This window comes from Cimex lectularius, unplaced genomic scaffold (genome assembly GCF_000648675.2).
Source record: "Cimex lectularius strain Harlan isolate CLEC.00 unplaced genomic scaffold, Clec_2.1 scaffold42, whole genome shotgun sequence".
NCBI lineage: Eukaryota > Metazoa > Arthropoda > Insecta > Hemiptera > Cimicidae > Cimex > Cimex lectularius.
The window spans coordinates 974,140-1,117,662 of NW_019392754.1; the positions used below are offsets into that span (position 1 = coordinate 974,140).

General features: G+C 34.7%; 11 protein-coding genes and 1 non-coding gene across 15 annotated transcripts; 6 read left to right on the plus strand and 6 right to left on the minus strand.

Moving 5' to 3' along the window:
• Positions 1 to 4,762: 4,762 nt before the first annotated feature.
• Positions 4,763 to 7,353, minus strand: LOC106673554 (tRNA-dihydrouridine(20a/20b) synthase [NAD(P)+]-like). Its single transcript, XM_014405705.2, has 6 exons — positions 7,085 to 7,353; positions 6,903 to 7,024; positions 6,762 to 6,837; positions 5,481 to 5,660; positions 5,204 to 5,412; positions 4,763 to 5,148 (listed from the first exon to the last, which is right to left on the minus strand). Exons 1-6 carry the CDS (start codon positions 7,171 to 7,173, stop codon positions 4,763 to 4,765), a joined length of 1,062 nt encoding a protein of 353 aa, XP_014261191.1. The 5' UTR covers positions 7,174 to 7,353.
• Positions 7,354 to 10,463: 3,110 nt separating this feature from the next.
• Trnan-guu lies at positions 10,464 to 10,537 on the plus strand. Its single transcript has one exon. It is a non-coding gene; the product is annotated as a tRNA-Asn (tRNA).
• A 2,713-nt stretch (positions 10,538 to 13,250) lies between these two features.
• On the plus strand, positions 13,251 to 19,346 carry LOC106673896 (high mobility group protein I-like). Its single transcript, XM_014406272.2, has 4 exons — positions 13,251 to 13,359; positions 15,652 to 15,715; positions 15,944 to 16,081; positions 18,747 to 19,346. The coding sequence occupies exons 2-4, from the start codon at positions 15,656 to 15,658 to the stop codon at positions 18,858 to 18,860; spliced, it is 312 nt and encodes a 103-aa protein (XP_014261758.1). The 5' UTR covers positions 13,251 to 13,359; positions 15,652 to 15,655; the 3' UTR covers positions 18,861 to 19,346.
• Positions 18,116 to 22,278, minus strand: LOC106673893 (uncharacterized protein C3orf18 homolog). The gene is made up of 4 exons (XM_014406271.2): positions 21,950 to 22,278; positions 21,718 to 21,890; positions 21,519 to 21,662; positions 18,116 to 18,346 (listed from the first exon to the last, which is right to left on the minus strand). Exons 2-4 carry the CDS (start codon positions 21,850 to 21,852, stop codon positions 18,254 to 18,256), a joined length of 372 nt encoding a protein of 123 aa, XP_014261757.1. The 5' UTR covers positions 21,853 to 21,890; positions 21,950 to 22,278; the 3' UTR covers positions 18,116 to 18,253.
• Positions 22,279 to 25,895: 3,617 nt separating this feature from the next.
• Positions 25,896 to 27,597, minus strand: LOC106673959. Its single transcript, XM_014406366.2, has 4 exons — positions 27,167 to 27,597; positions 27,010 to 27,107; positions 26,241 to 26,404; positions 25,896 to 26,182 (listed from the first exon to the last, which is right to left on the minus strand). Exons 1-4 carry the CDS (start codon positions 27,249 to 27,251, stop codon positions 25,999 to 26,001), a joined length of 531 nt encoding a protein of 176 aa, XP_014261852.1. The 5' UTR covers positions 27,252 to 27,597; the 3' UTR covers positions 25,896 to 25,998.
• Positions 27,598 to 32,690: 5,093 nt separating this feature from the next.
• Positions 32,691 to 38,563, minus strand: LOC106673856 (FYVE, RhoGEF and PH domain-containing protein 4-like). Its single transcript, XM_014406203.2, has 9 exons — positions 38,236 to 38,563; positions 38,038 to 38,168; positions 34,797 to 35,018; positions 34,553 to 34,739; positions 34,331 to 34,494; positions 34,007 to 34,276; positions 33,529 to 33,645; positions 33,369 to 33,446; positions 32,691 to 33,299 (listed from the first exon to the last, which is right to left on the minus strand). The coding sequence occupies exons 1-9, from the start codon at positions 38,324 to 38,326 to the stop codon at positions 33,144 to 33,146; spliced, it is 1,416 nt and encodes a 471-aa protein (XP_014261689.1). The 5' UTR covers positions 38,327 to 38,563; the 3' UTR covers positions 32,691 to 33,143.
• A 116-nt stretch (positions 38,564 to 38,679) lies between these two features.
• Positions 38,680 to 51,175, plus strand: LOC106673855 (glutamic acid-rich protein-like). Of its 2 annotated transcripts, none has more exons than XM_014406201.2 (12): positions 38,680 to 38,835; positions 38,973 to 39,002; positions 42,188 to 42,396; positions 42,463 to 42,626; positions 45,882 to 46,225; positions 49,231 to 49,303; positions 49,366 to 49,620; positions 49,685 to 50,041; positions 50,114 to 50,215; positions 50,275 to 50,395; positions 50,464 to 50,774; positions 50,832 to 51,175. In XM_014406201.2, exons 2-12 carry the CDS (start codon positions 38,986 to 38,988, stop codon positions 51,135 to 51,137), a joined length of 2,259 nt encoding a protein of 752 aa, XP_014261687.1. In that variant the 5' UTR covers positions 38,680 to 38,835; positions 38,973 to 38,985; the 3' UTR covers positions 51,138 to 51,175. The 2 variants fall into 2 exon arrangements, with proteins under 2 accessions (XP_014261687.1, XP_014261688.1); XM_014406202.2 differs by having other exon boundaries at positions 50,835 to 51,175.
• Positions 51,176 to 53,425: 2,250 nt separating this feature from the next.
• Positions 53,426 to 57,712, minus strand: LOC106673877 (proteasome subunit alpha type-4). Its single transcript, XM_014406249.1, has 6 exons — positions 57,551 to 57,712; positions 54,551 to 54,593; positions 54,315 to 54,477; positions 53,950 to 54,247; positions 53,752 to 53,875; positions 53,426 to 53,684 (listed from the first exon to the last, which is right to left on the minus strand). Exons 1-6 carry the CDS (start codon positions 57,551 to 57,553, stop codon positions 53,539 to 53,541), a joined length of 777 nt encoding a protein of 258 aa, XP_014261735.1. The 5' UTR covers positions 57,554 to 57,712; the 3' UTR covers positions 53,426 to 53,538.
• Positions 57,713 to 57,871: 159 nt separating this feature from the next.
• On the plus strand, positions 57,872 to 65,806 carry LOC106673876 (AFG3-like protein 2). The gene is made up of 14 exons (XM_014406247.2): positions 57,872 to 58,152; positions 59,055 to 59,341; positions 61,129 to 61,290; positions 61,359 to 61,452; positions 61,503 to 61,668; positions 61,730 to 61,862; positions 61,928 to 62,046; positions 63,954 to 64,075; positions 64,135 to 64,288; positions 64,342 to 64,569; positions 64,632 to 64,858; positions 64,913 to 65,113; positions 65,172 to 65,366; positions 65,422 to 65,806. The coding sequence occupies exons 1-14, from the start codon at positions 58,066 to 58,068 to the stop codon at positions 65,656 to 65,658; spliced, it is 2,412 nt and encodes an 803-aa protein (XP_014261733.1). The 5' UTR covers positions 57,872 to 58,065; the 3' UTR covers positions 65,659 to 65,806.
• Positions 65,807 to 69,007: 3,201 nt separating this feature from the next.
• LOC106673564 lies at positions 69,008 to 88,604 on the plus strand. Its single transcript, XM_024227284.1, has 25 exons — positions 69,008 to 69,030; positions 70,382 to 70,503; positions 70,569 to 70,755; positions 70,818 to 71,041; positions 71,098 to 71,300; positions 74,596 to 74,746; positions 74,804 to 74,905; positions 74,962 to 75,126; positions 75,178 to 75,306; positions 75,363 to 75,554; positions 75,628 to 75,760; positions 76,461 to 76,690; positions 76,746 to 76,973; positions 78,965 to 78,983; positions 84,005 to 84,126; positions 84,191 to 84,386; positions 84,442 to 84,674; positions 84,744 to 84,946; positions 86,759 to 86,906; positions 86,964 to 87,230; positions 87,291 to 87,419; positions 87,478 to 87,663; positions 87,724 to 87,859; positions 87,929 to 88,164; positions 88,229 to 88,604. The coding sequence occupies exons 2-25, from the start codon at positions 70,390 to 70,392 to the stop codon at positions 88,493 to 88,495; spliced, it is 4,200 nt and encodes a 1,399-aa protein (XP_024083052.1). The 5' UTR covers positions 69,008 to 69,030; positions 70,382 to 70,389; the 3' UTR covers positions 88,496 to 88,604.
• Positions 88,605 to 94,963: 6,359 nt separating this feature from the next.
• On the minus strand, positions 94,964 to 111,018 carry LOC106673901 (AFG3-like protein 2). Of its 3 annotated transcripts, XM_014406286.1 has the most exons (15): positions 110,859 to 111,018; positions 110,697 to 110,799; positions 110,213 to 110,527; positions 109,779 to 109,916; positions 109,627 to 109,720; positions 106,528 to 106,693; positions 106,341 to 106,473; positions 106,165 to 106,283; positions 103,241 to 103,362; positions 99,134 to 99,287; positions 98,775 to 99,002; positions 98,482 to 98,708; positions 98,150 to 98,350; positions 95,393 to 95,587; positions 94,964 to 95,330 (listed from the first exon to the last, which is right to left on the minus strand). In XM_014406286.1, the coding sequence occupies exons 3-15, from the start codon at positions 110,491 to 110,493 to the stop codon at positions 95,016 to 95,018; spliced, it is 2,373 nt and encodes a 790-aa protein (XP_014261772.1). In that variant the 5' UTR covers positions 110,494 to 110,527; positions 110,697 to 110,799; positions 110,859 to 111,018; the 3' UTR covers positions 94,964 to 95,015. The 3 variants fall into 3 exon arrangements, with proteins under 3 accessions (XP_014261772.1, XP_014261771.1, XP_014261770.1); XM_014406285.2 differs by having other exon boundaries at positions 110,697 to 110,978; XM_014406284.1 differs by having other exon boundaries at positions 110,213 to 110,496; positions 110,697 to 110,977.
• A 22,816-nt stretch (positions 111,019 to 133,834) lies between these two features.
• Positions 133,835 to 135,265, plus strand: LOC106673569 (cAMP-dependent protein kinase type II regulatory subunit-like). Its single transcript, XM_014405720.2, has one exon. It carries the CDS (start codon positions 134,068 to 134,070, stop codon positions 135,208 to 135,210), a length of 1,143 nt encoding a protein of 380 aa, XP_014261206.1. The 5' UTR covers positions 133,835 to 134,067; the 3' UTR covers positions 135,211 to 135,265.
• The last annotated feature ends 8,258 nt before the right edge of the window (positions 135,266 to 143,523 follow it).

A 143,523-nucleotide genomic window follows, 5' to 3' on the forward strand; every position in this document is an offset into this window, starting at 1 on the left:
AAAAAAAGTTTCAAACTTTAGCCCCCCTTATTAGTCAATAATTTGTGCCAAGTTAACAATTTCAAGTTACGCTTGTATGATAATAATATTTACCATTGTTTCAAGTTATTAACTTGACAATATACTCTGTTTGTCAAAAAGTTCTAATTGCAAAATTCAAATTTGATTATAATAATTTTTAAAACTTAAAGCGCATTTTTATATTAATTATAACCATTTTGGTGCTAGATGCATCGTGGTTAGCCTTGTTGAAATGATAAATTTCTTTTTAAAAAAATTAAATTTCAGAAAAAAATATTAATTTTGTTTGAAAAATTATTAAAATTATGTTGAAGCCAAGTTACTAAATTGTGGATGTTTCATATCAAGTTAATTATCTTTAATCCAAGTTTTTTCTTCAAATAAAATGAACTATTTTTGTATATCAGTTTTTTGTTGGTTAAAAAAACTATTAATTTGTTAAAAAACAAAATAGTTGAATTTCAACTTGGCCCTAGCTTCAATGATTGAAAAATATTTATCGTATTATTACAAACTGTGTTAGGCATATTTTCTGAATGGTTTTATCCCATATGGTCAAAAAGTACCAAAGAAAAATAAAGACAAAATATAGCATATAAATATATTTTAAAATGGAAAGTATAGACATAGAAAATGTGATAATTCATTATTTTAACTAGAGGTAGAAAATTTAAAATAGTATTTGTTATTAACCAAATCGATTTCAATGTTTTTGGCTTCAATGCCAAATAATTGATGCTGTTAGAATACATTTTTACCAATACAACAAAACTAATGTTAACAATTATTACTTAATACTTTTTTATTTATAGTTTAATTTCATTATAGTCTTACCATTATTCTTTACCATTAGAATACCATTATTCTTTAATGGTATTCTTTTATTTATTAATTTGAGAATTTTTTTTCTTTCTACAAATATTGTACACGTTGATCTCAGCAATGTAAAAAAAGGTTTACCAAGTTAATTGTAGTTTATGACCTAGTCTATTGAAAAATGTTTAGTCTAGTCATCGTTTTCCCAAAAATATTGCAATTGTAAGTCTGAATATACTGGGAAGTATAGAATATTTTCATACCAGTCTTATATTATACAATGTGCTTTAGATTAACCTGTGGTTAGTGTTGAATATTTAAAATGTTATTCAAAAAAAGTTTGTGAAATAAATTTTATTTTATTTTAAATTGAAGTGTGTATTTTATTTTATTTTTTGAGGGGGGGTTTATAATAGAAGAAATATTTTTGTTTTCATTACAGAACAGTTTAAATCTATAAATTTAAAAAAAAATTAAAATATATAAATTGTTTAAAGATGTTTGTAATATAAACAGTATTATACACTACTGTAAATAATTTGTTACATATTTTTATATTGATTAATATTTATATATGCATATATGTTTTTATTTATTTTGTCAAATTTGTCAAAAAGAAAATTTTACTTTGATTTTATATAAAGGCTGTACAAGTTGTTTCTGTATTTTTTTTATTTTTTTTTATTTTTTTTATCAACTATCTCATCCTTAAATCCTACTGGCCAACAATTATTTAAGAGTATGGGTCATAAACTCACATTCCTTTGTACAAGATGGACGCGGGAGTCTCTCAGGGTAGCATCCTCAGTCTGCTACTTACTCATTTTATAATATTACTTTCCATCCTTCTTATGTTGATGACACAACCATTCCATCCTCTAACACCGACCTCGTCTTAGCTCACCAAACCTATTACACACCTATATTCCACTGAACAACGATTAAAAAAATGGTGAATCAAATTAAACACCACAAAGCCCCAAAACATAACCTTCACCCTCCATCGCATTTCTCTACTCCACCCCCTTCTCTCATACTTAAACACTTCACTACCTAGAGCTGTAACTAGACAAATGACTCACCTGGAATCCCCATACACGACTTACGAACTGACAACTGATGATACGGATTACTTAAAAGACTACTATACAAAAGTCTCTCCCTTGACAACAAAATACTTATACACAACTCAATACTGAAACAGATATGGCATAGAACTATGAGGTTTAACCAAACCTTCCAATCTCCCCAGAAACTGGATTACCTAAATGAATCCTTATATATGTTCCCAACCGCAGCATCCAAAACAACTTAAATGTTCCCTTTTTTTTCATGTGTCGTTTCTGAGTCTTCTTATGCCTCAACTAAACGACTGTTGCCTTCCGATTCACCTAATAGGAGATTCGTTATCTTGTTTGTTGTTACCCTCCCATACGTGATAAACTAAAAATACATAGATATAATATTTATACACATTTTCATAATTCACGTTCATACTAATTTACTAACCTACACTACAACTAAATTGGAGGTTGGAAGATTATTGCGATCGTGCGGCCTCCTTTCTTTCACACTAATAAATACATTCAAACGGTATTTATAAATTCCACTCATACACTAAACAATCCTAATCTAAATTGCTTGCCAGGCCTGTGGAGTACTCGATATTCCTCGACAGCCACGTCTTTTCACGCATTACCTCTCATGCTAATAAATACATTCATTCTGGACAAGCCACTACACTTCGGAAGTATAGTACCAACGAAATGCCAATGACCCGTCCCTCACATCATACTACAAATATATAACGTACCTATACTAATTTGGTGGGACTGTGAGTACTTGATATTCCGTCACAGCCACACCCATGCATACTTCAACATTCATGCAAATAAGTACATTCATACAAATAGGGGGGATATACCACGTGTGGTGGGTTATGTATAGCCATACGCATTGATTAATTTTAGGTAATCAATGACCTTCCGTTATCACTGTTGTGCTTAAGTACTTTTGTTATGTCATTGGGAAGGCCACACCGTGCTCTGTGCGGTGCTAGTTGTTCGCATTCTTCTAAAATATGTCTTACTGGTACAATTGCACCACACATGGGGCATTTCCTCGGTCTCTTGCCGATGAGATGTCCATGTGTTAGGCGGGTATGGCCTATCCTTAATCGTGTAAGTACAATTCTTTCTTTCTGTCTGAAAATTTCAGGGACTCAAGGTTTGACTGTCGGTTTTAACACCTTTAGTTTTTCATCACTTTCATTGTTAACCTCCATTTGGAGATTAAGAAGAAGGTTTAAATGAAGATGAAGGATCCAGATGTCTACATCGTCAGGAAAAGAGAAATATTGTTAGGAAGAACAGGAATGTAAAACGTATATTGAGAATAAGAAGGGCTTTAGGATGCTGCCCAGGGACACCTGTTTAATGTGAATATAAGAAGAAAACACAGATATCTACGAGATGTGGCCTTGTTAGGAATTGGACATTAAAATTTGAAAGGAAGTAGCCATTGAGCTTCCACAGCAAACCAGAGTGCCTGATTGAACAGTTGAGTCATACCGAGGATGACATTGGAGATTTATTTCTGCTCAAGAGATGGATGATATATCCACAATGCAAGTTGAAATGAAATTTTTTCCAAATATCCTCCGTTTATTTTTTATTGTATTGAAATGTTAATTTATAAATAAAAAATCAATACAAACAAAATATGATTTGTACTGTCATGTATATCAATATTAGCCATTCTTTTTGTAATTGAGTTCTTAGATCTTATTTCCCAATAAGTGACCCTATCCCGGTTCAGCCAATCATAAGTATAACTGTAGGTTCAAATACTACACGCAAACAACTTTTATACAATTAAATTCACTAATTTCATGGTCCGCTTGACCAATTAATATATTACAAATTAATTAAGGTTTTTTGGTTGAGATAAAAAAGTCAATGGCACGAGCGAAGAGAAAATTTAAAAAAAACGTGGGGTTGAGATGGGAAGTTAGCGTCCGACTGGATCAAGGTCACGATAGCTCAAGTGATAGAGCAGCGGCATATCTAGCCGAAGATCGTGGGTTCGAATCCTGCTCGTGCCATTGACTTTTTTATCTCAACCATAAAACCTTAATTAATTGTTTTATACAATTGCGAATTTCCAAAATTACATTCATATGCCATATGGGCGACTCATACTGACAGCTCGAAGAATTCAATTGGTGTGGTAGCTGCCTTTATAATCGACTCCAGAAGGTGTTTACTCTTCCTGCGCTAAGCACATAAACTTATCATTTGAACAGATTATTTGGCTTTTGGTCTTTTAGAATCAATTTTCCCTTAATCCAGTAAATCCTTCTACCTCTAACGGAAATTAGAGCAAAGAATGCCTCAGTCATATTCATGTGGTTGCCAGGATTGTGACATTCATCGAAATCTTGACGACAAGGAGGCTTAATTACCCTTCACTGAAGACATTCAGAATGCTCAGCTTCCCCACTGGGAAAACACGATGTGAAGTTAGTAAAGGAAAATAAGAGAAATTAAACAATGGCTTTCTGTTGTTAGAATATCACATAAAGAAGAAACAAGCCTGAGAATAGGGCAATGTAGACTTACGCCAAGGTTGCGTTCAAACCCCAGACAGTGGTTGCTGGCAGACAACACATCATCTGGTATGATTTTTTTTTCCAAGTTTAAATACTTAAATTGCTCGAGAGTGTATGTGATGTCTGATGGTATTCCCTGTGACGGTCATCGGTTTTTTTTTTTTTTTTTCCATTATAACCATTCCATTATATTATTTTGCTTAACTTAAAAAAAATGTACAATTTATTTAAAAAAATAAATCTCTCAAATATTTATAAGTTTTTTATTAGACATAAATAAACACAAAAATGCAATTTTTTTGTAAAAAAAAAAAATTATGTACAAAACCAAGAATCACAGAGTTCAAAATTTTCAATACTTTCGACTTTACTTTTAAAATATTTTCCACAGCTTTCACTCTCTTTATAAATCAGTTTGGCTATGGAGAAGTCATTTTTAATATTACAGTCCATTTTTATGTTCAAGTGTTCAACCAGGCAGTTAGTGACCTCTGGGATTGTGGTGAACTTATTGAAACTTCTCCTTATCTCTTTGGGTAGTACTTTCTCTAGCATAAACACGAGGTGGTGGTGGAAGTTTTGAAACTGCAAATCCGAATGCAAAGCTATGTCCACCCAGTCTTGTACACACGAAATAGGCGTTACAGATTCGCCGGAAAATAAGGACGGATTCTGGAGGATCCCTTGGGCAGCCATTACACCTGTAAATTAAATTAAATTATAATGACAAAAATATGTCAAAAGCGAAGAACTCACCGTTACAATTTGTCTCGATTTTCATTTTACTAACGTCTTCCATATTTTTGATACCACCGTTTCCGATAACTGGTACATGCACGCTATCGACGATATCTTTTATCGCACTTGTATTGACGGTCTCGCCTCTTTGTTTAACAGTCCGTCCATGAACTGTAAGAAAAGATACACCTGCCGCTTCAAAATCTCTACACATCTCAACACTTTTCCTGTAAAGATCAATTGAAAATAAAGCATAATTGCATTAATCCAAAATTCCGCAAGAACTCTTTCATACCTAATGTCATCCATTATCCTAATTTTCACAGAGACAGAAAATGGTTTAGATATTTTGTTCCTAATGCCCATGATCATTTCTTTTATCAATTGAGGCTTTGAAAGAAGGTGTGCACCGTATCCATCACTCATAGCCCATCTCTGAGGACATCCACAGTTGAGGTCAACACCATCTGCAAACCTTTGTTACAAGGAAGAAGTAAATTTTTTAGTATAACTCAAATTTTATTTTTCAAACAAGCTTAATAAGAAATTATGGATCCGGAACTTTCTGCCCAAGTTATAACTTAATTAGTATTAGATAAGAGATGATCTTTCCTTAAGCCATGCCAGTAGTAAACCTAAATCCTTGGACTTTTTTTTAAATCTGAGAATGACTGCCCAAGGATGAAAGCCATTAAAAACAGTAGCATGATCATTTCTGATCATATTTCTATGCTTATCCTCACTGTTTTTGCCTGACACTTTTATGGCCCAAGTATTGTTCCATTTATGCAACTATTATTTTAAAGATAAACCATCTTTTTCCATTCTTGACGGCCTAATCTGGTGGTTTAACTTCTGCCAAAAAATAGTCCTCTTGGGGTTCACAATCGCAGAGGTCATATCAACCCTCGGGGTGCCAGTGTTTAGTGCACATTCAGAGCCACTGGATTTGAACCCAGGACTTTTACCTAACAGTGATGAATCGCTGTATCAACATCTAAACCGTTGCAGCAACCGACAGTTTGGAAAGTAGCTTTATTCGCTTTCTTTAATATTTTCTCTTATTATTTCTTTAAAAATAAGATCAAGACCTTGATCCTGTGTTTTTTAACCCTTCTTGGCACAGAAGTTAAGTCAAAAATCTTTTGACCTGTTTTGTGTTGTCAGACATGTTTGATAGTTGTCCATCATTTTTACCAGTCTTGTTCATTGTTGAGTATCGAATTGACCAAGAAAATAGAATTAGGTCGATCGGGTCCTGGACAATTGAATAAAGCAATAGCCACTTTTGACGAGCTTTTGGAGATCTCCGAAAGCTTGGCAAAAGTGCCTATTGTTTTATTCAGTTGACCAGCACCCGATCTACTATGTAACAGCCTTGATCATATCTCTTCCTTATACTGAAGATGGCGAATAGAATTGTTCTGAATATAAAGGATAGGTAGGCCAAATTCATTGAAAATGACCATATGTCATCACCCCATATACCGCAAAAAGTAAATTTAACCAGATTTGTTGCTTGCAATTTTTTGTCCTATAATAAAGGGTACTTGTATTTTATAAAGAACCAACTTACGGGCAGACAAGCTCTGCTGCTGACACAAAGTCATCGACATTCTTCGCAGCAAACTGTACCACGAGAGGAGTGTCATCTACCTTGAAAAGAAATCGCTCAAATTAAAAGAAACCAACTTAAACCTTATTCAAACGGGTTTACCGTCGTTCGTCGTAAATTCATTTTGTCTCGCTTTGTCCGACTGTACGAAGGAATCCGCGATGATCATGGGCGTGAAGCAGAGGTCACAACCGTACTTCCTCACCAAGGCCCTGAATTCCAGCCTGCAATTTTTCAACAAGGGACGTGTAAAAAGGTAAAACACAAAGTCGAAACGGACTTACTTGCTGTATCTGACCATCGGGGCGCAAACATTGACGAGGGGCTTTTCTCTAAAGAGATCCACCACGTCAATACCCCGGCGTTCCAACATACCAGCTTCCTTCTCAGGACATACCACGGTTGACGGTCTACAGGGACAATTGACCAATTGGTGTTGGTCGAGCTTACGTGAACCACTGGGAAGTGGGAATTGTCTGGTCTGGTGCAGCGATTACGACATTGAACATAGTTTTTTCGATACCTTTTTCCGATACTACATGGCATCGATTGGTCCTAGCTTATCCATTGCATAACGCATTCAACATGTACCGCTAGCAATGAACAAGTATTTTTAAATATCCAATCATAATCAGTGATGGACAGTTAATGAACTGTGTAAAAAAAAGAACCTAGCTTAATTTCGATAGATAGGTGAAGGTCATCTCTTCGACTAAGTAGTGCCAGTTTTTTTGACACGTGAGTTCGTGCAACACCAATTGGTCAATTGTGCACGGCGAGCTGAGAGGGAAGTCAGTATGCTGGAGCTGGAACGCATGAGTATAGAGTCTACTAGTCAATGTGAGAGACTATATTGCAATTCTACATCACAAACTTTTAGCAGTTCAAACTGCTTCGTACATAGTTTCAAAATTGCATATAGTAATTCAAGCCTAGTCTAGTTTATGACATTTTTGTCAGCCCAACGTGTGTTCAAACACTCCAGCAGATGAACAGATTTTTGTCAAAGCTTGGACTCTTCTTCAGTTTCATTCGTTGTTCTCTACTGATATTTTAATACGGTCTACTAAGTCTAATACTTTCAACCTGTACCTTTGATAAGTTGCTTGAAGATACATGAACATCTCTGGCCATCGCTTCACCAAGAGTCTACCTGTGGCACCGTTTTGGCATTACCATCATAATCATCAAGCTGCAACTTAACGATTCATTCTAAGCAGGAAGGCCAGTAGCTCTTGGCTTTTGTTCAATATGGGTTTGATCACTCCAACAGACGAACAGATTCTTCTCAAAGTCCTTCTACAGCTTCATTCGTTGTTCTCAACTGAATTGTAGTACGGTCCAAAACTGTGCATAATCTTTTACTTTCCGCCTGTGCTGTTTTTGATGGGTAGCTTGTCGTTAATCCGTGTTCGAACAACCTCTTTTCTAATGATCCGAAGATACATGAACATCATTTGCCAAGATACCTGTGGCATATTAAACCATCAGGAGGAATACGGTGTTCGAGATCGTTTTGGCATTATCATCATAGTCATCAAGGTGCATCATAACGATTCATTCTAAGTCACAACGTCAGCAGCTTCTTCCTAATAGTACAGCTTAGTGGCTTTGTTTCAACGTGATGAACAGATTCTTCTCAAAGCCCTTCTTCAGCTTCATTCGTCGTTCTCAACGGACATTTTAGTACGGCCCAAAAGTGAGCACAATCTTTTACTTTCAACCGGTACTAGTAGTTTTTCATAAGTTGCTTGCAGATACATGAACATCTTTGGCCATCGATTTACCAAGAGTCTACTTGTGGCATAATAAATCATCAGGAAGAATGCGCTGTTCGACATTGTTTTGGCAATAATCAGTGTCGTCAATCAGTGTTCGAACAACCTTTGTTCGTATGATCCAAAAGAAACATGAACATTATTTGCCAAGAGTGTACCTGTGGCATATTAAACCATCAGCAAGAATACGCTATTCAACAACGTTTTGGCATTATCATCATAATCATCAAGCTGCATAATAACGATTCTAAGTAGCAACGTCAGTAGCTCTTGGCTTTTGTTCAACGTAGATTTGATCACTCCAGTAGACGAACAGATACTTCTCAAAGCTTGTACCCATCTTCAGCTTCATTCGTTGTTCTCAATTGACATTTTAGTATAGTCCAAAACTGAGCACAATCTTTTACTTTCAACTTGTGCTGTGCTTGATGGGTAGCTTGCGTTAATCAGTGTTTAAACAACCTCTTTTCATGAACATTATTTGCCAAGAGTTTACCTATAGCATAGTTTCGGGGTATAGTATACTGCGCCCTTTAAGAGCTATGTATACCTATACGATGTACCTGCATTAAACCATCAGGAAAAATACGCTATTCAACATCGTTTTGGCATTATCATCATAATCATCAAGCTACAACATAATGATTTATACTCATTCGCAACGTCAGTAGCTTCTTCCTGATAGTACAGCCGATGGATTTTGTTCAACCTGGGTTTAATCACTTCAGCAGATGAACAGGTTCTTTTCAAAGCTTGTACCCTTCATCAGCTTCATTCGTTGTTCTCAACTGACATTTTAGTACGGTCCAAAATTGAACATAATCTTACTTTCAACCTGTGCTGTTTTTGATGGATAGCTTGCGTTAATCAGTGTTCGAACAATCTCTTTGCGTATGATCCAATACAATGAATATCATTTGCCAAGAGTGTAACTCTGGCATATTAAACCATCAAGAAGAATACGCTGTTCGACATCGTTTTGGCATTATCATCATAATCATCAAGCTGCATCGTTACAACTGATTCTAAGTAGCAACGTCAGTAGCTCTTGTTTTTGTTCAACGAGGATTCGATCACTCCAGCAGATGCCCAGAGTTTTTCCAAAGCTTGGGCCCTTCTTCATTCATTCGTTGATCTCAAATCATATTAAATAACCTAGGAATGTGGTGCACCAGAAACTCTAAGATCCTGAAGCAATGAAGCACTAAGTTTAAATGTATAGTTTGTTATCATCTTGGACAGTCTGTCCTCGCTGATTTTGTCAGTCATACGCTTTTTCGCATTCCGTCTTCTTCAGTGTTGAGTTTGGGTGATTTCTTGTTAATAACTTAACCTGACTAGCTATGTTAAATTGCGAAATTCTCACATGTGGTTTATGGGGTGATAAAACTATAGCTTGACAGATATCTTGGTCTGCCTATCTGATAAATTTTATATATACCTATATTATAGGTTCATCACTGCGCAGACCACAGGAGGAAATATCACAATTAAACATAAATATACCTTAACCTAGACGTATTCAATCTCCAAAACTACACTGAATAAATGTTTAATGTTAAAAAAAAAAACTTCTGTACAGCTCTATCAAGTTTGAATCTTTTTAAATACGTTGTGTCCATAATTGTTTATTTAAGGGGATTTTAAGTCCCAGAATAATGTTATTTTTTAGTTTTAAACATGATGCCCAAACAGTCATCATATGCCCCAGATTTTTGGTTTAAACTGCGATAATTGGGTTGATAAAAAAAAACTCATTAATGATACAGATTGACATCAAACCGGGGTCACAAATTGATGACATTATTTAATTATGAAATAAAAATAAAATAATGAAAAATCTCCTGGTAACCAGACATACTCATTTTTGGCGATCGTGCTCGTCGCCTCCGTGGCGCAATCGGCTAGCGCGTTCGGCTGTTAACCGAAAGGTTGGTGGTTCGAGCCCACCCGGGGGCGAATATTTTTTTTAACATAACCAAATTTTTTTTGGCCTGTTTTGGTTTTATTTTATACATTATATTCTACTTTTCTTTCTACACGTTTGTTGAGCTTTCAGGCCTATTTTTTTTCTCAAGAACAAAACGACCTTGCGACGTATCATTTTATTTATTTAAAACAAAAACAGTTCAGGTTTATACTTTTTATTTTGACATTTTGTAAGTAATATTACGTAATAATAAATTTAAAAACCCTCCAGTTATTATTGATTTAATTATTATTATTACTCTCTAAGAGGGATTTTAGAGACGGGTCACTACCTCGACCTTATCAAATAGGAAAAATGGGTTGCCATTTTCTTCAAAGTCCCTTTGACCAAAATTTAATGACATTTTGTAAACGTTTTTAAATTTTTTTACGTACGATTTTGTCAATTTGAATTTTAGAAATAATATAATACTACTTTGCATAAAAATAATTGACATTAGCTTCCATTTTCCTTTTCTTTGCATCTCTAGGCCAGGTTCCCACATAAATTCTTTAATTTCCTCATTTCAATTATATCCCCGATACTCCTTTTCTTCATCCTTGTCAACTCGATTATCCTTTTGGTCCATATTTTTCCACCCCTCAATGCCCTGAATTTTGGTCCAAGACAGACTAAGAAAAAAAGCTCTTCGTCTTAAGGCCGATTCACACACATCAGTGACGTGACAGTTTCGTGACCGGCATTTTGTTCCACCGGCGTATTTGAAAATATTCTTCTTGGAAAGTGAATGGATTTGTTCACACTCGCCCTATATCGTATTTTCTTAATGAATTAAGAAGTTTAAGTTTGAAGCCTTAGGTTAGCAAAATTTTGTTACATCATCCACTAATTCTTTGTAGCAAATTCTCCTTCTGTCCCTCTCTTGATCCATGCTTGATGGACTCACTTCCGTTTTCCCGCTTGTCGTTGCTCTTTTTCATCCAAAATCAGTGCGATAATCAAAAGTTCATCATCTGAAAGCATTGCCATTTTGGCCACTCAAGTCCACTGCAAAGGCACGGATGAAACACTGACCAGTGCGAGGGCCATCACGACACTGTCACGTCACTGATGAAGGCCTTAGTATCTTTCCCAAATATTCCCCATCATTAAATTTATTAATATTAATTTGCAAAGTGACTGACAAAAAGTTAAAACATTGCCAAATGTCCTTCCTTCTGGATAGCACTCTGGTAAATGGAATGAATGTTCTTAAACGGAATTGACTCCTTTCCAGTGCTTCCTAGTGAAATCTCCATGTAGCACGAGTCGCACCTCATAATTTTATGTCAAATTTCATACAAAATTATATAAATATAAATGATATTCTAAAAAAAGCCTATGACGAAATCTGCGATTTACACAATTTAGATATGTTTGGATTATCCTTCATTGTGTTTACTAGATACTTATCATTGTGAATTGTAAATAGATAATAATTATTAATATTATATTCCATCTTTTTACGCCACAAATGGACATCCCTGTTAATGACATTTTCTTCTGTAAACTCATCCGAAACCCCCTTTCACCCTCTCGGATAATTCAAATAAGACGCCTATTCATGGCGCAATAATTTTTACAAAAATATCAGTATTGTTGATAATTTTTCAAAAATATTATTATTTGTCAATTAATTAAGGTTTTTAGTTGAAATGAAAAAAAGTTAATGGCACGAGAGGGATTCGAACCCACTTCGGCCTTGGGGTTGAGATGGGGAGTTGATGTCCGAGTGGTTCGAGGTCACGATAGCTCAGGTGGTAGAGCAGCGGCGTATCTAGCCGAAGGTCGTGGGTTCGAATCCCTCTCGTGCCATTAACTTTTTTTCATCTCAACTAAAAACCTTAATTAATTGTAAAGTATTAATTGGTCAAGCGGACCACGAAATTAGTGAATTTAATGAATTATTATTTGTATATTTTGCCCAATATACTTAAAACTGCCCGATAGGAAAAAATAAAATTCTTCTTCCGGTAGTTTCTGCAATTGTGTTTTGAAGAATTTTTCGCTTATCTGTGTCTTGGAAACAATCCCATTGAACCGAGGACTAATTCTTAATCTGTTGTCTTTTGGATCTACGTTTTTGGAAATTTGGTATGCCGCAAAAGGGTTCAGGGTTCTCACTACTGGGAGAAAAAAACATATATGCACATATATTTTTTACTCTTCTTTTCGGTTGTTGACTTTTCATATTTCTTGAGTTTCTTTTCAGGAACTAGACAACCATCAAAAAAATAAAATGAGTTTGATGGTCGTTTAGTTCCTGAAAAGAAACCGAAGAAATATAGATACTGGATATATCTACAGTCTATAAATAAATTATTTAAAAAAATATATATATTAAGAAGTGTCCGAAAAAATATTGGTTTGTTAATAAAAATCGATTTTTTTTTAAATTTGTAAGTGCCTTCTAAAATCCCTAACTAGTCCTAAATATCGCATGTAATCGTCTTATTCGACGAGAGTGTATTTTTTCCCGTGGTGCACAGGAAATAAAATTGAGTGAGTCTTTGAGAATTAAATTGGTGTGAACAGCGAAGGGTGAAGGGCAGCGAAGGGTTGTCGGGTGAAGGGTTGGTGAAGCGAAGCTGAACGCGTTGGGCCTTGTGGGTTCGAGTTTCGACGTTGAGGTTGAGGTCCGGCCCGGATTGGAGAGGGATTGAATTGAAAAGATTGCGCCTGCGCGCCCTCCTCGACCGCTTCACCGCCGCCAGTCCGCCACTACCACTTCATTCCGCTCCTTGCCGCCAAACGACTCGTCGCCGTTCATCCGACCCAGAGACGTCACCTCTACAACCCGCCCGATTTTATTGTGAGTAGACGGAATTTTTCCAAGATCTCTTGATTTTCCCCGGCCCCGAGGCGGGCCTGGAGGATTTTTCTCCGTTTTTTCCTCCCGCCGCCGGGGCCGGCAACGACTGGAAGTAAATATCTAAATGGGGGATATGGCGTCAGGCGAAGGACGCCGCTCCGGTCTACACCTCGACGCGACTCGGCCCGACCCTTTTTCAATTTATTTACGGACAGTACAAACTCGGAAACGGCGTGGAAAATTTTATAAAATTACGATAAATTTATTAAAGTAGGGGCGCCCTTTTTTGAACCACGCAGGACGCGTACTTCTATCGGATTTTCAACATTCTTCCAGCCGGATTAATTGGAGTTATATTTTATTTATTATTTTGAAAATGGCGGGACTGGGGGTTCAACGTGCGATTTTCATCTCTTACACGAAGAGTTTTCCTTTCGCCGAGTATTATTTTCTTTAAAAAAAAGTCCATACTTAATCCTCTAAAAAAACACGAATCGGAAAATCCATGGTTCAAGCCAAAGCGCAGAGCTTTCGGACCTTCGCGCCTTAACGGCTATTGGGACAGCTTCCCTGTCATCTTTCCCCATTCGCTTTTTACTATTTATTTTCATTTTTTAAAATTATTTTTAAACACTCAAGGCCAAAAAAAATATAGAACTATAAAAATTGCTTCCGAACAAGCATCAGTATAATTAATAAAATCCAATGTTGAGACAAATCCAACCCGATCCATCTTAGATCGTTTACATTCTCGGATGAAAATTTAATTAACGCGTAATTAATTTAACCTAAACAACTGGACAGATTCGAGTTGTCCTGATCAAATCTGATCAATTGACTGCTGATTTTTGAAAAAATTCAGCGATAATAGACGGACCCGGTAAAGTGATCGGTTCGACGCGAGCCCATCCGCCGGAACCATCAAATACTTCGCGCTTTGCCAAGATTTAAGTTCGCGGCGTAAGCCCCAGCCTAAGTATTTTGGACGAACTCAAAGATCGCGCTGGACCACGCCGTTGTTTGCTTCCGTAGATTGGCCAGCATTAAATGACAACATGGCCCCCTGATGGCGGGAATTACTTATAAAAAAATTCCATTTTGGGATTGCTTGTTTTTATTTTTTTTATTTATTTTTTTTATTTTTTTTTTTACTTCTGTTCTTTCTACCCGTTTTTTCTAATTGATACTGAAAACTTTCCACAATTGACTGCTTGTTTAATAAACAAGCAGTTTTAGACGGACCCCGTAAAATGATCGGTTCTACGTAAGCCCATCCACCGACACACACATACACAATCAGGTACTTGGCGCATTATCAGCTTAACTTTAAGTTCGGCGTAAGTCTGCCTAAGTTCTATGCACGAATATTAAGTTTATATATATTGATTATCTAAATCGCGTTGTTTCGCTTCCGTAAATTGGCCGGCTCAAAACTACAATTCGGCCGTTTTATGGCGGGAATTTAAAAACTTTACATTTAGAGATTAGTTAAGGTTTTTTATTACCATTTTTTTTCTATTTTTCTCTAATTGACACTGATTACTTTTCACAGTTGACTGATTGTTTAATAGCGGTATTAGACGGACCCAATAAAGTGATCGGTTCTACGTGAGCCTATCCACTCGTGTCAAATCGACTTCGCGGTCTGTCAAGTTTTCCATAAGTCCCGACCTAAGACTAACGTCTCTAAATCATGGACTACCCGGATCATCGTTAACTGCTTCCGGCTTCCGTAGATTGGTCATTTTTAAACTACAACCCTGAAGCCCGGTATCATTTTATTTACATTTTATCAAAAACAATTTTCGATTTAGGGAAATTTTTTTTACAACCTTTCTTTTTGTCCATGTCTCCATATTTTTTTTCTTATTCAGAAATCTAGATCATATTTAAGTATAAAATATACTGTAAAAATTATTTTTATTTGTAGTCGCGTTTCCGATCAATTCCGTCCAAAATGATCTGACACTACGAACCTGTTCACCTACCCGCAGACCCCACGAGATCTCAACTATTTGGATTTAGTTAAATATTTTATTGAACTTTTCCAACCATAAAGTGTTTTTTAATGGCCAAAAAGTTCTAAGGAGGGGGTAACAGCCGAGTCCGCGAAAAAAATTAATTAGTTGGAAAAGTTCAATTTTTAGCCTGTAAGATTCATTCTTTTCAATCATTTTGGATCCAAACCATGTTTGTTGTTTAGGCAAACATTTCAAAACAAACGGAACATAGTGGAAAATAATTTTATAAGTAATAAAACACTTTATTTATTTATTTATTTTTTTTTTAAAGGAAAATGTCTGACGACGGAACAGCAGTGGAAAAGAAAAGGGGCAGGAAATCCGCCGCAAGCGAGGTGATAAAAATAATACTGGCTATATTTTCACGATAATTTATAGGAATTTTGTAAATTTTAAAAACTTCAGTGGTTTTTTTTAATATAAATACAATAATAGCTGAGTCAATAATTGACGTAGTATTTACTCATGTCGTACAACATTCCTTTGGCTGTTTTTTTCCTTAGCTAAATCTTTTGAAAATAAATAATAAAACTGTTTTGACTATTTTTATTTTTTATTGGCAGGAGTCTCCTAAAGAAGCGAAGAAGCGCGGCAGGCAGCCGGTCGACAAGAAGGACAAGTCCGACGGCGAAGCACCAGCGAAGAGGGGCCGAGGAAGGCCGAAAGGCTCCGTAAAGAAAGGCGGCAAAGCGAAAGCAAAGGTAAAAAAAAAGTTGTGTATCGGCGGGAAACGCAGACCCGCCCACTTCTCTGTTTCATTTTCCCGCCAAACGCTCCCTCCAGCCGTTTAACCCTCTCCTACCGAGACTTTTTCTTCTTTTTTTTATTTTTTATGACCTAATCGAATTTGTATTAACGCCTTGGAAGAAAAACCCAAGCTGAATATTTTTTTCTCCACTTGTCTTTTTTTGTGGACACACTGGTTTTAAACTAACGCGGCCTAGGAGATAAATGCCCCGGCTAAAAATAACCGGCGGAGTAATACATATACTTACATCAACTCAAATCGAATCTCATCATTAGAGGCCGGATTTTTGTGTAGTAAACTTGCGATAAAAACCACAAAATGTGGGGGGGGGAGTAAAAAACTCAAAATATGAAAATATCCGAAGGGAAAAAATATCAAAATCGTGTATTAAAAAAACTTGCAGTAAAAAACCTTCAAATCTGCAAAATTCTATAGCAAAAAAAACTTGGAGTAAGAAATCTCAAAATCTGCAAAATCGTGTATTAAAAAAACTTGCACTAAAAAATTTAAAATGCCCAACATCGTGACAAAAAAACTTGGTCTAAATTCAAATTGGTAAAATTGTGTAGTAAAAACAATCAAAATGTACAAAATCCTAAAGCAAAAAAAAGTCATGTGAGTAAAACATCTCAAAATGTACAAAATCGTATAGTAAAAAAACTCAACAAGTGCAAAATTCTATTAAAAAAAAAAAAAAAAAAAAAAAAAACGGAGTAAAACTTAAAATCTGAAAAATCGTGCAGTAAAAAAACCCTTCAAAATCTGAAAAATCCTATAGAAAAAAAACTTGTAGTAAAAAATCTCCATATCTGCAAAATAATGTATTTTTGCTTAAAAAAACTTGAAATAAAAAAATTCAAAACGTGCAAAAGCGTGACAGAAAAAACTTGTAGTCAAAACTCAAATTGGTAAAATTGTGTAGTAAAAACACTCAAAATCCTATAGGAAAAAAAGGAAATAAATTCAAAACGCACAATCGTGTATTAAAAAAAGCTCAAAACGTGCAAAATTCTATATAAAAAAAATTGTAGTAAAAAAAATCTCAAAATATTCAAAATCATGTGCAAAAATAATCAACTCAAATTGATAATAAAATTCTGTAGTGAAAAAACTCAAAATGTGCAAAATCCTATTGCAAAAAAAAATTAAAAATGTGCAAAATCATGTAGTAAAAAATCTCAAAATTTGTAAAATCCCGTAGGGGGAAAACACGGAGTAAAACAATTTTAAAATGTTTAGTAAAAAAACAAAAAGCTTCAAGTGAAAAGAAAAAAAACTTCCTGTAAAAACCTTGAAATGTGCAAAATCATTTAGTAAAAACTTCAAAATGTGCAAAATTAAAAAAACAACTAAAACTTGCAATAATCCTATTGTTGTCCTATGGCTGTTCGGATTATTGAATTGTTGGGATACCTACAGCTTTTTATTCATACGACAATTATGTATTGCGTATTTTATTGATACATAAAAATTATAATTATGTACATACATAATAAGCATCTTTTTGAAGAGATTAATCAATCACCCTACCTTTTTCATTTGTACGGGCATTTTATGATTTTAACATAATTAACAACACTACCTTAATTTACTTAAAATGAGCCATAAAAAAGGACTTTTAAAATATTATTATAAATTAGGACTTCATGCTTGAAAATGAACAAATCAATCTGGTTCAATTCCCAATGTTAAACCATTTTTCGTTGTCATTTGTTTTAACAGAATACAGTCAACTTTCTCTCTCAAACCGTGAGCCAAAAAAAATTTCTATAAAAAATATTATTCCATATTACTAGGGCCAAGGTAAATTTGCCTCTCAGTGAGGGTGTGCAGTGGGGTCCAACCAATCTACTGCTGTCTATTGTTCCCCTCTTTGAAAGGCATTTTAAGTCCATGTAGTTTCTGGAGTGAACAATTTGGCAAAAAATTATTCTCTTTTCAAAACACAAGTTTTTCAATTTCACAAGAGTTAGGAGTTTTTATTATTTATTAAATAAAATTACAGACATCACAAGAGGTGTAGATATATCAATGCTTTCCTCGAATTGGAAACGAAGAAAAACTACTATTAACATAAAGTACACCCAGAGATAGACCAAAATCTTTTATTGCTAAGTAGGTAACTTTATGAATTCCTTCTTATTAGCACTTTGTCTGCGGTTGATGATGCGTCGTCTTCTTGCCTGGTACCTTTGTCGACTTGGCAGTTTGTACCAACCTTTGAATTAAATTGGCCCGGTTATCTCAAGCCTACAGTTAAATGTGTTTCCAAACACGCCTCAGTCACACAAGAAAACGAAATGTTTGTAGAAAGTCTCACATTATCTACTTATCTACTATCAAAGTATCTACTTCATATTTTGTTAAAATAATGATTTTAAATGTATGATAACAGACTTTCATGTTTCGTAAGGAAATGTTTAATGTGACTTTCTAAAATAAATCAATAAAAAAAATCTTTTAGCCTATTAATTTATCAATTTATTTTAATGGAGGAGCCAACTGTGGCATTTACTTTTAAAAACTCCATAGTTTTTCTCATTGAATATATCAATTTAAAGATGACAAATTGTTCGTTTTTATATTAAAATGTAAAAACTGTAATTTATTTTATATAGCCTAAAACTACCGGGGGTACTGGAAGAGGCCGAGGTCGCCCAAAGAAGGACGAAAAGAAAGCCGACTCCGCGGATGATGATGAAGAGGAAGAAGACGAAGGAGACGACAACTAAAATTCTAATCAACCACCTGAGGAGGAGTACAATGTTTTGTGTACTAATTTTAAAGTGTTAAATCAGCATAGGTTTTTACTGTTAGTGTCACATGACTGCCTAATTTTATTGTATCATTTTTTATTTTGTAATTAGAATTAGGATATATATTTATTTTATAAACCTAGTTTCAAGGTGTAAGTATACAAGTGCAGTAATTTTTATCTGGAACTGGACAAATTAAGTGGAATTTGTTCGATCGCTGTTTTAAATTGGACAGCGAGGTGCAATTTACCTCTGGTTTTAATAAATACCACATCATTTATTTAAATTTCAAATTTACAAATGGACTTACCGCTCTGCTATTAAGAGACATTTTTGTAATGTAATTGTTTCATGAAAAAACAATCGAACTGAGCCTGTTGTTCAGGCAAAGGGAGGGCCAAAATTTTTTGTAAATGTTCTAAATATATCTGAATGGAATATAGTAAAGGAAAAAAAACACATTTCAAGTTTTTATTAAACCTATTTTTGAAAAATTACATGAAATATAACTGCCAAGATGTGAAATTTTGAAACATTTGTATAAACAAAAAATATTTATATTCAGGGAAAAATTGACAATAGGATAATTTATAACGAACAAGTCAATTTTCTTTTTTTTTTATTGATTAATAAATAGTAGACCATATCACATTTTCAGAATGTAGCAACACTTGAATAATAAAATTAAATTAAATACAGAATTTTTTTAAAAATATCATTCCCCTCTAAAAATGGCAGAATTTGTTTTTTTAATAAAATAATAATAATTAGAATAATAAAACAATAATAAATATAAATACACAAATAATATACTTGTAAGGTGGAAGGAAGAGATTTAGTTTTGAACAGTTTATGAAAAAAGATGCATTGGACATCACGTTTTAGATCTTTGTACATTTTATGCTGCTCGGATGCTCCATTGAAATTATGTATGGGCTGAAGTAATATTGTCTTTTTCCATTTATGTTCATTTTAAATGTATTTTGAGCCACGGCGTACTTAGTACATTAAAAAATTGAATGTTTTGTAAAAATGCATTTTAAAATAAATGGAAGAAGGCTGATAACTTCAGTAAACCCTACATAACATTTCATGTTTAGCTGAGATTTCTTTCCTATTTAATTTATGAACTGAACGTTCTGATATATTAACAAAAAAAAATTGTCGTATGTGAAAAAATGAGTGTAATTTAGAGAATGTAAATTTGAATTGAATCAAGATTTTTTTAAATACCTCCAAGGCACTTTTAAAATAGATAAATACAAAAATTGTTTCACATATTACAAATACAATATGCAATGACTAGTTTGTGTTATACTTTGAGGAATTGGCCTTTTTTTATCCTAGCAAATTATTTCTAGGTAACAAATCTACTTTTTAATCAAAAATAAAGCTAAAAAAGACCGAATTAACAACACAAATGATTATCACAGGTTGTCAGAGAAGGCCACAATCAAACAATTGTCACAAACTACTCTATGATAAATATATTACAGCTAGCTACATTTGATTGATGGTGGTTAAATACTTAACATTTGACCGGACGATCCAGATAATTTAAATATATTGAATTGTAGTCCTGAAATCAAACAAATTCGATAACGATTATATCAACTCGTACTTACAAGTATTTAAAAACCATCACCCATGTAACTACATGTTTTAGTCGTGAGGAAAACCAGAAAAAAAATTCTTACAAAAACTAGTTCAGACTATTTTCAGTCTCTAGTTATTTAGGAATTTGTGATCCACTATGATATGATAGAATCTAATTCTTGCAGGTACACGGACTTTCAAACTACGTTAAAAAGCTTGTAAGCTGTGCTTTTATTATTTCAAAAATATTCGTGCTGCAATCTTTGGTTTTAAATCCGATAAGATTTTATTCGATTGTGGACGATGGAAGAATACAAGAATAAGAAAAAAAAGAAGACTAATAACAAAATTATTGAAAGATATGATTGATATTGAATAATTTACACTAAATGTTAACAAGTTGATAATTTACTAGATTTTACTAAATTTGTACAAATTTTTATTTCAACGTCCCTGTAATTATTACTCAGGATTCGTGACTATTTAAGTTTACTAATTTTGACTTTATGCGTGCACCGAGTTTATTATAAGCTGTTAAATTTTATCAATCTAAGTTCATAAATTGTGTCAATTGAACATTACACAAATTATCCGTTTCACTAGAAAAAAAAGTCATTTTGCATGAAGTATTTGTAATGCAAAACTTCAAATAACCAATGCAACCAATTACAAATAATTATATGATTGGTATGTGTGAAAGTCAATTTTTGGGACCTTTTTTTACACGATCTAATGATTTTTTTTCTTCTAAAAACTAATTTATTTACAATAATAAACAGAAATTGTATAAAGTGATTATAAGTAGAAATTAACGCAAAGTAGTAAAAATGACAAACACCACCCACTCACTGCATGCATAAAATAGATAGTGTATATTTTATTTTTGTCAATTTTGAGTTCAAGAAAGTGAATGGTATCACAGTAGATAATACTATCAAATATTCAAATGTCGTGTCGAGTCATTCGGTAGGAAGGGTAAAATAATCCGTCAGTATTTAATGTAAGTAGTAAACACTTGGAAAAAAAATCTGTTTATACCCTTCGAGACTGTCCCTCCTTGTCGTCAGCATCGAGAAGCTCCGTCTCCCAGTCTTCCTCCTCGCCAGGCGCAAAGTTGTAAAACGGCATCAAGTTATGTCGGAGCCTGTCGATCTTCTTCTTCCTCCGCATAAGAACGATCACCTGGACAGATTTTACCCTGTACTTCCGTCATTTCCAACATACCGGGCCTACTTACTACGACTGTCAGGATCATGATGGAAAAGAGAGAGTAAAAAGTCACAAGCAAATAATTAAAACCGTCGCTCGTTTCTTCGTCATCATCATGGATGAACAACGGGTCTTCTGTCGTGCTCCTGTTATTATTAGACATGATTATTCAAAAATCCTCTGTTCTTCACTCGCCAAGCTCTGAAAATACACTGTTTCATTAGAAATTTACTCTTATTTGACAGGATAAACTGGGTTACCTAAACAAAACAGCTTCCATATCACTATGTCACTATGATCAGAGATGTGGGCACTGTTTGAAATATGACAATTGAGCGATAAATGATATGTACACAGGCCGATTTCTCCGATAACTTCAGAGTATGTTTGTACTTTCGAAGATTGCCACAATCAAACAAAAACTTCAAGCTTTCAACTGCGAGGTTTTGGTTTAGTTAGGTCATTGGACAACTCCGCGCTACAGTCTCAGGCATGCAGCACAACAATCAGCATGCAGCAGTTCTCAGCATCTCAATTTTTGATTTTGTGTTCTCCTCCGAGACCAGAAAACCCTTAATATCCAACAATAATCTACAATTATTGTTAATAATTAAAGACAAATTGTTTACAAATTTGAAAAATATAATATTGTGCAATAATACCCAAACACAGATGCCTAAATTTTGTCAATATTGAACAATAAATTATATTGTGAGATTGCCTCTCACAAACTCACCACTGAAGATAAAAGAATTTGAAATATGTCTAATACACAAATAGTGACGATAAGGCAGACCAAAATGATCAGAATCAACTAAACTACAAATAAAATATTTATTTATAAATGATTCATATTCATAACTACAATATACATTGCATCACCAGCCCTCTCATTCTTTGCTGTTCTTTTCTATTCATTCTCAGATTTTCTTCCTATTCCAATTGTCAAACAAGAAGATCAATATTCAAAATTAAATACAATAAATGCAGGTGTGCCACAAGGTAGCATATTAGGTCCACTGCTTTACTTGTTATACACCAGTGATTTTCCGAAAATAGATGAAGTAAAAATTGCAACGTTTGCAGATGACACAGCGGTAATATCACTAGGACCGACTATCACCCATTCAACCAAAATCCTCCAAAATGCATGTAATAAGATAAACAAAGGACAAAAAAAAGGAAAATCAAGCTAAATCAGTATAAATCAGTTCATCTAACCTTTACAAACATAAAAGTGGACCATGTTCCGTCGCTCACAGTCGATGGAAATCCCATACAGCGATACAGCTAAATATCTGGGAATGACCTTAGATGCCAAGCTGAGATGGAAAGAGCACGTGAAGAAAAAAGCGGTTTAGTGCCATTCTTGCGTGTCGTGTCAAGAGTGCCAGTGAGATTTTGCTATTTTGTGTTTATATACGTTGGATTTGAAGGGGTGGGGAAGGATGTCGGTATAGACAAGACATTTTTGTATAAGGCTCCTTCAAAATCCAACGTATATAAACACAAAACAGCAAAATGTCACTGGCACTCTTGACACGACACACAAAAATGGCACAATTACACAGAAGAAAAACACTTTGAGTGAGTAGAAATACTTTGATTGAATATATAAAAAATATGTTTTGCATTGTATAAATTCACTTTTCCACATCCAAAATGTAATTGTTATATGTAAACAAGTAAACAATGTTTGTAAATCCCAGGCCCTGAAGATGATCTCAATAAAGATCGAAACGTTGGCACGATAAAGAAAATGTTTTTCTGAAACCTACATCACACCAGTCCGCATCTCACGATTTCTAAATAAATATCGATTAACGGTCACTAATCACCACACATAATAATAAACATAATAAAATACTTTATACTAGTCTGGTTGGGATACATAATGCCCCAGAGTAGTCAATATAAAAGGAAAAGAAGTGCCCCCATTCACACTAATAAATTGCAGACTTTATTAGCCCTGCCCCAGATTACTCGATATTAATCGGAGTGATTGAGGAAGTAGCCCCTTTTTCACGGAAATAAATTATATTTTCAGACTTCATTCGTGCTACCTCAGAGCATATCATATTCCTCAGGGTAGTATGGGAAGAATTACATTCATGCTAATAAATTACATTCCCACTGCACCAAAGTATTCGATATTCCTTGGCGTGATAGGTAAAGAAGCCCCTACCTTCACACTGATAAATTACATTCCCACATCAGACTTCATTCATACATTCACACAGCCTCAGAATACTCGATATTGCTTGTGGTTATATAGGAGAAAGCCGTTGCATTCATGCTAACAAAATTACATTCATCCGACACACTTCATTCATACTGCCTTAGAGTACTTGATATTTTTCAGTGTAATAGGGAAAGAAGCCCCTGCAACCATGCTAATAAATTACACTCACATACCAGACTTCATTCACACATTCACACTGCCATAGAGTACTCGACATTCCTCAGGGTGGAAGGGGAGGAAACACTAGCTTTCGTGTTAATAAATTATACTCACACATCCAACTTCATTCACACATTCACACTCTCCAAAATAATAAATATTCATTAGTGTAATAGGGGAAAAAGCACCTGCGTTTACACTAATAAATTACATTCACACGTTTTCACATTAGACTTCATTCATACATTCACGCTGCCCCAGAGTATTTGATATTCCTTGGGGTTATTGGGAAGAAGACCCTCATCCAAGAAAATAAATTACATTCACACACTAGACTTCATTCACACTGCTCCAGAGTATTTGATATTTCTTGGGCTAATTGGGGATAAGCCCCTACATTCATGCTAATAAATTACACTTACATATCAAACTTCATTCACACATTTAAGCTGCTCCAGAGCACTCGATATTTCTCTGGGTAACTAAAGAAGAGTCCTTCCATTCACGCTAATAAATTACATTCATGCACCATACTTCATTAACACGTTGAATCTGCCCCAGAGTACTCGATTTTCCTCGAAGTAATAGTGGAAGAAGCTCATGCATTCACAATAAAAAAATTCATTCACTCTGTCCCAGAGTACTTTTATTATTTTTTACAAAATTACATTTAATCCGTACTGATAAAAATACAAACTGTTTTTCACTTAAGTTAATACAGTGACACAACTAATATCTCATTCGCCTGAGCACTTTGTATTTTACAGGCATCATTCTCACTAATAAATACATTCTTTCCAACGTACAAACATAAACATACGAAGATCTGAATATAGTTGAAAATTAATTTTGCTTTTTATCTAAGGTCTTGGCTGAGATGGAAAACCTAATGTCACGAATGAGATTCGAACCCACAATCTTCGGCTCTCTACTCAGACACTTACTCCACTTTTACTATATTTTCATTTCAACTCAGACAAGACCTTAGATCAAAAGTATAATTAATTTAAATAAATATGATCAATTATGGCTCCTAAATGAACATATGGATTAATAGTTTAAAATATTTATCGCTTTGAGCCATTGGATCATCAATATGTGCCAGAATGTCAAAGTTCTTTTTTTGCTCTCTTAATTCCCTGCAATCTGTTATTATTTTATTAGCAGATTTTACCCTGTTATGTGCTCTGCAGTGACAATTTCCTTGTGGTCCACTCCTGTTAGGAACTGCTCTGTGTGATCTCGGTATGACCTGTGCGCAACTTGGTGTGTATGACCTTTGCCTTTCTAGACCCAGATTCTCTGAGCCGAGGTCTTTTTGAACTTTAAATATTCAATGTATTTATTTCAATCCGGTGATTTCTCCATGCATTGTTTTATTGCATTGTAACTGCTCTTTTTATATTTTCTGGATATACAGCATGGGTTGGGTCGAGTGGTCTAGTAGCTAATTTTGCCATCATATACTATTTCATTTTTTTTTCTAGTTTCATTCATTTGATTTAAAAGTCCTATAACATTGTGTTATTTTCTTGATTTTTAGGTTATGGCTTACAGGAAAACTTTAATGTCTGAAAAGTCACCACTTCATCTTCGTCTACTGGATTAGCAGATCTTACCCTAATGTACATAATTTTTAGCCATTAACTTTAGTCTGAAACAGCCAGTTAGTATGTTGTTTAATAAGCTGCATAATAATTATTTTGATTTCTTACTTTTGTGCCATGTTTTTTTGTAGCTTTAGCATAATCAAATTTATTACCATTAAGCAAATTTTATGGATTTTGGAGCAAAAAGAAAAAAAAGACCCATTATGATACTTTAATTTAAAAAAGTGAAATATTATAATTCATTTTCTAAAATCTATAAAAATATGAGTTTTGTATGGTTGATAATATGGATAAATTTTTAGAATATAAGATTTGTATCGCTGTGCAGGGCTAAGTCGGACATGAGATTAGCAATGACATTTGTCATTATGGCATGACCGATTAGGCTGAAAATTGAAATCATATAGCTTTCCAGTGTTAATACAATCTCATCTATATAACCATTCTCATCATTATCTTTTTTGTTGGAACATTGTAAATTCCTGGAAAGAGAACAAGTGATACAGATGTGTACAAAAAATGGGAGAAAAAGAAGCTTACTGTTCATTGACTGTGACAGCATTCATCTCGAGTGACTTCACCACACCGGCTACAGCGTCGAGGTTAAAGCTAAATGAAAACGTATTTGAGCGATCGCTGATGTTCCCCTTTACAGAGAGGAGTGGGCCAATATTGAGTAAAGCATAAGCGAGTTCTTTGGTAGCCTGGAAACATAGTTAATGCCTCTTTTTAACATGGATATGTTTTTCGCTAGATACACAAGTTTTTTTTGCTTTACTGGATTTGGTTAGGTTAAGTTAGGACTAGGTTACATATCCATAATTCAAAGTTTTTCCTTGAAGCGGAAAAAATATGAGAATTTATTATAAATCTATATATAAAAAAATCCTCCTCTTCAATCTGATTCAACCAGAAGATATTATTGAAAATGTGACGAAAAACTTTTTACAATATAATAACTAATAAATTGAACTGTTTAATTGAACATGCACATGAAAAATATAACTAAAACATTGTATTAATTCAATATGTAATATAATTATTTAATTATTTATAGAATATTTTTTTGTTCACAAATAACCCAATTCATTAAGGGTTTAATCTTGAAAATTCCCCTCCTCATTAAACTTGGCTATTTTCAACTATTACATTGCACTTTTTCAATATATGTCAAATGTTTTATTAAAACATGAAATAATAATAACTGATAATTATTTTAAATTATGAATCTACTACTGGGTTTTGTAATAATTGTAAATTTTTAATTTTTAAGTTCAACATGTATGGAAAATAAAGTAAAAAACCATACGTTTACAGAATCAGCGATGTTTGGGTCAATAATCGCATCAACTTTGTTTATGAGGTTTCCAATAAGAAGCTCCGAATGATCATCCAGATCAATTTCAGCTACAATAAAAATAAAATTATATACAAGGGAAAAATTATATAAGAGAATTTTTTTAAACCTTGGATGATGACGGCTGAAGCAAAGCGAGGAATCAGGATCGCATACAGAGCCGACAGTCCGAGAAGGCATTCTGCCAGATGCATTTAAGCAAGTGGTGAAACCGCTGTAAGCAACTAATCTAAATTGCCAAATTAAGCTTATCTGATTAAATCCACAAGGCACCCAAGTTTTGCTAACAATAGGGTTTGTAAATTTTCCTAGACAGGTAGTTGATAAAGAGACCTAGATAAAAACGCAAGCGGCCTTGAATTTTCATGAATATGGACCCGGTATAAAATTGCTTACTCAGCTAATAAAACCCCATCTTCAACTTGGATTGTTTTAATATTAAATCTTGCTCATTTTCGTCTGGTTTATTCTATCCATCACTTGGCATTTATCAATTTTAAGCAAATATAAATAACTATAGGCCTTTAACTAAATCTTCCTGAAATCTACAAGATTTGAAATAATCCCACAGTAATATTACAATTTTTGCCAAATTCAAAAATGTTAATTTATTAACAATCAAAAACATTTTTTAAATAATAAAAATAATGGAATAAAGTGATTAAATTTATTTATTGTGGTGTTTTGCAGGGTCATGAAACTATAGTTTTGTAATTTTCGATTAGCTTGGTCTACGTATTTTCATTCTTTTGAACAGACATAATTTTGCCATATTCAGTGGTTTGTCTAAGACAGAAACGTCAACCTTCACAATTATTATTTATTTAATTTAAGTAATTATTTTTTGTTTTTGCAACTGTCATATCAACTTCTTGTCTTTTTGAATAAGAGTCCATTTGTAAGTACTCTTGGCTCAAACAGTGATGAAGATAATGATGAATGTCAAAGTTGTAACATCAAGCATAAAAATATTAAATATTTTTTTTGGAATGAAGGCAGAAGCTTAGTATTTAGTAATTTTACAATCCAATACCAACTACTAAAATTGACAAAATTTTCCTGACAGAGGGGGAAGCAGACCAAGGTGGCTAGAATTTTTTTTTTAAATAATTAAAACAGGTCTTTCTTTAATTTGTCATTGATGTATAAACCCATTGGTACCATAAAATGTACACTTCATTAATGAACAAATGGTTGTGTAGGAGTTTTGATGCTTTCACGTTCTCATGTAGGCAGGGGCAAGACTGGTGCTTGACGGTAAATCTAAGCCCTTTGTCAATGGTGCATTGACCATGTTACAAAGAATTGTATTTTACAGTGTTTGTATACTTTTTGTATTATTCTTTTGGTATAACCCATAATTTGAATTCCATAGGTCCATAGGTTGACTTGACTGTTTATTAGAAAAAAATGTTATTCCTGTCATAGAAGACTACTGTTGGGTATTGGGGTGTTATAGTCATATTTAAAAATCCATGGGCTATGCTGGGATTCAAACCCAGGACCCTTAGCATGGCAAATATGAAACGGACGCCCTAACCAGTCGGCCACCATGGCCCTCCTTTGTTTAATTATTATTTATTAATATTTTATTATAAGTATTCTGTATAGGGGAAGGAGTATTCGGTTCTGACACCAACTACTCAGAGCACATGGGAAAATACACCAGTGTCTTCCAAGCTGAGGTCCATGCAATTGAAAGATGTACCAAAATCAATATGAACAAAGGGTAAAAATGTATGATTTATTGCGTTATTGTTTGGTCCTTCCCCGAGGGAGTGGATATTTTTCTTGTTTAGATAAATGAATGAATAATAAACAAAATAATATTAAAAAAGAAACAATTCTTATATTGAGAAATTAACAAAATTTGAAATTAAGGTCGTCGGTTTGGAATTGTCAATTTGAGATTTTTTTTTAAAGGAAACTGACTGATTATTATTATCTTCTTTTAAATTAAAAAACAGAAACAGTTCTTATATTGACTAAATATTACTACTACTATTATTTTTTTTAAATTAAAAAACGGAAACAATTCTTATGTTGAAATATTAACAAAACTTGAAATTAAGGTCTCAGTTTGGAATTAACAATTTTTTAAAGGAAACTGACTGGACATTATTATTTTTTTATATTAAAATACAGAAACAATTCTTACATGACTAATTATTATTATTATTATTAATAAAATAAAATAAACAAACTGCAAGACAGACTTTGTGTTGATTAAACAAACGAAAAATTGACTCTTTCTTGTAAACTATAAGATAAAATATCCTTTTCCAACGAAAAACAAATTAAAATGGAAAAACTTCCATGTTGATTCTCGCTAGATGAAAATAGGTTGATCTTTGCTGCTTTCTCGCCAGAAAAATCAAACATGTCGCCTCTAGTCCAGCGCAAACCCAACAGGCTTCTTCCAGTGGAAGTCTCCTTCCTCCTCCTTTTAGTGGTTTGTGGAAGGGCTTTGGGCGGCCCTTATAAATTGCACTGTGATAGATTCAAAGGAAACAGGGAAAACTGTCCTAGCAGGATTCTTAACAGGACACTAAATGGACATCTGAAGAAGATTGGCATAACCGAACGTGTCATGTGCAGATTCTGCAAAGTAGCAGAGGAGACACCAATATACCTACAACAAACTGTGATACTATACTTGTCTGCAGGAGGAAGTGTTTTAGGACGTACAACATAACTGTAGAAGAGATACAATCATTGAAAAACGGCCTATTAATCAAGTTCCTTGATGAACTAGGACTTACTGATGTGCTTTAAGCACAGAACGGAGGGTACAATAGCTCTTAAAGGACGCAGTATAATATGCACCCCAACTAATACAGCTATCTGTTAATATTCTAAAGTGGTCATTGTGGAAATTGTAAACTTTTCTAAATTTGTATATTTCTACCGATTTGAACCGACAGACCATGATTATAGATTTTTGGGTCTATTTATGTTTTTAACACTGATTTTGGGAAAATAGTTGATGCTCGATCTCATCGATATTACTGCTGAATCATGTTTCAATTTTTACCCAGTTTAAGAAAATCGCTAGTAACAAGTAACCTAGTATGTTCCCTTGGGGCACTCCTGGATTTATTTGTCTTAGTTCTGAATATTGATCTTGTTTGACTCTAAAATGTTGGCCAGTTTAAGTTGTTTCTAGATACTGCTTAAGGAGCATTCCTGTTCAATAATAAATCTTTCATGCCAGACCTTGTCAAAAGCCTGTGAAACATCAAGGAAGAAGCAGGGCAAATTAGTTTTTCTTCGAATGATTTTTCTATTACATCAGAATTACTCAGTGAATTTGGTTAATTGTTGTTAATCGGATTCCAAATTGGTGGTCTGGGATAATTTTTTTTTGCCAATAATGTTTTCAATTTGAAAATTTTGGGAAATTCGACTCGCGAGTACTTTGCCTTTTTCTGCTGTTTCTCGCCATGTCTTCCATAGGGAGTAGTCAATTTCTGGGGTAATGATCTTCTAGGTAATGCTGATCGAGTCTTCCATATTTTTTAGTACTATTTTAATATGCTGTTTAATATGTTAATGAGCCATATTGTTAAGGAAGTTTTCATCTGCAGAGTCTCTTGATGTGTGGAAATGACCATAAAAATAAAGGTTTTTAGTTAAGATAAAAAGTCAGTGCGGGATTCGAACCCACTATCTTCGGTTATCTCAACTAAAAACCTTAATTAATTGTAAGATATTAATTGGTCAAGCGGACACGAAACTAGTGAATTACATGAAAATAAATTTATAACTTTTTCTAAGCTTTTTAATTAATGTGTGGTGTTTTGTGTTATTCAATGATTATTCGGAGATCGTGAGATGCGGTTTGGTGTTTTTTAATTTTCTTTTTTTAATTAATCCTAACTCTTTAAACTTTAGTGCAAGTTGTACTGTTCAACTGAGGCTTTTGTATTAAAATAAAATGAATTTCAACTTAATAATGTACTGAAACAAAATCAACTTAACTTTAAAAGTTGTATTTTGATAGAAAATGAATGAAAACTGTTAAAAAAAGATGACACACTGAAAACTAAACGTAATGACACAAACTGAGATTATTTTATGAGTACAAAAATCCAAGAGCAAATAAATTGTTTACTGTATTTGTTAAGCGTCAATAAAAAAGCAAGATAAACTGTTAAAATACAGATTAGCGATTCTCAGATAAGCTTTGAGTGTTAATGTTTTCTCACAAAATTTCTATTAACAAAATAATAATATATACAAATTTTTTTTGGTTGTTTATATAATAAAATGAATTATCTTAGGGTGCTGAGCATTTTATAACATTGTAAAATCGTTTTAACTTAATGGATGTATTGGTTGTTTTTAGTGAAAAATCAAATCTTTAGCATTGAATACTATAACAATAATTGTTATTCAAGCTTAAAAAAAAAATATTTGGTCAAGGTGCGACCCAGCGAGTATAGACATTGGATGCCAAATGGGTCAAACCATTTTATAAGACTTTTTTTATTTAAATTATTCTCTATTAAAATGACATGGGCTACACTGGGATTCAAAGCCAGCACCTCTAATGCAATGAACATGCGTGGTCGTCCCAAGCTGAGGCAAGTTGGTTTTTTCCAATCAGCCATGTCTTCTGACATACTAATGTGCATGGTGATCAATCCTGTTGCCCCATTTGTCAAGATCTCCCTGGGGAACATCTACCTTTGTACCTCCCTATACCTCACAGGAACTCCCGGTACCAATCTAGCACCTTGCACGTGCTAAGGATCACAGCTTTCTGCATTTGCTGGTTATGCCAGGATGCAACCCCAGCTTTTCCAGTCCTCTGCTAAAGGTGATAAGGATAACTCATCATTGAAAGGATAATAGGGACAATCACCCCACCAGTTATTTGTCACGAATAATTTGTATTGCGGTTTGTTCTATCTACATAGATCTTATAAAACAATCTTAAATATAGTTATACTGATTTCAGCCGTACAAATGTATATACATAGTGTAATTAATATAGGCCTTGATGATGACCTTAAAATAGGTTGAAAGCTTGGCAGTAACGATTGAATTTATTTTTTCATCAAACCGTAATATTAATAGGAATTCACTAGTTTTCGTGGTTTTAGTGGATCGAGGTCATAATAGTTCAAGTGGTAGAGCAGCGGCGTATCTAGCTGAAGATCGTGGGTTCAAATCCTGCTCAGGGCACTGACTTTTTTTATCTCAACTAAAAACTTTAATTAATTGAAAGATATTAATTAGTCAAGTGGACCATGAAAATTAGTGAATTTAATAAGTAAAAATGAAGTATACCTTCACTAAAGCTCTCCGTGGTCATTTCATTTGTCGCCGAGAATCAAATAGATTACACGACATTTGAAAAATGGCAAAAAGGAGGGAAAATTCAAAAGGTGGGTTTGAGATGGGAAGTTAGTGTCTGAGTAGTGAGTTGATCGAGATCACGATAGTTCAAGTGGTAGAGCAGCGGCGTATCAAGCCGAAGATCGTGGGTTCGATGCCATTGATTTTTTTATCTCATCTGAAAACCTTAATTAACTGAAAGATATTAATAGGAATATTCGAAGGTTATTAAAAAAAAAAAAAAAAAAAAAAAAAAAAAAAAAAAAAAAAAAAAAATACTGTTTTAATAGAATCTAAATTTAATGCACATTTTAAAAAGGAAATTATAAAAAATCCTAAAAAAGTACAAATCATTACAAATTGACTTTAACAACATTGGAATATAACAACAGTAATATATTTATCATTATTAATGAAGTCTTGCTTTTCGTTACATGCTAACAGCAAAACGCCCTTGCACGAACAAATTTTTTAAATCTCGTCAAAAAATGTGTACAAGGCGGTGACAAACATTCAGATATTTATAAAAACTCAAATTTCAAGCGTTACAAGCTATGGCACACATACAACAATTAGCGATAAAATCTATAACAATAAATGCGTATCTTTGCTTTTTGATCTTTTACAATAATAAGTAAAACTATAATAAAAAAAGAAAAAAAAAAAGAAAGAAAAAGAAGCTATGTCTAGCACTGAGATCTTATGAGTTAATATGCTAATAAAATTCAGTACAAATTTTAGTCTTAATTTGTTAGCCTTCTGTCAATGTTTTCCCTTCCTGTATATATGGGCAACCAATATTTCTGTATCGACTGTCCAAAATTAGACAAGGCCTTTTTAATCGAAGACAAATAACCAGGCCTTTTAATGCCATTTTCATTCTGTACATTTTGAGTGACCTAAAAAAAAAAATTATAAGTAGATAAATTTGTCAAAATATTAAGATTTGCCATTTTAATTTTTCTCACATCAACTGAGCTCGAAGAAGTTAGTTTATTTCTCTTCCAAGGGCTGTGGAAGGGCAAACTGATATCATCGATATCCTCCTACAAAATTTCATTAAAAAAAAACATCGTTTTAATCAATTATTAAAAATAAAAAGTGAATCTCATTTAATTTTTCATTTACCTGTCTTTGTTTTCGTTTTCTAGGTGTCAGCGTATCAGTCATTATATTCAATTCTTTCTTGCGCAAGACTTGCCTGGCACTTACCCTTTTTGACAGTGTCTGCCTATCTTGCTGCTCCTGAAAATTATCGACACTACATGAGACAGAACAATTTTCATTTCAACTGTTTAAAGTTTATTTAAATAAGGTTTTTAGTTGAGATAAAAAAGTTAATGGCACGAGCTGGATTCGAACCCACGATCTTCAGTTGCTGCTGCTCTACCACTTGAGCTATCGTGACCTCGATCCACTCGGACACCAACTTCCCATCTTAACCCCACCTTTTGAATTTTACCTCCTTTTTGCCATTAACTTTTTATCTCAACTAAAAACCTTAATTAATTGTAAGATATTACTTGGTCAAGCGGACCACGAAACTAGTGAATTTATTTAAATAGTACAAAACGATATCATGTTTCAATATTTCAAATAAATTTACCTGCTGAATAGCCTGCTGGATTGAAGTGACCCAAGCTTCAGAAGCGTACGGCTCGTCAGAATAAAGTACCAAAGAAAACGTGTGACATGTGATATTGAAAACTTTGTCACTTAGAACATGCTGAACGACGCATTTTCTCAGTGGAAGCACACAAGAGCATCTCAACGAATTCGGTTCTCCTAGAGGAGCACCAGTCATTTTGCTGTACATTATAACATCGCTCATCAGGACAAAGTATCTTTTTTGTGCCTTCCTTCCTTTCTTTGAAACCTTAAAATTTTTTTAATGTATATTTAACAAAAGGGGACATTTAATCAACAGTACCTTCATAAGAATGCCTTCTTTGAGCAATTTTCTTCCTGGGTAAACTAAAGTAGGACGGCCTCCGCATAAACTCTTCTGCAGTTCAATAATGCGCTGCATGTTTTCATGTTCATAAACCAGACTGTTTATATGTTCTGTAGATGTTTCTACATTTTTAATGGCCTCTGTACAAAAGTCTTTAGTTATTATCGTTTTCTCGAACAATTTTTCTTATGTTTTTACCTATAATAACATTATATTGAGGATTTGTATTCGGTGTGTGACTTAAAAGTTCTTTCAAAAGTAGTCTGTAGCGAGGTATCCTTTGAATAGGCGCAATCAACAGTGAAGCGAGTTTCATCGAGACTTCAGGCCTTTCTTCTTGTCTTTTAATAAAAGCGTCCAGCTTTGGATTGACTTTTGGAAGTTCCTGAAAAACAAAAATCCATCATTAAAATTATAAAACTAAACACATTGTATACATTACTTGTAATGTCGCCAAACTCTGCCTATAGTCGTAAGCGTAAACTGAGTACAGTTTGAAAAATGGTGCGACTGTAATGAACGCTTGGGAAACATTTTCTCCGTGCTTTTTCAGTTCGTTCAGCAATTCACCGTTCACGTTGTACAACGATTCTAGATTGTCGAACATGTTCTTCAAAGTTTCTGGCATTTTCAGGTTCGATTCCAGCAGGGGTCTTTTAAAATACTAAAAATAAAATAAATGCATATTATTCATTCGAAAACAAGAAATTCCAATAAGTAATTTGTTGAAGATCACACGATACAAAGACAGTAAGCTGGGGTAAAGAAAAACGTTGGAATTGGAGGGGTCTACAAGGATGGAGTGGCTAACCAAACTGTTAAAAAAGTTCACACTTTTTGTAGCATCAGCTTGCCAATATCATCGGAAAACTGCCCTTCAGTAGTCAAATTTTAAATGTTTACATTTAATTAATTAGTTAAATGAAAACATTCTTAAAAAAATCTTTTATTCAGCCATTTGAAGCAGCTTATTTTTTTGTTCCTCCATAGTTGAAGAAGCTACCAAAATTGAGCAGTTTCTCCATGAAAGCTGAAGGGAGATGAACCTAGTTTTGACTAGGATGTATAGTGACCAAAATGACGAAAATTTTTTCATGGGGTCTGCAGGGTGAGCTAGTTTTGCAGCATCACTTCCACAATTTCTTAGGAAAATTGCCCTCTTAATTAAATGAAAACGTTCTTAATATTTAGCCATTTGAAGTCATTTTTTTCTGTTCCTCTTTAGCTAAAGCAGCTATTGAGCAGTTTCTCCATGGAGGCTGAAAGGAGATGAACCTAGTTTTGACTAGGATGTATAGTGACCAAAATGATTGAAAATGATGAAAATTTTTTCATGGGGTCTACAGGGTGAGCCAGTTTAGTTTGCTGTTAGGTTGGAGAGCCCCAAAAAAACTGATAAAAAATATATAAAAAAAAGGAGACAGACTGCTTAAAATGCAAACTTTTTTTCACATAGGTCTCACACTTTTTGCATCACCTCCACCAATTTCTTAGGAAAATTGCCCTCTTAATTAAATGAAAACTTTCTTAAAAAAATCTTTTATTTAGCCATTTGAAGCAATTTTTTTCTGTTCCTCTATAGCCGAAGCAGCTATTGAGCAGTTTCTCCATGGAGGCTGAAAGGAGATGAACCTAGTTTTGACCACTAGGTTATATAAAGTGACCAAAACGATCGAAAATGACAAAATTTTTTTCATGGGGTCTGCAGGGTGAGCCAGTTTGGTCTGTTAAAACTGCTTAAAGTGCCAACTTTTTTTACCTATGCCTTGCACTTTTTGCAGCATCACCTCCCCAATTTTTTTTAGAAAAACTGACCTCTTAGTTAAATGAAAACATTCTATATAAAATATTCTTTTTTAGACTTTTGAAGCAGCTTTTTATTTGCTTTTAATTTTTTGGTTCATCCATAATTGAAGCTCTACCAACAGGTAAAAACTGAGCAGTTTCTTCATGGAGGTTGTAGGATGACGAACCTAGTTTTCACCACTAGGATGTACTTGGCAACTAAAATGATTGAAAATGACCAAACTAAAAGGCAAAATCCAACTTCTTTTTTCCCACAGTTCACTTTACTGCAGCATCAGCTTACGAGCATCATGGGAAAACTGACCTGTTAGTAAAAATTTAAAAAATCCATTAAAAATTGTCTTTTTTTGCTTTCTATTTTGTATTTCTCTAGAGTTGAAGCAGCAATCAAAAGGCAAAATTGTTTTTTAACTTTTTTCATGGGGTCTGCAGGGTGAGCCATAGTCCGGGATGAAGAGCCCAACAAGTCTGATAAAAAAAGATACAAACTGCTAAAATGCAAAATTTTTTTCACCTATGCCTCACCCTTTTTGTAGCACACCTCCTCAATTTCTTAGGAAAACTGACCCTTAGTTAAATGAAAACTTTCTATTAAAAAAAATCTTTTTTCAGACTTTTGAAGCAGCTTTTTGTTCACTTTTAATTTTTCTGTTCACTCATAGTTGAACCTCTACCAAAAGGCAAAATTGAGCAGTTTCTCCATGGAGGCTGAAGAGTGATGAACCAAGTTTTGACCAAACTAAAAGGCACTGACTTCATAGGAAACCTGACCTGTTTGTAAAATAGGGAGGAAAAAAAAAGAAGAAAAAATTTAAAAATCTTTTTGCTGTCTACTATTTCTCTATTTTTGCAGAATTGAAACAGCTATCAAAAGGCAAAATCGTGACATTAATTCACGCGGTCTGTATGGTGAGACGTAGTTAGGTCGGCTAGAACAGAGCCCCCCCCCCCAAAAAAAAAGAGTCAAACTGCTTAAAATGCAAACTTTTTGTTACCTATGCCTCACACTTTTTGCTGCATCACCTCCTCAATTTCTTAGGAAAATTGACCCTTAGTTGAATGAAAACTTTCTATTAAAAAAAAATCTTTTTTTTCAGACTTTTAAAGCAGCTTTTTGTTTGCTTTTAATTTTTCTGTTCACTCATAGTTGAACCTCTACCAAAAGGCAAAATTGAGCAGTTTTTCCATGGAGGCTGAAGAGTGATGAACCTAGTTTTGACCAAACTAAAAGGCACCATCTTCATAGGAAAGTGTGTGGTGTTTAATGACCGTTAGTTAATGATTATTTGGAGATTGTGAGATGCGGTCTGGTGTGACATAGGTTTAGAAAAACATTTTCTTTATCTCAATAAAGATCTAAATGTTGGCACAATAAAGAAAATGTTTTTCTAAACTACATCACACCAGACCTCATATCACTATCTTCAAATAAAAACTTCATAGGAAACCTGACCTGCTAGAGAAATATGGGGTGGGAAAGAAGAGAAAAATCTTTTTCGCTGCCTTCAATTTCTCTATTTCTGCAGTATTGAAGCAGCTACCAAAAGGCAAAATTGTGTCTGGCAAAATAATTCACGCGGTCTGTACGGTGAGACGTAGTTTGGTTGGCTAGAATGGAGCCGAACAAAATTAATAAAAAAAACACAAACTGCTTAAATTGCAAACTTTTTTTTTATCCGTTTCACACTTTTTACAGAATCAGCTCACCATCACTACAAAATCGGCATACCAATGTGTAAAATAGGAAAAAGTGACCTGTGACATGCTAAGTTCAGTTTATTTTGATCAGGATTTAGACAATCTGACAGGCTATGTACATAGTTATTATGTATATTTTTTTAATACGAAAAACGTTATTGTTTGATGATTTTTTTTACCTTCATCGCCGTTTCCAGTTGGTTTAAGTAAGAAACTTCCGACGTGAAGATTTCCTCGACTGCTTTTGCTTTCAATCCAGCCTGCTTGTTTTCATATTCCTGCTGGATCTGCTTGTTCAGATCGTTAATCACTGAAATTTCGTATAGGGTTTGTTTTTAAATTATTTAAAATATTTTTTTGTTTTCAAACAAATCTACCTCTGGATTTTGTACGGCCAGTGAGAACGTTTCTCTGTTCGATTAAAGCCTTGAGCTCCGAGCTGAGGCTCGGTGTCGAAGGTGGGTTCATCTCGGTCTCAAAGATCACAACACCGTCCCATAATTTTCAAACCGGGCGTCCCAAAAATGGTTTCAAAGTGTAATTAACCGAAAAAATCAAAACAACCCGACGAATCCGTTATTTCCGCGGCTCCCCGCAAGGACTCAACAAAAGGGGATTAACATTAAAAAAAAAAACATTCGATCATATTTATCACGACGGGTGATTGAAGGGAAAAAAATAAGTGAACTTTTTCCACCCTTGTCGTGATTATAGGGCGGAGGGATTTGCTAAAATTCGTCACGTTGGGAAAAACTTTGCAGACGGACTTTTATTTTGTTATCAAGTTATTCGAAAATTCGAAGTCCTAGTGGTTAGTTCTCGGTTCAGCCGGCGAACGCTGAATGTGACTTCGTCCGGTGCGCGTCACGCCGCTCGACTTATTTTATACGCCTTTTCTTGACCAATTTTGGTGAATTTAACTTTGGCGTCAACGGCGTCGTTTGATTTCGTAGTGCAGGCGGTTTTCTTAAAGAAAAGTGAGTATTTTTCCGTATATTTACTCATTTTCCATCCATCGCCACCGGGCTCGCTCGTTCCGGCGTAAATTCCCCCTATAAATGGCCAATCCGGATTATATAACCAATTTTCAACAATCCAATTTTTTGTGTTTCAGATCATATTCTACTATGAGCTACTACAAAGGGTAAGATATTTTTCACTTTTCTAGATTATTGCTTAGGTTAAATTGAGTACTTCAGGGACCCTTTTCTGAAGAGACGAAATGCTGGCAAATCATGTTAGGAAGTTTTTTTTTTTACTGTATTGGTTTTGGATTTATACACTCTGAAACCCGCACATGTTCAACATATACATATAACATGTGCTGTCTGGAGCCTATTTGCGTTTTCTAGTCCTTCGACAATTCTTGGCACACTTTTGGCATTTACAGTAAATTGCGGGTAGACTCGAGAATCACCCACCCCAGGTGTTTGCAGTACGGGGTCAGACCTCGGTCTTACCCTTCCGGCCAACGAGGGATGGGAGCTGCGGTCAACAGCTAGGTCAATTCAACACTCAATGCTTGCAGTTCCAAACCCATTCATACAATTAGAGCACTTGTAAACCTCTTCTTTTTTCTTTTTTTCATCGGACAACGGACCCACAACAAATGGATATCTTTGTAGACATATAAGATTTCCTACCAGTTGGACTGTAGGTTCGACTTCTCCCTGGCTAAGTTTTGAGTTGGTAGTCAAGAAGATTACATATGTGTGTATAATGTATGGGTAAATTCTTTATTATTGGAAAGTGAAGAATGTGTGGTGATTAGTGACCGTTAGTCGATATTTATTTAGAAATCGTGACCGCATCTCACGATTTCTAAAAAAAGTGAAGGATGTTACACGTTTTATTCTCTTTTGGGAGAAGTTAGAAAAAGATGAAATAAAATTTTATGAAAAAAGGGAGGAACACATCTGATGCAACGCGATGTGATCCGATGCTACTCAATGCGTCTCGTTTTGGTAGGGTGTGCACATCTGTTCGACGTCATGCGTGTGCCACATTCTCGAATGTATCACAACCACCTCTTTCTTCATGCATTATTTTGAGCAAATCAATAGTTAAATTTTATGAGCAAAACGTGTAATAAATCATTAGTTAAATTTTAGGAGCAAAACAGTGCACTAAATCGTTAGTTAAATTTTATTTGCTAAACCGCATAATAAATCATTAGTTAAATTTTTATGAGTAAAACATGTAATAAATCATTAGTTAAATTTTATGAGCAAAACTGTATAGACCGTTAATTAAATTTTATGAACAAAACCATGTAATAAATTGTTAATTCAATTTTATGATCAAAACCGTGTATAAATCTTAAGTTAAATTTTATGAGCAAACCATGTAATAAATCGTTAATTAAATTTTATGAGCAAAACCATGTAATAAATTGTTAATTCAATTTTATGATCAAAACCGCATAATAAATCATTAGATAAATTTTATGAGCAAAACCGTGTAATAAATCATTAGTTAAATTTTATGAGCAAAACATGTAATAAATCATTAGTTAAATTTTATGAGCAAAACGGTGTAATAAATTGTTAGTTAAATTTTATGATCAAAACCACGTAATAAATCGTTAATTAAATTTTATGAGCAAAACTGTGTAATGAATCGTTAGTTAAATTTTATGAGCAAAACCACGTAATAAATCGTTGATTAAATTTTATGAGCAAAACATGTATAATAAATTGTTAATTCAATTTTGTTATCAAAACTGTATATTAAATCATTAGTTAATTATGAGCAAAACCATGTAATAAATCGTTAATTAAATTTTATGAGCAAAACATGTAATAAATTGTTAATTCAATTTTATTATCAAAACCGTATATTAAATCATTAGTTAATTATGAGCAAAACCGTGTAATAAATCATTGGTTAAATTTTATGAGAAAAATCATGTAATAAATTGTTAGTTAAATTTTATGTGCAAAACCGTGTAATAAATCATTAGTTAAATTTTAGGAACCAAACGGTGTAATTAATCGTTAGTTAAATGTTATGTGCAAACCCATGTAATAAATTATTAGTTAAATTCATTATATGAATAAATGGTATTCCAGTGTTTTGATAATTCTGTCAAACCATCATAATTAAATAATTTTTATAAAAACTCATGAATTTTTGATCCCATTTAATCGGGTTTACATTGTAATTAATATAATGACAAAAGTACATAAAGTTTGAAATAAAAATATGAGTGTCCAATTCTTTTGTCTTCAACTGTCTGCTATGAGTGGTAATCTGGAATGTGGGGAACTCGGGTAGCATAGAGCAGGCAGCGTTGCGTGGTGACGGGTAGATGTGCACAAGGGTAATACAATTGTATGAAAAAATTGGCCATTGAATTTGCGTTGGGTGGCTCCAGGTTACATCGTGTTGTGTTATGTTAGGTGTGTTCCACACTTGACTTTCGGATGCAGAAAAAAAAACCATGTAAACTTTTAGTTATGATGATATATGATCATTTAAAAAACAGGGAGGCAAGCAATTTGCAGAAGATGTGTGACACGTCCGGTAGCGTATATACACAACAATACAGTTGATCATACTATCTTAATGCCTGATTGGTGTCTGTCACACCAAGGGAGGCCCGACGAAACCCAGCAGTAAATAATTGCCTGATCGATGTACACACTACCATTACAGCTATACAACTTTGTAAGTCCAGTAAAACACATGGCCCGCTGTCTGATGAAAAAATGGACATCTACAAGCGCTCTTATGATGGTGGAGTACTTGATATCCTTCCAACACCCTTTGCTCATATTATACAGCTAACCTAATTGATGGTTGATGAGGTATTTGATATTCCGCTATCGACCTGCTCACACATTCGCGCTAATAAGTACAATCATGCTAATAAATAATTCACTCACATCCCTTTTTTACTCTATTAACTTGCCAGTCATTTATTATTTATACTATGTTTCAATTGGTCTTATTGGCGGGTTCACTTTTGCAATTCATGTCGAGAGACTGGTTGTAGAACTCCTTCAACCTGATGTTGAGCTAAAAGCTTGAAATCTGGATCTTTAAAAAAAAAAAAATACTGTGAGTAGGAACTATCTTTTTAAAAGGATTGAACACCGCACTCACTTCACCATTCATCATTTCTATCTATTAGAGAATGTTTTATCTGCACTGTCTTACTCTGAGGTGAGACTTTTCTACAGTTACTCAAGTTAATTGAACAGACAGGATATCACACATGGAAAACTAACAACTGAGCGTTTATGTGTAACTCCCTCTCTCTCTCTTTAAAAAAAAAAAAAAAAAAAAAATGTGATTGATTTGATTTTTGCTTAAATTTCTTTTCAGGTCAGGGTTTGGAGGCCGAGGTGCATCTGGTGGCGGTTACCGAGGTGGAAGTTCCAGTTACAGGGGAAACCGTGGAAATGAAGGAACCGGGTGGAGAGGAGGAAATCGTTCTTACGGCAGTCCGGGTGGGCGAGGAGGTGGTACCGGAGGGGCAAAATATTACGACTCTATGCCATCGTCGTTTGACTCAAGATCGAAATCCTATATAAGTAAATAGATTAAAATTATTGAAACGTTCATTTAACCCGATGCTTATTAATTTTATCAATCGTCAGGCCCGGGATCTGTCGATCGGTATTCTGGCAGGGCGAGGGATGACTACCGTTATTCAAATCAAACTGTCGAGAACATAGGGTACGGGGGACGTTTCTCTCGCGGCTCGCCAGAGCCTCCAAGGAAGAGGATGAGGACAGACAGCACCTCAGGTTCTTACGGATTGGTACGTACAATAAAAAAATAACATTTTCAATGTTTCAAGTATTTATCAAATTGAGATTTAACTGGCGATATTCAGCATTGAAAGTTGTTATTCGGTTTATAGTCACTTTTATGATTAAAGTAGATGTCTTAGAGGTTTTTAGATTCAAAAAATCCAAAATTACAAGCTGAAGTTTTCATTTTATCCTCAGTTGTAGAATACAGTCGAACTTCCCAAAATGGACACTGCTAATCACCAGACTTCCCTTGTGACCGGACAATTTTATTTTTCCCAGCATTATTTATTTACTTTACTAAGAATGCTTCTAATAAACGGACATGTTTAAAGATTTTTCAGTTAAAAAGTTTCTTGTAAGTGGACAGATAAATGAAAAATAACTTAAGATTTCACAAATGTCCTGCACAACTCTCTTGAATGCGTAAGTTTAACAAAAAAGTCAAAGAAGATCAAAGTCATACAAGACCGTGAGAAAGAGAAAATTAGTGTCATGTACAAACACACATCGTTTAAGTACAATATTTTTTATTTTCACTTAGGACTACCGCACAGTACTGATTGAACTACCAGTTGATTAGCTGACTATTTAGTCTGATTGGGTTGACTGAACTGTTACGCGGCCCATAGACGATCAATATTATTGCACAATATTTTGGGTTGTGCAATTTAATTGATCATGTGTAGACAATATTGAAAGTTTGTGCAATACATTGCATGATTGATGAAAAGTTGAAAATATATTGTACAACCTGGAAAATATTGCATCGTCTGTTGGCATTATTGTGCAATATCAGTCAGTTTGTGAAGTGTCAACAAGTGCTCAAAATATTGCACAAACTTCAATATCGCCTTCAAACTATTCAAGTTCATTGCACAAACAAAATTTTGTACAATATTATTGAACGTTAAGGGGCAACTGTCAAATTATTGTGCAATCTATATTGTACAATAATATTGACTGTCTATGGGCCGCTTTAGGTTGGCTACTTGTGTGCACACCATCCAAAAAGCAAAATAAATTAATTCCTGTCATAAAGGAGGGTATGGCTAAAGTCCAACCACCCATTGGGTTTTGTGGGCGATGGGGATAAAACCACCACAATACTTTTTTCAAACTATTCTCAATTAACTCTTCCTTACGGGATTAAACCCTTCCCCTTCTAAGGACGTTCTAGAATGTTGTACCTCTGATAAAACCCCCTTCGTTGAAAGCTTGTAGGGTGTGGGGGGTATTTTTGGAATTGAATTGGTATCATAGCCCTTTATATAATGGGGAATATTTTTTGATTTGACCTTTTGGACATTTTTTTACGATTTTTTTAAAATAAAATTTTTTTTTGTATCTAGGGGAGGGTATTTACAAGTCAAGTAATGTAATAAATGTGTTAATAAAAAGTCATGGGCTGTACCGTGATTTGAACCCAGGAATATTATCGTGTCAAATAAGTGTCCCCTAACCACTCAACCACGTCCTGAGGAAGAACACAAATTCTTAATGCTCATTGCAGGTTAAAGCCACAGTAGACGTATACTTCTATTGTTGAATCTATTCACCATAAATTCCATTGTTTCGTACAGTTTAAAGTAATTATAAGTGTTGGATGACACCTCAACTTCATCTTTTCTATTTGAGCCAAAGTGTTATACAGCCAGTACTATACAATGTTTGGCGTTTTAACGATGGCCCCATCTAATAAATGGACAAAATCCCATTCCTGCTTGGTGTCTGCTTATAGAAGTTCGACTGTATAAGAAAAATCAATCCTGAATTATTTTTTAGTAGACTGAAAAAACTACTGTGCGTAATTTTATTAAACATTGTTCAACAAAAGTGATATTTAATGTATTAATGCAATTTTTTCTTCTTCAAATAATCTAAATCTTGGTTTTTTTAATTTGAATTAGTGAATAGTGAGGATAAACAAATATCTTATATACTTTTCACTTTACTTGATGGGGAAAAAAACAGTTAATTGAAAATAATTGGCCTTGTTTTTGACAAAAAATTGGCAGAGTATTTTAAGATGGTCAGCTAGATTATATTTTTTCGTCTAAAGTCAATTTCCTTTTTGTGTACACGGTCAGCAGTAATGTTTTTCTTTTTTTCTCAGCATTTGACACAGCAAGGTTTAGAACTTTTTAGTTTATATTTACTGAACTTTTGTATTAAGGACTACATGACTGAATTGAGAAATTTAAGTGTTCTTCTTTTTTTAAAATAAATTTTGAACATATTTGTTCGCTGAGATTTAATCATTGGAAATATATATAAAAAAAAGGCGTTATCTTTTAAAGCTGATTTAAAATGCTTTTGAAAATTATTGTAAGAATTAATTTACACGGATGGTAAGATTGGATTTACAACATGATGGAAATTTTTACCACCGTAATATAATTGGAGAAGAGCATAAAAAAAAATGACTTTGGATTAAAATACAAACAAAAACATACTTTGTGCACTTTGCATTCTTACGAAAAAGAATTTAAGAATGAATTTATAATAGTAGATAAAAGTTGGCTTTACCCGACAAGCGAAAGGAACATTTTTGAACTCATGGGTGAAAGATGTTTCAGTATTGTACTCAGAACTGTTGGAAAAAAAATTCATTTTGAAAATTGAGGAATATCGATGGTAAAAAGGGGCCTTGAGGTTGTGTCATATTGGCGTCGGAGGTGAGAAACTGACGAATTGATGAAATGAAAGAGGGAATGTATAGACAACGAGGTAATCTCATTACTTCAACTATAACAGATTTTACTTGAATTTTCAGAATTAACAACTAGGAAAAGAAGAATCAATCGATTGAAAAAAAGTATATCTTTTTATGTCGTCCATTTGTTTAAAAAATAAAATATTAACAAAAAGTAAAAATAGCATTTATTGTGAATGCTGAAAGCTGTAAACTGGTTAATTATTTATATTATGAGTAATGATGGTGGAACGTGGTGTTTATTCTCATCTTGTAATATACAATGATATATAAGTGAATAATAATTACTACTAAAATATTCTTATTTTTCAAGGTATCTGTTGGAAAACTATAAATTGACCAGATATATTTTGATTTGAAGGAAGTTGATTTGTGCATTGTTTGTTATTTTATGTTAAAAAAAAGAAACAGAAAATGACTTTAGATGATTAAATGCACGAATCATTGTATATTTGTGAAACAAAGATTTGACATTGAAGCGTGAAGTTTTTACTTCATAAAAAAAAAACTTTATAAACAACAATTTGTTGAACTTGACTGCCCCCAGGCCTCTCGGAGATCACATGAGAGGAGCTTCTCATCGAACGATTATTCTGGAAGAGGCTTCTATGATAAAGGAGCCCCTGGGGGTAGCTACCTGTCAGAAAAAGGGAGCTACCGTGAAGTAAGAGAAACAAGGCCTAATGACTACACTTTCCGAAAGCCCTCTCACACGGCCAGAGGATCTTTCAGAGGAAGATCCGTAAGAGGGGTTGTCCGCAGAGGATTCAGATCTGGCACAGGGTCGTTTTTGACTAGGAAGAAATTGGTGGAATCTTATGGCATACGGAAAAGGATTTCTTCTAGATCACGAGAATACTATCGCCGACTGAAGCACTACAGACTGAAGAGGTAATAAACCATATTAGCCACAAACCTTGAAAAGACCAGATATGCATATGATAATAAATATTCAAAAAATGATATGCTGTTTTATGGTGATCGAACAAAAAAGGTAGTTAGTGGCAATTCAGATAAGAATTATTTTTAATACTTCATTCGTCATAACATACTTCATCCCAGTCGCTAAAACAAAACTAAAGTGTAATAATCTATTCTAATTGATTGCACAACGAGGTATGATGAACTTTATTGTCCTCAGAATTTTATGAAACTTTAAACAACTGATTTATAAGCGAAGTATTTCCCTCTTCATAATTCATTGTGAACATTACGAAATTGAGATCTTCTGATATTGAGTTTAAAAAAAAAATTAAACAAAAAATTAAACTGGATATAAACAGACAAGAAAACAGCGGCTCCTTTCTTGGAGATTTGAGGTGAATTACCTCAAACATCCTTGCTTTTGGATAAAGTTAATGACCTGAATATGAATTTATCAACATTTTATGGATTTTGTTTATGGCTATTTAACAACTTTTGCTTTTCATAACGGGGCTAACGTGTAGGATTAACTGTAATTATCTGCTTTTAGAGCATCATTTTACCTAAATTTTAATGCTACATCTTTTCTATTAGTATACTTATAAGTAAGGAGCAGATTTGTATGTGTTTACAGATTTTATGTATATTATTATTATTAATGCTTTATGACATTTTGATGCAATTTAAAACATGTTAATGTTACACATTTTTACATATTTTGGGGTAAATTAAATTGTTTTTACAAATATAATTTTATCACAAATATATACAAAAAATACGCTTATCTACAATTTGGCATTTATTTGAGTATACTTTCTAATACCATTATATATTTGATTAAAAAAAGAGTTATTAAATCAACTTTCAAAAAACTAGAAACAGCTGGAGGATAATTAAGCAATAAAATGAGTAAGAGGGTGGAACATGTGCTGCTTAAAAGTCCTGGGTTCAAAGAGCTAAATAATATTTCTGACATCTTGAAAGGGAATCAAAGCATAAATTCAATGTCAGAAATTAATTTAAGCCCAAAATAAATTTTAAATTTTCTGTGATAAAATCCGATAGATGAATGGCTCCTTTAGCCGATCCAAATCCATTTTAAGCCCTGATTATTGCCGTTTCAATTTCGAAAATTTGAAATATATCATTCCCAATAATTTCAAAAAATGAAATAAGTTTCAATTTTGTTATTTTAAAATGTCTCTTTAAAGTGTTGGATGTATCGACTACTTTTCTACCACGATTAATCTGTTATTATATCCCCTTATGAATACATTTTAAATAAAAATGAGTAAATTTTTTGTCAAAAATTAGAACATTTATGCACATATATTGCTTTTTTAATACATAAAAATCCACTCCTTATTTATAACTGTAATTTACATATGTGATAATAGTCCAGAAACTGTTCTATGTATTAGGTCTGCAAATTGAAACAACTGGCAATCAAAGAATTAACATAAAACTAGCTTGAATTTGAAATTGTTTACTATATTACGTGTCTCACTAAATAATCGGAAATCGTGTTGCATTTTTTTCTTTAAAATATTACGTTTCACTATTAGGCCTATGTAATTTTTTTATTTTTTATTATGTGTTATATTTAAAAAAATGACCTTATCACAAGTTCAACTTCAGAAATTTATTTTTTAAAACAATTAGAATTAATTATTAGTTATTGAAAAGTAAATGTGGATCCAATCAACAAATTAATCGAAGTTTGTTTTATGATTTTCATATAGTTTTTAAAATATTTATCACAATAATCCCAGTCTGTATTTTTTTGTTTATCCATGCAGCCATGCTGTTAGTTTGTTAAAAAAGTCACAGAACTACAACATTTCTTCAATGGTAAAATTTCCCCCTGTTGTTTTTGTTCAGGAAAAAGGAATGACATTAAAAAAAAAAAGTTTAGATAAGGAAATCTTGTCTAAGACCCATGGTGTTATACGGATATCATAGAGAGGAAGACCAAATTGGAATGGGAAGTGGACGATAAAAAGAATCTGTTTATTAGCGCTACCAAAATCGCAGCAGTCCATTTGTCTACAGGAAACTTTGTAATCCCAGAGACTATTTGCTGTGTACTATGTAAATCGAATTTTCAAAAATGAAAAACAGCCATTTTTCGGTCTGCCAAATTGTAAAACGATGTTTCTGGGCCGAATTATTTCTGGGATGATATATTTTCATGCATGAAAAAAAAAATTAAAAAAATTAACCTCCGTGGTACCAATGGTACTACTATACAAGTGTTGAGAAGAATTCGAGATGAAAATACTCGAGGAATTGTAAAGCACATCGGTGGCTCTGTTATGGTATGAGGGTGTCTCCTAATGGAACCAGTAACTTAGTATTTATCGAAGGAATTATGGACAGTAAAATAAATATGTAGACATATTGAGGCTTAATTTATTATCAAGTGCTACGAAATTAACAGAATATTTAAATTTTGTCATTCCTTTTCCCATAGAAAAATAACATGGAGATGCTTTCCCATTGAAGAAACTTACTTTTGCAGTTTTTATTTTTTATTTTATTATTATTATTTCTTTAAAAAACAATAACTAAGATCATAGCCATACAGATAATTGAGAAATACAGAATGGGATTGCTGTGATGCATTAAAAAAAAAATTCCATAACTAATCTATTAATCCTTAATGTTTTAAAAATAATTTTTCCGAAGTTGAAGTCTATTTTTATTTTGTAGAAAACTTTTGGGTTTTAAATAGGCAAATTAAAGAAATAATAGAAACAGAATTTCAAATATTCACATAATCAGTCCTAAGATTTGTGATGATTTAATCAAAATACAAAATTTTGACCTAATTTTTTTAAAAAGATTATTTATTATCAAACCTCGATGCAGTTAGTTCTAAACGTCTAGCCCTTAGATATTTATTTTGGTTCAAATAGTTAACGAAAATTATGTGAAAACTTTTTTTTTTCACGATTGTTTCTAATGATTAGATCAGGATTGAAGGATGACGATGATAAGAAAAAAGAGAGTGATGACGAACACGAAGATGATGAAATTGAGAAGGTAGTATTTAATCGTGCCCGAAAAATCAATGAATTTCTAACGATTTTTTTCCCCATCCACAGGAAGACGACGAAGACGTCGAGGGAGAAGATGAGGAAGCAGACATGGAAGAATCCGGAGATGAAGAAGAAGAAGATGCTGAAAAACCCGAGGGAAGTGAAAAAGAGAAAGAAAGTAAAGACGGCGAAGAGGAAAAGAAAGAAAATGAAGAAGTAGAGGTTAATAAAGAAAGTGAATCCCCTTCAAAGAACGTCAAGAGGAAGAAAAAGGCCGTGAAAAAGAAAAAAGTTGAAAATAAAGACGGGAAAGAAAACGAGGTAGGATTTAATCCAGGTGGACTTGTGACTAATTCATTAACTTTTTTTTTTTAAATTGGTTCAGGAGGTCAAAGTTGAAGCAACAACAAAAGAAGGTGAAACCAGTGATAAACCGTTGGCAAACTTCGTCGGGCAGAGTTTTATCAATCTCAAATGTCCTCATTGCGGTTACAAAGGGTCAACTTTTAAAGACTATTCGAAACATTTGTCTACAAAGAAGCATACAAGCTCAATGCAGACTCTTTCGAGCAGACTCCGTGCCAAACTGACTGCAATGAGAATTGAACAAAGGGAGAAACAGCGTTCACTCGACAATGAGAGTAAATCGAAAAATTTACGCCTCACGACTTTCTTCTGTACTATTTGCAAATTGAATTACAGAACCCTAAAGTCAGCCCATCAAAATTCAGTTTCTCATAAGGCAAGTTTAAAACGACTAGATCTTAACCCCGTATTGTACCAACTGCAATAAATAATTAATTTACTATTTTAGAAAATGAAAGCGTTCGTTCTGCCTTATTGTAGAATTTGTCGAATGAACTTTAAATCTCCTTGGACTTACGAAATCCATCTGTGTGATCTTATTCATATTAAGGTAGGATGGGTACTGGTATGCTCAGAAAATATAAAATTGTTATGAAATTGTGATTATAGAGAAAGGCAAGAGCAGAAAAGTTGTCTCGCCCACCAATGGGTCAAGAAGACGAGGAAACACTCAATGATCTCGATACCAGCCATTTCATGGTTTTGGATGCTGTCGGATCTGGAGATGACGGTTTGGATTATTAACTGTCCACATATTTCAATTGTCATTGTATTATATATATTATTGTATAATTCCAGCTTCTTCAGGGGAGAAAACAGATGATGAAAATGCCGATGGGGAAGGAGCTGAGAAAACTGGCGAAAAGAAGAAGAAGAAGAAAGAAGAAATCAAATTGGGCGCTGAACACTGTAAACTCGTTGAAGTTTACTTTTGCGAACTTTGCAAGATTTATCTATCAAGATCTGAAGACAGGGAAAAGACCCTGACGTTGCACTGTCGCTCCAGGACTCATCTGCAGAGGTACATTAGACACCGTGATGATAAATCGCTTCGAAGGAGAGCTGTGAAATTACACAAGGAACATGAAAAAGAAAAAGAACAGTTAAAGGTAAAACAATTTAAAAAAAGTAAAAAGTATGTTTTTGATAAATGTATTTTTTTTCAGAAGAAGGAAGATGGTGGAGATTCCAAAACTGAAATGAAACCAGAAGAGAATGACGAAAAGAAAAAAGACGAAGATTCAGAAGATAAGATTTGGTCGGAAGTAGACAAAGATCTATCAGATCTTCTACAAGAAAACGAAGAACAGAATGAAGACGAGGATGATTCTAGACAAGAAGGAGAACGCTACGACCGTTTCAAACAGAGTGACACTTTGGACAAAACAGCCGTCGATTCTCCAACGAAATCAGGCACCGCCAACGGAGTCTTGTCCTCAAATGAAAAGAACGAAGTCGAAGTCGGAAAATAATTTTTATCCTTTTACGATTATTGTTCAGTCAAGCTATACTTTTTTTTAATCATTTGTAATCTATACATATAAATTGTTTTTTAGTAATGTGTGTTTTATCTGTGCTGTTTTATCACACAATCTGTACTTTATCTGTTATATGTATGTGAAAGTAATGTCATTTGCAAGAAGTTAGTATCACTACTTTTTATTTTAAGGAAATGTAGTTTTACTTTCAAATGACTATAACAAATATATTTAAATAAACAATTAGTATTACTGCTATCTTTATTTCATATTTCCGTAATTTAACAGTTCAGCACAGAGGACGCTCGGCCGTTCTTTACCTGTGGCGGACACTTATTCCCTCTTTGCAAAATAACTGTATAGCTGTCTCAACCTTTTTTTATTGGCATAGATATTTTCAGGTTTTACAGGATTTCTTGAAAAATTATTTATCTTCCACAGGACTTTTCTTTCAAGATTTTTGAATTAAACTATGATTTTCCTGAAATGAAAGGCTAGTATAAATATTTTACAAATTCATCGTATTCCTGCAACAAATTTTTATATTTTCACAAACAAAAATGACAAAAGTTTTGTAGTTTTATATAAATAATATATGAATAAAAACGTTGAATACATAGAGCTGCGTTTCCAGTGAAAAAAATCGCACAACTAAACGCGAGAATTACTTGTGAAACGCCATCTCGGGTTAACCATTTCCACGAGGCGAAACATTTTGCACCCTAGAGACGAAACAGTGAGCCGTCAGTTTGCGCGATTATAACTGCTGCACCAGCGTTTGCTATCATAGCGATAATTTATGTTAAAAAGAAAAACGGAGAATACGCGGATGGAGCAAATCAGTAGAACCCATCTATGAATTAGAAACTTTACCCAGAGGACTTCTGAAGACTGAATATCTGGTCACAGGTTTTTTATTTTTAGCATCCCACAAAAATCAGTAGCTTTGATATATTCGTATAAGTCGAATGCACTTCTGGTTCATTTTCATAATCGAGAAAAGTGCGTTTTCACAGAACGAAACACTGATGCACACTAAAAAACTTGACAGCTGGTCAGCTCACCCCGAAACGTCGTCATGCCATAAGTTTCTCAGTCCCGGCTAAGTCTCCACAACACAAGATAAGTTTAGCACAGTCTTTTATATGAAACGTAAATAAAAAAATACAAATCTCAAATAAATTTAAAGTTAAAGGGGGCTTCACACTCAAAGGACAGGACAGGGTCGACCTAGGACTACAGATGAGAGAGACTATAGATTCATCCATCTTCTTACCACAGCGCAGAAAATGGTGAGACTTCAATTCACACAGGGAACGTGAATTGGACGTTAAGATATCGGGCGAGTTTTCTTTATAGATGAGGTGATGGTTGTCCTCAAATGGGAAGTAGCTGCTTAGGAGAATGGTATGCTGTATGGTTTCTCAGGTGGCATTCCATGGTGGGTCCTTTCCTTGGATGCTCGCACCGAATTGGTTGTTGTGGGAGGAAGATCTCTCACAGAGATACTTATAAGACATAAATGAACATGTACCATTTGACTCCCATCAGGGATTCTTGCCAGTACAGGAGCCGTAGAACATGTATTCTAGATGACTACCTGATTGAGTGCTTGATCTGTTCCGCTCGAAGTCCAGATTTGAACCAAATTGAACACATTTAGGACCAACTTAAGTGACGCCAAAACCCAGATCCTATCACCCAAAAAGAATAGAAAAGAATTCGTCAGAATTTTATCAGAAATCTTTTCCAAGGATTGCAAAAGCGTTTAAATTGGTATGTAAAATATCAATAAAACTAAATAAATTAATATTTAAAGGCGGTGCGTAATTTTTTCCATTAATGTATATTTTAAATCCTCAAGTTCCACGTTATTTTGTAGGCAGAATTTGTGTCCTGGACAGCCGTAATTAGGTAAATATCCTAATTAATTTAAAATCTTACAATATTTGAGACACGTGAACCACTCTAATTACTTAAATTCACTAATTTTGTGGTTCGCTTGACCAATTAATATATTACAATTAATTAAGGTTTTTAGTTGAGATAAAAAAGTCAATGGCATGAGCGGGATTCGAACCCACGATCTTCGGCTAGATACGCCGCTGCTCTACCACTTGAGCTATCGTGACCTCGATCCACTCGGACACCAACTTCCCATCTCAACCACACCTTTTGAATATTCCCTATACTAAAAACCTTAATTAATTGTAATATATTAAATCGTTGCTAATAAATCAAATTGTGAATTTTGTAAAAGGGGAAAGAACGAGCAAAATACATTTTACAATTAATAAGTAAACAACTTTTAATTACTTCACAAACTTTTCCAATGTAAGAGGTATGCAAATATAAAATTTTCTTAAATTATTGTTTTTTTATTATATTATTATTATTAAGATTTGGGAGCCTTTTCTTTTTTTAATGCTGCTGCTTCAGCTTCGGACTTTTCAAAGGCTTCAATGAGCTTCTCGACTTCTGGAACTGGCAGTATTCTAGTTACACATTTCCCCTTAATACGCTGAAGTGTTGCTACCTCAACTGGAAAAAAATAAATTATTATGTAATATAGCTGAAGGTATAAACGAAGTTAATAATGACTCCGTACCCCGATCTACTGTTAATTTAGCCGTGTCCAATGTTTTACTTAGCACTTTAATGCCTAAAGCAAGTGCGTCATTGACTGTCATCTCGCCCTCTTTATAATCAGATTTCAAACTTGACACTGCAGCCTAAGACAAATTTAAATGAAAATTTAATCAATATTTTTTGACAATGTCAAAATTAAAATTAACAGAAAACTAACGCCGCTGTTGTGACCGATGCAGGTCGCTTTCCATCCGGAGTAGTTCCCGCTAGGGTCCGACTGGTACAATTGGTATCCGTAGTGTTTGTCCCATCCCATGTAAAGGACAGAGACGCCAAAAGGACGCTTTCCTCCGTACTGCGTGTATGCCTGTTTTATATCACACAGCCAAGAGACGAGCTGTTCGCAAGGGATCGTCTCACCGTACTGAATTAGGTATCTCTGGGAAATTAACCTTAGCTCGTTCGTGAGCACATTAGCATCTGCAGTTATCCCAGCTAGACTGCAAATCATGTTCCTAAAGAGAGGAAAAAAAAGATACAATTATTCAAATTTTTTTGTAAACGCGGAAACAAATCTTTTACTCGTTGAGTTTGTAAATTTTTTCTGAGTAGACCAGTTCATCAAGAAGTTTGTTTGGGTTTCTTTTTTCAGCAACAAGAATGATGCCGTCATTTGCTAGAATACCGAGACAAGTTCCAGCATGGCTAATGGCCTCCATGGCGTACTCCACTTGGTACAATCTCCCTGAATTTTGTATATGGTTAGCATAAAGAATTTAATGAAATTATTAACAAAAGTAAATTTTTTGATTTACTACCTTCTGGAGAGAAAATTGTGGTTCTTGAGTCATACCTTCGAGCCTGAAATAGATTTTTACAATCAACAATCGTTAACAGTTAGGAACATAACTACATAAATCACTTAGATATTTTGTTAAGTTTCATTTGATCATGTTAGATCTCTAATTTATTAGGGTTCAGTGGGTTTACTATTGATGTGCAGTTGAATTTATTTACAATATTTATTTTTGTTTAGTGTGGCCGTTTTCAATCATTCTGGCCTGCCTATCCTCACGCTTTTTGTTTGTCTGATGTTGCAGCCAATAAAAGTTGCAAAATTTTGCTACCATCTTTACTGCTGCATATTACATTTGTTCGTTTTGTCCAAACCAAGTCCCTATTAGCTTGACTAGTGGACTTCACTGCCTAAATGTACTTAGAAAACTGTAATTTGGTAATTGTAATCTTGGCTTGCCTATGTTTGAATTTTGGCCTGTCAGGAATGTTTCAGCTTTTCACCATCTTCACCAATACACAGACTAAAATGATCAAAAATACAAAATGCAGGTGCATTAAGCCTCAATCATCGAGAATAATATGTGCAAATATAATTTAGACTATATCTGAACCTTCATATATTCAAACAAATTTAAAAAAAAATTAATTCCAACATGGAAAAAAGGAGGGATAATGTAAAAAAGATGGTAAGGACATAATTTTATCCTTACAATAATTATAATTTATAACATTATGAGACGATCAATGAAGATGGCAAAATGCTGAATCCTGTCTGACACCAAAACAGCAAGGAGAGGAAAACCAAAATGATCAAGGGTTTATCAAGCAGACACCAAGGAGAAATCTTACAAAATACTTATTGTGGTATTTCTTCTTAAGATCTCAGCTGTCATTGGTGGTCACAATGGCATTGATAGGACATTAATAGGTAACGGACTCGGTTAGAACTCTGCAGCCCTACATTTCAAACCAACAAATTTATAAACGGACATTTAAAAAAAATCTCCATTAAAAAATAAATAATTTTAAAGAAAAAAAAAAATAAAACATGAAGTTTGGCCACTTCAGATCATTTTCGTCTGCCAATCCTCACTGTTTGGTCTGTCAGACGCTGCAAAATACTACACAACCACTGAAGATGGCAAATTTTTTAATAATGTCTTGATAGACCAGATTGTTCGGAAATGACCAAACAAGTTTATCAAGCAAAGACCCCAATAAGAAATCTTACAAAATGGTTTCTTCTTGAGGTCTGTTGTATTATAAACACATAATTTGGCGCTTTCAGATTATTTCCTGCCCCCACAGTTTTTGGTCTGCCAGATTCTGCATAATATCATAAAACCTCTGAAGATGGCAATATGCTAAAATATACCTGACATCAAAATTATCATTACAACCAAAATACAGGTTTATCAAGCACAGACCCAAATAAGAAATTGGTCAAAATACTTATTCTGGGATTCTTTCTCAAGTTCTGAGGTGTTATAAAAAGGTATTTCAGTCCACCTAGCCTCACTGTTTTAGTCTGTTGGATGCTGTACAACACCACAGATCATCCGAAGATGGAAAAACAAAAAAGGTGTATGAAATATCTAAAGATCATAAACGACCAAACTTTACCAAACTTATGTTCATTAAGCACAGACCCCAATAAGAAATCTTACCAAACAGGTATTGTAAGATTTCTCTTTGAAGTGTTATAAATATTATATACTTGAGATCTTTTTGGTTTGCCTGATCTCACAGTATTGGCCTGTCAGACTCTGCAAAATAACAAGAACCTCTGAAGATGGCAAAATGGTAAAACATGCTTGACAGACCAAAACGAGCAGACATGACCAAACTTCATGTTCATTAAGCATAGACCCCCCCCAACAAGAAATCTTTCAAATTATTTATGGTAAGGTTTCTCCTCGAGGTCTGAGGTGTAATAAACATTGGATACTTGAGATCGTTTTGGTTTGCCTGATCTCACAGTTTCGGCCTGTCAGACGTGCAAAATACCAAGAACCTCTGAAGATGGAAAAGTGCTAAAACATGGCTGACAGACAAAAATGAGTGTAAATGACCAAACTATGGATTTATTAAGCACAGACCCCAGTAAGAAATCTTTCAATATTTATCGTAAGATTTCTCCTTGAGGTTTGTTTTAGACACTTGAGGTCTTTTCTGGTTTGCCTGTCCTCTTTGTTTTGGTCTGTCAACGCTAGAAATACCAAGAACCTCTGAAGATGGCAAAACACTTAACTATATCATGGTTGACAGACAAAAATGAGTGAAAACGACCAAACTACATGTTAATTAAGCACAGACTCCAATAAGAAATCTTAAAATTCTTATTTTGACATTTCTCCTCGAGGTGTTATAAACAGTGGACACTTGAGGTCTTTATGGTTTGCCTATCCTCTCCGTTTTGATCTGTCAAACACTGGAAAATACCAAGAATGTCTGAAGATGGCAAAATACTAAATCATGGTTGACGGACAAAAATGAGCGAAAATGACTAAACTATGGGTTCATTAAGCACAGACCCCAATAAGAAATCTTTCAAAATATTTATTGTGAGATTTCTCCTTGAGGTCTTATAAACACTGGACATATGAGGTCTTTTTGGTTTGCCTGTCCTCTCCATTTTGGTCTGTCAAACACTACAAATATGGCGAAATGCTGAAACACAGAACAAACTAAAACCACCAAGAAATTACCATGCTGAAACTGATAAATATTTAGTTTTATCCGATGAAAGTAAAAGTGATTAAAACTGTATTGAACCTAGTATGGTTAGGGTTGTGAAAATAGTGATTAAACTTGGTTAAGATTTGAAACAAGAACATCACCCATGTTCAGAGTTATGTTAATACATTCATTTAGAAAAAAAAGGTAGTGATTTTTATGGGAAATTGATAAATGCGAAAAATGAACGATACAAGAAAAACCAGTTTTGTTTTTTCCATTAGCAATGTTAATGTAAACTCGATATATAAAGAGTAAATAATAAATATTTAAAATACACTTACCATGATTAATATAAATAAATTGTTATTTGGGGAACAAGAACCGGTAAACTCGACCTGGTACCTGTGGGGATGAGTTTCGGATTTAGTGTGGTTACAAAGCAAGTTTAGGCGACGGAGAGTCTTCACTCCACCGGTGACTGACCAATTCTCAGTTTTTTCCTCTTGTCACCTTTACGGAAAATTCCTTCTAAACTGTCTTTATCGGATATAACGAAAATGTCGTTTTTTCCGTACGACATTTCAAAATTGTCCGTTGGTTTTTTCTCTCGGAAGAAATTAAATTGCGGAAAGAGAAGTGCGATTTTTCGGATAACGGGGGCTTTGGGTTTATAACCAGCCGAAAGGGGGAATGAAATCTCCGGTGGACGAGGTCCGATTTTTCTGTCGTCAGTCGAATTTATCCCTATAAAAGAACCGTGAAATGTCGATTTTTTAAATTTTTCTTTCATTTTTTCTTTCTTTAATCTCCGGACAGGAGATTCGTTGAGTTATCCACCAAATTCGAAGAGGCCGAAATGGCGCACAGGCTCCTCTTGACCGCGAGGAAGTTGGAGAGGATGATCCTCGTCGGTCTCCAGAAAGGCTCTTTGGACTCTTTGACCGTAAGTCCCGACTTAATTAGGACAATATAAACAAAAATAAACATTACGGACTATTTTCAATTTAAATATTTATCCAAGTTGTGAAAAAAGTCAATTTTCGCTGGTTTTTCACTAAAAAAAATTGTCCTGAATACTATCTACTACATATCAAATCTGCTCTACTTCAGCATAGGCTTTTGAGACTGATTTTGTAATCTATTTTTTTACTAAGTATATTATTTTGGGCTTCATAAAATAAAAATGACAAGTATTTGTTTGTACAAATGAATTAAAATTAATTAAATCATCTTAAGGATACAACCTTATTACTGCATAAAGGACCAGTATGTAGTTTATGCATTACATAATATAATGCAAAGCATTTCAGAAGATTTTATTTACACAAATATCTTCATTTATTGACTCCCATGCCCTTATATCCCCTTTTCAATTTGGATCAGACCTTGAAAAAAGCCCATTTTAAGTTTGTCAGTTTGAATTCAGGGCTGCTGGATCCGAACCCTGGACAAAATCCCACAATGAGTATTTTGTAAGATTTCTTCTTGGATCTGAGTTGGATCAACCTAGTTTGGATGTTTCCAATCATTTTGGTCTGTCAGACATGATTACAAATTTGGTCATGTTCAGTGGTTGGTCTATGGCGACTTACAGCGTCTGACAGACTTAAAAAATTCAAGAAAGACAGATGAAAATTACGTGAAGTGTCCAAAATTCATGATTATGACAGTGTTAGATTGTTAGAGCAGAATAATTATAAATAGAAATGAAAACATTTATTTCTGAAATAAAACGTTACCTTCGCTGTTCACCATCTAGTTTGTTAAGATAAATAATTGTTGATACAAACTTCAAATAGATAAATATTGTAAAATATCTCAAATAAGTTCCTTTTTTGTTTTTAGTTGAACAAGAGCCTTTCACAAATTACAAAGATCCCTGGAGTCCCATCCATTGGATCAATATGGCAGGATTGGAAGACGTTTTGCGAGAATCCACCCAAAGGTTTTGAAAAATTCTTTAAGCCAAAAGAGACTAAAAGCGCCAAAGAGTTGAAGAAGGAGGGCGAAAAGGAAGACACTGAAGCTGCTGCTCTAAAAGAAAAGTCGCCCAAATCTCCGCCTCAACAACCTCCTCCTACTAAACAGCAGCAGCAACAGCAATGGTCTTTTGGAGTTTTTGGTAGCCCGAGGTATAAAAATTGGACTTTAAAAAGTTATTTAAGAGATAAAGACAATTTAATTTGTGTATTTTCTTCATTTTTGTTGTCCTTTTTTTCTATTTATAGATGGTTTACTTTACATTCATTAATTTCGTGGTCCGTTTGACCAATTACCAGATTTTACCTTACAATGATGGCAATTACAGCTTTTGCTATTTACAGTAAATTATCAGTAGGCCTCAAGAATTGTCCATTCCTGGTGTTGGCATTAGGCAGTTAGACTTCGGGTATTATCTGTCCTAGCAACAAAGATTGGCTCCTGGGATATCAATAGCTAGGTCATTTTGCCCCCTACACGGTTTCTAAATCCAAACCCATTCACACTCAATCACTCTTTCTCTCTTTCTTATTTACATACTATTTACTGTGTTAGGGTGATAAGTACTTGATATTCCTTCATCACCCTTTACATCTGTTATATAATAACCAACTTACTGAGGATCGATGGGTACTCAATATTCCGCAATCAGCCCTCTTGCACATTCATGCTAATAAATACATTCACTCAACACACCAGTGAATTCATAAATATCAGTACTATGTACAATAAAACAAACCTGTTTCCACCAAAAATCGAAACAGAGAACCCAGATATTCACTACTTTTGGGTGGCATTCCTACACACTCTCTATATGGAGCCAAAAATTGACTGTTCAAATAGATGTAACACATTGAACAATCTTTCTCACCTGCCAGACACATACGCAGGTTTTAGCCCAAAAGTAAGTGTCCGAGTGTCAAACCGCATGGCCTTTTCTTAATTAGGTGAGGATGAACCTCCTCCCAATCAGATCCTCCAACAGCCACCTATCGACCCTGCTTTTGATATTGAAAGCTTCTCTTCCGATTAGCTCGCCGATGCTGCTACTTTCTTTAAAGTTTCTTCTTCTTTGCTTCTTTCTTTTTATTGAATTTTGTATCGTCAGAGGGCTGGTTCATGGTGGTCATGTCTGGAGGTTGGGGCGGCCCTTATAAGAAGAGCACAGGCGACTATGAAATCATAAGCTGGGTTTCCACTGTATGAAAAAATCACTTGTGCAGCTAAATTACTCAGAAAACAACGTTAACTATTTCCACAAGGCGAAACATTTTGCACGATACAGGCGACACAAGGTGAGCTATCAGTTGCACAAGACAAGTATGCCATTTATAACTACACAAACTGCTTTATCAGTGTTTGCTATCATGGTGATACTTTTTGTAAAAAAAAGAAAAACAAACAAAGTTGAGTTGAGTTTTATTATTTTATTTATTTTTTAATGAGTTTTGTCTAGCATACCACAAAAATCAGTAGCTGTGATACATTCGGTTGAAGTTGAATGCATTCCTCCTGGTTCATTCTCTACTCATGACAAACGCATTTATACTGAGAGAAACAAACAACGCGAAACACTTTGATGCGCACTAAAACTGAGTCGGCTCACCCCGATACATCCTTTCGCCAAAAGTTTCGCGAGTGAGTTTTGTGCAGTGGAAACCCAGTTTTAGACCTGTCCGTAAAGTTGACGTGAAAACTGGTCTACCTCGATCTAAGTTCCTCATAGATGGTTTGATTTTTCTTTTGTAGGACTTATTATGTGAAGGCATTTTTAACTAATAAGGCATTTTTAACTAATAATAATAATAAAAGATAAATTAAAAAAGTTAATTGCATGTTACAAATAATGATTAAATATAAAATTAATGAAAATTGACATAAAAAGGACATATTTAATTTCTTTTGTACAACAATGAATGCATTTTTAAAAAAAATCAAGAACTGGTGGACCAGGCGGGTCAGGTCCAGGAAAACCGCTAGGCGATTCTGAAAAAGAAAAATGGCTCCTTCTTGGTCTGATCGGGATGGTTGGTCTCATCGCATCCATAGCACTTTATGAGATGGGATATAAAGAAATTACCTGGAAAGAATTTGTAAATAAGTGAGTAAGTGTAAATAATATATTTTTTTAAAAGTTAATTATTTTTTTTAACGATTGACCTCTTTTAGTTTCTTATCCAAAGGTATAGTAGAAAAATTGGAGGTGGTGAATAAAAAATGGGTCAGAGTTCGCCTAACTCCTGGAAACAGCGCTGATGGACCGGTAAGGGTTTTATACGTGTTGTGACTTTACTTGATTCATTTCCGTTTAAGGGAGTGCTATGGTTTAACATCGGAAGTGTGGATTCATTTGAACGGAATCTAGATAACGCTCAGATGGAAATGAACATCGATCCACCAAATTATGTCCCTGTAATTTATAGGACTGAAATCGAAGCGAGTAGCCTCACAAGTTTTCTTCCCACCATTCTCATCATAGGTAAAAACTACAAATATTTTTCTGAAATTTTTATCGCAAGCTGGTAATATACAATTTTTAGGCTTCTTGATATATATGATGAGGAGATCTGCAGATATGATGGGTGGTAGGGGCAAGAAAGGAGGAGGCCTTTTTGGCGTTATGGAGTCAACTGCAAAACTGATCAACTCTTCCGACATCGGAGTCAGATTCAAGTGATTTTCTATAGTTGAAAAGTTTATATTTTTATATTACATACTGTATTTCCTTTCTGCAATAGAGATGTAGCTGGTTGTGAAGAAGCCAAAGTGGAGATCATGGAGTTTGTTAACTTTTTGAAGAACCCTACTCAATATATTGAGTTAGGAGCCAAAATCCCAAAGGGTGCAATGTTGACAGGTAAACATAAATGTTGAATACATATATAGCACCTGTGGCAGTATGTATAGCAGCGGGGTATTGAGCCGGAGGTTGTAGGTTCAAGTCCCTTTCACGACACCAATTTTTCATCTCAACTACCTTTACATAAAAATGATAAATCAATTTAAATCGTTATTTTAGTTAACCCATTCACTGCGGGACCGTAATCCGAGACCATCACAAGGTGCGGAAATTGTTTTTTCATGAAACTTGATAGGTTTATTACGTTTAGTATTTGATCAATAGCGATTAATGCTTTATGACTTGAATTCGAAGTGAATTTTTAGGGTTTTAGACTGTGACTCCACACTGGAGTCAACTGAACACGGCGAAAGTCTTAGTATGCAAACCCACGACTCAATGCACTTTGTCTAATCCCTTTGGCGTGATTCAACGGTTGTGTACAAATTTTTTAGAATAATTATTCAGAAATCGTGAGATGCGGTCTAGTGTGATGTAGGTTTCAGAAAAACATTTTCTTTATTGTGCCAACATTTTGATCTTTATTGAGATCATCTTCAGGGCCTGGGAATTACAAACATTGTTTACATTTAACAAATACATCACACCAGACTGCATCTCACAATTTCTGAATAATTATCGACTAACGGTCACTAATCACCACAAATTTTTTAGAATTTTCGTATTCTAAACCATTTCAAAAACCTATTTTGGTGACTTTTTCTTCACCAATGTATGAACGAGGAAAAATATTTCCATACTGAATAAAAGAGAAGAAAAAAAAAACTTTTTTTTAGATAAGAACAATTTATGTTTTTTTTCTTAATATTTACAGTTGTTATTTTCCATAAGTTTAAGTTTTACAAAATGAATCTAAAAAAAGAAACAAATTATTTATAAAACAGCGTATTTACAACAATAAAGTTATATATTTACAATTTTTTTCCATGCATTTGAATTTTTTAAAATTAAAAAAGAATATAAATAAAAGAAAATTAAATTATAAAAAAAAGAAAAAACAACCATAAAAATGAATGATTTAAAATTTTTGTTTTTGTGAAATTCCAAAAACCATGCAGGAATGTTTAGCCCCTGCTTGTCGCTGTATCCCATGTAGTATTTGTGTCCAAATGGTCCTGGCTGTGGGGAAAATAAAAATATAAATTTAATTTAAAAAAACTGAGACACAGTTGATGAATTTAAATGTGATAAAGATATTTATGTGGGTCATCCTGATTTCCTTCCATTACGTGAAAGAGGTAAAATTAATTATTCACATATCTATATATTTCTATGATTATGTACTTTGTCATATTTGGTTTCCAACAAAGCCAAAGACCGGTAAGTTAAAAAAATATTTCATGTAGAAGTGAAAAAAAAAATCTGTAATTTTTCTAGTTAGTAAAGCCTAAAAAATATTGGTTTTATGTAAATCAAGCCGATAAAATTTCTTTTTAATTTTAGAACTTCCAAAATTGACTTTTTTTTGGTCAGCCTTGTTGGATTTCATTTTTGGTTGATTGTTAGTCTAAAAGTCAGCCCTGTTGGAAAAAAAAAAAAGAAAAAAGAAGAGATAAGTTAATATATAAAAACTGATCTTCTTTCTCCTTGACTAACAACCCACAAAAATTGATTTCCCAAGTTCTAGCCTATCAAGGATGTGGTTTTTTGATATTAGTTTGTATGATTACTTTTTTCAAGATAAGGTTTTATAATGTACTAACAGAATACATTTTTATTAATAAAAATAATATATATATTTTTAAAGAAATTTGCTACACGTGTTTAAATTTCTTAAAATAGTAAAACCTTCTCACTGAAAAAATTTACTTTTTAAAGAGATACTTGACCAATTGTAATGAGCATTAATTAAATCCGATAGAAGATTTGATTGAAAATTATTTTCATACGTATTATTTATTAAGGTCCTCCTGGAACTGGTAAAACTTTACTAGCCAAAGCAACTGCAGGAGAAGCTAATGTACCTTTTATATCTGTTTCTGGATCAGAGTTCTTAGAAATGTTTGTCGGTGTTGGCCCATCTAGGGTAAGTTAAAAAAAAAAATGTTTTACTAGATTAAACGTTAAACATGAAAAAAATTTCAGGTCCGTGACATGTTTGCTATGGCAAGGAAACATGCTCCATGCATTCTATTCATCGATGAGATCGATGCCGTAGGAAGGAAAAGGGGCGGTCGGAGTTTTGGGGGGCATTCAGAACAAGAGAACACTCTTAATCAACTTTTAGTTGAAATGGACGGTAAGTTCAACATTGTGGTTAGTTTTCTTAAACTTATTTTTTTTCTCCTCTAGGTTTCAATACAAATATGAACGTAGTTGTATTAGCTGCTACAAACAGAGTTGACATACTAGACAAAGCTTTAATGAGACCTGGTAGATTTGACAGACAGATATTCGTTCCCGCACCTGATATTAAAGGGAGGGCATCCATTTTTAAAGTACACTTAGAGCCTTTAAAATCTAATTTAGATAAGGCTAATTTAGCGAGAAAGTTAGCAGCACTTACACCCGGATTCACAGGTAAATAAAATAATATAGTGTTCAGTATAATTATAAAAAACTTTTCTCATGTCGAATACTAGGCGCTGATGTAGCAAATGTGTGCAACGAAGCTGCCCTTATTGCTGCAAGGGACTTGAACACATCAATAAATTTAAAGCATTTTGAGCAAGCAATTGAAAGAGTGGTCGCTGGAATGGAGAAAAAAACAAACGTGCTCCAACCTGATGAGAAAAAGACGGTTGCTTATCACGAAGCCGGTCATGCTGTTGCTGGGTGGTTTCTTCAGTTTGCAGATCCTTTACTGAAGGTAGGCAATACTCGTCAATTGTTTAGACCTAAGGTGAATGTTTTGTAATTTCAGGTTTCAATTATTCCAAGGGGAAAAGGCTTAGGATACGCGCAGTATCTTCCCAAAGAACAGTACTTATACACAAAAGAGCAGCTGCTCGATAGAATGTGCATGACTCTCGGCGGTCGAGTATCCGAGGAGATTTTTTTCAATAGGATAACCACAGGAGCTCAAGACGATCTACAAAAAGTGACTAAAAGTGCATACGCTCAGGTACACGAATGTTAAATTTAATCAAATAAAATTTCTTTGACGTTTTATAATCTTCAAGGTTGTGCACTACGGCATGAATGAAAAAGTTGGTGCAATCAGTTTTGATATGCCTCAGCCTGGAGAAATGGTTTTTGAAAAACCCTATTCAGAAAACACAGCACAATTGATTGATAATGAGGTTAGATGTTTAGTTGATAATGCATTAGTTAGAACCAGGGAGTTGTTGAGAACTCATAAAACCGACGTAGAAAAGGTATTTTAACTTAGTAAAAACAAAATATTGCAATAGCTAACTGTTATTATTTAAGGTTGCGGAAAGGCTTTTAAAACAAGAGATACTGAGCAGGGAGGATATGATTGAGCTACTCGGGCCGAGACCTTTCCCGGAGAAATCCACTTATGAAGATTTTGTCGAAGGTACTGGGTCGTTCGAAGAAGACACAACGCTCCCTGAAGGCCTTAAGGAGTGGAACCAAAAACGGGAAAGCGATAAGCCAAATAAAGGCTCACCTTCAGAATCGACAACCCCCCAGGCGTCAGTTTAGTTTTTGTTAGATATTTTTATTTAGGCTGAATATATTTTATTTGTACAAGTGGTTCGCTATCTGTGTGCAGAGTTCACATTTTGTAAATACATTTTGCTGTTCATAGTGAACGGCCAAGTGGACAAAAATTAAATCTATTACAATCTTTGTTTTCTTTTTTATCCTGTTATATTTCGACTTAACTGAAGTGGAAGTTTTTTTTAACAATAGAACACTTTCTTTACTCAATTAATTATACTCAATTTTTTTTAAATGAAAAATTTGTGTCACAGGCGGGATTTGAACCCACGACTTTCGGCTCAATACGCCGCTGCTCTACCATTTGAGCTACCGTGACTTCGATCGCCCATGGCACAAACTTCTCATTTCGACTACCCGATTTTATTCTAATTATAAGCAAATCGCGGCTTCATATATAAACACTTTTTATTAACGATTATACTAGATTAACGGGACTGTGTACGATTCCAGGTGTGATTCTAGATTAATGCTAAATTTTATGGTGAGTTCGAATCCTGCCTGACACAAATTTTTCATTTCGAAAAAATTGAGTATAATTAATTATTTATATATTTAATAGAAGCTGATAAAATTTAGTACTTTTTTTGTACATTTTTTATTTATTTCTTTTAAGAAAGGTATTTCAACTATAAGGTTATACGAACCCCTGGGGTGCCAGTGTTTTTTAAAACAAAAACACTTAAAAAAAATTTTAATTAACACTTTTTCTATGAACACTTTTTATATTAGTCAAAATCAATACTATAGCTTTTTTCTATCAATGACCTTTTTTAACTTAAAATTAACCTTTTTTTAGTTTTAAATTAACCCTAATTAATACCAAATTAACTTTTTAAATATCAAATTACCCTGTTTAAGTCTAAATTAACCTTTTTTAAATTACAAATTAATCCTTTTTTAATTCCAAATGAACCCTTTTTAATTTCAATTTAATCCTTAAATTCAACTTAATCCTTTCGAACTTCATTTTGGCATATTTAATTTTCAAATTCATCCTTTTTAACACCAACTTAGCTTTTTTAAATTTCAAATGGCTCTTCTTAAATTCAAATTACTTTTTTAACTTCTGTTTTTTTCAAATCAATCCTTGTTAAATTCAAATAAACTTTTTTTAAACATTTCATATTAACACTTTTTAACATAAAATTAACTTTTTTAAATTTCAATGACTCTTCTGCCCTATTTTTAACTTAAAATTAATCCCTTTGTAACCACAAATTGACTATTTTAACATCAAATTAACCTTTTTAAATTTCAAATGAACTATTTTTAACTTAAAATTAACCCTTTTAAATTTCAAATTAATCCTTTCTTTAAAGCGGTACAAAAAATTAGGAGGTGGAATGAAACAAGCAGTAAAGTTTCCTGTATATTTGATAATTCTTGTTTAAATATAAAATAATTGGGCTCTTATAATACCATATAAAAATTAAAAATAAAGGATTCTTTTAATTTGAGAATTAAAATAAATAACTGTAATGGTTTTTTTCCTAAAATACCACATGAAAATAATTAATTAAAATTAATTCAATTTTTTTTGTTTTATTTTTTTGTGCGTAAAATACGTGCTTTATAAGACCTATTATTTTATGTTTAAATAAAAATCACAAATATCCAGGAATATTACTTGACATGTTTATATTTCATACCACCTCTAAAGTTTTTTTAAATTGCTTTAAAGAAAGGATTAATTTGAGGTTAAAAAGGGTTAATTTGATGGAAAAAGCTATTTAATAAAATTTAGTGTATAGACTGTGGTATAGGAATGTATCTCTGAGGGGAAAAAAAGAAAAAAAAAAGTTGCTTTATGGCTAATGGTAAAGTAAACCAGAAAAAAGTTAAGAAATGAATAAATTTTATATTGTCTAATTTGAGAATTTAAAAAAAATTCATATTCTTCAATTTTTATTTATTTTTGATTCATTTTTAAATTCTGTCAATTGTCGATTCTAGTCATTGAATATTAAAGTACAAAAACTGTATATTTCACGCTGAATGAAATATCAAAAGAAAAGTATCTATAAGTATTACAGATCAATATGATGGAATTTCAAAGCAGACGACCCGAATCAATTAAAGGGCTGGCTATACAGAAAGTCCCATCTGTCACATTGGGAACCAATATGACTGAGGGAATCTGGTGATTTAGTGCGATTTGCATCATCCTTGACAGACGGAACTCAATCTATCGCTTCTGGCCTGATTTTCTTCCGGTTGTATAAAATCAAAGATCTGCCTGATTGCCCTGGCTCTTTGGTGGTCAGATCGAATTTATTCTAGGTTAAAATCAAACAGAAATAATTCAGTAGTAACTAAAAATTAATTAAATGTTTAAATAATTAGTGGTGATGTTCTCTTACTTAATATCTCTTTTTATCAACAGCATACACCCAACATCATCTTTTCTTTTTCTTTTAATTCTTTAACTAGTCACAAATGAACTAGACAAAATTGATCCTGGATGGAATATATGTATTTAAAAACAAATATAGAAAAATATTTTACAAATATCGATGATCAGATAGAAGTTGTTTATTAGACAAAAAAGTGTAATTTTTAAATTTTCCGTGCTTCCAGTTTGTCTTTTCTGTTTTGGTCTCAGAGGTATTTTGCCATCTCGCTATCTTCAGTGTTTATCACGAACCCATGCTAAATCCAGGATAATTGAAAATGGCCAAACTATAAAGGGGACTTGTATTCAACAATTCAAAATAAATTAGTTTAAGCCAAAATTTCACAATATATCTTGTTAGTTTGATCTTTTCTGATTACCCATTGGTCATCAGTGATGGGTTTGTCACTTTATTGTATTATAAAATAAAGCTTCTGACAGGCCAAAAACCGATAAAATATTGTAAATGAATGAACTATGGGTTCCAAAATTCAACGGCTTGTCTGGTTAGTGGGTGAAATTTCACGAACTTAATTGTAATTGTTTATTCAGCAAATCAGCATTTGATCAGCTTGAGTTGTAAAAAGAACATCACTGAAGATGTCTAGAAACCTGACGGCCCAAAACAGTGAGTATAGGATTGGAAACGACCAAATTACAGTTACCACAGACCTCAACGAGAAACCTCAAAACGTAATTTTTACTGTGCACAAATTGCAATAAAGGTTTTATGATCCTATTTAAAAAAAAAACAGATTCTTCAGAATTATAAAATAATAAGCTAAATAAAATAAAAAGGCAATTTTTAAATGCAGAATTTAGAACGGTTGGGCTGTGGTTAGGAACGTTATCTACTGAAGCTCTGACCAAATAATAATCATCTATTACTTCCTCTTCCCTGATGTATATAAGGGGTTAAAAAATTGAATGGCTGCACAGTTATTGAACAAGATAGAAAGGTAAGTGAGTTTACTGCATGAACCACTTCAAACATGGTTATTTTTGATATTTTTTTTATTGTTATTTTATACATAAGTAGGACTTTTTTAGCACTTCCAACTTTTTGTCTATTGTGTCTGATCTAGTTTAAGGAACGTAGTTATAGTTTATGCCACAAAATGGATTTGGGCCTATGTGCTGTTCTGAAACTCCCAATCTACGGGAAGCAACCTGGCGTCCCTGTGACATCAAAAATACCACGTGGACAAGTTTTTTGTTTGTTTGCCATATATGTGTTTTCAGTATTTTTTGTTTTCTTCAGTCACCCAAGATTTTTTTTTTAATGTGGATATGATTTATGCATATAAAACCAAACAAAATTGATTTGGGTCTGTTTTTCTGAGGCTTCCTTTTTAGCTGGTATGTCTACTGCCTTGTCTGAAATACGTTCACGGCCTGGAATCTATAATAAATTGCAGATCCCATTTTTTTTAAAGGTTATTTAGGCTGTTCCAAACAAAGACAAGAGTTGATCTCATATGTTTGTAGAGCCTTTAGCCTGGCTATCTGATAGTATTATTATTGTTGCACTTTTGAGATGTTTTTTAAATTTATTTCATGATTACATGTTTCTATGGGTAGCAGTTTGACTTGAAAGATGGTTGTAGAGAGGGTCAAGGCCATGCAATGCTCACAGTTAACCTCTTTATACTCATACCATAGAAGAGCTTCAGGTTTTTCTTTTTCTTTTTTATTTTTACATTTTGCTTTTTTTCTCCCAATGTTGAATAGTTTTGCGAAGTCTATTTTCTCTAAGTCAGAGATAGTTTTATCTAGTTATTTTACCACTGTCCGATGATTTCTCAACTTCTTAATTGCTATCATCCTTTTAATGTATGCCAAGGGTGGCAGCATATTTTCCATGGCATTGCCAACATATATGTACTATGTCAGCTGTGGGTGTTGCTTTATGAGCACAAATGTTGCTAAAGCAAGTATAGCATATTCTTTATATTTTTTCGTAGTTCCTCTGCCTTTCTTGTTCTCTTGGCCTTTGGCCAACATATTTTGCATATATGATCATGTGACAATCGTAATGTACAACCATTTTAAAATTAAGCCCTTAAGTTCTAATCTATCTTAATAAAATGTATACTATTTGAAAGAAAATAAATTGGTTTCATTGGCATTTTTGCCTTTAGTTGGTAATAACTAATTTTGAAAATTTATTTTCTAAAATAAATGTTTTGTATACATACAAGATTTGTGATAATTAGCTCATGCTAAAATTTACATCCATAAAAAAATGCACTTTTGAAGGACATGAAATGACATTTCTTAAAATAAAATAATTAATAATTTTCTCTTAAGCTTGAGCAATGTCTGAAAGTGACGCAAGAAACCTGTTGCACCTATTTGATAGGCCGACAGAGCCTGTTTTTATGCCCAAAGGAGATTCAAACGCCGTTTTCGATGTTCCTCCTGAGTATTTGGTGAGTAAGAACGACTAGGGAAAATAATTCAACAAATTATATTTTTACTCAATGGATGATTTCAGATGGACCGTTACAAACCTCTTAAGGACACTCTAACCGACAGGTTCGGCGGTGGCGAAAGGATCCCAGTCAAGAAGATAACTCTGCCCGATTTGAGCCTTCCACTTCAGCTGAAGAGAAGAGACAACTTTTCTTTGTTTATCCCTCACCACAGGAAAATGGCAGCCCGTCTAATCACGATTTTCATGGGTATCTTATAACAGAATAAATCTTTTTTTGTCCCATCTAATTAATTTTTAACGCAATTTAAGGCATGAGAAACCTCGACGATTTCATATCCGCTTCTGTCTACTGCAGAGACAGGGTGAATCCTTACTTGTTCATCTACGCCCTGTGCGTGGCGATTCTACACCGGCCCGACACCAAACACCTCCCGGTTCCGAGCCTGTGCGAAGTGTTTCCAGATAAATTTATGGATGGTCAATTGTTCGCAGAGGCGAAGGAGGAAAGTAACATCGTCCCTGGGAACCAACGGGTAAACGATCGGGTCATATCATTTTGACGTTGTCTGATTTTTCTCTTTTTTTTCAGATTCCGCTTGAAATTCCCAAAGATTACACGGCGACTGATTTGGACGTAGAGCACAGAATCGCGTATTTTCGGGAAGACCTAGGCGTCAATTTGCACCACTGGCACTGGCATTTGGTCTATCCTAGCGACGGACCGCTAGAAATCGTCCAAAAGGACAGACGAGGAGAGCTGTTTTGTTATATGCACGGACAAGTATTGGCGAGGTTTGATTTTGAGATTCGTTTAAAAGAAAATTTAAGCTTTATTGAGTAAATGATGAGAACAATAAAAGATCTGGCAGGTATCTGTCAGACCGCGGGAATTGGGAAATGGAGTCGCCATTGTTGGAATCTCATTGTTTAGGATTGTTGTTGATTGGTTTAGGTCACAAGATCACTGTCTTTTTAGGCGGCGTGAAGGATTGTTGGGACATTTGAGGGTTTGAGCTAGAGGATTGATGTGAAAGGAGAGCTTGGAGTGGTAGTTTTGGAATCGTGGTGGGATCATGTCCGTCACGAATGTCTTGGTGAATGGTTTATTAGTGACGTAGGACTTTTGATTTTGGATGCCTTGGCTGAACCCTCATAGCTCGACTCGTAAGTCTAAATCGGTCTAATTAGTTTCTTATATATTGTGAATTTGTTGTGTGCGCTCATTGTGTATTTGGGTTGAGTTCTTGTCTTTTTGTTCTATGTCTATTGTCCAAGTAGAACTCAAGGTAGCGCGGATTTGGTTGGACGGAGGGATTACCTTACTGTATATATACACTGGTAGTTCATTTAGCGTGATGCGCCAACGAATGCACCAGTCGATAATGAATTCTAGGTGATCATAAGTTGCTTTTGCGGCAAGATAGTGTCAGAATGTGAGAACATCATCTGCGAAGGGGTCAGCGGCGTAAACTGTAGAGGTCCTAGGATACTCCCTTAGGGAACGCCCGCCTTGATATCTGAAAATTCATGCCAAGTCTCCTTGAACCAGCGAGGAAACTTCAGAATGAGGAACGATACTTTTTACTTTGAAAAGGAGACCGGGGTGACATACTCTGTCAAATACCTCTTTGACATCTATTGCAGTAGTGTTTATTTTCTAGGGCAGAGGATATTGTGTCGACTACTCATAACCCCTACTGGACAATGGTCTTAAATCATATGTGACATGGGGGGGTGGTGTTGAGGACTTGGATATGGGGATTAATCTTTTGAGGAGGCGCAAAAATTTTAGCTAGGATTAGGAGGAGGCTTGTGGATCTGGTAGTGGGTTCGAGTCCCGCTCGTGACAGTTCTTTTCAGCCACACCTTACATAACAATTATAAATGAATTTAAATAACCTACTAACAAACATATAGATTAATAGATATAATTATAAAAATTATATTATAAAGGATCTCTTCTTTTAATTTGAGAATTAAAAAAAAACAATAAAACGATTCTTATTCGTATGGAAAAGGTCGAAAAATGAACATGCGTGAAAATGTATAAATATATAAAGATAACTCACTCAACACTAAAAACTCATAAGTACACATCACAAACATCGTTCACGCCATTGAAAACATTACATTAATTAAAAAGGATAAAGACAGAAGATCAAAAAGACAGACTAGAAAGAATAAAAAACATCAACTCAATCCAACAAATTCACCATCATCCACACCTCGTAACTAAAATTTCACATAAATCATCCAAACTCTGAAAATGGCGAAATGCCGAAACACATTTGACTGTCCAAAATCATCGAGAATAGGCAGCACAAGGTGATAGGTAACTATGTAATCCATAAAAAAAAAAAAAAAAAAAAAAAAAAAAATACTAGGACAACTACATTGAATTTTACGAAATGTGACCACATTAAAAAAAGTTTCTACAAAAAATCGAATTTGTATCATAGGTCTAAACTTTAAAATCGCAATCTTGAAAAGTTATGCTTTCTTGACATATCCAGTTTTGTCCCTTGAGGGTGCTGATTAATAATATAATAATGGTAATAATATGCTTCATTTAAGAATAGTACATAATAAACAAAAGAAACTATATAAAATCATATAAGGCTTGGATATCCGTCAGCCGAATGTGATACATACATAGTTTTGCTATAATAATAATAATAATAATTAATAAAAATAAAACAGAAGAAAACTAATGTAAAGATAGCGATAACGCTATATTATGTACAAACAAGAATTACACTATAATCTTACATGTAGAAATGTGTGGTGATTAGTGACCGTTAATCGATAATTATTCAGAAATCGTGAGATGCGGTCTGGTGTGATGTAGGTTTCAGAAAAACATTTTCTTTATCGTGCCAACGTTTCAATCTTTATTGAGATCATCTTCAGGGCTCAATAAAGATCGAAACGTTGGCACGATAAAGAAAATGTTTTTCTGAAACCTACATCACACCAGACCGCATCTCACGATTTCTGAATAATTATAATCTTACGTTTAATTAAAAATTAAATTATACTGAATTGACATTGTATTCAAATATTGAAAAAAAAGTGAAACTAAAAAACATATATAACATATATGAATAATGTGCTCAACAATATAACATAAGATAAAAATTAATAATTAAATTCATTAACTAAATAATATCTAAGCAAAGCGGAGCGGCCATAATTTACAAGATTCAAACTTTGTACAGGGTTTAGCATATGTTTTAATTTTTTGCTATTGAAGAACGGACGCCAAAGTGTCGCATTCTGAATTCTGCTAACACTGGACATATAGCCAAAAAATGAAACAACTCAACAAAAACAGGTCAACACTCGTTTCAGTTCATTTTAATTACCCAATACAGATCCCTAAAATCAATCGGCAGTACATACGTGAATGAAAATATGATGTCCTGCTCCTCAATGTCCAGTTATGAGCTATAATAGAAGACTCTTCCCGATGTATTATTCTCATCTTTAATATTAAATTTGATAGTTGATTTTCCCAGAGGTCATCTAGTAAAGGACTGAAAAAGATTTGACCAGATATGAAACCAAAAAAGTTTTTTGTAACCACTTCAATCGCAAGAACTCTAGTAAGCCTGCAGGCTGGAAGTCCAATCGTTCTCAGCGCATACTTCAAATGGAGTTTCAGCGTGAAAACGTGGGTGCTGATTCGTACTTGTTGTTTTACCTTCGAAGAGAGTTAAACCAAACTGAAATCGCCACGGTATTTTGGATAAAGTTTCAACCAACTTTGAAACCAAAAAAGTTTTTTATTTTAACCACTTCAATCGCAAGAAATCTAGTAAGTCTGCAGGCTGGAAGTCCAATCGTTCTCAGCGTGTATCACCCTCACATATTTTCCGCTTCAGGAATTGTGTATATAATGCTGTATTTAAAACAAAAATAAAAATAAAATATTTAATATGAAAATCACTAGGGATGATTTGAGATGATCCTTTAGGAACCGAACTATTCTATAAAACAATGTACATTGTTGTAAAATATAATTTTTTAACCACCATCATAACATGGTGTTGTTTTGGTGCATGCGTGACACTGATTTCTTTTCCAGGTACAATTTCGAGAGATTTTGCAACAATTTGGGAAAATGTAAGAGGCTCAATAATTGGCGAGAACCAATGGCAGAAGGGTATTTTCCGAAGTTGGACAATCTCGTCGGAGGGAAAGTATGGCCGGCTCGGACTGCAAATACCAATCTCTCTGTATGATTTTTTCCATACCGGTTAAAAGCTTAGGTATTGATTTATGTTTTGTCATAGGACATTTATCGAGAAACGGAACAAATAAAATTTGACATTCAAGACCTGGAAAGATGGAGAGACCGCATATTCGCCGCTATTCACAGCGGTTTCGTGGTCAACGTAAGTGGCTTGACATATTTTCATTTTCCTTTGATTCGGATAAGTTTGCGTTACAGAACGAAGGCCAATCGATCCCGCTAGATGAACTGAACGGCATCAATATTCTAGGAAATCTTCTTGAATCCAATATGCTTTCCGTGAACAGAAATCTTTACGGAGATCTTCACAACATGGGGCACATAGCGATCGGCTTCTGCCACGATCCCGACCACAGAAATCTCGTAAGTCCGCCTAAGGAGGTTATGTGATCATTTTTAACTTTCCTGTTTTAGGAAACATACGGAGTAATGGGTGATTCGGCCACGTCGATGAGAGATCCTATATTTTACCGCTGGCACGCGTTTATAGAAGACATTTTCCAAGAATATAAAAGCATTTTGCCTTCCTATTCAGTCGAAAATGTAAGTAATGCGGACGTGTTTATTCGGAACGATAAATTACCATGATTAAGTTTTAGCTGGATTTCCCTGGTGTCCGGGTGACGGAAGTTCAGGTCAGTGCGGGAGAAGGTCGCCTACCAAACCAATTGTTTACCTTTTGGCAGCAAGACGACGTCGATTTATCCAGGGGGCTGGATTTCTCTCCTCGCGGTTCAATCTTTGCTCGCTTCACACATTTACAAAATGCTCCATTTAAATACACTATTGTCGTAAGCATTTGTGCAGTGCCGTAAAATACAGGCAAAATTTAAACTAATTTCATCGGCGGTTTATCGCTTTTAGGTAGAAAATTCAAAGAGCGATATGAAAGGGACTGTAAGGATTTTCATGGCGCCAAAGTATGACGAAAAGGGTAGAATGTATTTCAGGGATCAAAAAAATCTTTTCGTGGAAATGGATAAATTCGTTCACAACTGTAAGTTCAGTTTAATTTTTAACTCATTTATGTTTTACTGGTCTAATTGACCAACTTACCAATTCCAATTAATTATTATTTTGACGTAAGATCTTGGCTGAGATGAAAAAGCGTCACGAGTAGGATTTGAACCCACCCAGATGGGTCCGAGTAGATCAAAGTCACGATAGCTCAAGTGGTTAGAGCAGCGGCGTATTGAGTCGAAGGTCGTGGGTTCGAATCCCGCTCGTGACGCTTTTTCATCTCAACCAAGACTTTAAGTAAAAGGAATAATTAATTGAATTAATTTTTAACCACGAACACTCTAGATCAAGATAAGATCTTGAAAAAGAAAGCAAATTCAGTTGTTACTGCCAAGCTTTCGACCTATTTTAAGGTCATCATCAAGGCAAAATAATCTTAAATATGTCTACAGATTGACATATGTAAGTTTTTTTTACAGGTAATCTCAAATTTCCTTGAAGACCGACTCAGTCCCAACATTGCCAAGGACTGAGTCGGTCTTCAAGGAAATTTAATATCGCCTGTAAACACTTAAATATGAAACACTGGCTAAGCTTGGCGATAACAACAGAATTTGATTTTTTCCAAGACCTTACCTTGATCCAGTGTTCTTGAGTGAAAAATGGTGGATATTTCTAATACTGAAAACAGAAACTTAATTTTTAACGACCAGCACTACTTTAAAGTGAATTTTTAGTGAAACCAGGTAAAAACGTCATCGTAAGAAATTCGTCCGATTCTTCAGTGACGATTCCATTTGAAAGGACTTTCCGAAACGTCGATGCTAAATTCAAGGACGAGCCCATGTCCGATGAGATGAACTTCTGCGGATGCGGATGGCCTGCTCATATGCTCGTCCCGAAGGGAACTCCCGAAGGCTTCCCGGCAGAACTGTTCGTCATGGTTTCGAATTATGAGGATGACAAAGTATGAAAACACGGTTACGTACGTTATTAGATTTTTTAATTGTTGTTTTTCACAGGTACAAGGCGCTCCGTCCACTTCCTGCTCCGACGCTTCCAGCTACTGTGGCATCCGCGATAGCGTTTATCCTGACAAACGGTCCATGGGCTATCCGTTCGACAGGCAGCCCCGTTTTGGCGTCGACTTCTTGGAACAATTCGTAACACCGAACATGTGGGTGCAAAACATTGGCATATTTTTCACAAATAAAGTTGTCCAAGCAAATTCAGCTACCACTGTTCAAAATGCTTAAAAAATAAAATTCTCATGGCATATCGAAAATTATGAGATTTTTAGTCACTAAACCTTTTCCTTGCATCAAACATGTTTATACATATAATTTACAAAAAATAAAAATTATAAATTTATGTAAAATAACATTTGTAATAGTTATGATTTAACATCGGGTGCTCGTCGTTGACCCTCTGCGCATAAAACGGAAAATTCTGTATTTTTCTCTTTGAAGCATCTTTCTCCCTGACTCGCATATTTTCCCTACTGTTTTCTTAATTTTTTAACCTCTCGTTGCCACCTTTAATTGTTAAATTACTAATAAAAGAAAAAAAANCACACACACACACACACACACACACACACACACACACACACACACACACACACACACACACACACACACACACAATACGTAAAGGTTTCACACCAACCTAAAGTGACCGGAATCCTAGCCCCATATAAATTAGTTTAAATTTGATTTTCATGTTTAGAAATAATAACGTGCGTTATGACGTAGACATATTATACAAAAATAAACAAAAGCATAAATAAATGAACGAAAAGTCTAACTGTAAAAGCAACCAACAAAAATATAAAATTTTAATTAATTAATCTTTATGTAAGGTATTGGTTGAGATAAAAAAAGTCAGTGTCACGAGCGGGATTCGAACCCGCTAACTTCGGCTAAATACGCCTCTGCTCTACCACTTGAGCTATCGTGATTTCGATCCTCTCGGACACCAACTCTCCATCTCAACCTACAACCGTTCGAATTTTTCCTCCTTTTTGCCATTTTTTTAAATCTCAACCAATACCTTACATAAAGATTAATCAATTGAAAGATGTTATTTGGTCAATCGGACCACGAAATCTAACGAATTTAATATAAACTTTATTAACTCTAAGCACTAAAGCTTCCTCTGGTGATGAAATTTCTGGTCTCGTCCTGGTGAAGTGTACATTGGACCTCCCTTTATATATTCAACATCTAACAACACATTAAATACCAGGGATTTTCCCTGACTGTTGAAACGAAGCTGTATTCTTCCTTAACTCAAGTCGGTATTCATGTATGATAGAGCAAATTACAGGCCGATAAAAAATATAATTAATAAAAACCAACTTTAAGAATTGAACGCACGAACGACACCGCAATCCTAACCTCTAACTCGAATCCTGTCCAAGCTACCAGGAACACTGGTGTAAAAACAACATCGAAGACTGGTGTAAAAGTGGAGGACAAGACTGAAGGAAGAAAAATTCACTCAGAGTACTTTTACGCCGAAAGAAATTTTGCCATCCATTGTAAATCGACAACAAAGAGATACTAGTTTCCACTCAAGTCAAATACCAGGGACTATATCTTGACAGCTGACTGATGAGGAATCCCCACAAAAGACTTAAAAAACAACTTAATACAAGACTTGGACTACTACGAAGACTTTTAAGACTGAAATCGACTTTCATAACTAAGACAAAGCTTACACTGCACGAGACTTTACTAAGATCAATATGGACATACGGAGTGGAACTGTGGCGTATGCTTAGCCATCAAATATCCAGCGCAACCAGTCCTTCCAATCGAAAGTCCTTAGACAAATTGTCAAAGCACCTCACTGTTCACCACTGTTTCACTAACCTCATATTCACAAAGACCTCAACGTTCGTTTTGTCAACGAACTGATCCAGTCCAGATTCCAAACGTTCCACACCAATCTTTCGAACCATCCTAGCCATACTGCTTGAGCCCTCTCCACTCACAACCCACCACGTCACCTCAACCGAAGGTGGCCTCGGGACACCTAATCACACACATTGAGTGCGAGCAATGGCCGGCTCCTCAAAGCATGTATTCTAACTGTGCAGTGCTGGCATTAATGCTAATGCTATGCTGTGTGATGTATAGGTAACAAATAAAAAATTGAATAAATCGTTAAAGAAACAATGTCAGCAATGACCGAAAAAAAGTTCAATCTGATGTTTTTTCTTAAAGGGTTTTACCAGGACAACAACAATTCTGAAGGTATGTTGGAGAATCAACAGGTCTGGATTTTCTACGGTCAAGTGGACGTCAAAACAAATCCAATTGTTATATGCCAAGCTCCCGACCTATTTTAAGGTTAAGGTTAAGAAAAAATATTCTGAAAGATTGACATAATTAAGTTTTAATAATTGGTTTGAGGGGCGTCGGTGGCCGGAACGGTATAGGCGTTGAAACAGCGCTCATCACTGCAAGGTCGTCGTTGAAAAGGTCCGGGGTTCGAATCCAGCGGCCCTGCATTCGTACCCAACATAATAATAACTTTTTTTTCTTGAACATATGCTCAATCCCAACACTACCAAACACCATACTATTGTGCAAATCGTTGGTTTCGTTTTGTTCAAAATTAAATACATTAAAAATTACAATTAATTAAGGTTTTTAGTTGAGATAAAAAAGTCAATGGCACGAGCGGGATTCGAACCCACGATCTTCGGCTAGATACGCCGCTGCTCTACCACTTGACCTATCGTGACCTCGATCCGCTCGGACATTAACTTCCCATCTGAACCGCACCTTTTGAATTTTCGCATTTTTGAAAAATGGCAAAAAGGAGGGAAAATTCAAAAGGTGCGGTTGAGATGGGAATTTAATATCCGAGCGGATCGAGGTCACGATAGCTCAAGTGATAGAACAGCGGCGTATCTAGCCGAAGATCGTGTGTTCGAATCCCGCTCGTGCCATTGACTTTTTTATCTCGTCTAAAAACCTTAATTAATTGTAATATATTAATTGGTCAAGCGGACCACGAAATTAGGGAATTAAAAATTACATTCTCTTTTTTTCTGGTTCATATTTATGTGATTACATGGTAATCTATCTTGTCCTACTAGTAAGCTGGTAAAGTAGGACAAAAAAACATTTTTTTAGTCAATACAATTCAAATTTGTTTTAAGCACCTTTTAAGGTTCTGAAAGACCAATTTTTATATTAAATAAAATAAACATTTTTGACTTGAATTATCCGGGTTCAATTTTATTTTTGTCGGATATCTGGTTTTCCACTTAAAGTTCCTAACTCATCTGGTTTTTATCCATAGCCAACAATATTGTTACAGATGAACCACTGAATATCTCTAGTTTTAGATTATTTGTATAAAGTTTAGATTTTGCGTCATTATAAGTCAGATATAAATAAACAAAAAGTCCTCAAACTTTTATTTTAGTTCTCCGACTCTAATTTATCAACGGAACCTAGGTTTATGCTGTTAAGTGTATAAGATCCTAAACTATTGCAAAGCTTCATATAGATCAGTGGAGTTTCAAAGTTATCAATAGATCTATGATTTTTGAAATATAATTCAATGCATTTTTAGGAAGGTGAAAAATTTGAGAACATTTTTTTCTTTCGCCCAAAATTTGTATTCTGTGGTTTTTAGGTGCAAAAAACAAATATCAACTTTGTTTCTTGATAAAATAATATTTTAACGTAATGAACCTCGGTATCTACGGCAAATTTGTATTTGGCAGCTAGCCCATGTACTTTTTTAGCGATGTAACAAAAGTATTTATTTAGTTTGTGTCAAGCCCGCAATAAATTTTGTCCGATGGATTCCTTATTTATTTCCTTTTGTCACGTACTTCATCATAAACAATAATGAACCGCTATTTAATTGGGGTAACCAATATTGACTTAATGGTAGGAGAAATGAAATTTATGGAAAGAAACTGAAATAAGGATCGAAAGAGCAGGAAGGAGAAAAGTATGCTGACCATGAAACGCTGGCAAGAAAGATGGGGCGCTGATCTGAGAAGACGACGGACTGTCGAACTGATAGGTAAATTGGAGTAGGTAGAACTGAGTAACGGGCGGTTGGTTATTACCTCACCCAAATTTTAACGGCGTACAGATGCTTTAAAACCTAGTTATACAGAATGGGCAAATTATGTCAATCTAGGCTTTGCCAAAATAATGATCTGCCAAAGGATCATATCACCTTCTTCGAATCTAGCAGAATTTAAGAAGCGGTGGGCAACATAGTTGGATACGGTATGTACCTACATAGAGCTCTGAAGATGAAAAAGTAGGAGCAGCTCGCATAGTGGTGGAGGCTTGAAGCACCGACGTAACCCATCAGGGCTAAGTAGAAGTAGAGGCTTGAAGTAACATATGGCGGTTTCAGGAGGTTTCCGGCCTAACAAACGTAGGATTTTCCGTGGTGGTTTGGATATATGCCGACAACTTAGTCCTGATATCTGATAACCGTACACAGTCCGTAGAAGTATGAAGATTCTTGATAGGTATTGTGAACTATTGTGAACTCTCTGAATCTTCAAAAATCTAATATTTGAGTTAGTAATCATCAGCGATCTGCAACCTCATCGAGAAATGTTGACGTTTTGCTGTGTTTAACAAAACGTTTTATTTTTCTTCGTGCTCCAAAGATTCTGCTTTTTAGGTTGCACTGGCGATGATTCAGTCAAAATCAGGAAGTATCGGTCTAAAGTCCTATCTGCCTGCTTCAATACAGGAAACTGAGTCTTCTCCTTTCTGCAAAGCGTCACCGTAGTAAAAATTTTTTAAGGCTTAATATCAGAAACGACTTCAAAAGTTGGTTTGCGAAAAAAAATGCTGGATATTCTCATCGAAACAATATAATTTAAAATTCAGCAAGTTCAGAAAATTATCTGCTCATGAGAATAATAAGGTTTTGCTTAACTACAATTATATTAATTATAACGATCGTGCAACTCTACTTTTCGAAACTGTACCCCTAACCTAATTCGTAATTTCAACTAACCCATCGAAACTTAAAATAACCCTTACCCTAGCTTAACCGTATCTATTCCTAACCTTATTTTATCTAACTTTTTGTAACCCAAGCTAAACTAACCCTAACCTTACTTAAACTAAGCCTAACCTTACTTAACCTGACCATTCATAACGTAACCTAATCCAGCCCAACATAACTTAATCTAACCCTAACCCTACTTAACCTAACCATTCCTAACCTAATCTAATCCTGATATAACCATAATCCAACGCACACTCCTTTATAACGCGAAATAGATGACATGAGGAACAATTGTGCATTCAGCTCAAAAACATATCAGGGGAATTGAAAATTACAGATTTAGCCAAGAAATGCGTTTAGATATTTAGGACAAAAGTTATTTATTTTTAAAACAAGCTGGCATATCTGACCTGAAATTCGAAAATTTGTTTGATCAAAAATAATTATACGGCCATTAACACTTTTCCACAATAAAAATATAGAGAATTTTGGTTGCTTAATATTTAGTGCATAGGGTTTTTCCTTTAGTATATTTAAGTCATAGTCTTTTTGTGAATAAATTGGTTAAAAGTAATATGGTACATTTTTGATACACATTTAAGTCAAATGGAGACAATGTTTTTATTGTTAGTTATGTTTTAATTTTATTATTTTTATTAGCTCATGCACTCGCGCGCGCGCACACACACCACACACACGCACACACAAAATACTCACCATACACACACACTCTCTCTCTCTCTCTCTCTCTCTCTCTCTCTCTCTCTCTCTCTCTTACATACACGGAGACTTATTGAGTCCATCTCTTTTCTTCAATTTCTACCTCGTATTTCTATTCCCGCACTCTCACTCTCTCCTATGTTTTCTATGTCTCTTTTTTGGCTTTCTCGTTTATTCCTATTCATAATTTTCTCTCTTTTTTTACTATTTAATTTTCCTTTTTTCTCTCAATAACGTCTTCTTCCATATCCATGCTCTCTCACACCCACACACAAACTCTCTCCCTTTCCCTCCTTTGTGTCATTTCAGATTTTCAGATTGCTATTATTATTAAACAAAAGTTTAATAAGTACGTGCCATCATGCGAAAAGGTACAAATATTTTCCCTGTCTGTAGGAATTTTAAAAATTTTAGTTCAAAAGGAAAAAAAATTCATATTATTTAGTATTAAATATCAGAAATTCATTAGTTTTATTGCCAATTAAAAAAATGCGTATATTCTAAACTTTTAAAAGTATAAAATAAACGTTTATTTCTTTACATAAACGTAAATTCTTATAGGTCTGACAGATAAGAAAGAAGATCTCGTAAATTTTAGTCATTGCTATGAAAAACCAAAATAACTTTAAGGAAATAAAATATCCAGTATTATTTACTCATTAAAATTTAGAATTAATTTTATTCTGTAAGAGAAAAATTTAATAAATTATATTGAATTTCTTAGGGAAAAATTTATAATTGTGAAGAATATTCATCAGGTTTTATTTTTTTATGTGATTCCTAGCGATAAAATTGAGGTTGACCAAATATGGCCCATATCAACAACTTGCTTTTTTTTTAATCTACGACTGACCGCACTTATCCTTTTCATATCATCTGACTACATCCTTTACCCACGTATATAATCAGATGCGATTTAGTAAAGCAGCACAACTGTTCGTGACATTCGTCGAGTAGGTTCGATTTGAACGCAACAAAGGTAGTACAAATTTTGAGTAAAATTTTGCATATATTGTTTGTTAATTTAAACATAGATTTATAAAGGAATTTTTTATTGTAGATTGTTATTAGATATATTTTATCTCAACTAAAAACCTTAATTAATTGAAATATATTAATTGGTCAAGTGGACCACGAAATTAGTGAATTTAATGATTTAAAATGAAGAATACTTCATTAAAGCTCTCCGTGGCCATTTCATTTGTCGTCGAGAATCAAATCCGATTACACGACATTTGAAAAATTTGGAAAATTCAAAAGGTGGGGTTGAGATGGGAAGTTAGTGTCCGAGTGGATCGAGGTCACGATAGCTCAAGTGGTTAGAGCAGCGGCGTATCTAGCCGAAGGTCGCGGGTTCTAAACCCGCTCGTGACACTGACTTTTTTATCTCAACTAAAAACCTTAATTAATTGTAATATATTAATTGGTCAAGCGGACCACGAAATTAGTGAATTTAATTGTTATTAGAATTTATCTATGGTGTGAAATATTGTTTTAAAAATATTACTTAGTATTTAATGTGTAATTTTTGTTTGTACATTTAACTTAGAACCAGCCTGTAAGATGAGTAAGAATAAGAATGTGTTGCTCCACCTTTTCGACAGGCCGACAGAGCCCATGTTTTTGCCAAAAGGGGACAATGAACTTTTCCAACTGCCTTCTAACTACTTGGTGGGTCTTGGTGTTGCAGTTTCAGTTATATAAATAAATACCGTGCGTGAATTGAATGTTACAGACGGATCATTACAAGCCTCTGAAGCAAGATTTTGAAAACAGGTTCGGGTCCATCGGGCCGGAGAGAAGGATTTCTGTCAAAAACATCACACTGCCGGACATACGTTTTCCTCTTGAGCTAGGAAGACGCAATTGTTTCTCTCTATTTGTACCTTATCACAAAAAAATGGCTGCACGTCTCATTGAAGTTCTAATGGGTACTTTATATTGAGTAGTGGGTCAAACTAGTTGATTGTTTTTTTACAATTACAGGGATGAGGGATGTCGACGATTTTCTATCCGCTTCGGTCTATTGCAGAGACAAAGTAAACCCTTATTTGTTCATGTACTGCTATTCCGTCGCAATGCTCCATCGCACTGATACTCGAGATCTGACGATTCCTTCTCTTTGCGAAATCTTTCCGGAGAAGTTTCTAGACGGAGGGCTGTTCAAAGTGGCCAGGGAATCAGCAGAATTGCAGATAACGCCCGAATCGAGAGCAAATGTGCGAAACTTGAAAAAATTCCGTTTGATAGGGTCATGAATGCACGTTGTAATATTTTTCGTGTTTCAGAATCCGGTGGAAATTCCAAGGGATTATACAGCAACAAATGCTGAAATCGAACATCGACTCGCCTACTGGAGGGAAGACTTAGGCCTGAACCTTCACCACTGGCACTGGCACTTGGTATATCCGACAGAGGGACCGAAAAACATTGTCGATAAAGATAGAAGGGGTGAACTATTCTATTACATGCATCAACAAATAATAGCCAGGTGAAGGAACAGTAGTTTCGATAGTTTAATTATCAATTTGGCCTGTGGTTGGTCAGATTTCGCTGCGGTTGGTGATTTGAAAACGACCAATCTTCATATTGGATTTGCTTTTAATTATTTACAATCAACTTAAACCTAAATTTCACGACTTATCTGAATAAATTTCTTCTTGATATCTGCTGGTGATATACTATAGGATCTTATAGTTAGCTCGTTTTCGATTATCGTGGATCTACGTGGACAAAGCTGGCTTTGGTCTTGAGTCGTGTTTCAGCATTTCTTTTTTCTTTTCTATTTTTCTTCGTGCTCCAAAGATTCTGCTTTTAAGGTTGCACTGGCGATATTTCTTCTTCAGTCAAAATCAGGAAGTATCGGTCCAAAGTTGTATCTGCCTGTTTTCATACAGGAAACTGAATCTTCTCCTTTCTGCAAAGCGTCACCGTAGTAAAAAAATTTCGTTCAAGGCGTACAAATTTTTTAAGGCAATTCCTGAACGAATACAAAAGTTGGTTTGCGAAAAAAAGATGGATATTCTCATCGAAACAATAGAATTTTAAATTCAGCAAGTTGAGAAAGTTATGTGCTCCTGAGAATAATAAGGTTTTGCTTAACTACAATTATATTAATTATAACGTCAAATAATAGCCAGGAGAAGGTCCAGTCGTCTCGATAGTTTAATTATCAATTTGGCCTGTTGTTGGTTAGATTTCGCTGTGGTTGGTAGTTTGGTAACGACCAACCTACTTTTTGGTTAGTTTTTAGTGGTTGGTTTTTAGTTATTTACAATCTACATGAGCTTAAATTTCACAACTTATCTGAATAGAAATGTGTGATGATTAGTGACCGTTACTCGATATTTATTTAGAAATCGTGAGATGCGGTCTGGTGTGATGTAGGTTTCAGAAAAACCTTTTCTTCATCGTGCCAACGTTTCGATCTTTATTGAGATCATCTTCAGGGCCTGGGATTTACAAACATTGTTTACATATAACAATTACATTTTGGATGTGGAAAATGAATTTATACAATGCAAAATATATTTTTTATATATTCAATCATAATTCAAGCCAATGAGATTTTGCTATTTTGTGTTTATATACGTTGGATAAGGCTTCTTTGAGGTGAAAAGAGCCGACGAAGGGAAAAATGTGTTGGTAAAGGTTCGGTCAGATTATCCTTTCATGATTATATAGAAAGGGATAAATAGGAAAAGGAAAGCTAAATGTTGGGAAATTACTCACTGGCACTCTCGACACGACACGCAAGAATGGCACAATTTCACAGAAGACAAACACTTTGGGTGAGTAGAACTACTTTGATTGAATATATAAAAAATATATTTTGCATTGTATAAATTCACTTTTCCACATCCAAAATGTAATTGTTATATGTAAACAATGTTTGTAAATCCCAGGCCCTGAAGATGATCTCAATAAAGATCGAAACGTTGGCACGATACAGAAAAGGTTTTTCTGAAACCTACATCACACCAGACCGCATCTCACGATTTCTAAATAAATATCTGAATAGATTTCTTCTTGATTTATGTGATATATCTGCTGGTGATGATCCTATAGTTAGGACGTTTTCGAATATCGTGTACTGCTGTTTTTGGTCTTAGTTGTGTTTCAGCGTTTCATCTTGGGCTTGTTGAGGAATGAAGATGGCGAAAAGCCACTGAATATCAAAACATCGAGCATAGTTAAATCAACATGATCGAATACCCAAAGCTCAGCAGACTTTAAGAAGAAATCTCACAAGTTAACGTTTTGTTTTATAAAAGCCGCTTACTCTACTTTAATTGTTATCCAGATATAACACAGAAAGATTTTGCAACAATTTGGGCATGACTGAAATGTTAGACTTTAGAGCGCCTATAAAAGAAGCCTATTTCCCAAAACTCGACAACGTCGTAGCAGGCCAAGTCTGGCCGCCGAGATTTGCCAACAGCACACTCCAGGCATGTTATCAGTGTTGTTGTAAAATCCAAAAATATTTATTCACGATATCCTTTTAGGACATCAACAGAGAGGCGGATCAGGCTAAGTTCGATATTCAAGATTTAGAGCGTTGGAGGGATAGGATTTTAACTGCTATTAGAGATGGCAGTGTAAAAGACCAAAACGGCCGTCAGATTCAATTAACCGAGGAGAAAGGAATCGATATATTGGGCAACATAGTTGAGGCGAGTATGCTTTCGCCGAACAAGACATTCTACGGTGATCTTCACAATTTCGGCCATATGGCTATCGCTTACTGTCACGATCCGGACAATAGGAACTTAGTAAGTTGAATATCTTTATTAACTTAAATACTTGAAATTTGTTATATTGGCGTATTTTAGGAACCGAACGCGGTTATGGGTGATACTGCTACTGCAATGAGAGATCCTGTTTTCTATCGTTGGCATTCGTTCATCGACGACATCTTTCAGAAGTACAAATCGTCTTTGCCTGCATACAAAACTAACCAGGTGTGATTCATACAAACATACATATTGGGACTGTTAGACTCTATTGTTTTTTTTTCAGTTGAATTTTCCCAACGTTCGTGTCACAGGAGCCGAAGTGAACCCGGAAGGAAGAAAAAACAGATTTTCTACTTTTTGGCAAAAGAGTGACGTCGATTTATCCAGGGGTCTTGATTTCACACCCGGGGGACCTCTATATTTCAGATTCACTCATCTTCAACACGAAAAATTCTCTTATAAAATTCACGTAAGAATAAAATCCGTTACTGTATTATAAAACAATTCTGTTAATGGATATTTGTTTTAGTATGAGAACAAAGGTGAAAGGAAACTAGCGACAGTTAGGATTTTTCTGGCTCCTAAATTCGATGAGAAAAATCGTCCTATTGACTTCAGCAAGCAAAGAACTCTTTTTATTGAGATGGACAAATTTTTAGTGAAGCGTAAGATTAAATAATTTCCCTCAAGCTTTACCTTCCTCTAAACAAATGTATATTTATTTTTTAAAACAGTTGACTCGGGTAAAGGTTCGTTCACGAGGATATCGGGGTTGTCGTCGGTAACAATCCCATTCAGCAGAATGTTCAAAAATTTAAGCAACAGCGGTGACTCAAGCGCATCTCCAGAGAAGGCAGCGAACAACGCCTGTGGCTGTGGATGGCCTGAGAATTTACTCGTACCGAAAGGAACGGAGAAGGGTTTTCCGTGCCAGCTTTTTGTCATGATGACCGATTTAAAAAGCGATCTTGTAAGCACTTTCTTCAACTTATTAAAAGTATGGATAGTATAACAATTTTCTATTTAAATTTTAGCCAGAAGGTTTAGACATGGAACCGAAGAAGTGTTCTGATTCCGCTAGCTACTGTGGCATCTTAGGCAGCGTTTATCCTGACAGACGTGCAATGGGATTTCCGTTCGACAGGCTCCCGAGGGGCGGTGCTGACACCCTGGAAAAATTTCTAACACCTAATATGTTAGTTACAGACGTTATCATCCAACACACGAACAAAACCGAAACTGGGGTCAAAGCATCAAGTGCCGGACGTACAGAATTCGAACGAACTGCACGGTGCTCTTAGAGGATAATTTGAACCAGTAAAATCACATTTAAGACTTATTCTATTAAAAGTTTAAAATTAAATAAAAAAGTTATGTTGTATTCCGAATAAATAATATTTAATCACAGAAGTATTTTATTAGTTATAAAAGAATTCCCGTGCAATTGGATAGTTTTTTCTTTTTTGAAACTCATTCTGGAGAAAGTATCAAATGTTTGGACCACGTTTTTACTCACGAATAATCTTGATCTCGGTATGATTTATAGGAAAAAACAAATTCGACACTTGTTATCCGCCAAGCTTTCCAACTATTTTATGGTCATCAACAGGGCAATCTTAATGTTGTCTACAAATTGATATAAGTTTTTAATAAATGGTTTCAAATTTCTTTCAAGATAGACTCATTGTAAGTACCAACATTGTGCCATTGTAATAATTCTGAATGACATGAGATATTACCTAAGAGAGAAAAAGCTTAATGCTGTATGCGGTGTTAAATTAGAAAAAACTCATTTGTTGTACTTATTATTATTTTTTATGTTTTAAAATTCATTGTGTATTAAGTGGTTCGTTGCACATTTGTTCTTTTATGTGTCACGTTCAGATTTAAATGAACCGCCATGCCCCTCCACACACTCAAACAGTGAAAGGAGTAGGGGCCAAGAAAGGGCTATTTTTTTCAAGTCCTAGAACATATCCCTTTCTGGCTTGTGTGGGTAAACAGATATTTTTGGTAAAAAGAAAAATTTGGTGTGCACACTATTCAAGTGAGTTAATTTTTATTACTTTGACGTCAAAATAAAAAAATAATAATTGTAATTTAGTTTTAAAAGGGTATATATTTTTATAAAGAAAAATAAAAGAAATAATATTTCATTTTAAAAGTTGTGTTAATATTTTAATTGTATTTTCTAATTTGGTGGTCAAAATTTTAATAATAATAATAATAATTTCTTTACCTTTCTTTATGGAACTATAAAACGAGAATCAAATTCCATTTTAAAATTAAGGTTTGTAGATTTGAGATAGGTTTGTTATAGGATAAAAGGATTCTTTAAATTAAAAATAATAATTAATAAAATATATTGTCATTTTATGTGAAAATAAATTGTAATTAAAGATTCAAATTTAACAAACATTTGGTGTCGTATTTACTTTGGTTTAAATGAAATATAAAAGGTGCCTGATCGATAAATGAAATAATTGTAGTCAGGTCCGATCGTAAAAAACCTCTGGGACCTTGTTTTCGGTTTTCCGAATTCAGGGTTGGGCCCAACAAAAAAGAAGAAGAGACACGCTATATCACAAAATATACCTATAAATCTTTGTTAAATTTGAATCTTTAATTACAATTTATTTTCACATAAAATGACAATATTTTTTTTGCCTTATGATCTATGCATATTAACCATGGTGACGAATTCTTATATGTGTGTTCATATTTGGGGGGGGGTTATCGTGAAAAAAGGGCCAGAGGCGACGGTGGGAATCGAACCCACGACCGCGGCGGCTATGAGCCGAGAGTCTCTCACGCTAACCACTCGGCTACCGCGGTCCCCGAAAATGACAATATATTTTATTAATTATTATTTTTAATTTAAAGAATCCTTTTATTCTATAACAAACCTATCTCAAATCTACAAACCTTAATTTTAAAATGGAATTTGATTCTCGTTTTATAGTTCCATAAAGAAAGGTAAAGAAATTATTATTATTATTAAAATTTTGACCACCAAATTAGAAAATACAATTAAAATATTAACACAACTTTTAAAATGCAATATTATTATTTTTTTTCTTTATAAAAATATATACCCTTTTAAAACTAAATTACAATTATTATTTTTTATTTTGACGTCAAAGTAATAAAAATTAACTCACTTGAATAGTGTGCACACCAAATTTTTCTTTTTACCAAAAATAGCTGTTTACCCACACAAGCCAGAAAGGGATATGTTCTAGGACTTGAAAAAAATAGCCCTTTCTTGGCCCCTACTCCTTTCACTGTTTGAGTGTGTGGAGGGGCATGGCGGTTCATTTAAATCTGAACGTGACATATGAATAGATAATTAACTTTAAAACTTTATAATCGTTATCTAGTTGGCTATTTTTAAATTTAATTATAAAACTGAATTAATTGAAAATTAAATTAAAAAACGTTTGTACATATTCAGTTTTAAAATGGAGTATAATCAATTGATTATAAAAGAATCATACAATAAAAATAGCCCAAATATGTATCCCGCATTGCTTAACTGAAGGGTGCAATTTCTTGGCTCCATATAGAGAGCGTGAAGGAATGCCCCTGATATAGGCGTGCATTGTGCTTGAGTACTGTTACGATTTTACAGGAAACTGAGCTGTTTCACTGTACACAATACTTTTTTGATATCTCGTCTTGTGTTTCTTTGTTTGAATGTATTTATTAGCATGACTGTTTATTGCGGGAGGGCCGAAGGCGGAATACCGGGCACTCCATTGATTTTCAATTAGATTAGTTACGTATGTTCCTATGTTGGTATATTTTGTGCAGATAGCAATAAATAAAATAAATTATAAATAAAAAACACACTTTATAATCGTTATCTAGTTGGCTATTTTTTAATTTAATTATAAAATTGCATTAATTGAAAATTAATTATAAAACCTTTGTACACATTCAGTTTTAAAATGGAGGAGAATCGATTGATTAAAAAAAAAGAAAAGAATCACACAATAAAAAATAGCCCACATATGTGTCCTGCATGTAGAGAAAACTTGCTCGATATGTCCCACTTAACTGAAGGGTGCAATTTCTTGGTTCCGTATAGAGAGCGTGAAGGAAGCCACCCGATATATGCATTGTGCTTGATTACTGTTCCTTTTTTAGAGGAAACGGAGCTGTTTTTACTGTACACAATACTTTTTTGATATCTCGTCTTGGGTTTCTTTGTTTGAATGTATTTATTAGCATGATTGTCTAGAGCGAGAGGGCCGAAGACGAAAGACCGAATACTCCATTGACTTTCAATTAGATTACTTACGTATGTTCTTATTTTGGTACATTTTGTACAGATAGCAATACATAAAATAAATTATAAATAAAAAACACACTCTAGTTGGCTATTTTTTCATTTAATTATAAAATTGCATTAATTGAAAATTAATTATAAAACCTTTGTACACATTCAGTTTTAAAATGGAGTGTAATCGATTGATTATAAAAGAATCATACAATAAAAATAGCCCAAATATGTGTCCCGCATTGTTTAACTGAAGGGTGCAATTTCTTGGCTCCATATAGGGAGCGTGAAGGAATGCCCCTGATATATGCATTGTGTTTGAGTAGTGTTACGATTTTACAGGAAACTGAGCTGTTTCACTGTATATAATACTTTTTTGATATCTCGTCTTGTTTCTTTGTTTGAATGTATTTATTAGCATGACTGTTTAGTGCGGGAGGGCCGAAGGCGGAATACCGGGCACTCCATTGACTTTCAATTAGATTAGTTATATATATTTCTATTTTTTTAATTTTATTACTCTTTTATCTTACGTTTTTGCACGTTTTGAAGGTTTTACTGTTCGAAAATCCGGATTCACTAATAATCAACCAAACTTGTTAGTAAAAGTACGAAATTGTATGGCATAGCCACAGTTTGTTTAAGATTCTGTTTAAATAATTTTCATGAATGAAGAAGTGGCGGTTGATCTTTCCAGGTTAAGGGTTAATTTCAACAGTTAAAACCATACATTACAACCATATTTGCAAGAAATGAGGTAACTAGAACTGTTTAATTGAAAATAAATTTAACTCAACTCTTAAATCTTAGGAGTTTACAAGGGCGTTAAAACAATACAAGCTCATGCATGGATATAATCCACACATGTTTTCTCATTTCTACCACAACTTCGAATTTAATTTAAACCAGTAGAAAACCAATATGAAGGCACAATAGGGAACACGTGCGCAGAATGTCTACTACTTTTAAACTGTTCCCCATTCCGGCGGTGCGCGGATTTAATGAAAGAAGGGCCTTTAACTGCATTGAGGCTTGACTTACATCAAACCGTTGGAATGGAGAATCACGCACTAATACAAAGTTAAAAGACGGCGATCACAAATGCGAATTTTTGTAATTACCTCCATCTCATTTTAGCACATACGGTTTACAAGGGGGGCCGAATTCCTAAGGCCTTTTACTAATGGAACACCGTTTCACATTCCGGTCCCCCAGGATTTAAACATGTCCTTTCTGCGGTCTGACATGGATTTAATTAAATCGAGTATTTATAGCGGGAAAGGATAAACGCTCTCATTACAGATACCCCTTTTCTCTAATTCTTGGCAGTTCTCTCTTTTTCGTTTAGTGGATTAATGTTACACTTAAAAGTTTCTACCTGTGAAATTTTGGACTGCTGGCGAGAAAAATTAATGCAATGTAATAAGTAAAATAAATCAGATTTTATTTTGTACATTTTAGCACAGGAGGGAGAGTTTGGTTTCGGTTTCAATTGTGTTTTCAATTAATTTGATAGGATTTGTATTATATTTATCTTCTACTCTCGCCATACCTGAGAGAGATGGGATAAATAAAATCCGTAATATTAATCCATCCGTTTAAAGCATTAATACTCAATCACTATCGTACAAATTATAATTGCTACACAAGCCGATTCACATTTAAATCTTCACGTTTATAATTAATTTTAAACCTACGGGGATCAGGATACAACAAAACATTTTTCTTTCCTCTTGTAATAATTAATAATTAATGTATGTGGTAGTTCTTGGTCTGCTTGTCGGAGACAACATGCAGTATTAATTATTAGTAAGTACATGTTTTATTTATTAGGCAAAAACGGAAAATGTACTGCCTTGAAATACATATAAAATCAATCTTTAATAATTAAATATATGTTATGAAATTGTCAAAAAATATTCGTAAATCCCCCAGTTTCACTGTATAAATCTAATAATGTTTAGTGGTCTAATTGAACATATTAATAATTTCAATTAATTATTCTTTTTATGTAAGGTCTTGATTGAGATGAATAAGTAAGTTAGCGTCACCAGGTCGTGGGTTCGAATCCCGCCGCTAGTGACACTAACTTTTTCATCTCAACCAAGACCTTACTTAAAAAGAGTATGAATATAATGACAGACTGAAATCTATCTGTGTTTAAAGTCAGTTTGTTGTCGTGACTCCAGCTCGCGTTCCTTTATCCGTTTTTGGACGAAGAATGTAGGATGGGAAAATGAGATTTTTTGTTATAAAAACCAATGCTTTTCTAGGTAGTTGGGATAGGACGATGTTTTATTTTTCAAAATCAAGTATCTTTCAAGTAAAATCAAGTATTTTTCAAAGCAGTCTGACAATCAGAAACAGGCAACATCACATTAGCTGACACAAACCGCCAACCAGAAGCAAAATCAGAGAGAGAGTTAGAGAGAGAGGGAGAGAGGGAGAGTGAGAGAGGGAGAGAGAGAGAGTGAGAGAAGGAGAGAGGGAGAGAGAGAGGGAGAGAGGGACAGTGAGAGAGGGAGAGAGAGAAAGAGTGAGAGAAGGAGAGAGGGATAGAGAGAGGGTGAGAGGGAGAGAGAGAGGGAGAGAGGGAGTGAGAGAGAGGTAGAGAGGGAGAGAGGGAGAGAGTAAGAGAGAGTGAGAGAGAGGTAATGGAGGTCAAAGGATGATAAAATAGTGCCATTTTAATGGTCATCAATCCTGCAGAATAGACGCACATTTCCTGCGGAAGTGGGATAGATTCCGATATTTTTATTTTGAATCAAATCAGGAACAACCGACTTTTGTAGCCATAAAAGAGCCATCTGTTTATATAAAATGATAACAGAGAAGAAAAAGTTGATACAACTCGACCTTAGAATTTGATCTAGTTCTTTCTACCTTGGATATTTTATTGGGTCCGTGTACACTACCTGCTCAACATTTCATTTAAACACGTTTCGGCTGTACGCCATCTTCAGTGAGAAACTCTGTCTGGAAAGTTTGACTCAAACGTAAAACAGCGAGCGTAGACGGACCCAGCGTCTATCAGTCCAACATGAAATTGCAATTATACAAACTAATACACATTAACTTAATCACTATTTGCTTAGTGGTCACAATTGAACTTATTAATTATTCTTTTTATCTAAGGTTTTTGGTTGAGATGAAAAATGAATGTCTCGAATGGGATTCGAACCCACGACCTTCGGCTCAATACGCCGCTGCTCTACCAATTGAGCTGTCCAGTTTCCAGTGACCACTTACCAACCAGTTTTGATACCTCAAGTGGCATCGGCGTATTGAGCCAAAGTTCGTAGGTTCGAATCCAACTCGTGACACTAATTTATCATTTCAACCAAAAACCTTAGATAAAAAGAATAATTAATTGGAATAAATAATATTGTTGAACCCTGAATAATCGAGAAGAGAGAATCAGCAGCAGCTGTTCCAATTTTTGTTTGATAATTAAAATAATCTACAGACATAAAATTAATCTAAAAACTTTGAACAATTTTAAATGACGTGTTTATAAGAATAATAGACAAGCCTCAAATTCAGAGCGATGTATGGGTTCTTCGTGATGTCCGACGATCGGAAGGCGGTTGCTGCGTCGGAGGTGGTGGGGGAGACGAAGGAGGCGGTGATGGATTCGATGACTGTGGAGGTTCCCTAGGAGTCGATGAAGTCTGTCCCGCTTTTTCCTTATTCCACTCCTTTAAACCGATCGGTAAAGTTGTGTTTTCTTCGAAGGACCCGGTGCCTTGCACGAAATCTTCGTACGTGGACTTCTCCCGGAACGGCCGCGGACCCAGAAGCTCGAGCATGTCGTCACGACTCAGCACTTCGTGTTTTAACAACCTCTCGGCGACCTTAATCAAAATTTGAACCAATTAAAGTTAAATTTGTCTTTAAAATACAACTAAATTACAACCTTGATGACATCCTCCCTATGTTGGAGCAGTAGTTCTTTCGTTCTTAGGTAAGCGTGATCAACTAAAGCTCGCACTTCATTATCTATTATTTGAGCTGTATTTTCTGAATAAGGTTTCTCAAACATTACGTCTCCTTGCTTTTGTAGGTCGAAGCTCAAAGCACCTACCCTCTCGTTCATACCGTAATGGACAACCTAAAAAATTGAAATGATAAAAAAAGTCAAGATGCTATCTGAATAGAACTCATAAAACTAATAGATGTTGATTGTGCGAAGGTCATACTTGTCTTATCCAACAGTAGCTACGACTGAAGTGAACTTGTTGAAGAGCGGATTAAACCTACTTCCTTATAGACACCACCATTTACTACCGGCTAAAGTGCTTTATGGTGAAGACATTTATTCAAATAATTCATGGCCTAATTCGATTAAAGTGAGAGATTAAAGAGCCCCATATCTTAAAAATATTGTGATAAAGCGTTTCCAAGAATGCCGAATCTTTGCAGAACATATGGCTCATTTGCAAACACAAATCTCAATCTGAAGGACTTTTAGGCATGGAATCAGGAGATAATTATCTGAATATTCTGGGTCGCCGTTGTCTCGTCAACACCCAGGTACTCCAGAAAGAAGAAGTCTGCTAACAACCGTATGTAGAAAGAAACTACCGGCACATTTGGAGAAAAGAAGAGTACTTGAAGGACTTTACGGGCTTGGAGGAAACAGCTTTTTAGAAGGAACATAAAAAAATGAACTCGCATTCAGATAAAAAAGAAAGGAGTGTTTAGCTTTTGACGGCGGGTTGGTTCCTTCACTGCTATTGAAATGTGTCATCATCAGAAATCATCGAAAACTCTTGGTAGACAAAGTTTTCAACACCTCAACACCCATTAACTTCAGAGATCAGAAAGCTGCTAACAAACCAAAATTCAGAACGACGGGCCCCTTGGACACTTTTCTACTGGAAGTAAATCTATTTACTACATTAATTCTAAGGGAAGAATTGATGAACTTCACGAATCTGGAGGAACCTAAGAACGTGAACTGGCATCTGAAGAACGGAAGGACATTTCAGCTTTTAACGGCAGATTGTCTCCTCCACCGCCCTTAAGATGTAATTCCACGGGAAAATGCTCCGATTACTATGGGCAGACTGCGCCTCCAATATTCAGGTAACATGGAGGGCAGAAGGCTGCTAACAACCATAAAATGGAGAAAGTTTGGCAACCTGGCAATACTCCAGTTGATTCTAAAGGGGTCAACTCTTTTGTCTCAAGTATAAGTGGATTGGTGCGAAGAACGAATGGGTTACGCTTTCAAAGAAAACATGTCCGAACAGAGTCAAACAGGGATGGTATGGTATGGTAAGGTATGGTGGAAAGGATGATACTAGGAAGCGGGGTTTGTATTCCCCAGGTACTGCAGCCTTTTGGCTTATTGTACCTTCTTAATTCCCTACTTCAGTGCAATCGACTCAACCCTTCCTCTCAGAAGTATTAGGTCATTTGTTGCTGCTACAATTTCATTCCCTAGGTTTTTTGCTGTATGTTAGGTTAAATCTCGATTTAGCTGTTGCTTCGCATTCGATGATACGGGTGGCTGTTTCCTCCTCCTCATTACATAATCTGCAAATGGGGTCATCGCAGTATATACCCATGTTGTGTAGATGTTTTCTCAGGTACCAGTGACCGGTTGGTAGTCCTACCACTCCTCTGAGTTTGGCCCTCTCGAATTGCAGCAGTGTTTTTGCCAGTCTCGGTGAGGGTTGTTTCATCATACGATTCTAAATTTGTTTTTGTTATCCCAAGGATAGGTTCGGGGCCTATGTATGGTCTTGCAGATCCTCCTCTGGCTAGTCTGTCTGCTTTTTCGTTACCCAAAATTCCCCTGGCCCTGGCACCCAACATATCATCAGGTTGTTGTGTTTCCCAGGTTTTGGAGATTTTGGATGCATTCACTGACTAGTTTTGATGTGATTCTTTTACACAGACAGGGATGCTGCCACTCTTCCATTCTCTTCCTCTGTGTAAACAAAGTCTTGAACACATAAAAACCTAGCAACAGGAAAAAGCAGAAAGCTGCTAACAAACCATACTTAAATGCAGGAAAATTGAGTTCCTTGGGATCTTCTTGACAGGCATATGTACCGTCTACCCCATTTAATGCTAAGAGGAGACTAAAGGACATCACCGACCGGATAGGGACTCTTGAATGAGCAACGTGAGTACGTCGACTGGTATCCGAAAAACCGCAGAGCTAATCAGCGTTTCTGGCTGTCTTCACTGTCTTTGGTGTGGGGTACAAAACAGAGCAGAAAACAACTATGACTATGAATAAAGTAGAAAAATTGGGAAGCTTTGACACATTTGGAGGATGAATAAGTATGATCAACTCCAATTGATTCTAAATGATAGAATTGAAGTATTTTGCAGCTTTTGATAGTCAGTTGACGCTTTAACCGCCCACCATAGAGATTTGCCCTTACAGGAAAATCGTCCCATACTACGAGCTGAAGGCTACTTACTTTAAAAATACAGGAAGGTTAGGTAGGAAGGATAAGTACCTCCTACCATACCCAAAACATCCCTAACCAATTAAATCTAATGGGGGATATGTCATGGGATTGAAAGACATCAACGCATTTGGCAGACAAAACGTCGACTTGTATCAGAAGAAAGCATGAGCTTTTACAGCTTTATATTGAGTCGAATGTCATAACTATAATTTTCTTTCTATTAAAGTTTAAAAACAACTAACCTGTGCGTATGCACTTTGTGTAACTTTCTTCAAATCGTCTTGTGCTCCGGTTGTGATCCTGTTGAAGAATAACTCCTCTGACACTCTCCCTCCTAGGGTCATACACATTCGATCGAAGAGTTGTTCCTTCGAGTACAAAAACTGCTCCCGGGGCAAATACTGCGCATATCCGAGCCCCTTTCCTCTCGGAATTATTGACACCTAAATTTACAATTTATCGATATAATTCAATGAAATAATTTGCTTAAATTATTTTTTTTAAAGAAAATGTGTTAAATTGGTTGTAGCGTGTAACCGAGTAATGTTTTATAAGAGGAATGTAAATTAATTACTTTGAGCAAAGGGTCAGCATGCTGAAGAAACCAGCCGGCGACCGCATGCCCTGCTTCGTGATATGCCACAGTCCGTTTTTCTTCGGGTTGCAGTACATTTGTCTTTTTTTCCATTCCTGCGACGACTCTTTCGATCGCTTTTTCAAAATGTTTCATCACAACGCTACTACTCAGGTCCCTGGCTGCGATGAGAGCCGCTTCGTTGCAGACGTTCGCTATATCCGCTCCTGGAAGGATTTGACAAAAGTAGGACGGGATCGTTTTTTAGACAGTGCACAAGGAATGTGAAATACCTGTAAATCCGGGAGTCAACGCTGCCAGGCGACGAGATATTTCCGGTTTGTTCAAGTTCGATTTCAAAGGGGAAAGGTGAACTTTAAAGATTGAAGCTCTCCCCTTTATGTCCGGGGCCGGAACGAATATTTGCCGGTCAAATCTTCCGGGCCTTAGAAGCGCTTTGTCAAGAATATCCACTCGGTTGGTTGCAGCAAGCACTACCACGTTCATGTTAGTGTTAAAACCTGTTGAAGAAAATCCACTATTTATTATACGAATATACGTCCACTTTATAACATAAACTTTATTAACAACATTAACATATATTAATTATCTACAAGTATAAAAGATGTTTGATGTAACAAAACTAATTTACCGTCCATTTCAACCAGTAGTTGATTCAGGGTATTTTCCTGTTCGGAGTGTCCTCCAAAACTTTTCCCTCCCCTTTTGCGACCAACAGCATCAATTTCATCAATAAATAATATACACGGAGCATGTTTTCGAGCCATGGCAAACATATCACGAACCTAAAAAAAATGAAATTGTCTGAAAGTTGGATTTTGCCGAAAAACGGCATTGTTTAATTTTATTGTACCCATTACAACAAAAGTATCAAATAAATTACCATAATATCATTTTAATTTGTGTTAATTGTAATTTTATATATTTATTCATTCACGTATTTTATGGGATTAAAGACTTAAACAAAAAAATTAAATCCATTATATTTCATGGTCTATTGACCAAATTACTTCTTGCAATTAATTAATCTTTTTATGTAAGGTTTTGGTTAAAATGAAAAAAGTTAGTGCAGCGATTCAAATCCCGCTCGTGGCACTAAATTTTTCATTTCAACCAAAACCTTACATAAAAAGATTAATTAATTGAAAAAAAGTTGTATTTAAAATAAAGGTAGCTTGATCGTTTTTAATCCTGGCCTGCCAATGATTTTATGTCATTTCCGCATGGTGATTGGAACTCAAACTCCTGATGATGATGATAAGGGGGATACTAGGCAGTGGTTTTTTTAAAAATATTCTTTAGCATGGTAGCCTTGAGGTTTATTTTACTTTTCCTTGTTTCTTAGTCAAGCTCGACTCGATCCTTCTTTTTAGTGTCATCGCCGCAATCATTTTCCCAGGTCCTCCTCATACCTTAGTTATATCTTCTTTGGGCTGTTCTTTCGCGTTCAAAAGTAAGTGTGGCCTTTCTTTCTCACTGCATAATTTATCATCTTATGATGATGAGATGATAAGGGAATGCAAGAAACGGAGGTTTTGCATTGTTTAGCACTGAAACCTTGCGGTTTGTGTTACTTTTCCGAGTTTCTGGGTTCAGTTCAACAGACTTGATCCTTCTTTTGAGAAGCAATAGGTTATTGACTACTGTTGCTGCAATTATTTTTCTCGGTTCTTCTTCGTACCTTGGTCATGCCTTAATTGAGCTGTCGTTTCGCGTTCAAAGATATGGGTGGCAGTTTCTTTCTTCTTACTGCATAACTTATCATCCTTATGATGATGATAAAGGAATGCAAAAAAACGGAGGTTTTGTATTTTTAGCACTGAAACCTTGCGGTTTATGTTACTTTTCCTTGTTTCTTAGTTCAATTGACTTTATCCTTCTTTTAAGAAGCAGTAGGTCATTGACTGTTATTACTGCAATTATTTTTCCGGGTCTTCTTCGTACCTTGGTTATATCTTCATTGAGCTGTTGCATCGCATCAGGCTGGCAGTTTCTTCCTCCTGGCTGCTAACCTAAAATGTGTAGGTGTTTTGTCAGATGCCAGTGTACAGACAATAAAATATAGTCTAATATGCACACTTTGTACCCAGTTGTCCGATTCCACGATGGCATAACTGGATAGCTGTCCCAAAAACTCGTTCACTGCAATTTCGACTTTTGAAAAACTTAGTTGTAGATGTAGATATGGTTTCGGGGTATAGTATACTGCGCCTTTTAAGAGCTATTGTATCCCCCGTGCTCTGCCTAAAGCACATCTGTGAGTCCTATTTCATCAAGAAACTTGATTAATAGGCCCGGTTTCAATGGTTGAAGCTCTTCTACAGTCACAGGGCTAGTGTAGCTTCGCAGTTTGTTAGTAAATGTGTTGGTGTTTCTTCTGCCTCTTTGCAGAATCTGCATGTGTCATCTTGGATTATTCAAATTTTCTTGTCCATTTAACTTGCAGTGTCCTGTTAGGAATCCTATTAGGATTCGCAGGTTTGTTCCTGCTTCCCTTGACACATTCTGTAATTTCTTTCCTTCCGAAATTGGTTAGAAGATTCTTGGATTGTCTGTGTCCAATGAGTGAATTCCAAAGTTCCCTCATTTTCTTTTTGTCCTTCTGTCTGAGATACTCGTTAATAGTGTGGGCTCCTATGCCACATAAGGGTTCAGGTCCTATTAGCGGTGTACCAGCCCCTTTTCTTGCAAGGGTGTTCTCTTTCCCGTTGCCTTCTACTCCCATATGTCCTGGGACCCAGCAGAGGCTGACTTTCTGCGTACCTAGTATGTATAGTTTGGTTTTGCAGTTCAGCACCCTCCTTGAAGTAATGATATTTGAGCTTAGTGCTTTGATGGCTGCTTGGCTATCTGACATGACAGCTATATTCTTGTTTTTGTACCCTTTACTTAGGTTGAGTTGGGTACATCTTTCGATTGCATGAATCTCGGTGTGTTTTCCCATGGGTTCTGAATATTTGGTTCCAGGTCCAGATACTCCTGCCCCTGTACCTTCTTGTGTACCAAAGGATGGTGCCATTCTTTAAAGAGTTGTTTCCCTCTCTTTCCCATTCTTTTTTGGTACCAAGGTTTATTCGGAAGTTTTGTTGAAAGTTGAAAAACTGTAGAATTTTTGGATTTGAATAAAGTGGACCAAGGATATAAGTAACCAACTGAAGGAGAGAGGTTAGGACTTTTTGGCTTTACAGTATGTTTTAAAATTGTTTAAAATTCATAGATTATGTTGAGAGAAGGCGAGGATTTGGTTTGATCTACATGCACTACAGCCTTTAGCTTATTGTACTAAGTTTAAGTACGGGAATGTGATTGACTGCTATTCTGAGCCCTTTTCTATGGGTCATTTTGGTACCCTAGGTTGTGTCTTCATTAAGAGGTTGCTTCATATTTTAAGACAGTGTGGATGGCAGTTTTTTCTCTTCATTGCATAACAACAAATGGGATCATCGTTGAATAACATTGGTATGTTATGTTTGTATTTTTTAAATGACCTGTAGATAGCACTATTACACACTTGAGTTTTATCCTTTTAATGAATTTGCCACTTTTAGTGAGGGTTCGTTAACCAAGGGTTAACTGTGTCTGGCACCTCTAAAGAAGAAGCCCTCCTTTTTTTGGACTCATTCTACGACGGATGATTCTATGTTTGTACTTGTTATCTCAAATATAAGTTCTGGGTGTAAACTGACTATTGCGATAAAGTCCAGTTTGTCTTCTTGCTCAAAACCCAGAATTCCGGTTATGTTTTCCCATGTTTTGGATATAGATCTGACCGTTTTACGTTCTAATCCTGTTCGGGCTGTTTGGCTATCTGATCATATGGGATTTTTTTATCTGTGCATGTTTTTTGATTTTCTAAAGCAATTCCGTAATGAGTTTGATTGTCATGTTTTTCAAAGATCTGAACCCAAAGGTCGTCGTGGTAGGCCAATTTCTTTAGCTTGTTGTAATTTGACTTCCCTACACATGATAACATCAGTGTAACCTAATTTGAAAACCTGGCAGTACCAAGATCGTCTAGAACTTGTGAAGAAGCTCAGCAATTTTCCGGCTTTACCGGGGAGAGATGTACACATGTAGTGTAATGAAGCATACAAGCCCATGCTTGGAAAATTAACCCAATTTATTATAAATCAATTATTTAAAAAATAACCTTCAACGCTTGCTGAAAACATATTTCTCGTAATGGAGAAAGCCAAGCCGTGTTAAAACTCTAATAAAACAATAAGGCTCTGTACATATTGCCTCAACTACCTCGTGGACCTCAGGTCACCTATTTGCACTTTAAAGTCTGCTGTATCTATCACTCATTTATCCATCCGATTTGACAACCCAAAGCAGAATCTTAAGAATGATATCCTGTGCGCCATGTGCGCAATATAGCACATCAACCCGACCTCTTAATCAAAGATCAAGCTCCACATGTTACAGTGGACACCTTCATGAGGCAAGCTAATAGACCTCCATAACACAATGTCAAGGCTTAAAAAAAATGCACAAAGTCTCAGTAAGTAATCTTAAAAAAGAAGCATACAGTTGCTAATTGTTATAAATTAACTGCTAATTAAAAATGTATATATGTTTATGCAATTCTAGTCAGGTGGATCCATTAGGTTAAGACCCTAACACAAATGTTATGTTAATTAAGTATAACTATTATTACTGTTATTCTAAGCTCAACTCTACACTTTTTCAATAAATAAAAAAGCGAAACTATTATAAAAACACTTATAATACTTACTCTGGAAGGACCGACACCGACAAACATTTCCAAAAATTCTGATCCGGAAACGGATATAAATGGGACATTAGCTTCTCCAGCAGTTGCTTTGGCTAATAAAGTTTTCCCAGTCCCTGGTGGACCTAAATTAAAAAAAAAAGAATGCATGAAGTCCCAAATTTATTAAGAGGCGGTGTGCATTCAGAAGTTATCCCACTGTAAATTAATCCAATTCATGTTTTACTTCTACATTTTCTGTCTAGAAATTTCGTGCCACGTAAACGTGGATGTCACACTAGATCATAATCATACTAGATTTTTAAGTACCGGACTTTAAAGAACATAAATAATATAAATTGGTCTAACATAAAATTTGATTTTTGATATGTATGGTAGTTACGAGATGAAAAATTTGTCATCGTAGACTGTAAACGGACTAGAATGCCGAAAAAAGAAGTTTTCTAAATAACTCAATCAAGAAGAAACTGAAAAAAAATTGAGCACTTCTGTAAAAAATACGTTAAATTAAAATGGTTATTTTTATTTTGTTTATATTCATTCTTTATTTTAATGTTAATATGTAATATTCAGTTTGTCGGGTAGTAACATAATTTGATCCTTGGTGTGACACTTGACAGGAAACTTGATTGGAAAGGTCATATTAATAACATATACAGGAAAGGCACCATATCCATGGTACAATGTAGGAGAATTGTTGGTAAAACATCATGGGGCATCAAACCGTGGGTAGCCAAATGGCTATATACTGCAATTATTCTACCTAGATTCTTTTTCGCAGCTTTAGTGTGGTGGAAAGGTCTAGAAAATAAAGGGAATAGTAATAAATTAAGGTCATTTCAAAGACTAGGTTGTTTGATGATGACAGGAGCATTTTCAACTACACCCACCCTACATTATATATATATATATATACCTACTTTTTCCCATGATAAACGTCTTTTTTGTATCATTATCCTCGAAAAAAGAATGTATTAATCCTATCAAGTATACCACGCGAAATGCTATTAAATGAAACAGTTTTTGTTAAATTCGCGATCTCTAGGACGTTTTGCCACATCGTAGTGAATTTTTGAAATGCCACAAAAATGGTGCATGATTTTGGGGCACGGCAGTGAGCATAGATCGTCGTTCCGGTATCTTAAATTTTGAAATGAATATATTTTGTGTTTATGTTAATTTATTGGAATGAATGTTGTTTAATGAATGAATTTATTAGCTTGAAAGAAAAGGGTTGCTTATAATCCCGGCCTGAGATGTGTCGAGTACTCTAGGGTCAGTGTGTGGTATCTGGAGAGTAAAAGTAAGTTATTAGCGAGAGGGAAGTGGGTTCAAACCCGCCCTGAGCTATATTCCGAGTACAGTGTGGGAGTGAATCTATCCAGAGTTATATATGTCTATAGAGTGTTGTGTTTATGTTAATTTGTTGGAATGAATGTAATTTATTAGCGCGAAAGGAAGGGTTACGAACCCCGCCCCGCGTACTCTGGGGTGAGTGAGTGGCGTCTGGAAAAGTAGTTATTTACGAGAATGGAGTGGGTTCAACTCCGTTCCGAGGAATATGGAGTACTCTGGGAGTGTGAATCTGTCCAGACTTCTATATTTCCATTTAGTGTTGTGATTATGTTAATTTATTGGAACGAAAGTAATTTATTAGCGCGAAAGAAAGAGTTACTAACCCCGCCACGAGTACTCTGGGGTGAGTGTGTGACGTCTGGAAAGTAAAAGTAGTTATTAGCGAAAATGGAGAGGGGGTTCAACCTCGCCCCGATGAATATCGAGCCTCTATGTTTGTGGTGACGTAAATGTATCTACGTTTTATATCTGTTCTGTAGTTGACAACCAGAAGTACACATGAGAGGCTAGAGGTTTAAGAAATCGACTTAGTTTTAATATAAAAGCAGAGAGTCAATGTGATTTGTCATTGTGATTGATCGAGTCGCTCAAATGGGTGCAGTTTAAAGAAAATAGGCCTGAAGAAGCAGAAAAAGAAATAAAAATACGCAAAGGGCCTGCAATGACCTCAGCTATTTGTCGGCCCCAAGCATCCCACATTACAATTATTATCGCTATTATTATTAAAATTTTTTCCCAATATTTAGATTTTAGAGGTTTGTGACTGCTAAACGTGTACCATTTAAACTGAAATGGTTCATTAAATGACTCATTCTTTAGAAAATTTAAAAACCTCGCTTTGGATGAAAATTTCTTAGCTAATGGGGAAAATAATTTTTTTATTGATTTCACAATCCTGGATGTTGATTTAACCAATTTTATTGATGACGCAAAAAACAACACATATATAACATATTCCTAAACTTAAGGGAATGAATTTTGTGTTATATTTTCCTGACATACAGTAAGACTTAACATCCAACTATTCGCATACGACCATTTTTCAATACTTTTCATATTTTTCTCAATTAAAAAGTCATAGGATATGCTGGGGATTCGAGCCCGCTAGCTTGGCAAATACGAGGGACGCTCTAACGGCCACTGCGGTCCTACTTGAATGAAGTCCACCACTAATACCCCCCATAATTCACTTTTGTTAGACTTTAAACGTCTCTATGTAAGGCGAAAACGACTGGCTTCAAAATTCATCTCTTCTCGTTGGAACAACCGCAGTTTTACACGAAACCAAAATTTTCAAGTCTATCCAGGACTAGATACCGTTGACGAAGTGAGTTTATGCTCTTGGGGGGTTCTCTTGTCATTGCAATCTGCACTACAGCATACTATAGTGGGTCGAAAATTAAATATCCTAAAAAATTAAGATAGACCAAAGTGACGAGGGGATTAACAGGATGTCACCTCAGCCCAGGTCGATTGGAGCAGCTGCCTTGAATTTTGATAGTAATAGATAACCTTTTTGTCTATATCGAAGTTAACCTTCTTCAAAAGAAATACATGGTTCAAAAGCAAACCTGTCAGCATTGCGCCCTTTGGGATTTTTGCTCCAAGTTCCATGTATTGTAGTGGATTTTTTAAAAAGTTGACAAATTCCATTATCTCGATCTTGGCTTCTTCACATCCAGCTACATCTCTGTTAAATTTACAGTTTGTTAGTCAACATTTTTCAATAATATGTTATTCTACTCACTTGAATCTGACACCAATGTCTGATGAATTGATCAGTTTTGCCGTCGATTCCATGACGCCGAATATTCCGCCGCCTTTCCTCCCTCTGGTTCCGATCATATCAGCAGACCTTTTCATCATGTAGACAAATAACCCTGTAACGATGAAAATTTAGCAGGTTTCAAACTGTGCAACATTGCTTTACAAACCGAGCAACAGCAAGGAAGGCACGATTGCAAACAGATCGGAAAACTGTAGTTCGCCTTTGTATACGACAGGGATATAATTAGATGGCTCGACGTTCATGTCGATCTGTGCTCTTTCCAGATTCCTTTCGAATGCTTCGACACTGCCGATATTAAACCACAAGGATGGCTGAAGAGAAACAAAAGTTAAAAAAAAGAAGGAAATGTTTAATGTTAAATGTTAAAGTTTACAAGAGTTGTTAGTATTAGTATTAGTACGAATAACAAATATATTAAGTATTTTTAATATATTTAACTTCATTTTCGATTAAATAATCAGTCAGTATTTCTACTTTTTATATAATTTGTTGACAAGGTGAAAACAGTTAAAAATGCAAATATCGACAGGCCAGGATTTTTCACCCTATTTCATCCTTAATTATTATAGCTTTAATTTATAACTTTTACGAAAATTACTGATTATTTATAGCGGTATAAAATTAATAATCAGTTTATCTTAATATAATTTGTTGGCTAAAGAGAAAACCGTTAATTTGCATATTTTGACAAATGTGAAATAGCGATTCTCTCCAAAAATATTCCATTTCAATTATAATGAATGTCTTGTATAACCTGTATGATATTTATGCTATGTGGCGCTCATAAAATAAGAGGTTGTTGTCAAAGGGAGAAAGTTCTAAATTTGCAAATCGTGACAAGTTAGAAGGATAATTTCCGCTCAGTTTGTTCAGTATCAATTATGATAGATTTAGGGTATGAAAGTATAAAAATATAACTTCACTAGTTTTCGTGGTCCGCTTGAACAATTAATATCTTTCAATTAATTGAAGTTTTTAGTTGAGATAAAAAAAGTCAGTGTCACGAGCGGGATTCGAACCCACGATCTTCGGCTAGATACGTCGCTGCTCTACCACTTGAGCTATCGTGACCTCGATCCACTCGGACACTAACTTCCCATCTAAACCCCACCTTTTGAATTTTCCCTCCTTTTTGCCATCTTTCAAATGTTGTGTAATCTATTTGATTCTCGGCAACAAATGAAATTGCCACGGAGAGCTTTAGTGAAGATATACTTCATTTTAACTGATCAAATCCATTAACTTGAAAAAAGGCAAAAAGGAGGGAAAATTAAAAAAAGGTGGGTTGAGATCGGAAGTTGAGTGGTGTGTCCGAGTGGACCAATTTGCAGAGCCGAAGATCGTGGGTTCGAATCCCGCTCGTAACACTGACTTTTTTATCTCAACTAAAAACCTTATTTAATTGAAAATATAACTTTCATTTTTCAATGAGATCATGCTAATCAGGACATAAATAACCGTTTATAAAAATATATAATTTGATGAACAAACAAAAGTTTGCAATCAATTTATTAATATTTAATAATATAATTTATAATTTTTATGATATTTATGGTAACCTAGACGCATAAATAACTATTTTGTTCTACTGGTTCCAGTGGTACAGTGTTGACAAACAAGACAACCAAAAATTAACAGACAGTGGTAGGTTAGAAATGACAATTTTATCATAATTTGTAAATTTAAAATTTTTATGGATATAATTAATAATTTAGTATTATATTTACGCTTATAGGGGCACTTATAAATAGTTATGTATTTCATTACATTTTCTTGACAAAAGAAAAAACCTAAAATTTGCTAATAATGACTAGTCAGAAATGGTAATTTATCCTCAATTGGTAATATTTAAATTTGTATGAATATAATTAATAATTTTTTAGATATTTATGCTAGTCTGGAAGCATAAATATTTTCTTCCAGTAGTACTTTGTTGGGAAAAGAGAAAACCTGTAATTCGCAGACAGTGACAGGTTAGAAATTACATTTTTTGCCATAATTGTGTAAATTTTTATGGATATAATTTATAATTTTCTATGCTAATCAAGACGCAAAAATAACGACTTTGTTTGATTTACATTTTGTTGTCAAAAGAGGAAAACCGAAATTTTTACGTAATGACTAGTTCGAAGCGGCAATTTCCCATCAAACTTTTAGGTTTAAAATTTCGACAGTATGATTTATAAATTTCTATTTTGTTTAATTTCTAATCGGGACTGTATTTTGTTGACAAAAGCTGTTAAAATTTGCACGTAATGACAGGTTAGAAATGGCAATTTCCGCCAAATTTATCAACCTAGAATTTTTATGACAACTTACAGTTTATTATGATATTTGTGATAATCAAGAAACATAAATTATAATTTTTTTGATAGTTTGTTGATAAAAGAGAAAACATAAAATTTGAATATATTGAGCTGTTTGAAATGACATCATCCTCCCAATTTGTTAAGTTCAAATTTTCATATAAAATATACTTTTCTATTATATTACTGCTAATTGGAAAACATAAGTAACGCCTGTTTTAGGTACGTTTTGTTGACAAATCAGAAAAAATAGAATTTTCACGTAATGATACTTACGAAATTGCAATTTTCAACCAATTTGTAAGACATTTATATATCTATATATTAAATTGAGAATTTTTGTTAAAGTTATGTAATAAAAATACATAAATAACAACTTTGTCTAGTTAAATTAGAGTTCGTGGTCCGATTGACCAAATAACTTCTTTCAATTTATTAATCTTTATGTAAGGATAAAGGTTGAGATAAAAAAGTTGAAAAATGGCAAAAAGGAGGGAAAATTCAAAAGGGGGTGGGTTGAGATGGGAAGTTGGTGTTCGAAGACGATCGAAGTCACGATAGCTCAAGTGGTTAGAGCAGCGGCGAATTGAGGTCGTGGGTTCGAATCCCGCTCGTGACACTGACTTTTTTATCTCAACCAACACCTTACGTAAAGATTAATTAATGTATATAATTTAAAATTGTTATGATAAGTTTACTAATTGAAATGTAAATAATCAGTTTGTACTATTTCAAATGAATGTAAAACAACGTAAAATATTTCTTTTAGTCATGCTCACGCTGTTTAGCAGAAAAGACCAACCCAAAAAGATATTAAAAAAACAAAAAACATTGCAAATACATAAACAAAAGATGTTTTTGGTATTAAAAAAATGTTGGGTAAACATTATTTTGTTATAATTTATGTTTTTAATATATATTACTCTATTTATATTTACCGCTTTGTCGACCGTCGCCCCGGGCTTCAATCGGACGTTCACCCATCTCTTGTTAACTACTTCCACACGATCAACCAAACCCCGCATAAGATAGCTATAAATAAAAATTGTGTTTGACAATAAATAAATAATTTATTAGGTACTAAACTTACTCGTTGTGAAATTCTTTCCATGTTATTTCATGATGGCCCATTTCGAAAAATGCAATGCTTCCGATGAAACCGGCCAAGCCGCAGATCCCGTAGAGGACGATTTTCTGAGGGCCAGATTTTCGAAAATCGGGGCTTGGCCTGAAACAAATGAGCAATTGAGTAAGCTGTGTTTCAATTATGTAATGGGTTTTAACTAGATTTTTTTAAGGAATCGCCAGCACCCAGCCAGTTTTAAATTTTTAAATTTAGAACGATTTTCGATCAAAAAAATAGTTTCCAGCTAAGTCGCTTGACTGGTCTATCTAAGGTCTGTGTGGTGGTGAACCTGTAGCTTAGTCGTTTCTTATCATTTTGGTCTGAAAGTCGTTGACTGTCAGCACGGAGAAAATAGACCAAAATGAACCAAAACGACCGAGGTAATTAACTAATCTCACCTCGTTCCTCCAAACATCCCAAAACTCCATTGTTGCGAGGACGCTTTACTTTGCCTCGTCGGTCTAGTACGGAAAGAAGATGTGCTTCTTCTTTGTTCTGACTGATCGCCCTTGTTCCTATTGATATCCGTGGACTTTGATTTTTGCTGAGCTTGCTTGCTATTTCTGTTCTTGAAGTACTTTTCGAAACCTCGCGGTGTATTTTCACAATAAACGATTATGTTCTGTCGCAGCTGCAGAGCAAATTGTGTCAACCATGTTTTCAGAGAATTTTGCGCCATTTTCTATGATGTATAGAAAGTTTTAATGAGTGTCCTAAAATGAATATTTCAAAAACGCTTTATGAATTACTAATTGCGAATGGAAAGTTATACATGATGTTTGTATATGTAGTGGAATCGGATAACATTGTGAGGAAATTTTTCAAAAAATCTCTTCTTTAACCGTGTTCGTATAAATTAGAATATTTAAAAAAACTACTTACATCAGAAATCGGTGTCGGAAATATTTGTGTGCATTTAACAACAAACTCTGATTTCCAAGGGTGGAAAACATGGGATAGCCTCTTTGCGACAGAGCTGACGATCCTAGACATTAGTACATCTTATCATTTTCCCCGATCATTTTTTCGCTAGTTTGTGTCTACCTGGAGTGCTTTAAGTGTAAGCTCAGAGGCTTCGGTTGTATTTTAAGTGCCTTGAATAAATTTTGTTTCCATTTTGACTCACTAATTTAACAACTGGTTCAAATCTTTTTAAACATTTTTTTGTTACATCTGTTCTTCTGGAAATAAATATTTCGTGGGATGATAGTTTGATATCTAGAAGTGAAGAATAATTTGATTTTGCTGTTTTGAGATTACAATGAAACTTTTAATTTTAATTTTATAACCTATAATTTTTTATAAAGGGAAAGTTATAATTATTCAATCTACGAGTGTTTCCCTGTGCATGACGATGTTTACCAATCGGTCGATAGATAAAATGTTTCATTGACATTACTAACATATATTTACAATTTATTTACAAGTAATATAGGCATAAAGATAGTCAATGGCCATAGCTGACTGACGAGTTTCTATTATATTTAATTTGTAAAGTAGTAAATTATTATCAATATTTTGGTTAGAGTTGTTGCTCGGTGTTAGTCTGCTAGTCGGGAACTCATGCTGAACGGCACTAGCTCACTTATTGGATTCGACTTTACTCGAGGGTTTGTTGAACTACTCAAACGCGTTTCGTCATCGCGCCTTCTTCAGTGAGTAACTCATGAACTCTCGAACTCGGTGAACACATGCTAAACCGGAACTGGCTCCTGATTGGGTCCGTCATACCTCGGGGGTTTGAGCAGTTCAACAAACGAAGCGAGTAAAGACGGACCCAGTAAGCGTCCCAGTGCCGGTTAGCATGAATATTTTCTTTATGATCGTATAGAGTGGGATTAATCAGGCAGAAAATAACTAGATTTTTATCACCCTTTTATTCATTTCACAGACGTTCGGACAGTTTTGCTCGTTTTTCAGTGTTTGCAACAAGATGTTGACAAAATTTGTCAAAATAAAATTTAAAAATCTAGAAAAAAAGACCAACTTCCTTCATTATTTTTTTCAAACGGTTCTTCTTTAATATTTAACTCTTCTACACGTGACACAAATGTTCTAAGACAATTAAATACACATTCAATGAATGAATGAATAAACATTAAAAAAAACAAAAACTTATACATTGTTTCTTTACTTTTGTGGTCCGCTTGACCAATTAATACTTTACAATTAATTAAGGTTTTTAGTTGAGATGAAAAAAAGGAGGGAAAACTCATAAGGTGGGGTTGAGATGGGGAGTTGATGTCCGAGTGGATCGAGGTCACGATAGCTCAGGTGGTAGAACAGTGGCGTATCTAGCCGAAGGTTGTGGGTTCGAATCCCTCTCGTGCCATTAACTTTTTTTCATCTCAACTAAAAACCTTAATTACTTATACATTGTGTTACATAACATTCATTAAGCAGGGGAAGTGGCGGGGCACTTTTACTTCCTATTTCAAAATTTTTTCCTATCAACGCACCTAGTCCTAGTTTGTTATTATTTTTAATTAATCAAACAAGAAAATAGTGGGAAAAATCTTCTTAAAAAACCCACTAGGTATCAAATAGGATGACAATTAACAAATGAATTAACAAAAATGTGTTAACAAAAATAAAAATAAATAAATGAGAATAACAAGAACAATGCTACGCGGGTAATTGAATTATCACAAATTGTCTTATAGTATCACAGCTCTAGAGGAAACAATAAATATATCACAGATCCTAAATTTATGTGTTGTGCCTAATCCTTCTATGTTTCCAAGGAAAGTTTACATCATACACTCCTACGTCCCTACAAGTAGTGTTCTTGCTGGAGGAGAGACCAATAAAGAAATTCCTGGACAGACGTTTTAATTCGGAATTAATATATTCCACTCCCGCTTTCTCATGGAGGAGGCCAATTCTGGTGTATCGAGGTAGTGAGGTTATAAGCCTTAGAAATTTATTTTGGACCACTTGCAGTTTTTTGATGTTCGATTCGCACGTGTAACTCCATGCTGGGCAAGCATACAGCAGCATAGGTTTAATATATAGTTTAATATATATATATATATATATATAGTTTATATATAATTAGTTTATTTTCAAAGCTCATTCTACTCTCACGGGCCATCAGCGGAAATAAGGCTTTTATAGCTATTTTACCTTTCGTTACTATATTGTTTATATGCCGAGAGAAGTTAAGTTTTCGGTCCAGAGTTAGAGCCAAGTACTTTACCCCCCATGCCATTCGATTTTGTGTCCGTGAATGGAAATGGTTTCCTTGAATATTGGGCGTCGTTTTGTGAAAAAATATGGCCTCAGTTTTCGGGACATTAATTCTGAGTTTCCAGCGGTGACAAAACCTGCAAATTCTGGTGATGCTGTCATTTAATCTTTTCACAATTGTCTTAGGCCTCCAGGATGAACAATAGAGAGCAATGTCATCCGCATAAAGCGCAATTTTGCAATTTCTCAGTGAGGGGAGTGGATTTATAAAAAAGAGGAATAAGCATGGCCCTAGGATTGAACCTTGGGGAACTCCGGCGGCAATTGGGAAAGGTCTGGAAGTTTCATTGTTTAGGGAAACACGGAAACAACGGTTTTTTAAGTAGGCCATGACAACTTTTATAAGATATCCAGGGAAATTCATTTCAATGAGCCTGTATACTATACCGTCCTGCCAGACCGAATCAAAGGCCTTCTCCATGTCTAAGAGGACCATCCCAGTATGTTTTTTGTTGTTGAACATGTTGGTCACATGATCTACTACTCCAGTGAGTTGGGTGGCCGTAGAGAGGCCCGGTCTAAAGCCGTGCTGCTCATCTATGATAATGCTATTAGCATTAATGTGTAGGTAAAGACGGTGCTGATGCACGTTTCAAATATCTTACTAATTGCACTCAACAGGCTAATGGGTCTATAACTTGAGGGATTCTCGGCAGGCTTTTTGGGTTTTTTAATAAAAATAAGGTTCGCTGTCTTCCAGTTTTGAGGAAAATACCCAAGGAAGAACATCGATTAAACAAGTAAACTAAGAAAACCAGAGCTTTTTTTTGGAATGTGGAAACTATTAAAACGATCACTTAATCTAATGTAAGTTTGGAAGGACTCAAGAATTCTCGATATACTGCTGAGACCCCACCCCTACATCTATGCTAAAATTAAAAATCCTTTGGGAGGTTTGGAAGGATGACAAGGTGAACACACTACATTCTTGCTAATATATACATTAATACAGAGTAAAAATCACGCATTCACTCTCCCAATTAAGCTAATTGGTTCGACAGGTTGTGTGATACTCGATATTCCGAGACTAAGTCCATACAGACTTAACCACTTATGCAAATAAATGCATTCACCAAGATTTCGGTAGTACACGAGTGATTACCTATCACACTTCAAATACATATAAAACCAAATATCCTAGACAATTTTGATGTGCCAGTGAGTACTCGATATTCCATCACAATCACTCACAACCAACTCAAAAGTTCACGCTAATAAATATATTTGTACGTAGTAAAAATCACGCATTAATTATCCTAATTAACTTCATCGGTTGGAAAGGTCTGTGTGGTACTCGATATTCCGAGAACGAGTTCGTACACGCTTAACGCTAATAAATACATTCACCACGATTTTGGTAGTACACCAGTGATTACCTCCCGATCACTCTTCAAATACATATAAAACCAAATATATCCTAGACAACTTTGATGTGTCTCTGGGTGCTCGATGTTTTGTCACAATTGCACCCAAACAACTTCAAAGTTCACGGTAATAAATACATTCAAGGTAAGACTATCATTGGACTATACATTCCAAGCAAATTTGTTGAGGAAATATATCAGATCAATGCCATGGTTTTAAAAATGGTATTTGTTTACTAAAGCTAATCTTTATGTAAGTATTTCTACTCTCTTAATCTAAAAATTATTATGATAGAAAACATGCAACAAAAAGTGAAATAAAAAAAATGATTATAGGAAGATATTTACAAATAAGTATACAACCTAGACTACTTTGATGTTACAATGGGTACTAGATATTCCATCATAATCACAACCAAACATTCTCCAAAGTAAGAATATTATGGGAATACATATTCCAGGCCAAAATATGTTATTTTTATCGAATAATAAAGTTTATTTAAAGAAAATATATACCAATTTTATTAATAGTTTTTTGTATTTTTACTATCGACTTTCATGTCCTGTTAGAACATATTAGGGAAATAATCTTTAAGCAGTCTATTTAGCGTTGAACAACCAAAACATTATTTTCAGAAAATCAAACGTTTAACATAACGATAACTTGTGAAAGGAAGCTTAATCGACCTCTTTTGTACAGTACCCTTTTCATGTGAGTTGAGAAGTTCTTTTGTTTTGCCAAGGGATTTTTCTACCAGAGCCCTAACTTCATTATCGACAAGTTGAACTCTGTGTTCAGTGTAAGGTTTCACGAAAATGGTTTCACCGCGTTCTGCTAATGTCCGAAGCTCTTGGCTTAGCTTACTCTATAAGTAAGCCGTTGTTGACAACCTCGAACAAAGGTATTCAGAAAAAACTATAATTAAACGTCAGTTATAATAAAACTATAAATTTCTTAATTTTTTATCTAATTTTGCATCATAATATCAGTAATTTGATCACGTTAACATTATTTACTCACTGTAAACTCTTATTTATTTTTTCTAAATACCTAAAATGATTTACAAATATATTGAAAGAAATGTGTATAATAAATATAAATTTAACCATTTTTTATTTATTTAAAACTTGTCTCAGCTATTTTCTTTTTTATTTGTAAGTTTTAATACACACCAAGTGTCTTCTTGAGCTCAAAAGCCTTATGCATATGACATATTTTGGTATACTTTGAGAAAATAAAGCGTGTTTTTACAGATGTTATTTCGTTTCATAGGAAAGCTAATGTTAATTTAAGCATTTATAATAGTTTAATCTAAGAATTATTATAATGAAAACCAAGGAACAAAAAGGGAAAGTAAAAAACAAAACAAAAATGATACAGAGGAAGATATTTACAAATGTGTGGTGATTAGTGACCGTTAATCGATAATTATTCAGAAATCGTGAGATGCGTTCTGGTGTGATGTAGGTTTCAGAAAAACATTTTCTTTATCGTGCCAACGTTTATGTAAATCCCAGGCCCTGAAGATGATCTCAATAAAGATCGAAACGTTGGCACGATAAAGAAAATGTTTTTCTGAAACCTACATCCCACCAGACCGCATCTCACGATTTCTTAATAATTATATTTACAAATAATATAAAACACCATAAATACTTTTAACTGTAATATATCTTCGTATATTTATGATTGTGATGCAATGCCTTACAATTGATTACAAATAATGTATTTATTAGCGTGAATGTTGTAGGCAATCGAGTACATTGGTGCGAATGAATGAGATATGCACTGTTTTTACTGGATTGAATGAAAATTGTGAACGAAAAACTTTTTCGTACTCTAGAGCTGTGTGAATACTGGCGTGATAATGCAATTTATTAACGAGAATGGAAAGGATTCTTCCTCAATTATACCGAGGAATATGAAGTACTCTGGGCAGTGTGAATGTAATTTATTAGCGTGAATAGAGTCGTTTTTTCCTCAATTATCCCGAGGAATATGGAGTGCTCTGCGTGAATAGAGTCGTTTTTTCCTCAATTATCCCGAGGAATATGGAGTGCTCTGAGGCAGTGTGAATGTAATTTATTAGCGTGAATGGATTCGTTTCTTCCTCAATTATCCCGAGGAATATGGAGAGCTCTGGGGCAGTGTGAATGTAATTTATTAGCGCGAATGGAGTTGTGTCTTCCTCAATTATCCAGAGGAATATGGAGTACTCTGGGGCAGTGTGAATGTAATTTATTAGCGCGAAAGGAGTTGTTTCTTTCTCAATTATCCAGAGGAATATGGAGTACCCTGGGGCAGTGTGAATGTAATTTATTAGTGTGAATGGAGTCGTTTCTTCCTAAATTATCCAGAGGAATATGGAGTACCCTGGGGCAGTGTGAATGGAGTCGTTTCTTCCTAAATTATCCCAAGGTATATCGAATACTATGGAGTAGTGTGAATGAAGACTGGTGTGCGAATGTAATTTATTAGCGCGAATAGAGGAGCTCTTTCCATAATTACCCCGAGGAATATCGTGTACTCCGGACTATTTGAAAGAGATCTAGTGTTTTAATGTAATTTCATAGTGTCAATAGAGGGGCTTTTTCTCCAGTCACCTCGAAGAATATCGAGTACACTAGGGCAGCGTGAATGTCTGGTGGGTGAACGTAATTTATATGTGCGATAATATGGGGTCCTTTTCCTAAGTACCCCGATTATTATCGATTACTGTGGGGCAGTACACCCCTAACAAATTTAACAAGACAATCGTATCCAGCACAAACAAACAGAAACTAAAACCTCAGGAAAACACTGATAAACGATGACTTCATCATAATGAAAGTAGACAAAGGCAATATTATTAAGCTATTGATTTGGTTTAAAACTATTATTTAAAAGTAGACTATTGGCGTTGGAATGACGTTTGGCGGCTTTTAGAAAATGGCTAACAAGGAAAAAGGGAAAGCTATTTTTTCAGTTACGTTACAATTCAGGGATTTTGTCAGATTTAACCTACGTCAGCTTCTAAACGTGAAAACATACCTCGTAATTTGTTTCGTTATTTTTATTTCAATGGGGGGGGGGGGAGAAAGTGTAGTTTTTAACCAATTAGCTGAAAGCGAGTTGAGGCAAAGTCACTCCGTAAGCCCTTTTATTGTAAATAGGGTGGATGGAGGTGCACAATAACAGAGCCGTCGGTAAATTGTAAAACGTAATTTGTTAGAGATTAAAGGGTCGCAAGGAAGGTTGAGATTCCGTAGACAATGAGTGTCCTGCAATTGTTTCCCTTTCTTGAATTCCCCCGGCCAACATCCACGACTTCCCTTTATGTTTATTCAGCACCCTCCTGAAACACAAAAAGAATTCAATTTAGGACTTGGTCTAAAGTTATAAATATCCTTTCATTCAAAGGCCCCTCTACCTCGGTTAACATTCTGCCTTTCTTGTCTTGAAACTCGAATGTTTTTCATGTGCAGTTTGATTAATGCTCTTGTTTGAAAACAAAATATTTACTTTTTGTTTTACTGTTTTCCTTAATTTGTAACTGTCTTTGTCAAATATATGTTATTTAAATACATTAAATGAATTAAGGATCACCACCTATATTGTTTGTTAACTTGACCGGAACTCAAAACAATATGATGTTTATAGACGGATCATTTTTTAAGTCACTTCTCCAGAATTGGGACCGTAAAGCGGCAAAGCTGTTTGACAGGTTGATAAATGAGAAAAAAAATTCTGACCTCTTGTCAGATCTTTGAATTGACGAAGGGACATATTTGGGAACAAATGATGAGTGCTATCATCCGTCAGAACCTAAGACAAAATATCTCAAAATAATATTTGACAAAATTAACCTTGTCTCACTTGAATAGTCAAACATGGACAAAACATCAAAAATTGACTAATATTGACAATGGACAAAAGCCTAAAAGGGTGTTTCATTCCAATTCATTCATTCGAATATTTTGGCTTCAATGACAAAAAGGTAAAGAAAACTTCGAAATGGTTTATAAGTGAATTGTATTCAAAGATTTTTTGAGGTCGTGAGATGCGGTCTGGTGTGACGTAAGTTTTAGAAAAACATTTTCTTTATCGTGCCAACGTTTCGATCTTTAATAAGATCATCTTCAGGGCCTGGGATTTATAAACATAGTTTAAATTTTACAATACATGTAGGATGTGAAAAAAATGAATTTATACATCCTAGAAAATTTTAGAATAAAAAAAAAATGAATTTATACAATGCTAGAAAAGTTTAGATTAAAAAAATGAATTTAGGCAATGCTAGAAAATTTTAGATTAAAAAAATGAATTTATACAATGCTAGAAAAGAACACTTTGAATGAGTACAAATACTGTGAAATTTTCTAGCATTGTATAAATTCATTTTTTTAATCTAAAATTTTCTAGCATTGTATAAATTCATTTTTTTCACATCCTACAGGTATTTGTAATCTGTACTCAGTATTTGTACTCACTCAAAGTGTTTTTTCTAGCAATGTATACATTCATTTTTTTAAATCTAAAATTTTCTAGCACTGTATAAACTCATTTTCTTAATTCTAAATTTTCTAGCATTGTATAAATTCATTTTCTTAATTCTAAATTTTCTAGCACTGTATAAATTCATTTTCTTAATTCTAAATTTTCTAGCATTGTATAAATTCATTTTTGTAAATTCTAAATTTTCTAACATTGTATAAATTCATTTTTTTTAATTCGAAAATTTTCTAGCATTGTATAAATTCATTTTTTTTCATATCCTACATGTATTTGTAAAATTTTAACTATGTTTATAAATCCCAGGCCCTGAAGATGGTCTCAGTAAAGATCGAAACGTTGGCACGATAAAGAAAATGTTTTACTAAAACCTACGTCACACCAGACCGCATCTCACGACCTCCAAATAATCATCAATTAACGGTCACTAAACACTTATTCAAAGACTTTCAAGCTAGAATAAAAGGTTGTGGGAAGTACCAGTATCCGAATTTTAGAAAAACAAAACAAGTCTGGGACATGTGATCTGAGTTGCCTTCTCTAAATAGTGTCTGGACTGGGAGTTCGTTTATAGTTCTTCCTCTACCAGAAATATTACAAGAAATTGTTCAGCTAACTACCTAAAAGACAGTAGAAAGCAGAAAGGCTGTAGTCACGTTCATCTTGAAGAATTCAAAAATTAATTTCAATGAAATAAGGAACATTGAAAGGTCTTGTTGAAATGAACATTGACAAAATAAGTCCAAAACTGTCTACTATTCAAAGAGGAATGGCAAGCAGCATAGAACGTGCGGTTCATTTAAGTTGCTTGGTTCAACATACGACATAAGGTAAAGATGATATTAAATAAATTTATCCAAAGCAACTAGAAAAGGAGGCTGTGGAAAATACGGTAGAGCCATCATTCACATTGTAAAGGAATGAGACAAGTCGATTTTCTTGAAAATGGGATTGTCTGTATAAAAACAGCTGGACTGAGAATTCGGCTGTTGTCCTTCTTGTACAGATACTAGAATGGTTAGTCGAATGGTTAAGTCGGCCGACTTGTGTTTGATACTAGAGGTTTTGAGTTCTCATCCTGGCATAGCTAATCGAACATAATTTGAAAAAACTTTTATGAACTAGTTTGACCCCATCATACGACACCCACGGGTTACTTAAACGGAAGACTGTCTCAACTTGGGACAGATTGCGTACGATTTGTCGATCATTCATATTCGCATAAACTTTCCCTACCTATGAAATGTAATCAGCCCTTCCACACCGGAAGCAACTAAGATTCAGACCTGCGATTCCAGCAAGCTGGGACTTTTTTCTCCTCACGCCCTAAGCAGAGCACATTTCTTGCCTATTTTAACAACAATTGGTAATAAAATCTAATTTCTAAAATTTTTATTTCTGTATTTATCTTTATTAAGATGAGCTTTCTGTAGATCTCAGGAGTAACGAAAAGGCGAATCGGCGGCTAAGCCTGGAACGTCCCAACTTCCGGTATTAAACACCGCGATCCGGCCCGCTGACGATAAAATAGTAATAAAATCATTGATTAAAGGAAGCAGCTGGCTCGGCAGAGTAGCTTTCACGTATCAAGAGCACTGTCGATACGTGGCTCTCGGATGACCTGACTCGTAGAAGAAGGGTCATTTTCATCCGATAAAAATAGGCCTTGCGAGGTTGACACACGGACACTTCCTTTTGGGCCAAAGCGCACGTATGTGTCCGGCATTCAGAGAAGGTTGCTCGATGTGTTTAATACTTCAACCTAATTGAACAGTGCAGTTCATTGGCTCTATATAGAAAACGTGTATGGATGACACGCTTGTGCACGAAAGCGGAGCTATTTTATTGTATATTATAATCTGTGGTGTTTAGTGATCGTTAGCCAATGATTATTTGGAAATCGTGAGGTGCGGTCTGGTGTGATGTAGGTTTCAGAAAAACATTTTCATTATCAAGCCCTCGTTTCGATCTTTATTGAGATCATCTTCAGGGCTCAAAGTGTGTGTTTGCCGTGCAGATGTGCCATTCTTGTTTGTCGTGTTGAGAGTGCACTCTGTTTGGCAGATTTGGCACTCTCAACACATCTACTTAATAATTAATAGTCGTAATTTACCTTTGCTAGCATTTGCACTATTAGATTTTTACTGCTATATATGCGAATGTATGCATAAGCGTGATTGATGTATTTATATACGTATTTTTTGTGTGGTGATTAGTGACCGTTAATCGATAATTATTTAGAAATCGTGCGATGCGGTCTGGTGTGATGTAGGTTTCAGAAAAACATTTTCATTATCGTGCCAACGTTTCGATCTTTAATGAGATCATCTTCAGGGCTCAAAGTTTTTGTTTTCTGTGTAGATGTGACATTCTTGTGTGTCGTGTTGAGAGTGCCCAGAATGAGTATGTCAGGATCATTTTTGAGAAATTTTTTTGTTTTGGTGTATGTTCGTTGAGAAATGTTGCATTGATTTGTAGTGAGGTGTTGTAAGTGATTTGTTATTGTGTGCATTTTGATCGTTTTATGTCTTTTTCTTCTTCTGTTTTTGTTGACTTTTGGATTGCATAGTCTACATCAGTAATTAATTTATTTGATGGGAAATCTGTTTTGTTGTAAGGAATGGAAAGTTTGGGACCAAGCGATAGGACGTTTTGGATTTTTGGAGGAATGTTAGTTTTTGTTAGGTTTAGAAACCAATTGTTTGTGTTATCAGGTGTTTCTTTGCAGACACTCTCAACACGATTGATAATTGTGTCATTCTTGTGTGTCGTGTTGAGAATGCCATTACGCAGAAAAAAAACACTTTGAGCACTGAAGATGATCTCAATAAAGATCGAAACATTGGCACGAAAACGAAAATGTTTTTCTAAAACATACGTCACATCAAACCTAACCTCACCTGACGATCTTCAAATAACCATTGTATATAGCATTGATATTTTTGTGTCCTTTGGTGTGTTTTGCGACTGAATCATGAATGTATTTATTAGTGTATAAATGGGATTTATTTACGAGGACGAATATTGTCAGCAGTGTACGAAAGATTAGACAACATGGCATTTTAAAATGAAATAGGCGGATCTCATGATAAGCATTCCAAACGAGCAAATTTATTTTCCGTTTATCAAGGGAGAACTCGAAGTTTTTGTATTACTTAAAGAACTCGGGATAACAATTTTCAATATCTCAGTGAAACGAATTAATGTTTATAGGCGCACTGTTATTGAACATGAAAGCTTAGGAAATTTTGTTTCTTAAGAGTTTGTTAATTCCCTATCAAAATTAAATTACAATTCGCTAATCGAGATTCGGAGTTTCCGGAATAAAGTTTTGTTCACAATTGAAAACCACCCATCTCGTCAGCCTCCCGGCCTACTTTTCACTTTGACGGTTTAAACACTTATTAAAACTGTTGCACAAGCTTTGACAAGAAGTCAGGGCCAAGTCGGCTGGGTAAAAGAGGTGGATATTGGTTGAAAATGAGGCTTCATTAGGAAGGATAGAGGGGGAATTGGCCCTTTGAAACAGGTTTGTGCAGAGTAATAAGATATTAAAGAGAGGGGTGGCTGGGTGTTCATTTGCATCGTGACAAAGAAGAGAAGTGGTAATTAGTGAGTTCTCTTCCTTGACAACCCTATACACTTACCACCTACAGACTCGGCCCCCTTCTTTATTCAAAGCATCATGCCTATCAGAACATAAAATAAATTCTGCAGTAAAATGATATCCAACAGTTCAGTTGAATTCTAAATCGCAGGATTCGAGCAAACATTTTGAAGGTAAATCCAATTTCTTAGGTTCTTTTATCTTAAAAATCTTCGGACGTCGTAAAGTCACCAATATGACTGTGAGAATAATTAACAAGACTTCAAGATGATTCCAAATGAATCCAATTTAAGCTTAAAAACCAGATATGGGAAATCCGTATGAGACAAGGAAAATTGTTACATTATTATTATTCTAGTCTTCCGCACTGTCAAAACATAGTAAATATTTTTCACAACAGAATATTAATACTAAGCTATATAGTTCTCCATAATACAGATCTCGAACAAGTACTGTTTCTATTAGAAAAAATAAATTAAAAATCTAATAAAACAGTTTGCAGAAATGCAAAAACAATTGTTTTGTAGCATGTAAAAAAATCTACATTTAAAATGTATACATATGTAGAAGGTTTAATAGAAAAAATGATTAAGATATTTCAAAGGGAAAAGATCGATAAAAATATATAATTTAATATAAAATGAAAAATAAACTAACAAAAAATTATATTCAGAATATAAAAAGACCTGAAAAAAACCGCTTTTACATAATAAGGTCTAAGAAAATAAAAGAAGCAACAACATCTATATAAAGAAAAAAAGGTCAATAAAAACGAAGAAAAGAATAATATAAAAATAGCGGAAAAACCACCTTCACAAAATACGCCCTCAAAATTTAAAAACTATACGAAGAAAAAAAGGTAAACAAAAATGAAGAAAAGAAGAATATAAAAAGACCGAAAAAACCACTTTTACATAACAAGGCCTAAAAAATTAAAACAAAAACAATTACAAAAAAGCATCGAAAATAAATAAAAGAAGAATATTAACAAGACCGGAAAAAAACACCTTCACAAAATACGGCATAAAAAAATAAAAATAAAAACATCTGTACAAAGAAAAAAAAGGTCAACAAAACTGACGAATACAAAAATACTGGAAAAACAACCTGTACATAATAAGGTCTGAAAAAATTAAAACAAAAACATTTTTATAAAGAAAAAAGGTTAACAAAAATGAAGAAAAGAAGAATATAAAAAGACCGGACAAACCACCTTTACATAATAAAGCCTAAAAAATTAAAACAAAATAACTAAAAAAAAGTAACAAAAGTAAAGAAAAGAAGAATATTAACAAGACCGGACAATCCATCTTCACAAATTAAGGGCCCCCCCAAAAAAAGTAAAAACATTTATTCAAACACAAATAGGAAAACAAAAATAAAGAAAATAAGAATATAAACAAGACCAGAAAATAAAAAGGCCTAGAAAAATAGTAAAACCATCTGAAAAAAGAAAGACATGTCTATATGTTGTATAATCGATAAGCTCTACCATCAGGATCTTGACCTCGTATAATATTTTAAATACAGAATTTTTTTAAACGAGGGTTCGCAACAACAGAGGTCATATAAACCCTCAGGTTGCCGGTGTTTTGAAAAAAAAAACCTTTGTAAGTATGTCGAGTTCGAATGCAGGGCCGCTGGATTCGAACCCGGGGCCTTTACCTTACAGTGATGAGCGCCGTGTCAACGCCTAAACCGTCGCGGCCACCGACGCCCCATTGAAATTTAATTATTGTTACTTTAGTTTATAGTTTTTGAAATATACTGAGGAGCCGCTGTGTTTCTCGAAATGCATTAAAAAATTAAAGAAATAAATAGAAATAAACCTGTTTACACCTTAATACGCCTTTACACATAATAAAAAAATACGTTGTATAAAGGGTTCCTTAGAACCCTGGAATTTGTACAAAACTCCAAGAGATAAACCTGAAATTACCAAAGCTGCTTTAATCTCGGACAAAAAGCTTATAGCTGACAAATTTTACCCAAATTTTACGATTGACCTAAAAATAGATATATTATTGATTACGATTATGAAGTGAATTGGTTAAAAAAGTTATAATGAAATGTTTTTGGCTGTAATGAGGTTAATAAATCAATAAATGTCACAGATGTTACGCTTGAGATGTTCGTGTTTTTCAGGAAAAACAATAATTGGAAAGAGGCGAGAGAATTTATGAGAAAAGGTACAAACAGTGTAAAACGGAAGACCTCTTCCGAGTGTAAATATTTTAACGTTTTCACCTGAATGACGTTGGCGGAAACGTTGCTTTTGGCCTGTTACGAGGTCTGAAGAACACCCGAAGCTTTTCCGGCTGTGGTTTAATTTTCAAAAGTGATTTACGATATATTCTCCAACTCACGCATGGTGAAAAACGCATGGAAAAACTGGAGGAGAAAAATAAAATTTCGGTAGAGGGAAGTCAACTATGGTGTTAAATAAAAAATTCTGAGGAAAAAGAAAAGGAAATATGTATTACAAATAATGGGGTTTTGTTATACGTATATATTATTATTTATACTAAAATCATCTAAAATTTGAGGAACATATATAACAAGAAAAACATTATTTCATTCCTTGTAATAACATTTTGTTTAATAGACTTTTAATTTGAACGTCACGAATTGCACCCGTGATTGCATATCAATGATGCCGATGTGTCAATCATGTGATACTTGGGTTCCCCGAGCAGTCCAAACTGACATGTTCGACAAGTTTTGTTGATGGCATGTGTGATTGACTTCTGCTCGTACCCTATCATTTTCGCATATCGCCATTTCCTTTAGAAAAAAACAGTATTAATATTAACATGAAAGGCTGATGTAAAAGTTTAAGCGACGAGACATTTTGGAAAAAGTGGTTTAGTTAGCAAGAGACTCGTAATGACCACCTTCCAATTGATCAGATGCTCGAATTTCAAAACGGTGAAAAATGGATAATCGATCAATGGACAAAATTTCTATTGGATCCCCAAACCGGCTTACCCTCAAAAACAATTAAATGCCCTAAGTAAACAAAAGCTTAGCTATAAACTTCAAAATCAAGCCGTGCATCACTGAAGTCGAGAAAATAAACGCAATAGGAAAGTATTGTACTACAAATACGACCTCTGGCTATTGGGAAAAGTGATTTTGAGCTTACGTAAAAATGTCTGTCCTGCGGTGAGTATAAATGGATTTCCATTGCCTACCAACTGACCTTGTGCGTTATCTTGGACTTTACATGGATAAACGACTGACTTGGAATCCCCATACAAGACTGAAAAGACAGCAAACAAACCGACGTTATAAATTGTTAAAAAGACTACTCGACTCACGATCAAAATTAGACCTTGAAAATAACCTTTTAATTTACAAGACAATGATGAGACCTCTCTGGGCGTACAGTTGTGAAGTGTGGGGCTCAACCAAGGTTTCCAATACCCAGCGTCTCCAATCAGTCCAATCTAAAATTCTCCGTCAAATTATAAATGCTCCTTTTTACGTTTCAAATTACACTATCCATAAAGACTACACATCCCGTTTGTACATGAACTCATCAAAACCCGATATAAAAAATTTCATCAATCACTGAACACACACAGTAATCTATTCGTACGAAATTTATCACTACCTGAAAATCCTCCAAGACGATTGAAGCGAAAGTGGCCCCGAGACCTTCTCATTGTGTGAAGACTGAACAAGATATCAGTGTGAAGGAGTGTTACCACTGGGCAACTTCTCCTCAAATGATAATTCAACATATACGAACATATTTACTTAATACATGACTTGTAGTTGTAAATACCAAATAAATGTAATAAAAAAACTTTATATTATTGATATAGTGAATATTAATTAAATGAAAAATTCTTTTTTGTATAATGATTTCAACGACTGTCATTATCTCTGATGCTACTATCAGACTATTTTTATACCGATGACATTTTTTTTGTTTGGCCTAAATCTACTTGGTTGTTTTTATACGTACTCTAAAACTTTCTATTGTCAAGTTGGACATGTCAGGGCCTTAGAATTGAAACTAAACTTGGCTCCACCCAAATAAAAGTTGGCGAGTTTGGGGTTGGACTGTTAGAAGCAATTATAGGATTAGGTCTAATGCTGTATCCCTGGCCGCCTTTGCTCGCCATTGTCTAAGTCCCTCTTCACCGCTTCGTCCTCACGATTGCCAATTGTTGCCACGACCGCTCCTGATTATCTCAACCAATTATTCATCGGCCTTTTGTCTTCATCCGTCCTTTCATTACGCCGTAATGGCCATAGTCACAGAGCAAACAGTTCCTCCGTTTTGGTAAGGATTAACTCGTCTCTACCCGTCCAAAACGGGCAACGGGACATTTTAAATTTTAAATACTGTTAAATTTTTACGCAGTTATTTTATAAAATATGAAGGGCAAGACTAAAATGTCAACCTGATTTATATATGGACCTTCATTTTCCAACAAAATTTAATTTTTTTTCTTCCTGATTTATATTTATGCGGCCAATTTTTTTTATCAGACTCTTTGTAATCTCTTGCTAATTTATGAAATACTCTGCGCCATAATAATAGTTTTCATAACCCATTAGATTTCGTGGTCCGATTGACCAAATAACCTCTTTCAATTAATTAATCTTTATATAAGGTATTGGTTGAGATAAAAAAAGTTAGTGTCACGAGCGGGATTCGAACCCACGTCCTTCGGCTAAATACGCCGCTGCTCTAACCACTTGAGCTATCGTGACTTCGATCCAGTCGGATACTAACTTCCCACCTTCGAATTTTCTCTCCTTTTTGCGATTTTTCAAGTGGTAGAGCAGCGGCGCATTTAGCCGAAGGTCGTAGGTTCGAATCCCGCTCGTGGCACTGACTTTTTTTATCTCAACCAATACTTTACTTAAAGATTAATTAATTTAAAGAGTTTTCATAACTTTTAGTTTTTCTAGGTTCGTCGTTTCCGAGCAATTTGCTCTGCACATTCTCGCTGTTTTGTTTCTAATTCTTTTTACGTTTATGTTTTATGCAACTTTCTTGCAGATGCAACAGTAATAAAAAAGCTAAGTAAGTTTTATAGTGAAAAGTTCTAAGTGAAAAATGTATTACACAGAAAATTAATAATTGGCAAAGCATACATTTAAGGGAAAATGTGCAAAACGTTTATTTTTTTATTCGCGTTTGTAAATTTATTGATTATTATTCACTGAAAAATGAAATCACATTTTAAATCTTAAATTATAACATGGAGACCGAATTCAATAATTTTATTATCAAATCAATGATGAGTTAATCAGTGACGGTAATGATTTTGGCTTGAGTCATTTGATTGGATATGATTAAATATACTTTTTATGGTGTTTTATTTTAAACTTTGAATATTGTTGTTGGCACGCTAAAGAAACTTACCCAGGCAGATTATTAAACTCACTCTTAAATCATTAAAAAAAAAATAATCTAAAAAATAGAGCTCTTAGTTTTTCTCATACAATTTATTATTGGAAATATTTAAAAAAGATTTTTTAAATATTCATATTAAATGGATATTCTAGTAATATAAAAAAAATTGTGGTATAAAAATATTCAAAATATAAATAAAATTAAAAATAATATTAAAACTAAAAAAAAAAAAAAATCACTGGTCATAAACCAAAAAACCAAGAAATATTTTTTAATAACAACCAAAAAATAAATAAACTTTTGTCATTTCCATACTTTTATTTCTTGGAAAAATTTATATACAGGGTCGTTCCACACCAGTTTAGAATTTCAGACCAGTCTTTGTTATCTCGTGGTAAGTGACGAAGGCTAAATGATATACAAAACTGAACCAAAACACAGGGTGACTGGTGATAAGTGTTGAAAATTTCAGGAGGTATTTCTACTCACCATAGACAACAAAAAACTTCCTATAAACCCTGTCCAAATTTCAACGGTAATGAAGTCATTTAAGGTTTTGAGTTTTATTTTTATTTTTCGACTTAGGACCACTAAATTACTTATAAACTTCAGAATTACTGACTGTAGAAAAATCTGGTTTATACCAGCTGAAAGAACGTTAAATTTGCTGTAGGAAAACTTATTTACATGTAAAATTGACGGAAAAGTTCTGCATGAAAAATTCAGAAAAGACAAAAATGTCGAAATGTGGAATTTTTTTAAAATCACTAGTTTTAGTGGTCCGCTTGACCAATTAATCTTTCAATTAATTAAGGTTTTTCCCCTCGTGGAATCCCGCTCGTGAACTGACTTTTTTATCTCAACTAAAAACCTTCATCAATTGAAAGATTAATTGGTCAAGCGGACCACGAAAACTAGTGAATTTAATAAGTAGAAATGAATTATACTTCACTTATGCTCTACGTGGCCCTTTCTTTTTTTGCCGAGAATCAAATAGATTACAAGACATTTGAAAAATGGCAAAAAGGAGGGAAAATTCCAAAGGTGGGGTTGAGACGGGAAGTTAGTGTGTCCGAGTGGATCAAGTCATGATAGCTCAAGTGGAAGAGCAGCGGCGTATCTAGCCGAAGGTCCTGGGTTCGAATCCCGCTCGTGACACTGACTTTTTATCTCAACTAAAAACCTTAATTAATTTAAAGATTTTTTTAAAATGTTGGATTGGTAACTATTAATTACTACAAACTCCTGGAGCTTTGCAAATTCCTTTAAAAGTTCCCTATTCCATTAGCTTCCAGCGGTATACCCAACTTGTTCGATTGCACTTCTGTAAGGCCCACAATTTTTTCATTTTGTTGGATATTCGTAAAAATACCAGAATTTTTTTGTACAAAGTAAAGAAAGCATTTTTGATCCTTTATAGAATATAATCATGATCGCCATGTCAACTGATATAGCAGCGGCGTATCTAGCCGGTTCGAATCCCGCTCGTGACACTGACTTTTTTTATCTCAACTAAAAACCTTAATTAATTGAAAGATTGGTAACTGTTAATTACTACAAACTCCTGGAGCTTTGCAAATTCCTTTAAAATTTCCCTATTCCATTAGCTTCTAGCGGTATACCCAACTTGTTCGACTGCACTTCTGGAAGGCCCAAAATTTTTTCCTTTTGTTGGATATTCGTAAAAATATCAGAATTTTTTTGTAAAAAGTAAAGAAAGCATTTTTGATCCTTTATAGAATATAATCATGATCGCCATGTCAATTGATATATTATTATACAAATTATATTATAATGTATACAAATTCTGTCGTGAATCAGAGATTTCGGGTGTACCCTGTTTATAAACCTTTTTTTCAGGACTTTGATTATTTAAAAAGCGTGGGTTAAGTATGTAACTATACTATGGTCTCTCTGTATTGAATTGAATTTGCAAAAAAAATGACCCTTGCGATTAAATAATATGGAATAAAATTCATACACAATATTTACATTGCTTGTAGAATATAGTCTGGAATTTATTCTTCAATTTTCCCATTTAACTGCTGCACTTGAAAGTTGTTTAAACAAACCCGACGTAGAATTAACGTTGTGTGATTTTTAAATTAGCACTATACGAGCCAAATATCAGTTTTAATATGAAGGAAGGTGTAACTGCGGCGGTCAGAGTTTCATTAGATGATTGGGGGATGGGCGGAGGAGTAAGTGGGATGGGCGTGATACGACAGCAATTTGCATACTAATATCGCCAGAGGTGGGTGCACTTGTGGGATTTGTGATAATTGCCGCAGCACACTCTCACGCACTCTGCGGAGTATTTTCGTGCTCGGGGGAAATTATCAAAATTATCCCCGGCGCAGTTTAACCGACATGCTCCCATCCTAAAAGCGTTATGCTTCCGAAGCCTAATAACGAAAAATTGTGTTATCTCTAATAAAGGCATTTAGAAAAAATAATGACGGTCAATTGGTGCTTTGTTTTAGTTTGGTTACTTCAGTTTGTTGAACGTGGACAAACCGACCATTATATTTGTAAGAATATTTTAATGGATACATAAATTTATTGTCATTTATCTGTTCGAACATGGATTTCTGTGAATGGTTCCTTTTTATAACAATTTCAGCTTTTATTACTAAAGCATACGTGATTTAAAGTAAAGTGCTAATATTTCAAATTTTTGATGTTTCCAATTGCTGAGCGAATAGCTCGTGATTTTGAATCTGTTTCTAATTCCAGCTGGTATTCGGAGCGTTTCAGACAGATAAAGGAGGAGGAAGAAAGATACGATTTAAATTTTGCAACTGATGAAGAAGAGGCTTGGAACACGCCCCTCACCCAGGCTGAACTGGATCTTGTTCTTTGTTCGGTGAAAGAATCTTCTGACGAAATCACATACTCCATGATTAAAAATCTATCTCCAGAAGGAAAAGTAAACCTTTTGGAGTTATTTATCGAAATATGGGGTGCGGGATATTACCGTGAAAACTGTAGGGAGTCGGTCGTGATACCCATTGCCAAGCCGGGTAAAGATCCTAGCTCCCAGAAAATTACAGACCTATTTCTCTAACATCATGTTTCAGCAAGACATTGGAAGCCATAATTAACAAAAGGTTAAATTGGTTTATTGAGAAAAAAGGTCTGTACAGTCAATACCAGGCTGGGTTTAGAAAGCACTTTTGCTCTGAAGATCATGTAGCGCTCCTTGAAAGTGCTATTTAGAACACTTTCTTGGAGAGAGAGCATGCTTTAGCTGTCTTCTTCGACCTGGAAAAAGCATACGATACGACCTGGAGATTGGGCTTTAAGAGGGAATATAGCTAAATTTTAGAAAAGCTTCCTCGATATGAGGAGATTCCGGGTGAGATTAGGTACCGCCTTATCTAGTACGTTCATTCAAGAAAACAGGATTCCTCAGGGTTCGGTTCTGAGTGTCACTTTATTTGCCATTGCGGTAAACGGTCTGGCTGATAATATAGATGATCATATAGTCAGGCCTTTATATGTCGATGATCTTTGCTTTTACTTGTCTGGAAAAAATCTCCAAAACGTGGGAAGGACTTTACAAAACGCCATTGACACATTGTCACGAAAAGCAGCGATGTGGGTTTCAAATTCTCTTTGTCCAAAACGGTATTTGTACACTTTTGTAGTCTAAGAAAACATCATGAAACACCTCCGCTTTTCCTTTCTGACGTTGAAATAAAGGAAGTCGACGTTGTCAAGTATTTGGGCGTTTCTTTCGACAAAGCCCTTCGACGGAAACCTCAAATAGCCCAATTGTCTAATTCAGGAAGGAAAATACTAGGCCTGATGAGATTCCTCGCTAATTACAATTGGGGAGCGAATAGAGACATTCTTTTAAGAATATTCAGCATGTACTTAGGTGCAAAGTTTCGATACGGAGCAGCAGGTTACTCTTCAGCGCGAATATCAACTTTAAAACCTCTAGATAGAATTTATTACCAAGGTATCAGGATTGCAACAGGGGCATTTAGAACAAGCCCTTTATAGTCTCTGCAATGATGCTGTCCTTCCTCCGGAACTTTTCAGGGAGGAGGCAATTCTTAGGTTTGTTGCTAGACTTTGGTCTAAGCCTTTCCATCTTCTATTTCCTTCAGTTTTCCGTAACCATCACCACGCCGCTACTCTACCACATGAGCTATCGTGACTTCGAAACGAAAACTAGTGAATTTAATAAGATAAAATGAAGTATATCTTCTTCGCTAAAGCTCTCCGTGGCCATTTCATTTGTCGCCGAGAATCAAATAGATTACACGACATCTGAAAAATGGCAAAAAGGAGGGCAAATTCAAAAGGTGGTGTTGAGATGGGAAGTTGGTGTCCGAGTGGATCGAAGTCAAGATAGCTCAAGTGGTTAGAGTAGCGGCGTATCTAGCCGAAGGTCGTGGATTCGAATCCCGCTTAAAAAACCTTAATTAATTGAATAATAATAATAATGTTTGTTTAACAACAAAAAGAAATGTATTCAAAACCAAATAAATTAACATTATACACCATGGTAAATACCGTCTGACGGAAGTTTATACTGCATCACTACATCAGCAAAAATATAAGAATGAAATATGAAATAGAAAACTAACAGGTAGAAACTTTAATAATTCACGAAGAAAAAAGTTAAAAACAGGCAAAAAACTATTAATCATAATTGAATTCCTCAATTAGTTCAAAACTTGCCACGCGTATGTGATCAGTGTTAAGAAATTCTTTCCGTTCAGAAAATTAATCAGCTGGGTTCTGCTGAGCTTCCTGTGTCCCGTGTGAGGAAATCAAAATTCAGTCAGAGAGGACACACCGCCAAGAAATGGACGGCATCCTCCCTCTCACCGAGGTTACACAACGCACAGATTGAAACCCCACGTTCTCGCCAAGGAGTGTGGTTAAGGTAGAGCAACTCGCATCTTAACTTGAAAAACCAACTCAATGGCTGAAAGCTCAGAACTATGGGCAATTTAGTAAATTTGGGGAGTACTGTAAATCATTGTAGAGTCAAAAACGGTTAGATTGTCTAGCCGACCGCACACGCTCTTCCCGATAACATTGATCCATCTTCTGACGTAACAATCTGACGCTTTACATTCTTTTTTAACTTTCCATACAAACATTCATATAACAAATTTGATCTTATGATTTTCACCCAGCCGATACCGGTTTACAAGGTGGTGTTTATGTATTGGCAGATCAAATAGTGAACAGTATGGGACCTAGACTGCTTCCTTGTGGGACGTCGGCAAGGATCGGTTTTATACCCGAAAACTACACGATTGACTCTTGTCACGCGGTAGAACATCCTCGTAGGAGAACCCCCTACAACAGGAGGGCACCCATGGTCTCAGAAGTGCGGGTAGATATGTGATGTGATGACAATAGGAAGGCAAGCAGAAAACCTCTCAATATTTATATTGCATTTTATTCTGGTGAAGGTCCTGTTGCCGCGGTAGCCGAGTGGTTAGCATGAGAGACTCTCACGCCACGGTCGTGAGTTCGATTCCCACCGTCGCCTCTGGCCCTTTTTTCCCGATAACCCCCAATTTGAATACACAAGAATTCGTACCGTGGCTAATATGCAAGATCATAAGGCCAATAATAATTTAAAAAAAAGGTCCTGTTGATTGGTTAATTATTAAATTTGGCAGCAGAGCGTGTTTAAGGGGTTGCTGGTTTGTCAGACCAACACTTAATACGAGTTTTTTAAACCATATAAAGCTCCGATTAAGGGATTTAATAAAATGTATTTATTTTGCGCTAACTGGAACTCATTGGACTTTTAAACGTCTTTTCTACGTTAAAGGGCACATATGTAACAATTGTACGTCATCTTTTATTTTTAGGATTACGAAAAAATAAATTTAAAAATGGTACTTGCTTGTACTAAATATGTATCAAGATTGTATAAAAAAAGCGCCATGTAAAAGAACATATGGTAACACTTCATTGTGTAAAAAATGTTTATTTAGGATTTTCTTTTTGGTTAAATACATGGTTAAATTTTTCGGTTTTTCTAGTGTTAATTACATTATACAAGCTTGAATAACTGTCCATAGTTTTAAAAAGATGATAATTTCCTACTGGTATGCGATAATTTTCGTAAGATATATTTTGCAATCTATTCGATCCCTTTGTTCCCGCCAGTTCTTGTACAAACTATGACATCGTTTGACATGTGCAATCGTCCAGTATGGACAAAAGAAGACGAGAAGTACGCGATCGCTCCATCATTTCGCAAATTCCTCGTCAGGTTTTCCGTTAAATTTTATCAGACGCTGCCAGACGACGTGTTGAAATTTAGCGTTGATTATTTCGAGGATTTGAAAAACCAGCAAAACTTACAGTTGGCTCGAGAAGGGAAAGGATTTGCTCATGCGACGAACGTACGGAGGGCTCCAGTCTTCAACGAGTCAATAAAAGAGGATGACGAATCGGAAATTATAAATTTCGCGAAATACGAGAAAACGCCGGAGGAAAAGTTGAAGCTGATGAAAGCCCTTAATAAAATAGTCTTTTTCCAACAGCTCGACAAAAGAGATATCGAACAGTTGGTGAACGCCATGCTACCGAAAAACGTCGAAGCGGGGAAATGCATCATTTGCCAAGGCGAAATCGGAGATTATTTCTTTATCGTCGATTCCGGTGAATATAAGGCCTATGTTAAAAACAAAGACGGGGTAGCTGAATTGGTAAAAACTTACAAGAACGAAGGCAGTTTCGGCGAGCTGGCGTTGCTATACGATCTGCCCCGTTCGGCGACCGTGAAGTGCACTTCGAGCGGTAAACTTTGGGCTATCGCCCGGAATCATTTTAGACAAATTATCGCGACAAACGCAATGAAGAAACGTAAACGGTATGTCGAGTTGATCGCGTCTGTTCCGCTCTTGAGTGACCTGTCGCCCGACGAGAGGCTCAACCTCGCTGACGCTCTTCAGAAAAAGTCTTTCAAAAAGAATGATTGCATAATAAAGCAGAACGATTATCCAGACGGCATGTACTTCATCGAATCAGGTGTTGTCAAAGTGATAGTTACAAATAGCAAAAAGCAAAATGTCGAAGTGTGCAAACTCGGAAGGGGTGACTATTTCGGCGAACTGGCGTTGATCAATCATCAGAGGCGTTCTGCCAGCGTCTACGCAGTCGAGCCAGTGACCACCGTCTTTCTAGAGACAGAAGTTTTCGAGAGGCTCTTAGGTCCTTGTTTGGATATCATGAAAAGAAATAAAAGAAATTATGAAGAAAGATTGAAAAAGCTGGAAAATGAATCTACAATGCCGTCTACAAGTGTTAATTGTGCATAATCAACTCAAAAACCGATAACAATAGCAAATACATCTGAAATTTAATACGCCCTTGGACATTTATGTTTATTGTATTTAAAAAATTCATGACAGTGCTAATTTAATTCAAGTTCAAAAAGTCAAAACTGAAACTAGATGATTGTTTTTTTGCTGTCTTATTAAATTATTTTGTGAGATTAGACATTGTATAGAGCATAGATTAATTTTTAGATTGGATAAAATCTGCCTTCAAAATCTCTTTGCAAGAATGAATAATTGAACAGTCTTTCAATATTGGGCAGTTCCTTCACATCTGGTTCTTTCTTCTATTGGCAAGAAACTTGTCTATCATGGAGGTTTTTGTGGCTTCAGCTTTTGGAGGTTTAGTTAGAAGTTACTTCAACCATCTTTGACCACAATATGTTCAATCAGCGCTCTGTTTTAAGTAAAATCCCATTTTAGTATACCTAGTCCTGCCATAAGTTCTGTTACAAGAAAAAGGGCCATTAGGGAATAGAGAAACTTGATAATTTGAAAAAGAAATTTATTTTAAAAAATCCAATATTTTTTAAGATTGAAATAAAATAATATTACTCGAAATGACCACCTTTTGCCTTCACACAAGCTTTTAGTCTTCGGGGCCGATCATCTATGGCAGTACGCAACACGTCTTGAGGAAATTTCTCAACTGCTTTTAGCAGAGCGGACCTCAAGCTCTCTAAATTGGAGTGTTTCCTGTGGCAAGCCATAAGCTCAAGATGGGACCACACATTGTAGTCCAGAGGATTCAAATGTGGGCTTCCCGAGGGCCAATTTGAAGTGTTAATGAATTCCGGAACATTCTTCTCCAGCCACTGCTGAGTTATTCGGGCCTTGTGCGCAGGAGCTGAGTCCTGTAAGACCCAATGAGTTCCGGAAAAAAGAGTAGTACTGAAGGGCTTTACTACTTTCTCAAGGATGTCTTCTTCGTAATTTTTCGCCCTTGTTTTGACTCCTTGCTCACAAAAATGGAGTTTTGTGGTGCCATCGTAGCAAACTCCCCACCACACCAAGTGGGGATTTGAATCCTCTGGACTACAAGGTGTGGTCCCATCTTGAGCTTATGGCTTGCCACGGGGAAACACGCCAATTTAGAGAGCCTCAAGTCCGCTCTGCCAAAAGCAGTTGAGAAATTTCCTCAAGACGTGTTGCGTACTGCCATAGATGATCGGCCCCGAAGACTAAAAGCTTGTGTGAAGGCAAAAGGTGGTCATTTCGAGTAATATTATTTTATTTCAATCTTAAAAAATATTGGATTTTTTAAAATAAATTTCTTTTTCAAATTATCAAGTTTCTCTATTCCCTAATGGCCCTTTTTCTTGTAACAGAACTTATGGCAGGACTATGTAATTAACAATCTGGTCCTTGGCGGGACATCACATTTCTGAAGTACGTGTCCGGTAGTAAGTACTAAAAGCTCGTACAAAAGTCACAGGGTGCAAACCTGACGAAGTCTCCGATAGTTTGATCGTATGGTCGATCTCGATCATTCTCGTCTTTCTATTTTCTTCTTCTTATGGTCATGTCATCTATATTCCAAAACAGTTCTAACTAGTCAAAGATTAAATATAGAATTGGCCTCAATACACATCCTTAAAATAAGCAGTGACAACGAGAAACTTCTGAATATATGGAATAATATTTGGAGCTGATGTTTTACAAACTAAGTTTTTCCAGTCAGCTAGTTTTTCATAATTCTGAAGTACGTGACTGGTAACAACTTAGAGCATGTTCAAAAGTCACAGGATTCAAAGCTCGCCAGATTGTTTTGTTGTAGCGTCGATCCGGAAAGTTCACGTCTGGCTGTCTAACTTTTATTCGGCTTCTGCACTTGGTCTTGCCATCTACTGGAAAACATCTACCAAAGATTAACTAAGTCGTAAATGTCCTTCATAAAATTCCTTACGAGCAATTAAGCAATCACAACGGGCAATTCCTGAATTAATGAATAAGATTTAAACTTGATGTTTAGCCTCCTACTTCCTGTCAGATAGCTTTTCACAATTATGAAGTACGTGTCCGGAAGTAAGTACGTAAAGCTTTTACAAAAAGTGTACGTACGTGATTCAAGCCTTGCCGAAATGTCAGATTTTTCGATAGTATGGTCGATCACGATCATCCACCATTGGAAAATGGCTGAAAAGTGTAAAATATAAAAATTGGCCATTACATTCAATAAACAACAATAGATTTGTGTTCTGCTGAGTCTACGTACTTCCATTTGGATGGTTTTTCACAATTTTGAAATACGGGAACGATAGTAATTGCTTAACGCTTGTACAAAAGGACCCTGCTGATATTTTTCAAACAGAAATGTGACTTCATACGTACTCTGTAAAGCTGTTAGATATAGACCTAAAATATTCCAGGGCAGGTATTCAAAATTTTTCCTAGTTATATTACCCCATTTACTTACCAATTTTGAAAATATTTGCACATTTTCCAGCATCAGTTGTTGATTTACTCAGCAAGAATTGATATGTTTAGACACGATGTTGTACGAACGTTGTTCTTTTTTAATCTGGAGAGCTTATTTTATGCGGTTTAATTTTTTAATATGCATATTTGCAGAACTACACAGCTCCAACTGTGAAGTTTCAGATAGATGACACTAATAAATCGTAGTGGAGAGTATAAGCGGTATTATTGCGACACCGCTTATTGACCGACACACATATTGAAAACATCCGGAAAAAAATAGAAAGAAAACAAAATTACCTGGCTAACTTAGCAAAAGCTACTCGGGGGCTAAAATTTGAAAGCACAAAAATATTATATAAAGTTGTAAACCTTTCAATACTGTGTTATGCAGCACCAGCTTGGGCTACAAAATTAACCCGAGTCAATAAATTATTAACTATACAAAGAGGTGCACTAAAATGGCTATGTAAAGGGTATCGAACTACGTCAACATACGCACTTCAAGTTATAACAGGGCAGATACCAATTGACTTAGAACTCCTTAAAAGAATAGATTCACAAATTAAGGAAAACAACACGCAATAATTAAAGAATTAGAAAACGAAATTATAACAAAATGGAAAGCAAGATGGAGTGCAAGCATAAAAGGGCGAACTACTTATAAATTCTTGCCATGCATTAAATCAAGAATCAAAAACGGGAATTTTATTCGACCAAATTATATTACTACCCAGTTTTTAACAGGGCATGGAGAATTTAATAAATATTTATATAATTACAAGTTAAAAAACACCAATTTATGCCAATGTGGGGAAATAGAAAGTGCTGAACATATTGTGACGAAATGCGAAATCTATAAACATAAAAGAAGAATACAAGAAATGGAAATAAAAACAAAAATAAATGATGAAAGTAAATTGGTAGAACTGACAAAGAACAAACACAATTATAAAGAGTTTATAAATCTTATAAAGTATGTCTATGAAAAAAACAAAAAAAAAACACAGTTCACAAAATCAAAATGAAAAATCATCGATAATAAAAAATTCCCACAAGGGCTTTTAATTTTATGTATGCTAATAAACAACTTCAATGTACAAATTTAATTACTCTTATTGAACTATTTACTTGAACTGATATTGATCATTATGAATGTGTATAGTTAAATTATTTATTTAAAGTGGTAGTTTAAAATAAATGCATATGGTTTAATCATGTGTTCAAACTGGTAGTATTAAGTAGTTAAGTTTGTTATTCATATGTTTTTATGATCACTATGTTAATTCCCTAGTCAATATATTCATTTTATTAATAACTGTATGTGTATATAATCAAATTATTTAAATGAAATATCTTGTTTTTATGTTATATATGTACATAGTTAAATTATATATTTGAGAATTTATATTTAAAGTTATAAATGTATATAGTCCGTTAAGGTTATTTAAGCTAGCATGTTTTAGTAAATTAAGTTATTTATTTTGTTTTCGTTATTCTCATGTTTATATGAATATAAAATTGAATTACTTATATGAAATATCTAGTCTAAGTTATAATGTATAAATTTAAATAATTTATATGAAATGTTTGTTTAGGTTTATAAAGGTATATAGTCTAACGGGTTTATTTATACTAGTAAGATCTATTTAACAATTTTGTTTATTTAATTATTCAGATATCGGTCTGGTGTGATGTAGGTTTCAGAAAAACATTTTCTTTATCGTGCCAACGTTTCAATCTTTATTGAGATCATCTTCAGAGCCTGGGATTTAAAAACATAGTTTACATTTAACAAATACATTTAGGAAGTGGAAAAGTGAATTTATACAATGCAAAATATATTCTATATTCAACCAAAGTATTTCTACTCACTCAAAGTGTTTGTCTTCTGTGTAATTGTGCCATTCTTGCGTGTGAGAGTGCCAGTGAGATTTTGCTGTTTCATGTTTATATATATTGGATTTTGAAGGGGCGGGGAAGGAAGGCTCTCACTGGCACTCTCGACACGACACGCAAGAATGGCACAATTACACAGAAGACAAACACTTTGAGTGAGTAGAAATACTTTGATTGAATATAGAATATATTTTGCATTGTATAAATTCACTTTTCCACTTCTTAAATCTATTTGTTAAATGTAGACAGTGTTTGTAAATCCCAGGCCCTGAATATGATCTCAATAAAGATCGAAACGTTGGCACGATAAAGAAAATGTTTTTCTGAAACCTACATCACACCAGACCGCATCTCACGATATCTGAATAATTATCGATTAACGTTCACTAATTTCTACACACTTGTTTATTTAATTGTTTCATGCTCATGTTTTTATTACTGGTCAAAATAGTCTATTTATATTGTTTAAAAATGTTCTAACCCCAAAAATTCTCTTTAAAAATTGTTATAAAACCTCTCAGGGAAAAAAATCCCTGAAAAACCAGATCGCCGCCCAGCGGTCCATCCCGGAAACGTTATAATATAATTATAACGGCTAAAGATCTGTGTAAGGGGACCTGTTGTGATTGAAAAAAAATATTAATTTAGAAATTTATTAAAACAAATAATGTGATAAATAAAAGATAAAATGAAAGCAAACTCTGTAAGAGCTTTACACCGAAAAACAGCAAAAACACAAATTAACAAAATCTCAACAGGTATTATTGCGACTAAAAAGGTCTTTGAAGGTGTAAATTCTATTATGAATTTTGCTAACATGGGCCCCAGCTTATGAGCTTATGTTCAAGTGAAATCCCAAGTAAGTAGCCTGCTTCGCGCAGCAAGTATAGGGTTATTGAGAAGAGAATGTAAGTACCAAGGTAAGAAGAAACCAAAGTTCTGCTGTATAACCCTGCTTGCTTTATTTTGAGCACACAATTTTAGCTTTGATGAATACCTTTTGGTTTTTAGACAAATGTCCAGACTGTTTTGTAGTACGTTCCATCGTCTTGTGTCTACATGTTGAAACTGACGACCATCATACAGCAATCTCATCACCCACATGCAACAAAAAGAATGGTAAACCATTTGCTTTGTCTTCGATTTTAAAATGTCCTGTTTTGAACCCCTCCCTCTGCTTCTTTATTCATAAGCCTAAAAACGAAAAGAAAGGTACTTTTCCTCAGCCAGTTTAAATATAACACCAGTAGACCCACCTTCGCACTTCTGTATATGAATAGAATACAGCTGTAGGAACGCTTGACGTGTTGGAGCTAGTCCAAAAGCTCACAGCTCAGTTAAAGTTTAAACCGATCTTTAGCTATTTAAGGTGAGAAATGGGCGGTTTGCAGATGTAGGGGTCGGTTAGCGCACTCCACCGGCCGAACTTAGATTAGAAGCCAAGTGCGGTCTGCCCTCTGCCAGTGGCAAAATGAGACGAATTTCATTAGAGCAAAGGAGAACATTGGGACCACCGAGAGTTAATTGGACAAGGTGTAATAAACATCAATTAAACCGGAGCGGCCCCGCCTCCTTTCCCTCCAGTACATGTTCAATTGAACACCTTTTAACTTCGTTTTAAAATTGCCTCCACTCCGCCCCTGCGTCGGATAAGTGCCTCCTTTGAATTAATTAAACGGTTCAATAAAGTTTTCTAAGTTCTACCGAAATTAAAAATTAAATTGGAGAATTAGGATTCTGTCAATCAGGATGCTAATCTTTCAATTTCCATTTTTTTTAACTTCAAACTTTTTTTATCTCACTTAGTCTCACATTTCTTATTTTTACCCCAAAAATATTTTAAGACTGTAGAAACCCTTGGATTTGCTTGCCCCTTGAAAATTAAAAAAATCGACGATACAGGCTTCATTATTAGCAAAATACTACAAAGTTAATACCAAGACGCAATGCCAAAATTCGCAAAATGTACTCGAGGTTAACTTCCTGACACCTGCTATCCCATCTTGACTATGTGTATTTCTCTCAACTGACCTTATGGTTTCTTTTCATTCGGTCTGTGTAGTTTTAGTGCAAATACCCATGTACAAAATCTTCAAGTCACAGAAACTAAAGTCTCATAAAAATAAAAGCACCTTCTGCACTCAGTTATCAATATCTTCCCAGTTCCTGAATCTTCCAAAATAGAACCATAGTTTCTTCGGCATGTTGAAGACGAAGCGCCAAAATTTATCTGATCATTGTCATAATGTGGTTATTTTATTTTATATAAGCTCAAATCTGCCACCGATGTTGTCAACAACTTGGCCATTTCAGCCCGCAACATAAACAGTTCTTAAATCTAAACCATTCACACATTCAGTAATTTTTAAATATATTCTTTATTATTTATATATCATTTACTCAGAGTGGTGGAGTACACGATATTCCTCCGTTTCACTTATTATATAACTAATATAATTGAGGGTTGATGGGGTATTCAGTATTCCGCTGTCGGCCCTCTCACACTACACATTCACGCTAATAAATATATTCATTCTCAATATACCATAAAAAACACAAGACAAGATATAAAGTATTGTACACAGTAAAACATTTCTGTTTCCTGTCAAACACGGAACAATGAAGCTAGATACTAGCTGCCGTGCTTAGCACAATTAACATTTCAGGTAGCAATGTGTGGTGTTTAATGACCGTTAGTTAATGATTATTTGGAGATCGTGGAATGCGTTCTGTTGACATCCTGGTCACATCCTACATGTATTTGTAAAATTTAAATAATGTTTATAAATCCCAGGCCCTGAAGATGATCTCAACAAAGATCGAAACGTGTGGTGATTAGTGGCCGTTAATCGATATTTATTTAGAAATCGTGAGATGCGGTCTGGTGTGATGTAGGTTTCAGAAAAACATTTTCTTTATCGTGCCAACGTTTCGATCTTTATTGAGATCATCTTCAGCGCCTGGGATTTACAAACATTGTTTACATATAACAATTAAATTTTGGATGTGGAAAAGTGAGCTTATACAATGCAAAATATATTTTTTATATATTCAATCAAAGTATTTCTACTCACTCAAAGTGTTTGTCTTCTGTGTAATTGCCCTGAAGATGATCTCAATAAAGATCGAAACTTATTCAGATATCGATTAACGGTCACTAATCTCTACACAAAGATCGAAACGTTGGCACGATAAAGAAAATGTTTTTCTGAAACCTACATCACACCAGACCGCATCTCACGATTTCTAAATAAAGATCGAAACGTTGGCACGATAAGAAATTTTTTTCTAAAACCTACGTCACACCAGACCGCACCTCACGATCTCGAAATAATAAAATATAAAGATTGATAGGTTTTCTGTTTGCCTTCCTATTCTCATTATCGCACATACGGACACGCATGATCTTCTGAAACCACGGGTGCCCTCCTATTGTAGGGGGGTTCTCCTTAGAGGATGTTCTACCGCGTGTCAAGAATCAAACGTGTAGTTTTCGGGTATAAAACCGATCCTTGCCGACGTCCCACAAGGAGCAGTCTAGATCCCATACTGTTCACTATTTGATCTGCCAATACATAAACACCCCCCTGTAAACCGGTATCGGCTGGGTGAAAATCATAAGATCAAATTTCATCACCATCTCACAATGATCGTTTCAGGTAGCATTCCTACACGCTCTCTATATGGGACCAAGGAGTGGCAATGTACAGTTAAATGGGACACACCGAGGAACTTTTCTAATCATGCGGGACGCGTGCTTTGATCCAAAAGTAAGTGTCTGCTTGTCAACTTCGCCTGGACTCTCCTTAATCGAGTGACGATGACCCTTTTCTACGAATCAGATTCTTTGAGAGATACTTATCTACACTGCTCTTGATATGTGAGAGCTTCTCTGTCAGCCCACCAATGCTGCTACCTTCTTTCATTCAAGTTGTCATAATCATAATTGTAATTATGAATATATTTTATTATAATTAT

Bases quoted from the DNA above. Each gene is read 5' to 3' on its own strand.
- LOC106673554 (XM_014405705.2), bottom strand. From the start codon at position 7,173: ATGTTGGAACGCCGGGGTATTGACGTGGTGGATCTCTTTAGAGAAAAG. The intron at 6,838-6,902 runs GTAAACCCGTTT...TTTTCAAGGTAG, and splicing joins TGAATTTACGACGAACGACG to ATGACACTCCTCTCGTGGTA. The intron at 5,661-6,761 runs GTAAGTTGGTTC...CTTGTAACAAAG, and splicing joins GCAGCAGAGCTTGTCTGCCC to GTTTGCAGATGGTGTTGACC.
- LOC106673896 (XM_014406272.2), top strand. From the start codon at position 15,656: ATGTCTGACGACGGAACAGCAGTGGAAAAGAAAAGGGGCAGGAAATCC. The intron at 15,716-15,943 runs GTGATAAAAATA...TTTTATTGGCAG, and splicing joins GGAAATCCGCCGCAAGCGAG to GAGTCTCCTAAAGAAGCGAA. The intron at 16,082-18,746 runs GTAAAAAAAAAG...TATTTTATATAG, and splicing joins GCGGCAAAGCGAAAGCAAAG to CCTAAAACTACCGGGGGTAC.
- LOC106673893 (XM_014406271.2), bottom strand. From the start codon at position 21,852: ATGTCTAATAATAACAGGAGCACGACAGAAGACCCGTTGTTCATCCAT. The intron at 21,663-21,717 runs GTAAGTAGGCCC...AAATCTGTCCAG, and splicing joins TCATGATCCTGACAGTCGTA to GTGATCGTTCTTATGCGGAG. The intron at 18,347-21,518 runs GTATAAACAGAT...TTTAATTCAAAG, and splicing joins AGGAGGGACAGTCTCGAAGG to GTTGGTACAAACTGCCAAGT.
- LOC106673959 (XM_014406366.2), bottom strand. From the start codon at position 27,251: ATGCATCTGGCAGAATGCCTTCTCGGACTGTCGGCTCTGTATGCGATC. The intron at 26,405-27,009 runs GTATGGTTTTTT...CTATGTTTCCAG, and splicing joins ACATCGCTGATTCTGTAAAC to GCTACCAAAGAACTCGCTTA. The intron at 26,183-26,240 runs GTAAGCTTCTTT...TTCTCTTTCCAG, and splicing joins GCTGTCACAGTCAATGAACA to GAATTTACAATGTTCCAACA.
- LOC106673856 (XM_014406203.2), bottom strand. From the start codon at position 38,326: ATGAACCCACCTTCGACACCGAGCCTCAGCTCGGAGCTCAAGGCTTTA. The intron at 34,740-34,796 runs GTAATGTATACA...TTTGTTTTTCAG, and splicing joins AGAGTTTGGCGACATTACAA to GAACTTCCAAAAGTCAATCC. The intron at 33,447-33,528 runs GTAAATGAAAAA...GAAATTTTGTAG, and splicing joins GAAAACGAAAACAAAGACAG to GAGGATATCGATGATATCAG.
- LOC106673855 (XM_014406201.2), top strand. The intron at 42,627-45,881 runs GTACGTACAATA...GACTGCCCCCAG, and splicing joins CCTCAGGTTCTTACGGATTG to GCCTCTCGGAGATCACATGA. The intron at 49,304-49,365 runs GTAGTATTTAAT...CCCCATCCACAG, and splicing joins AAGATGATGAAATTGAGAAG to GAAGACGACGAAGACGTCGA.
- LOC106673877 (XM_014406249.1), bottom strand. The intron at 54,478-54,550 runs GTAGTAAATCAA...TACAAAATTCAG, and splicing joins CACAATTTTCTCTCCAGAAG to GGAGATTGTACCAAGTGGAG. The intron at 53,685-53,751 runs GTACGGAGTCAT...ATTTTTTTCCAG, and splicing joins TAAATTAACAGTAGATCGGG to TTGAGGTAGCAACACTTCAG.
- LOC106673876 (XM_014406247.2), top strand. From the start codon at position 58,066: ATGGCGCACAGGCTCCTCTTGACCGCGAGGAAGTTGGAGAGGATGATC. The intron at 62,047-63,953 runs GTAAACATAAAT...TTATTTATTAAG, and splicing joins AAAGGGTGCAATGTTGACAG to GTCCTCCTGGAACTGGTAAA. The intron at 65,114-65,171 runs GTACACGAATGT...ATAATCTTCAAG, and splicing joins CTAAAAGTGCATACGCTCAG to GTTGTGCACTACGGCATGAA.
- LOC106673564 (XM_024227284.1), top strand. From the start codon at position 70,390: ATGTCTGAAAGTGACGCAAGAAACCTGTTGCACCTATTTGATAGGCCG. The intron at 75,761-76,460 runs GTAAGTTCAGTT...GTGAATTTTTAG, and splicing joins GGATAAATTCGTTCACAACT to TGAAACCAGGTAAAAACGTC. The intron at 86,907-86,963 runs GCATGTTATCAG...ATATCCTTTTAG, and splicing joins TTGCCAACAGCACACTCCAG to GACATCAACAGAGAGGCGGA.
- LOC106673901 (XM_014406284.1), bottom strand. From the start codon at position 110,807: ATGTCTAGGATCGTCAGCTCTGTCGCAAAGAGGCTATCCCATGTTTTC. The intron at 106,694-109,626 runs GTAAATATAAAT...GTTTCTCTTCAG, and splicing joins GGGCGACGGTCGACAAAGCG to CCATCCTTGTGGTTTAATAT. The intron at 99,288-103,240 runs GTAAGTATTATA...CATTTTTTTTAG, and splicing joins TCGGTGTCGGTCCTTCCAGA to GTTCGTGATATGTTTGCCAT.
- LOC106673569 (XM_014405720.2), top strand. From the start codon at position 134,068: ATGACATCGTTTGACATGTGCAATCGTCCAGTATGGACAAAAGAAGAC.